General features: G+C 34.2%; 4 protein-coding genes and 1 long non-coding RNA gene across 7 annotated transcripts in view; 3 read left to right on the plus strand and 2 right to left on the minus strand.

The window, feature by feature from the left end:
* The window catches only part of btbd11a (BTB (POZ) domain containing 11a), a 142,041-nt gene extending 109,733 nt beyond the window's left edge, over window positions 1–32,308 (plus strand). For 2 of the 3 annotated variants that reach the window (XM_051107046.1, XM_051107048.1), the window contains exons 3-17: window positions 854–1,061; window positions 5,975–6,127; window positions 7,543–7,708; window positions 9,139–9,228; window positions 12,121–12,222; window positions 12,918–13,011; window positions 17,110–17,245; window positions 19,554–19,777; window positions 20,642–20,820; window positions 22,908–23,013; window positions 24,732–24,834; window positions 26,973–27,054; window positions 27,251–27,319; window positions 27,690–27,803; window positions 29,511–32,308. In XM_051107046.1, coding sequence (XP_050963003.1) covers window positions 854–1,061; window positions 5,975–6,127; window positions 7,543–7,708; window positions 9,139–9,228; window positions 12,121–12,222; window positions 12,918–13,011; window positions 17,110–17,245; window positions 19,554–19,777; window positions 20,642–20,820; window positions 22,908–23,013; window positions 24,732–24,834; window positions 26,973–27,054; window positions 27,251–27,319; window positions 27,690–27,803; window positions 29,511–29,732 — 2,048 coding nt within the window. In that variant the 3' untranslated portion in view covers window positions 29,733–32,308. The remainder of the gene's footprint in view (window positions 1–853; window positions 1,062–5,974; window positions 6,128–7,542; window positions 7,709–9,138; window positions 9,229–12,120; window positions 12,223–12,917; window positions 13,012–17,109; window positions 17,246–19,553; window positions 19,778–20,641; window positions 20,821–22,907; window positions 23,014–24,731; window positions 24,835–26,972; window positions 27,055–27,250; window positions 27,320–27,689; window positions 27,804–29,510) is intronic. The other variant, XM_051107047.1, reaches the window with a different exon arrangement.
* Window positions 32,309–38,670: 6,362 nt separating this feature from the next.
* LOC127163962 (NADH-cytochrome b5 reductase 3) lies at window positions 38,671–45,463 on the plus strand. The gene is made up of 9 exons (XM_051107555.1): window positions 38,671–38,813; window positions 39,059–39,184; window positions 39,267–39,339; window positions 39,419–39,525; window positions 39,606–39,735; window positions 39,918–40,001; window positions 40,075–40,160; window positions 44,190–44,289; window positions 44,417–45,463. Exons 1-9 carry the CDS (start codon window positions 38,796–38,798, stop codon window positions 44,587–44,589), a joined length of 897 nt encoding a protein of 298 aa, XP_050963512.1. The 5' UTR covers window positions 38,671–38,795; the 3' UTR covers window positions 44,590–45,463.
* Window positions 45,464–56,823: 11,360 nt separating this feature from the next.
* LOC127163964 (uncharacterized) lies at window positions 56,824–58,143 on the minus strand. Its single transcript, XR_007827565.1, has 2 exons — window positions 57,992–58,143; window positions 56,824–57,615 (listed from the first exon to the last, which is right to left on the minus strand). It is a non-coding gene; the product is annotated as an uncharacterized LOC127163964 (long non-coding RNA).
* Window positions 58,144–70,195: 12,052 nt separating this feature from the next.
* On the plus strand, window positions 70,196–82,549 carry podxl (podocalyxin-like). The gene is made up of 6 exons (XM_051107797.1): window positions 70,196–70,614; window positions 77,948–78,427; window positions 78,754–78,902; window positions 79,952–80,063; window positions 80,181–80,392; window positions 80,530–82,549. The coding sequence occupies exons 1-6, from the start codon at window positions 70,584–70,586 to the stop codon at window positions 80,722–80,724; spliced, it is 1,179 nt and encodes a 392-aa protein (XP_050963754.1). The 5' UTR covers window positions 70,196–70,583; the 3' UTR covers window positions 80,725–82,549.
* Window positions 82,550–83,652: 1,103 nt separating this feature from the next.
* Window positions 83,653–109,079, minus strand: mkln1 (muskelin 1, intracellular mediator containing kelch motifs). Its single transcript, XM_051107848.1, has 18 exons — window positions 108,921–109,079; window positions 107,420–107,489; window positions 104,124–104,266; window positions 103,837–103,925; window positions 103,455–103,564; window positions 102,030–102,222; window positions 98,634–98,711; window positions 98,379–98,444; window positions 97,789–97,901; window positions 96,065–96,277; window positions 95,724–95,945; window positions 94,350–94,479; window positions 89,900–90,047; window positions 89,104–89,218; window positions 88,007–88,146; window positions 87,414–87,516; window positions 85,847–85,901; window positions 83,653–85,725 (listed from the first exon to the last, which is right to left on the minus strand). The coding sequence occupies exons 1-18, from the start codon at window positions 108,998–109,000 to the stop codon at window positions 85,604–85,606; spliced, it is 2,190 nt and encodes a 729-aa protein (XP_050963805.1). The 5' UTR covers window positions 109,001–109,079; the 3' UTR covers window positions 83,653–85,603.
* Window positions 109,080–144,179: the final 35,100 nt, after the last annotated feature.

Here is a 144,179-nt window from a genome sequence, read left to right on the forward strand (position 1 = left end):
ATTCACCAGCTGCTGCCTTTAGTGCTTCATCCAATAAAATTAAGAAAACAGCACACACACAGACACAAGTTAACAAGTTAAGGTTTAAAACAGAGTGTGCAGACTTCCTCTTGCGCACATTCTCAGTAATTGCAGTGTGTGTGGATGCTGTTCTGTTTTTAACTGCAGAGATTTCCCAAAGAACCAATTAAATTTTCCTTTGTTTTGCCAAGAAAGCTCAGTTATTCATCCAAGATAATAATTTCATCACTGAAGTTAATAATTTGTGTATATATGTGAATATAGAACAGGTCTCACCGACTAATAATTCTTGTATGTAGACATACAAATTTCATAATAATAGCATAATATTTTGTTGCAATGTTTTATCCTAACACATTTCATGTTCTGTCTAAATTTCAGCCTAAATTTATGAGAAAAAATGTGGTGAATAGTGAAGTCCTATCCACTGGATTAGTTCCTTTTCAAGTCACTTTAAACTTCAGGAGTGTCTGTTACAGAGCTTAAACATGATTTGTTGAAATTTTAGCTTTTGTCAGTTTAAGGTTTAATAGAAATATTGTGACATTCTGACAAGTTCTCCATAAGATGAGCGATACCTTTTGTACCAGATTTCGGTGAGAAAGGGAAAAGGTTGTTATGCCGCAGCTGTCATTTCCTCCTGTAATGAATGTCTCCCTGTCAAATGTGCCACTGTCTGTGTCTCTTTGTGCATTCGTTGATGTATGAGGCCTTTAGTTTATGTCGAAGACTGTGTAAAAGCTTTATTTGATGCAAAGCCGTAATCTTGTAGGGGTTTTTGTGAAAGTACATTCTTATACATTCAACCGCATGTCTTTACTGCCCCCTGTAGGTGACCTGGTGTCCCGTGCCATGCATCACCTTCAGCCTCTGCACATCAAGAACCCCAGTAATGGTACGCCTGTACATCAGAACCGCACCGGCAGCGTGCACTGGGAACCGGAGGCCCTCTACACGCTCTGCTACTTCATGCACTGTCCTCAGATGGAGTGGGAAAACCCTAATGTTGAACCCTCGAAGATCACCCTGCACACTGAGAGGTAAGAGCATGCTGTGTATTAGATGCAGTTATCACTATTATTATTACTAGCAATGACTAACTGGCTGTTACTTTGATCATAACCATGTTTTGTTTCACTATTCAGACAACAGCTGAGTAAATGGGTAATGCACATTTTCTTCATGTGTGTATGTAATAGCACTAATAAATATATTTTAAATAATTTATATTTGAAAACATGTATTTTATTTTACATGTTTTCCTCAAAATTCACAAAAAAAAATAAATCTGCATTATGCTTTTTTGTTATATTATTATTATATTATTATTTGATACAAATAATATAAATATAAATTCAATATATTATGAGTAATGAATATGATATAAATAAATGAAATATTTATAAATAAATAAAACAAAATTAGACAATATACACTTATATATATTTATAATTTTACATAATGTGTGTTTTATTATTTGATACAAAATAATATATAATATAAATAAAGCTGAATAAATATATTTTTACATAATTTTTATTATTAATTAATTTATATTATTTTAAAATAATTTAATTCACTCATTTGTATTTTATATTTCCTCAAAATTCACAAAAATTTACATTTTATTATTTGATACAAATAATATAAATGATATAATATGAATAATAAATATGATAAATACACATAATTTTGCATATTTTATTATTTGATACAAATAATACATAATATAAATAAAAAATAAATAAATTACATCATTTATATTTTAAAATAATTGTATTTAAAAAATTAAAAAACATTTACATCATGCGTTTTATGTGTTTTATTATTTAATACAAGTAAATTATATATTGTATAAATAAATAATTTACATTTTAAAATAATTTAATTCACTCATGTATTTAATGTTTATTTTATTTTACATATTTTCCTCAAAATTCACAAAAAAATTAAAATGCTAAAATCTGCAATTTTTATACAAATAATATAAATATAAATTATATATAATATGAATAATAAATAAAGGCATTTGATATATATTTTTGTATTTCTGAAGTTATTACCCGTCCCTCTTATCTAAATATCAGTTCTGGCCAGTGAACACAGTGTATTGTTCACTAATTATTACTAGCCTTAAGGAATATCTGTTTCAGTGCATTCTGAACAATACAGTCTGTGCAGTGGAAATAAACAATGCCTCATTTTTTGTGACTTTTAAGTCTTTTTGCCTGGCAGGTGATAAAACAGCTAAAAAAAATCCTCGGAAAAAAATAAAATCTTAAGCTGGAACTTGTGCCTTATCTGGGAGCCAGAATATCATAGAGGCTTTTTCAGCAACCCAAAACTGCATGGCAACGAGAAACAACCACTTAAACACCTTGGCAATGTTACACAGCATCCAGTGACCCTGGTACATGACATTTACTTCTGATGGCTTCTAGTGCACTCTTGCTTTGTGGAATACGTCCTTGTTCTGTATGTCAATTTATGCCCGAGGGATTTTCAATCACTGTGGGGTTACGTCAGACCGCATTCACACTGTAAGGGCACAGAGAGGCCAAGGAGAACGTGATTTAGACGTAATCTTTAATTCCCAGATGCGGTGTTGCAGCACAATGAAGATACAGTAGAATTCTTGACTCCCGCTGGCGGAGAGCATTAATGGATTGCTATAGAGTTATGCTCAGCATCTGCTCCACATTGATAAATCCATCAGGACAACTCGTCCCAGTCTGTCCCACATCACTCAGATGTGATAAAAAGCCCCCTATCCTATAAGGACCCTGTGGGACTCCCATGAAATGCTCGACAGAATAGGTGCATCAGCAAGCTGCTTCCTTCCCCAGGGACGGACAGTCTGCTCTATTTTATTCATTTCTTTCTTGGCCTCTCACAAAAGGAAGAAAGAGAGAGTGAAAGATGAGAGAATGGCAGAAAAAAAATCAAATAGAAGGTAGGTGAGGGTAGGAATAAAAATGAGTGGAGGGGTAATGAATAGAGATAGAGAAAGAAAACAAGAGATCAGAGTGAAGGAGCGTCTGGAGAGGTTCAGGGTTGTGGCTTTAGATTTCAGACTTGAGTCGAGTGGACTTTTGTTGATGTGCTCAGTGACATTTCATCAACCTGTTAGCTTTCCTACTGTGGAGGGAAAATACACCAGGGGCACATGAATACTCATATGCACACTGTAATTTTCACCTTGTTTTGGGCCACATACTGTACTGCATAGTTTCCACATGAAATGCTCTGAAAGATCTAGTAAACGTATTTTCTAGAAACAATTTTCCTAGATTATAATCGCAGTTATTTAATTTTAAACAAGGAATAATTCTCAGACTGACGGATTATGTGTGGTAGCATTTGATCATTTTGAAACTATCAATATCTACCTTTTAATTTTTTAAATATTATGTTTTATTTATTATTTTAGTAATGTAGTAGAATATTAAATAGCTTTAGTCATTAGTAAATAGCTTCTTGACAATGTCATTTTATTTTATATTTGAGTCTGGTAATAATTTTTGTTAAGGAAATAATATTATGAAAAGTTAAAAAATAATATATTATTATAAGTAAATTTTATCCACCTTAATTTTTTAATTAGTTTTTTTTTTTTAGTTTATTATTTTAGTAGTTTAGTAAATAAGTAAATGGCTTCAGCCATTAGTAAAAAGCTTGTTTTGAAAGTAATACATATATTTGCAACTAATACATTTTTGTAATTAATATGTAAATATAATAAATGTAATATAATAATAATAATAATAATATGAAATCAGACTATTATAATTATTATGATTTTGGTGTTTGTGTGTGTATGTACATTTTTAATTATACAAATATTTAATAATTAGATTTAATAAATGTTATATAATAATATAAATATAAAACTACTACAAATATTGTGATTGTATAATATATTAACTATAAAGGTATATTCAAATATATAAATATATATCTATTCATAGGGTCAATTTTGTTATTTTATTTTATTATTTCAGAGCATGGTAGTAGTTTTTGTTGAAGAAATAATATTGTGAAAAGTTAAAAAACAAAAATAATATATTGTTATAAATAAATTATATCCACCTTTTGATGTTTTTCAACAGTATTTTTTGTTTTATTAATTTGGTAATTTAGTAAATAGCTTTAGTCATTAGTAAATAGCTTCTTGACAAATCTAACTTTAAATTTGCAACTAATACATTTTATAACTATTAAGTGTAAATGTAATAAATGTCATATAATAATAAAAAAATGACAAAACTATTGTAAGTATTATGATATATTTTAAATGTGCTAAGATTTAATAAATTACATTAGATATAATTAATGTTCTATAATAATATAAAACTAGAAATATCATGATTGTATAATATAATAACAATAAAGGTATATTCAAATATATAAATATATATTTATTCATGGGTTCATTTTCATTCTGTTCTGGATTCATTCTTGTAATGTGGGGCGTCTATTGAGATGTTTGACGTGGTCTTTTTATTGCCCCTCTTTGTTTTTTTATTCCTGTCTAGTTCAGAGCACCATGACCATATACCATTGGAATTTATCTTTTTTTTATGTTTATGAAGACCATGACATTTTTCAGGAGATCTCTTGCAAGTGGAGACCCTATTTGACAGGGCAACTCCCTTCCTCCAGTCAATATGAAGTTGTCAAAATCTATAGTGCAACAAAAAAAAAAGAAACCAGTCTCCATTTTCCAGCCAGATGTGGCTTTGCTTTCGAACTCCAGACTGGAATGAGAACCACGTCCTTTTCCTCCAAACATTTCTTCGAAGGGAGGGGAGCAGAGCAGCACATTATTCAGGCAGAAGAGAAACAGAGAAGGGTTTGCGGTTTGTTTTGGCGGAGCTCGGATTCCTGGCAGGCTTTCTTGCGGTGGGTAGGTGTCCGGGGAGGAAGAGTGTGGATTCTGCAAAGCTAGCTGTGAGACGCAGGTCACAGGAAGCACAATTAAATGAACATAGAGGGTTCAAAATGAAGCCTGATGGTTTTATTCCCTTGAACAGGCTTTGTAAAAGCTTATTTCTAGGGTCAAATGCATCCTCTTTTTTTTTTTATTTACATCCAAGTGTGTGCACTGACGACTCAAAAATGTTGGAAATGATGATGCTTGGGTGTGTGCAACAAGTTTGACAGAAGTGTAGGCGGACGAAAGCTGTGAAGTCATTGTTTTTTTTTTCAAACTAAATTAAGCCTGTTTCACACCAGTGTGTGTGTTTGTCATATTGTGATATTATTTAGCTGTTGGCATTATTATCATGTTGATGCACAACAACCTGGCAATGCTCTAAACTCGGTTAAACTGCAGTGCAATAATTCTCAGAAATGCTTGAAGCAAAATATTCAACACACGAAGAGTTTCATGGTCATATTCATCATGACTCACTGTAGTCTCAACGTCCTCATATTCCTCAACCTTTGCCTTGCAAAGTATCTTATATATGTAAAACTGCTAAAAAAGTGTAACGGAAGCACATTTGCAGCTATTTAATGATATTTTTTGCCATCAGATTCATGCTTGTCTGTAATGAGAGTGTTTTCTTGGTATAATGAGCAGCTTGAGTCTCCAACTTTCTTTTTTTTCCTGACTGAAAACTTGTCAGGATGGCAACAGGTCTTTTATATTCCGCCGCTCTAATTAGATGCAGCTTAGCGATGGTAATTAGTAGCAACTGTAATCCCACCAGAAAGCTTATGATTACTTCTCTAAAGTATCCTGAAGCTGCACGCAAACAGATGTGTCCATTCAAGTTAGAAGGTAGAAGAAACAAAGATATGTTAACAGACAACGGTTTGGATGCAGTGGACTAATTTAGTTTCTTATGATCTTAAAAACCTTTGATCTGACGTCGTAGTGCTTAAATGCTAGAAAAAAATAAACTGGATAAACTGCTTCTGTCATATCAAATATCTTGTGTCTCTGCAGGCCGTTTTTGGTGTTGCCTCCGCTGATGGAGTGGATCCGGGTGGCCGTTGCGCACACAGAGCACCGCCGGAGCTTCTCTGTGGACAGCGACGATGTACGACAGGCAGCCCGACTGCTGTTACCTGGAGTGGATTGTGAGCCGCGGCAGATAAAGTATGTTTGGGATGCAACGTCACTTCCGTATATATGAACAAACACACAGTGGGCACGCTTACTATGCACTAATAATGCTTTAATTAACAGTTAGTCATTCACTGAAGGACAACACACACACAAACAACATATACTATTACTGCTTCCCTTATGAATTAAGTAACGTTAACTTCCTGTGTGGCTTTAGTTTCCTAGTGACAGACTTTGAAGTGCTATGTAAATGGATTTTTACATGGTCACAGTTAATTTCAAGAGCAGCCTGTTACCTTCACAGATGCAAGCTATCTTGGCAAACAAACAACCTTTCATGTCAGGGTTTCTTTTTTGAATGGCAACAATCTTTTGAAGTGAAATATGGCTTTATAATTTACAATTTATAATTACATTATAAATATATAAATTTAGAAAATTATATTTAGTAAAATATATAATAAAAACCTACCTGGTTACCAGCACTAGCTGTATTTAATTAGTGTTTCAGAGTATGAAATTTAAATGAAATTTATTTTTGAGCCTGGTAATAGTTTTTCTTAAGGAAATAATATTGGATATAAAAAGTTAAAAAGCAAAAATATATTATTATACACAATTTATTTTATAATATTTATATACATTTGCATACATTTTGTTTATTTATACATATATATGTGTGTGTTTGTGTGTACTTTTTTATTATATATACAATATGTAACATTATGTAATATAAAAAAAATTCATATTTAATATATTTACAATGATATTACATGTAGTATTTTTATTATGTAATATTCTGTGTAAATGTAATGTACAGTCAATTAAAAATGTATAAAAATAACATTATAAATAAATAAATATATACATAATAAAAACAACATTTATTTTATTTTATTTTATTTTTGAGCCTGGTAATAGTTTTTGTTAAGGAAATAATATTGTATATGAAAAGCTAAAAAGCATATTAAATAAAAAAGTATATTATTATGCATAATTTATTTTACAGTATTTAATAATAATATTTGTTTAAAATTGTATACATTTAGTTTACATATATGTGTGATATACATGTATATATTGTATTTTTACTTTTTTATTTTATATACAATATATATTATATACAATGCAAATTAGGTAGATAGATAATAGATAGGTAATAAGAAAAATATATATATTTTCAACTAATTATTAATATACATTTATAATATTTAATGTGTATATAATTCATATGTAACATTGTTATATAAAGAATTTTCTTATTTATAAATGAGGTTATATTACATGTACTATTTTTATATATATATATATATATATATATATATATAAAATAATTTAATATATTTAAATTAACAAAAAATAAATACAGAAAAATACATGTAAAAAAATTTTACGTATGTTTGAGGCTGTGTAACTGGGGTCTGAACTGTCTTTTTATTCAACAGAGCAGACGACTGCTTCTGTGCCACACGGAAACTGGACGCTGCATCCACAGAAGCAAAATTCCTGCAGGACCTGGGGTTCCGGATGCTCAACTGCGGACGAACTGACCTGGTCAAGCAAGCAGTCAACCTGCTCGGGCCAGATGGCATTAACAGTATGAGTGAACAGGTGGGCACTGATACATTTTCACACTCACACACATAATCCCACATTTGTGTAACATTCAGGCCTGACTGTAGTAGATTAAAGAAGTTTATCCTTTAAAATACTGTCCTTCATACTGGCATTTTGATAAACGATACATGGCCGTGTTAGTCATTTGAAATTGAATGGAATTAATTACAGCACCAACAACATAATAACAGAGTGTAATTATGAGCAGCTCCACAAAATAATCGTCATGAAATAATCACACATCCATTAGCATTAGTCAGCACTTGCACTGTAATTACTCCCTGATGTAAATGCCAATGTAAACTATGCCTTTTCCTCTGCTATATGGTATCTGCCTCAAAACATTAAATACTTGAGCATCAATGACATTTCTCCAGCATGTCATTGAAGAAGAAAAATGCCCTTGTCAGTTCCTTATAATATTAGATGTGTGAAGAAAGATGACCCACATCGACATTTAGAAGCTAAGAAAATAAATAAAGAGTTGCATGACCTTTAAATAAGGAAGAACACTTTAAATTTGAGCTGATCTGTGTTGAAGCATCTATCGTGATAGCACTCGGTATTATGAATCAAATCGTGTCATCTGTATCCGGCGCCGGGTTCGTGTTATTGTCACGGTCTGTCTTGAATACAGCAGCCAGTTTATGCAAAGAATGACGACATGCTGATGCTGACAAAGTGGATTAAACTGACATGTAAAATTGAAGCGACATGGAGACAAAACCAGCAAATGCGAGGATTGTGATGACAAAGACAATTGTTGGAGTCCAGCTGGGAATCATTGAGAGTATCTTACTCTGGAGGAGTTGCTTCGAAATCACGCTGGCAAATATGGTACTCATTTCAAAAAAAACCTTGAGGGGAAAATACATCTCAACTGACAAATAAAACTCCTTCATGGTGAAAACTGTTTGCGGAATCAGAGTTAGTAATAGAATGAAGTGTTTATAGTGAGTTTTTAGGCACAACGTGAAGCTGGCTGCGTAAAATCACTGTAGCGTAGAGGATCTTATTACTTTATTAAATGGTATAAAAATATGATTTATTATCAAAACATGATTCTGAAACAGTATTAATGGTTTATGTTGTCCAAAGATGTTCAATGCTGTGTTCAAAACAGCTAATTACTGACTTTGTGCATGCACTGATGCCTATGTTTGTTTCACTAAAGCAGCAGTAAATTTGATGGTCTATAGAATGTATTGTTTTCTCTTTAAAGTGCATTAATTGACCATCATCCATAAAGGTTAGTGTTCCTCTCAGTTCATTTAAATGGACACTTTAGGGTCTTAAGAAACTGTTGTTTTCATTCTTTTTGCTCAATAACCCTTAACTAGTGCCGCAGTTACTTGTGCTTTAGGCTCTGCATTGATAGAACTGCATATGTACTGTAGGTGATAAGTGTTTTTGTTTGTTTTTAGGGCATGACCCCTCTCATGTACGCGTGCGTCCGTGGGGACGAGGCCATGGTGCAAATGCTGCTGGATGCCGGAGCAGACATCAACAGTGAGGTCAGTATTTATGTAGTTATAAATAGTTATGAAGTGTCTTGTAGCGTGTTTTTGCTCTGTCTCTATTGAAGTAACTTGTCTCTATAAAAACAACTAACTGAATTCTCTGTCCTCTTCCCGATGCTGTTTGCATGAGCTTGTTTTGTATTAAACAGTGGTCGTATGTGTATGCAAGTGTGTCTACTAAGGTTCTCATGGATATTATGAATATTTAATGAGATTACAAGCAAATTAGTTATGCTGCACTCTTAAAAATAAGAGTGTTTTTGCATTGATGCCATAGAAAAACTATTTTTGGTTCCCCAAAGAACCTTTAAGTGAACAGCTCTTAAAGGGGTCATAAACTGACTTTTTTTTTTAATTATTTTGTACTGTTCTCTAAGGTACACTTATAATGTTATCAAGATTTTAACATCAAAAACACCATCATTTAGAAGTAATAGGCTTTTTTCTGTCCAGTTTTGATCTAAACGCTCTGTTTGAATAGGCGTGGCGGATTGTAGACTCAGAAGTAAACAACCACTGCTATGATTGGCTAACAGTTGTGTATGTTTGACAGCCTACATCCTTCATAGATGGGCGCTGCTCTGATTAAGGTCAAAAGCGCATAAATACTCAGTACATATAAAAACATCTGTAATAACGAACAAAGCAATAGCGATCACATGATTAAAATGGTTACTCACACTTGTGTTGCGACATTACTCTTGGATCCAGTATAGTTGGCACATTATCGTCTTTTAGATTCAATCTTTCTAAAAAAAAAGAAAAAAAAAAAAAAAGATGTGTTTAATTGTGCTTTCTTTATAAAGAAATCTGCAGTAAACTGTAGTGAATAAAGGTCATGTTCATATTGACGCAGTCTGGAACTTCAGGAAAAATTAAGTGTATCCACGGTTTCCTAACGTTGGGATCAGAAGGAAGGCAATGCAAAGACCGTTTTTCCAGCTGTTTTTAGACTAACGAGAAAGTTCTAAAACTTGCAGGATGTTTTTATAGTACAATAACCTCTCATGTGTCAAAAGATCCAGGGAATTTTGATTTTCCAGTTCATGACCCCTTTAAATTAAGAACGTTAAAAAAAAAAAGAATCTTTTTCCACTTTAAAGAACGTTTTTTTGCATTCGAAAAGTTCCATGGATGTTTAACGTTCTTCATGAAACCATCAATGCTAGTAAAGAACCTTTATTTTTTAAGAGTGTATGAAATGCAATGAAATGAACATATTTGTACAAATGTTTTTAATACTGTTCATATAAAAAGGTAGGAAAATGATATGATTGCCTAAAGTAGATACACTGATTGTGAAGCACTAAGGTTGAAAACATGAAACATGATAGTAAAAGTGGATTAAAACAGATTCAACTGGCTAAAACAAGATTTACTCAGCCATGCTAGCGTAAAAGTCATTAATTTATATTTAAAGTAACATGTTTCATGTGTTTACCTTAGGGGTGAATCTCCCAAAAGCGATCAAGAATGTGTACAAATCTTATTTTAACATATAAAATTATATATTGGATAAAGAAAATGAAGCATTTTTTGCATTGTGAAATTATTTTAATGACAATTAAGAAAGTTTTCTGATTCCCATAATATGCCTGGATGAGAATTCTCACCATTCTCAATCATAATTACTGTAATTTAGTTAAATTTGAACTGTATTGCAGTAATTAAGAAAACTATTAAAATCAGCATATTAAAAGCAGTTTAGAAAATACTACCACAATGAATAAATACTGTGTACTTTCCCTAGCGAAAAATAAATATGCTAAAATTGTATTTGAAGTACATTCATTTATGCTAAGTATACTACAAATACATTTATGTGCTTATTAATTTTGTTATGTGCTGATATAATTTTTATATCAGTAAGTCTCGAGCGATATGTCAGCAAATACGTTAATAGATTTGAACTATACGTAGTATGCAATAAATGTATTTTAAATACATTACTTTGTTACTAGGGTTAATTATTCCATATTACTATTTCACATTACAATACTGACAACCCTAGTGAAAAATAAAACAATGATTGTATTTTTTTTTTTACAAATGTGTGTAACCTTATGTTCTTGACCGTTTTTGTGAAATTCACTCCTGTATATGTTATGATGTGATCTTGTGCTCTTTTACCTTGCCGTCTTTTTCGTTTGACCCCTAGAGGACATTTTTACATTGAGTCGTTGACTTGGGCACAAAGCACCAAAGGCATATACAGTACAGTAATATTACCTTGTTTTACAGATTGCTCAAGTGAGTAACAAGTGGGCAGGTGTGCAGTTATTTGCACAACGTTTCCTTGTGCAAACAATTGTTTAACCTTAATCCCACCCTTGCAATGGGTTTCAAAAGGTCATGTTTGCCTAGACATGAACAGATGCCTGCATAATTTACCACCAATTACAGGAGAGCTCAGTTTTGCACGCAGTACAGCTGTAAGCATTAAAGCCAGACGAGCTTTCTTTTTTGGTGCTTTGCACATGAGTCACTTCTCACTTTCACCTCTAGCGTTTGAACTCTCTGCCAATTCTTCTTCCTGCAGTCTTTGCGTTATCGCTATGAAAACTGTGAACTAGATCCTAAACGGTGGTCAGGGTTTTGAGGGAGGGCGTGTAGGAGTTGTCCAAAGTAGAGCGAACACAAGTCAACTCTAGATTAACGTGGGCTGAATGGAAAGAAGGGGTTTGGGGAACAAAACGAGCGCTGGCTCTTTCTTCTTCTCTTCGCTTGAATTAACAAAACAGCCAGAACTTTCCGCTCACTCATTCACTCATTCCTTCCCCCTTTTTTGCTTTCTCGTACTCCTGCAATTCCACAATTGGAGTTTAGTGTGCTGGTATATAATGGCTGAATTTTTCTCTCCCTGAACTTCACCTATATGATTCCCAGGTGCCCAGCTCACTACACAAGCACCCCTCAGTTTATCCTGATACCAGGCAGGGGACTCCACTCACATTCGCCGTGTTACACGGACACGTCCCTGTCGTTCAGGTAGTGGCGCTGTCAATGATTTGATGCCTTCCACCTTTGCACTTTCGTCAGTTATTATTATGATGCCACCATCATCATAATAATGGCTCTAAGAAACAGTTTGAGGTTAGTTGTGGGCTGGATGGTAGAGGAACTTGGATGGGTGTAGATCAGGAATAGGCCATATGTGCTGAGGTAAAATGAGGCCAATATTGACTCTGCACTCTATTTTTTCCCCGAAAGTGGAATAGAGTTTTTCTTTGACTGTAAATACTTAAAATTGCGAATCCGATGACCTACTAAGCCCCACTTATTTAGCTCTTCCAGGAAAATGGAAAGGCATGGTGAATTTTTTATTTTTTTATTTTTTTTTTTTGGGATGCTTAATTTCCCAGGAGCACACATCCACCACAGTAGGAGAAATTAGCAAAATCCTTCTTTTTTGTTGCTTTCTGTAAGAATAGTCTTCCATTTTCTTTTCTAAACCAAACAAACAGATCAAAACCGTCCACTTTAGGCATTTAAGAGTGAAAGAAATTCTGCACAGATTACCATTAAAATGTTTGCTAGTTGGAGGTGGTCTAGGTGATGAAAAGAGCAGACTAATTTAATGCAATTACAGCCTTTATATTTACCGATGTCTTGGTGGTGTTAATGTTACATTTTCTGAAATGTGATTTATATTGATTGTACTTCTCACCTTCTCACTTGAGCAGCTTCTACTGGATGCCCGTGCTAACGTGGAGGGAGCGATTCAAGATGGCGCGGAGAACTACACAGAGACACCTCTCCAGTTGGCGTCTGCGGCAGGTACGACAAAACACCTCATTGACACCGTACAGTGCTCCCAAAATGTGTTTGGACACTAAAAGTACAGAAAATGTGTGAAACCACAGAGAAAATGTGTTAAATGGCAAAATGTCAAACCAAGTGGCTTTGCAAAGATGAAAAATAAGAAAAAAACAAGACCATTTTTGAGTCAAGGTTATTTATTTATCTTAATTTTTACAATAACACACACACTAAAAATGCTGGGTGAAATATGGACAGACTCAGTGATTGGGTTGTTTTGATGCCGTGGTTGGGTAAAATATAATTTTATTTATTTATTTGTTATTTTTATTGATTTATGGACATAACCCTGACTTGCTAAAATAATTTTTGTTTTGCTTTTTTTATTAATTTTTTTTTTTTTTAACAATATATCTGTTTGTGTTTTAAACTTTGCTGAGTTTGCAAGCTTCAGAATATATTGAAGCTGGCAATCTATTTTCATTTTTATTTATTGACATTATTATGATTGACAAACCAATTTTTCTCACACTTTTATTTTATTTTATTTTATTTTTGTTTTTACACTTTATCAACAGAAGATTGACTAAAATGACTATGTTGTTTTTTCACAGAACATTTATTTATTTTTTATATTTTTACTTTTTATTACCTTTTTTTTTTTTTTTTTTTTTTTTTTTTTTTACATTTTATTATGACCATATGATTGACTATAACACTTTTTGGTATAATTTTCATTGACTACAATGACATCCGTAACACTTTATTTGGTTACTTTTATTGATTTTATTTATTTTTGATTTATTTACATGACTTGAGTTGCTTCACACTATGTTTTGATTTATTGACATGGTTGATTTGTTAAAATGTTTTTTTTTTCACACTTTTTTGTACATTCTCAAAACATAATTGACTATATGAGTGATCATTTTCTCACTTGATATTATATTAAATTATAATTATTATAATTAACCATTTTTTCTCAACCTGATTTTTTTTATGTTTTTAACAGAGTATTGACAAAAATAACTAGGGTTTTTTTTTCATAACTTTATTTTTTACATTTTTACACTATGATATTTATGTTTTGATATCTTATGCAGTGACATTATGCTGTGACTTAAGTGTCCAAATACTTTATAGAGCCAATGTAAATTTCTTTATGATGTGCAGTGTTATAAAAATATGCAAAAACTGTACCTTTACCTGGTGCAGTACACTCTAAGGTACATCTTAGCCCTAAAAGTTGCTTATTAGTATCTTAAATAGTAAATACAACTCTTGTAGTCAACAAAGAAGTCAACTCGGGCCTAAACAATTTTCCAGGTTTTTTTAAGGTTGAAATGTGCACTGTTCAGGTGTTAGATAAGGCACTTTTGAGAGTACAGCCCTAGTGACATTTACATTTACATTATGGAGACTCCATGTGAGTGAAATCTTTGACAACATAAAGAGTGAATATGTTTTTTGTGCATTGATGAACCTGCATTAGATGATTTTGTACGATACATCCAGGACCCGTTTTTAAACGGTTACGTTCTGTTCCTTTCGTCCCTCTAATTTCGGTAAAATGGTCCTTGCAGACTGTGAGCTGACAAACTGAAGACATTATACTTTTGTGGCCCAGTCTGGTTCCAGAACCGCAATAGTATTATTCAGAGACTGATGGGGCTGCATTGCTCTCAAGAGTCCTTTGCAAACTTGCTAATGAGCCTTAGCGACAGCAGCTTTTTTTCCTTCTAACATCCACAGTGTGAATGTGACAAGTCCACATGGTGGAATGATGTATGGAAACCAGTGCCAAATGAGATTTCATAATCCTGGCGGTGGCAGTCCTATGAATATGAATTGACCTGAGTGATATTCATTTACATTTGCCAAGTGTTTTCCAGCATAATGCTGAAAATTACCTGTCTGCCTCACTTAGTGTGCAAACTCTTGAAGACTTGGGTAATTCGGGTTTCAGTCAGCTGGTAATGGACACCACCTTGGCGATAAAAACGGATGGGGTGCGCAAAAATGCTATCATCTCATGCGGAGGAGGGAATGAGGGAGCACAAGCCAAACCGATTGAGCTGAAATGTCGAGAAACAGGTTTAACCGTATGCCTGTTTTCCCCTGTGACCCAACAGAAATGGCTGCGGATGGGATTGTTTGAGCCTCATCGGATCCAAAACTCATCAGGCCTCATTGATTACGCCCCATTTGCTGTATGCTGGGTCAATTACCCCCACTGTTAGCGTTCGGGTTTCCCTTCTAATGCTAAAACACTTTTCCCTCATTACTCCATGTGGATGTGCACAGGACAGCCTGCTAATTTACATTAGCTAATCAATCTAGCGATGGGTTGCTAGACGGTCTGACTGATAAATACTTTTTTCCTGTAGCTAAACTGATAAAACAAGCACTTGCAACATCAACATTTTGGGTCTGACTCTCTGGATTCATATGCTAGTAAAATGTGTATATTTTATGACTCGTTTAAGGTCAAACCATGGCAAAAAAAAAAAAAAGAGATAAAGGACTTTTAAATGTATACTGTATCTCATTTTGATGGAGGGAATTGTAGTTTGAGAAGCCAATCATGCCAAAATAATTTTTTTTATACATTTTACACCGATCATATGTTTGACTATAACATTTTTTTTGCACGTCATGTATTCATTTTTAGTGATTTTTATTTTCGTTAATTTCTTGACATGATTTTGATTGACTAAAATAACAGATCTTTCACACTTTATTTAGTTACTTTTATTAAATGTAATTTTTTTATTTATTGACATGTTTTTTTTTTTTTTTTTTGTAATTTTACACTATCAACTGATTGACTAAAATAAAAAAAAAATTGCACTTCATTATTTTATTTATTTGTATTACATTTTTTATTTATTTATTTTGATTTATTCACAGGACTGTGATTTGCTGAGATAAGTTTTTTTTTTGTATTTTTACACAACATGATTTACAAATAACAATTTCAGTTGATTTACGTGTTTTGATTGATTTATTTTAATTTTTTTGTTTGTTTTTTTGACGGGTATGATTGACAAAAATAAATATATCACAATTTATTGATTTTCTTACATTTATAACACTATGATCATATGATTGACTGCAGCAAAATTTATTTTTGTGATTTTAATTTTTATTATTTTCTTGACATGAGTTTGATTTACTAAAATAACAGATCTTTTACACCTTATTTATTTAGTTACTTTTATTAATTTTATTCATTTTTGATATGTTAACGATGGTTTGCTTAACTAAAATTTAGCAATTTTTTTGTATTTACAATTTTACACTATAATTTGACACTGTTTTATTTATTGGGATGGCTGATTTACTAAAATAACACTTTTTTGTACACTGTCAACATAATTGACTATATATGTGATTGTTTTTTCCATTTTATTTATTTATTTTTATTTATTAACATTATAATGATTGACTAACATTATTATTTATTTTCACACTTATTTTTTGTTTGTTTTTAACATTTTTACACTATCAACAGTTGCTTGACTAAAATAATACATTTTCATTTATTTGTTTTTTTACATTTTTACACTATGATCATATGACTGACTATTAACATCATTTTTCACACTTTTTAGTATAATTTTCAGTAATTTTTTTATATTAATTTTTTGACATGATTTTGATTGACTACAATAACATCTTTCTCACCTTATTTATTTAGTTTTATTCATTTTGAATTTATTGATATGACTGTTTGCTTTTTTCACACTTCATTTTTTAAATGTATTTGTATTAATTTTATTTGATTCATTTTTGATTTATTGACAGGAATATATACATTTTCACACTTTTTTGCATTTTTACACTACGAACATGATTGACATAATAGAATATATTCACACTTGATTTATGTGTATTTATTGACATGGCTGATTTGCTAAAATAACACCTTTTTTCACACTTTGTTGTATATAAGTAATCATTTTTCCCCAATTTATTTATTTATTTACTACTGACATGATTATGATTGACTAATACATTTGTTCACATATATTTTATTTAATTTTTACATTTTATCACTTTATCAACAGATGATTGACTAAAACAACTACTATTTTTACTTTACGTTTTTAACAGGCAACTTTGAGCTGGTCAGTCTGCTTTTGGAAAGAGGAGCAGACCCTTTGATTGGCACCACTTACCGTAATGGCATTTCCTCCGGTCCTCTGGGTGAAATGAACTCGTACAGCCTGGCAGCATCACACGGACACAGGTAACGCGCACCCAACGACTCGACAGCATTCGAAGTATATAAATTGACAGCATGTTCACCACCAGCACAACAGGGAACCAAACATTCATTAGCTCATTGACACATTTGTCACCGCATATCATTATTTCTGTGTCCTGCTGAAACTCAATCTATCAGATCTGAAGCACTGATGTGTTATTATTGGCACGAGCTGAGCTTGTGTATTTGGCCACAAAATCCTGTGTAATTTACTACCATAACTCCAACCCCATCACTCTCCATCGCTGGTGAACCGTATGGATGACTGCACGCTCATTCATTCACTCTCACCTATGGCCAGCGCTGCATAATGGAAGCTCATTGAAATTCACACTGCATTCGTCTGAATGAGAATCCAGTGTGTTCGACGGCCAACTCACCCACCTCTGCGGTATTAAGGCAATCCGTTATAAAGGGCGTCAGAAAGGGACGCGTAGCGAGGTCTGAGCCAGAACTGGATGTCTTTGGCTTTCAAGTCCTGGAGATGTTTGCAGTGGAGCATGCCGCAGTGATTGGTTGTTTATGCATATTAGATCAGTTGCAGAGTGCTGGTACTTTTATGAAGGTATATGAGTTTACAAAGACGTACAATCCTGAGAAAATGCGGCAAAGCGGAGAAGGAAAACACGTCGGAATGCATTGATAAATGGAAGTCATAAACTAAGAAGCGCTCAAGGTATTTCATAGATGTTTCGTACAACACTTTGTTCTCATCAGTCCGCTGATTATGAAAATGATGCAAGCAAATAATCCTCATGGCTAATGGCTTTGTCTGAAACAGATTATAAAAGTGTTTTGCTCTTTAAAAACAACTTTCAGAGTCAAACTCTTTGTAAAGAGGTCATTTATATACAGAAATTTAAATTGTTTTTTACTTGCTGTTAGTCTGAACTTATAATACAGTTTAAAAGTTTGGAGTTGGAAACACAGAGTTGGAAATACTCAAAGTCTCTTATGCTCGCCAAGTCATTTATTTAATAAAAAAATACACTAATAACAGTTATATTGTGAAATATTATTATGATTTAAAATAATTCTGTTTTAATACATTTTAAAATGTGGTGTAACTTAACTCCAAAGCTGGATTTTTAATTGAAAATAGCATGTGATCCTTCAGAAATCATTTAATAATTTGGTGCTCAAGAAATGTAAATATTTTTGTAACAAATGCCTTTACTATTTGTATTAGTTTTACTAATGTTTTGTATTACTATTATTGACTAAACAATATTTTTTTCACAACACATTTTTTTATTTGTTACATTTTTACACTGTGATCACTATAACTATAAATGAATTTTTCATACTTCATTCTTTAATTTGTAATTATTTTATTTTTATTAATTTCTTGACATGATTGAGTGATCAAAATAACAGATTTTAACAGACAATTTTTACACTGTCAATGCATGATTTACTAAAAATAATTTTTCACACTTTTTTATTAATTGATATATTTTGTTGTATTTATTTTTTTATTTATTGACAAGACTTTGATTTTCATACGTTTTTTCACTATAAACACTAGATTGAGTTTTTTCAGTTTTTAATCACATCAGCAGAATAAAAAATAACTGTTTTTGTTAACATAATAAATGTTAATCGCAGTTAATCACATCCAGAATAAAAGTTTTTGTTAACATATTTATTATTTTATTTATTATGTATATATAAATACACACATGCGCATATATATATATATATATATATATATATATTTAAGAAAAATGTTGTGTTTATATATTAAAAATATTTTGGATGTGATTAATCACAATTAATCATTTGACAGCACTATTTTTTTTTTTTTACATATGCCACTAGTTGTAAACAGCAATGCGTCTCTGCTTATCTTTATAGCACAGTAATTTAATATAAATTATCTTGCATTTTAAATCTAAATAAAATATAAAACATTTGTAACATTATAAATATCTTTACAGTCACTTTTGTCAACTTAATGCATCCTTGAATAAAAGTATTATTTTGATTAAAAAAAAAAAAAAAAAAATCTGTATATAACTTTTGAATGGCAGTGTATATGCTGTGTTTTTTCCCTCCTGCGGAACAAGAGAAGTTTCTTTATGCAGCTCTCTTTAATATTTTATAGTGTAATATTATAGAATATTTTATAGTATAAGTTTCTAGTTTTGTGTTTAAGGGAAAAAGTAACAGCAGACAATGTAACAACATTATATAATTTGTAAGCAAACTGTTCCTTTAAGCTTAAACTAATTATTTAACCTTATTTGTTTTACCTAAGTGAGTTTGTTACGTGCACTTGCTCTTGCAGGAACGTGTTCCGGAAGCTTCTGTCGCAGGTGGAAAAGGACAAAGGGGACGTGCTGTCTCTGGAGGAGATCCTAGCCGAGGGCTCGGACACCGTAGAAAGGAGAGCACCACAGAACGAAGGCACCCTCCGGACAGGCAAGGCCAAACTAAGGGCCCTCCGCGAGGCCATGTACCACAGTGCCGAGCACGGCCATGTGGACATTACCATAGACATCCGAAGCCTGGGTTAGTAAAAACACTGCACGATTACCACAGACATCAACCGCCTGGCTCACTTCTGTCATGCTGTGATTAGTCTCAGCCTCAGACGACATCTGATACATATTATACATAAAAGGACAAGCACTATTTGAAATTTCCAGTATTACCGGCTTACGCAACTTTCTGCATAAGCACACAAAACCGAATCTTTATTATTTAATTTTGACTAATATATGACTCATTTTTGAGGCTGAACTAATCACTTGCCAAAGTTTACCAGGTTAGTGGCATCAAATCTTTGTTTGAGGCCCTTGTTAGCTAGTTAACAATGTATGAGTATGTATTGTTTGTTTTTGTTTTCTGTCAAGATCACGATCAGTATGCACCTATTACACCATATTTATCTACTAACACTGTTTTCACTACCATTTAAAAGTTTGGGGTCAGTTAGACAGTAAAGACATTTATAATGTTATAAATTTCTATTTTAAATAAATGCTGTTCTGTTGAACTTTTTAATTATCAAATTAAATCCTGAAAAAAAAAAAAGGAAAACTACAATATTTTTGCATTTTCACAAAAATTTTAAGCATCACAACTGTTTTCAACATTGATGTTAAGCAGCAAATCAGCATATTAGAATAATTTCTGAAGCTGAAAGGAATAAATTACATTTTAAAATAGAAAACAATTTTAAATCGCAATAATTTTTCACGGTATTACTGTTAATGTTTTTGTTTTTACTTTTATACCCCAAACTTTTAGTATTGTCATTGCAATATGTAACACATTAGTTCTCCTTACAGGCTTTATATTTTATGCAGGTAGATGGACAGATCTATTCTGAATTGTCAAAAGCATTAACTGATACATTGAATCCTTATGCAGGTGTGCCCTGGACCCTGCACACATGGCTGGAGTCCTTGCGAACGTGCTTTGTGCAGCAGCGGCGGCCGCTGATCCAAGGCCTACTGAAGGACTTCAGTTGCATTAAAGAAGATGAATACACGGAGGAGCTCATCACACACGGACTGCCACTCATGTTCCAGATCCTTCGAGCCAGCAAGGTCTGTTCTCATGGCTTTATTATAGTCTGTGCCAGCTTCACTCTTTTATTCTACTTCCTCATAATATCAGGGTACATTTATAGAGTTTTAGTCACCTGTGCAACTTCCTGCTTGTTTCTGTTTAAGTTAGAAGTGTTTAAATTCAGAGCCACTGCACTCCGCCTTTCTGACACTAGTGTTATTTGAGTATTATTTATATACTGTTGTAGTATTTATTGTTTTGAATTAGCCTTTATTTTTATATTTTTAGTTTTCATTTTAATTTTGTTCTTTTTTGTTCATTTCATTGTAAATTTGTTGTATTTTTTTTTTTTTTTTTTTATGTCTGTTTTAGTTATTTTATGTAGCGAAGGCAACTTTTCTAATTGTAGTTTAAGCTGTTTAACCAGTACTTACTTTAATTTATTTTATTCCAATTAACAAAAACAAAAAAGGGTAGTCCCACACAGACATGTTTGATAATACCACAGTATTACACTTTCTGGCAAAAACTATGTAATAAATTGCATTTGTGTATAATTTACTTTTTAAAAAAATGTTCAAATACTTTCATCTACAAAATCTTAAAAATTCTCAAGTCTTTATTTTTTTTCATATAATATTTTATTTATTAAGCTTTATTCCAATTAACAAAAATAGTTATAATAGTATTATCTGCCATTGAAAAAAAAAAAACTGGTAGTCTTACACCTTTGATAGTGCCACAATATTGTTTTTCAATATTGGCAAAATGTAAAAAAACAAACAAACAAACAAACAAACAAACAAACAAAAACGTTAAAATACTTTAATCTAAAAAAAAAATAAATCTTGAAAATTCTCAAGTCTTCATTTTAAATTGTAGTTAAAATTTTTAATCTAATATTTCTACTTAGTTTAATTTTATTTTATTTTCATTTAATAATTAAATTTTAATTTTAATAGTTTTGTCTGCCATTGGTTGGAAAAAAAACAAAAACAAAAACAAAAAAAAAACAGGTAGTACCACACAAACATAGTGTCACAGTATTACATTTTTGGCTAAATCTATGTAATAAATTACATTTGTGTATAATTTACATGTTTTTTAAATGTTTAAATACTTTCATCTAAAAAAATCTAGGAAATTCTCAAGTCTTCATTTTTAGTTTTTGTTTAAGTTTTTTAATCTAATATTTGTATTTTATTTTATCATTTTTTTTTTTATTAAAAAGCATTATTCCAATTAATGAAAACAAGTTTTAATAGTTTTGTTTGCCATTGATTGAAAAAAAAAAACAGGTAGTCCAACAAAAACGTTTAGTAGTGCCATAATAAATTACATTTGTGTATAATTATTTGTGTATAATTTACATGCATAAAAAAGTTTTATATTATCAAAAAATGTTTTATCTAAAAATTCTTCGAAATTCTCAAGTCTTCATCTAATTTTTTATTTTATTTCATTTTATTTTATTTTATTTTATTTCAATCATCAAAAAGCTATTTTTAATAGTTTTGTCTGCCACTGGTTTAAAAAACACCACCCAAACATGTTTCATAGTGCCACAGCATTAAACTCTGTATATATTTATTTTATATAAATCTGTATATTTAATTACATTTGTGCAGAAAAAAAATGTTAAAATACTTTCTTCTATCACAGCTAATATTTTTAAATATTATTAAAATATTAACTGGTATAAAATAAAATATTTTTACATATTTGTTATGTAAATTATACACAAATGTAATTTTAAACATTTAATTTGTCCCTTATTTACTGATTTACTGATTGGGGCATTATGTTTTATTCTTCCTGACATTACAGCGTAGTTTCGTTGTCATATTACCATTTAAATTATTTCGTAACACTTCAGAATTTAATATCCCTCGTAAGTCTCTGCATTATTGCTATCACTGCGTGTCAGTCCCTGACTCGGAGCGAACAGGCAATCAACGTCAGCCACACCAGTTCCAGCTTTCTCAGTAATTAACATGATAAATCCTCTAATTACAGAGCTCATCGTAAGTGCCGTGTTAGTAATGCCCTAGGCCTGGATGCGTTTTACTTTTAGAAAACAGAATTCAAAGTCTAAAAACAGCCTGTGTGTTTGTGTGCTCCGCAGAACGAAGTGATCAGCCAGCAGCTGTCAGTCATCTTTACCCAATGCTACGGGCCTTTCCCAATCCCCAAACTCACTGAGATCAAAAAGAAGCAAACGTCTCGTTTGGGTGAGTATGTCAGTTGCAGTCCCTTGTTATAAGTCTTTAAAATACGACTCCAGCTCTGTTAACCAGTGGCGATTTCTTTAAGACTGCAAGGGAAGCTCAGCTTCCCCCTATAATGTCACAAAATTAATGGTCAAATTATGTACTATTGTATTAACATTTTATTGACTAAAAATGCGTTAGAAAACGTTCATCTCAAAGACGAGTTCGTTCAGAATCAGTTAGATATAGCAGGTCGGCTGACTTGATTTTCTTCTCATACATTCCCGTAGCGTCACAGTGCATTTCCCCGTTGAAGCCCAGCGTCCATTGACTTCAATGCGGCTGCTTTGAACGTTTTTTTTCAGTGCTTTGAAACTAGACGGTCATTGGATAAACGCTGCAATTATGTCCCGCCCACGGACGCTCAGCGTCTCTGGGGGTGAATGAGGAGCAAATGAGGAGTGGGCTGGCCTGGACTCCGAGCTTCTGCGTGATGATTGGAGGGTCTGTCGAAAGATTGCATCTCCTTTTGACTGACAGCGATTTTGTACTATACGGAATCGCTGAAGCTATTCGCGCTCAGTCCCATCGCGGATTTCTCAAGTTCAGTCGAAATAAAAACTGCTGCAACCTATTTCTTTATATTTGCTTGGCGAAATTGCTTGATTTTCATCATACATTTCACACAATTATACACCACATTCCTTGTTTCACTTTTACAGAGTTTAATATTTTTTTTAGATCGTTCATTCATTCATTCATGTTAATATTTAATGTAGTAATCAATATATATATATATATAGATTACTATAGGATGACTATAAATTAATATAGATTAATATAAATATATTTATATATATATATATATATAGTAATCTTGAAAAATTTTAACATAACATAATGAAACCTTATATTTATATTAAAATATTTTATAAATAAATAAATCTCCATAATAACCTTATTTAAATTGCAAAATATTTATACTATATAGTAGCATCTGACTAAAAGAAAAAATACATCATATTTTGCATAATAAAACTAAAGCTTTTTTTTTTTTTTTACGATTGTTTGCATTGTGACTTACTTAAATGACAATAAGGCACATTCTTGTGAATAAATAAATAGACAATTTTATGATGTAGGCCGAAAATGAGCTTCCCCTATTTGACAGACCAGTAGCCGCCACTGCTGTTAACAATACCAATAATTGAATAATATCAAACAAGCAGGAGTACTATGCCTATGCCGCAATGCATCAGCAAAACGGCCTGTTTTTTTGCACCGCTAATGAAAAATAGAAACCACCAGAGCTATCCGTTCATTTCAGTTCAGCATAAAAGGCCAAATCAACTCATACTCCACAAGGATTCACATTTATCCGAATTAATTGGTGAAGTGTGCTTGTTAAATCCATCCAAACTACAGTTTTAGGGCACACAAGGACACTTTCAGACAGTTTCTCTCAGGAGACAACAAATACAGTTAAAGAATATTTAATTTTGTTCTAATTTAATTTTACTTGAAGTTTTGGAGGAACACTAGTGCCATCTAGGTTTTGGTTGAGCTATTGCATAATAAAGCAGACATATTTCATGCTCTTTCTTGTAATGTGTTGATGACAGCCTGTCAAACACAAGACATGGTAGTACTGAATAATAAAGAAGCTTGTGTAATCACTGTTGTGTAATATCGTACCTCCGACGTGGGGACTTCATCATTTGATTTGTTGCCTCCTACAGATCCACACTTTCTCAATAATAAAGAGATGTCTGACGTGACATTTCTGGTGGAAGGAAAGCCCTTTTATGCCCATAAAGTGCTGCTCTTCACTGCCTCTCCAAGGTATGTCTTCATATTGTGGATTTTATTACACAGCAGGGGTGCCAGATCTTAAGAGTTTGGTTCTGCACTTTTAGCACGTTAAATTAGTTGGCTTACATTAAAAAAAAAAAAAAAAAACTTTTTTATTTCAAACTATAGTTCACAGTAGTTTAAGCTCCTGATATTATGTCAAACAGCATCATTTGTGCTCATGAATTGAACAAATTTTTCACAAATCACAAGAACTTTTTTTAATGAAATTTTATGTAAAGAAATATATATATATTATAGACACCTGTGTAGCCAGATTAAATTTACATCTGTCGTTCTATCTTTTGTTCTATCTATATGTCTATCTATCTATCTATCTATCTATCTATCTATCTATCTATCTATCAGTCTGTCTGTCTATCTATCTATCTATCTATCTATCTATCTATCTATCAGTCTGTCTGTCTATCTATCTATCTATCTATCTATCTATCTATCTGTCTATCTGTCTATCTATCAGTCTGTCTATCTATCTATCTATCGTTCTATCTATCGTTCTGACTATCTGTCTATCTATCGTTCTATCTATCGTTCTGTCTATCTGTCTATCTATCTATCTATCATCTATCTGTCTATCTATCTATCTGTCTATCTATCTGTCTATCTATCTATCTATCTATCTATCTATCTGTCTATCTATCTGTCTATCTATCAGTCTGTCTATCTATCTATCTATCTATCTATCTATCTATCTATCTATCTATCATCTATCTGTCTATCTATCTATCTGTCTATCTATCTATCTATCTATCTATCTATCTATCTATCTATCTATCTATCTATCTATCTGTCTATCTATCAGTCTGTCTATCTGTCTATCTATCTATCTATCTATCTATCTATCTATCTATCTATCTATCTATCTATCTATCTATCTATCTATCTATCTGTCTATCTATCTATCTATCTGTCTATCTATCTATCTATCTATCTATCTATCTATCTATCTATCTATCTATCTATCTATCTATCTATCTATCTATCTATCTCAGTCTGTCTGTCTATCTATCTATCTATCTATCTATCTATCTATCTATCTATCGTTCTATCTATCTATCTGTCTATCTATCTATCTATCGTTCTATCTATCGTTCTGTCTATCTGTCTATCTATCTATCTATCTATCTATCTGTCTATCTATCTATCTATCTATCTATCTATCTATCTGTCTATCTATCTATCTATCTATCTATCTATCTATCTATCTATCTATCTATCTGTCTATCTATCTGTCTGTCTATCTATCTGTCTATCTATCAGTCTGTCTATCTATCTATCTATCTATCTATCATCTATCTGTCTATCTATCTATCTGTCTATCTATCTGTCTGTCTATCTATCTGTCTATCTATCTATCTATCTATCTATCTATCTATCTATCTGTCTATCTATCAGTCTGTCTATCTATCTATCTATCTATCTATCTATCTATCATCTATCTATCTATCTATCTATCTGTCTATCTATCTGTCTATCTATCTATATATCTATCTATCTATCTATCTGTCTGTCTGTCTGTCTGTCTGTCTGTGTATCTGTCTGACTGTCGTTCTGTCTATCTGTCTATCAATCTATCGTTCTGTCTTTCTATCTATCTATCTATCTATCTATCGTTCTATCTATCATCATTCTATTATTCTATCGTTCTATGTATCATTCTATCATTCTATCGCTCTATCATTCTATCTATCTATCGTTCTGTCTGTCGTTCTGTCTATCGTTCTATCTGTCTGGATGTTAAATTTGCTGATATTCAATTTTGCGATCATGCAAATAGGCTCTACTCCATCTCAACATAACATTTTAATAATAAAAGTTAATGTAAAAATATCTATGCAGACATAAGACCTTTTTTAATCTGCAAGGTCTACAAGAATATTAATTCTTGCAAAGTGACTGGAGGGTAATGTCAGAATGAGCTCATTCATATTCATGAGCCCATTTTCATGCAGTGACATCAGAGTCTGCTCACCCATCCCACTTTAGAACTCATTCCTGCACCACTGCATGGTTTTCAGAATAACTACATATCTTATATCTTTACTGAGCTCTCTAAGAATACTTGATTTAGCTTTTAAAGGACATTCATGTTTCTTTCTGACCTCCAGGTTTAAGTCTCTGCTGTCTAACAGACCAGCGGCTGAGAACACGTGCATCGAGATCAGTCATGTCAAATACAACATTTTTCAGGTTGGAAGCTACTGACTCATAAATCCCACTCATACTCATGTTGGTATTACAGTCAAACTATGCTAGGCTAAGTCCTACCTCTGTCAGCACAGTTCAGCTTAATGACAAAATGTGCCTGTCCATTTGTGACTAGTGCTAAGCTCGTCTGTCTTAAAATTTTTACTCAGAAGTTTGAGAAGATTTTGTTGTGTTTCAGCTGGTAATGCAGTACCTATACTGTGGCGGCACTGAGTCACTGCACATCAGGAACACTGAAGTTATGGAGGTATTAAATATTCCCTTCTTTTTCCTCCTTATGATCATAACTCCTGTCACCCCTAAGCCGTTTATCTCACACACACACTAATGATGAGTTAATGACTGATGACTTGAGAGGATGTTGAATGTGATGAATGAATGATTTACGGTCTGATGACATGAGGAAGACTTCTCATTCTGTCCTCACCAGAAAACACTTTGAGAAAAATATATGCATATATCATCTTTCATTTATCTCTGATGGAGGCACGGAGAGCTGCAGCAGAAATTGTGATGAATGCTTATGTGTTTTAAATTTAATTAAGTGATTGCACTTGATTGTTATAAACCTGAAAGCTTGATGAGTTTGGCTCACTGTCGGTCCCTTTGCTTCAAAGCTCCTGTCTGCAGCCAAGTTCTTCCAACTTGATGCTCTCCAAAGACACTGTGAAATAATCTGCTCCAAGAACATCACCACTGACACCTGCGTAGATATATACAAACATGCCAAGGTACTCTGAACCATTCATTTATGTCACTGTCATTCTATTACAGTTTTCACACTTAAAAATGATTACTAAAATTGTATGAAAATGAAATTTCACCATTCAATCATTTATTTGTTTTGTGCAGTATACTTTCGTATTTTTTTAAATTGTATTAAATATATTATTATTATTATTATTATTATTATTGTTGTTGTTGTTGTTGTTGTTAGTATTATTGTTATTATAGTACTATTATTATACATATGTATATCTATATTTATCTATTAACTTATTATTTTAAAATAAAAGTAATAAAACCTTGTAATTAACAATTTACAGTAATAATACAATAAAATAATACAATAATAATAATTTATTTTATGCTGTGTACATGTACATATGTAATTTTTATTTTCATTAATAATATATCATTTGAATTATTTTAATAATATACACATATTTATCTATTAATTTATTGTTTTTAATAAAAGCAATAAAACCTTGTGTATAATCCATTATTATTGTTAATATTATTATTTACTTCATTATTTTGTGCAGATACATTTATTTATTCTTTCTTTTTATTATTAATAATAATAATAATAATAATAATAATGAATACAATTAGAATTGTAATTAAAAAATAATGAATATTATACATATATTTATATGTATAATGTATAAATATTATTATTACAATATGCAATATTAGCACAGACCAAATAGGGAAAATTAAATATAATGTATAATTTTAATTGCATTAAATAATACTAATAATTATTATTATTATTATTATTATTAATTTATTTATTTATTTATTATAATCATTAATTTGTTGTTATGATTTATATTATTATTATTAATTATTATTATTACATATTATATATAATATTTTATATTTAATATTATTATTAATGAAAGCTATAAGGCCTTGTATTTAATCCGTTATTATTATTTTTTTGTGGAGTATGCATTTATGTATTCTTTCTTTTTATTAATAAAATTATATAATTAGACTTTTTTTAATAATATATTTATCTGCTAATTTAATGTTTTTAATAAAAGCAATAAAACCTTGTATTTAATCCATTATTATTATTATTATTATTATTATTATTTTTGCAGTATACATTTATTTTTTCTTTCTTTTGACTAATAATAATAATAATTTAATATCATAATAATTATATTAAATAATAACATGTGAATTTTACAATACAATTTAATTTACATTATTATTATTGCAATGTGCAAAAAATATTAGCACAGACCAAATAGGGAAAATGACTTATGCAAATTGTATATTTATTCATTCATTTATTATTTTTGCAGTTTAGCCAATTGCCAAACATAATTCTAGGTTATCTTGCTCCATGTTTCACATTGTTTATACATTTCCCTGGATTAGTTATTTTATCTGTGTAGTCAGGTTTGGACATTGCACACTGTATATTTGTAAAACCCTGGATTAACGTTCTTATTTGCATATTCATGTGGTTAATAACATTAATTGGACAAATACAGCCCGCCAACGACAATGCAACCTGCTTTAATAATTACCAGTCCGTCTGTGTAAATGTCACAGCTGAATTTGCTCTCGCTGTCTTGAGTATTTAGAAATATACAATAAAAAATAAGACAAAAAAACATTATGAGGTACTTTGTTATATAATAATGTTAAAATCTCTATTAGAAATGTTAAATCTTACATTATGCTTCACACATCCTCAGTTCCTGGGGGCTCTGGAGTTGGCAGCCTTCATCGAGGGCTACTTCCTGAAGAACATGGTGCTCCTGATCGAGCTGGAAAACTTTAAGCAGCTACTGTACGAGGTTCCCGCAGAGAGCCCCGGTCCAGGCCCGTCCTACGACGTCCTCCACGACCTGGAGAGAACCCTGGCCCTGCGAATCCGCTCCATCCATCTCTCCACATCCAAGGGCTCCATCGTCTGACACTTTCTCCAAACTCACGCCAACCGCTCCATACAGTGCTTTCATCGAGAGCTCCATTATTGTGTGCCAACCTGTTGGAGACATTTCAAACATCATGACCAGCACCTGCCCGACGGGACGTACCAAGAGATTGCATTTCTACATCTCCACAATGTTGCAAAAAACGTCAGCCTGCTGAACTCATACCATTCCAAGGGCTACGTTTACGTTGTGGAATCATTACAGCAACATTATGACGCCCAACGAACGTTAGTGCCCAGGGAAACCAAGGCTCCTGATGTCATTACTGCTTCGGCAATGCATGCAGACGGAACGGGTTCGTTTTAGGTGGAACTGAACGAATGTCATGCTACCTGCCGAGGACAGTTTTAGTATATTACTCTCCAATTGACGTAATATTGTTAGCCTGAACCTTAAATTGGTGTAACATTCCCTCCAAATGACACTTAACGCTAAACAAACAATGCATGTTCAGTTAGGTGATGCTGCCATCAAGTTTCCCAAGCCATCTGTGTTCAAGCTGGACAATAACATCCACTAGGTGTAGAGTTTTACAAAGGAGGTGTTTTGTATACTTAATACTCACATCCAACTACAACTTTTGGTATTTGTGACACTGAACAATAATACGCCAGCTGTTTAACTTGTGTTTAACGCTTTGCGGTTTTAAAGAAATAGGGATTTGCTACCTTCAGACTGATCCAACACAAATTACCCAACCATTGGCAGACTAACTTGTTGCTTTTAGGTTAAACGTCTCACCGAAAGTTCATCGTCAAGCTGTTTGTTTCAACCCACTCGTTTTAATCTACCACTGTGCTTAGTACACTTAAAACTGAGCAGTTCGTCCTTGCCTTGAGGTCGCGTAACCAACTGATCAACTGTGTTGAATAATCTGCATGGATCCTTCTGTAAAATACAAAAAAGGCGCTCATTTTCCTTTTCGTGGATGCAGATTTACTAACACCATTTGTGCAGGACTGTCCTTTGAGGTCTTTGTTGCTTGCGAGTTTGTCGAAATCAGATGCCACTGCACTGGTCGCCACCTTCGTGACCCAATGTACATATTCCCGGTTCTCACCTGCTGCACTGCTTTTGTTCAATGTGAAAAATGTGAAGCCAGCTCAAAACAAGCTGTTTTACCTGTGCATGTTCCGGTTTTTCTGTGTTCGTCTGTAACCCTTCAGGATGTTGGTAAGTTCGAAACTACACTGGACGTACCGGCAGAAGATTATGTTGGCCAGGCTGAACCCAAAGTAACAGATTTAGAAATATATGAAGCATTTCATCCAAAGATTATACAGAAACAACATCAGAATTTCAACCAAATACGTCATTTATTGGCACACGTGAGATATGAATATGGATGAGTAAGGGATAATGTTGTAAGCAAGTTGTTATCGCAAAATAAAGCCAGACAGACTTATCGGCTGTTGTGTCCACCTTATTTTTTAACGTGGAAGTAAGCTGTAAGCCATCCGGTTCATTAAGCGCTGTAGGGAAATAGCAAGAATAACAACAAAGTGCAGTAAACTGTAAAACTGTTTGCACTACAAACCACTGTGTGCATAATTAAGCTAATACCTTAAAATAATATGGTAAGACACGCCAATATCAAGCAGCAAAACAGCTGGAAGCAGATGAGACCGGAAGCCTCGCACATTATGATATTTACAAATGGCTACATCTGCTCTTACAGAAAAATAAGGCGGATAAGACTTAAGGGCTTTATTTTGCAATAAAAACTGGCTGGATGTACATTATCCTGCTTATTACACGGCTACTTGCCACAAAAATAAATAATTATACATGAAATACTGATTTCAGTTCAAATATTCAAACGCAAAACTTCTGTTAAGTAAGAAAGCCCTTGCAAATGTCAAGTTCAAACTAGACCGCATTTGACCACATGGATAATTATGGCGATAAAAGACATTGATTTAAGCTGCTTTAAACTGTTTAAAATCTTTATCTAGCTTGTTAGTTCTTACATTCCATTATTGGAATGGAATGTAAGAACTTGTATGAGACAAAAGAGAGGGGGTCCGCAATACCAGGATGACATAAATAATTGTACACAGAATATTGATTTGAGATTTAATATTTTATTAGTGAACCAAACTGGAAGCTTACACGAAGAAATGTGCTGCTTCCCAATTCGCATACTATCCTTCCTAAATAGTATTCGAAAATAGAATGAGTATGTTCCAAATCGTAGTATGTGTAAAGAAAGTATGCCAAAGATTCCCGGATGGTCTACTACTTCCGGTTAGATTTCGAAATGCCGATCAATGCACACTCTTAACGCACGAACATTCGATTAGAACTACAACACGCATAAAAAGTGTTACAAAAAACAAGCATGGCGGATACGGGCGACCAACGGACAGGTAGGGAAAGTGGTTTGAGTAATAAATATTCTTAGAAAGCGAATAGCGCAGACTACAGTTACCTGGATGAGGCTGTTATTAGTTAGTAACGTTACCTCAGAATGTGGGGACTGACCATTTAGAATTGAGTATTCTGTGTAGCCGTGTAATAATATCCAATTATCCACCTTTTTCTTCAAAGCGTAAGTAAGCTTATGGGTGAGACTTCCGGTTCATTATACAGGGAAATAAGTAAAAGAATAACAACGTGCAGTAAACGGTAAAACTGTTTGCACTACATATAAGTGTTCATAATTAAGATAATACATTAAGATAATATGGGAAGGTGCACCATTTTGCAATATCAAGCAGCAAAACTAGCTGTTTGTACAGCTAAAAATAGCTGGATGCAGACTAGACCGGAAGCGCTCACTCTTATGTGAAGAAAAAGGTGGGTAAAGGTTTGCATCTTACACATGCTGGTAGTGCTGTCCAAGAGTCTTGTTTTGATTGGAAATGTGTTGTATGATTTATATTTCATGTACGGCAGTGGAATAAGTTGGTTATGAACATCCTCATGAAAGGTTGGATTATTACTAAATTTACCCATTGAAATACATAGGTTTATTGATATGTAGCTGACTATGGAATAACAATATCATGATGCAAATAATTTAAAACTGTGAAGATACATTTATTTTAAAGAAACTTAGCATAGTTACTTTATTTTCTTACGAAGTACATTTATTGTAAAATCCCTGTCTGCTATTTTGTGTAACAGAGATATAAAGTCACAATGTAACTGTATCTGTCTTTGCATTTGCAAAATGCCATTGCAATGAACCGACAAAGACAAATCATGTTTTAGAGATCGGACCTGCTAATTTGCAATGTCTTCAGTAAACCCTACCGTTTGTGTTCACAAAACTGATTTGTAAAAGCAATACGCAAATATGTCCATGCAAGGTTAGTTTTCTCGTCTGTTACTTGTGCTTAGCATGGATGCTTCTCCATGTAGCCAAATGTAAAGCAGAGGCCAATGTCATGAAGTGTTTGTAAAAATCTGTACACCTCCTCACATAAAAAAGAGAGACTTGCTCTGTGCTTCTTGGCTTCGGCTTTTTCTGCTTCAAGGCTGTTCGACATGCTTTGAGTCTCCACTAATGCACACCTTTTGACAAGTCTGTTCGACAAAAACCTGCATGCTTTGGCTGGATCAGAGTCTAACGGAGTTTGTTTGCTATTATAATTTCACCTGATTGAAACATTGTACATTGTACAAAAGATATATAAAGAAATATCTATAGAACATGGTGTAAATATAAGGGATGTGGTTGAGTTTAACAATCGAAAAAAACAAGAATGTTACACTTGTGCTACAGTACAGTTGTTCAATGACATGCATTTGTGTACAGTCAATAGAAATGACCACGATTGACCACTGTGTTGGGTCGTCATTAAATTTCTGTGATAAACTGTCGAGTCTTGATTGCTTGGTGGATGAAATTGTATACCGTCCTCAACGTGTGAAGAGGTTTGGTTAGAGATCCAGTTTTAGAAGGTGATTTTACAGATTTGAATGAACTGGAATAGAAGAAAAAAGGAATAATTCAAGTTACCTACTGGAGAACATATGCATCAGTTTATTAGTGCTAATGATAACACAAGACATTTTATTAATCTAATGAGTTTCTGTATTCTAAATCTATTTTGTATTACACGATGTACTCTTTGTATTCATTATATTTGCACTAAAATGGCTTATGCACATAGAAAAGTCTAATTTAAATATTAACACAAATTTGGACGGATCAGAACCATTTGGATTTAAAGTACAGAGTCCAATCTCGAATTTTATTGGAAAGTAGCAATAAGAAATTAAGCGAGTTTAATCAAGCATTATGTTTTATTTCTGAGCTGAGTAGTTTTAAACACAATATTAAACTTGTTAATTAATACAGCCTACACCTGATATTTGTTTTGATTGATTGCCCACTGTGTATATAACTGGTCTTGGACCACCAGAAGCATTTTGGATGTCTCCCTTCTGATTCACACAACTGATGAGGTCCTGAGCCCACTTAGTGAAAAACTTTAATCTGGATCAGAATGATCCGCATTTGGAATACCATGGATCAGGTAATCGATCTTACTTTTGTGCTGGTTTTCTGCATTGAATCACTCTGATCTAGAGAATAAAGTTTTTACTTTTTACATTAACCAGATTGGCTTTTTATTAAATAAAACAGGCGACATAAAATTTATTTTCTCCATGCACTACAGCATTAATATCATCTGTTTTTGTTACTTTTTCAGAGAAAAAAAAACTTTTAACTTTTTACTCTAACTACATGTCATTAAAACATTGTTATTACTAAAGAAACTAAAGAAATCGACAAAGAGATGGTTCTTTTTTTTAGAGCTGTGAATCGGTTCACAAATCGCACTGTACTGAATTTCATATTATAGGCTACTTTCATGAAAACATTTGCAATGGGTTTTCTAAAAGCTTAAAAACAGTTTTATATGCATACTTTTACATGCTTTAACATCTTTAGCTTTAAAAACCATAAAATAGGTGTTAAAGCTGTTTGGCGCATGTTTTGCACAGCTTTGGCCAGCAGGCGTCCACCAGTGTGTGGTGTTTTGAGCGCTTGTGAATCATTTTAAGAAGCAATTAGTTCAAAGCTTTGAAAAGATTTGTTTTGAATCAGTAAATTCGGAACGCGTTGCAATGTCACGTGATTTCAGTAGGGTTCTTTTGAATTGTTATTGAATGATTCGCCGCTAGGAGGCGATGATCAAATGGTTTTTACCTGATCTCAAATTAGATTTACACATCTGTAGATATTTTGTATTAAAACGTGTATAATAAAAGGCAAGCGTTATAGCTAATGGTCTCGTATTAGCTTTATTAACAAGCTCAAACAAAGCAACACAGACACGTAACGCAACACAACACAGTAACGTATGTTTTTTAAATTTCATTTATTAACATTTATTTGCAGCTGGTTTGACGCAATTGTGTTTATGTGTAGGCTGATTTTTCGTTTGCATTTACACGATTTGACCGCCAGGCGTCACCAGCGAGTGGTGTTTCAAGCGCTTCTAAAATGTGAATCATTTTGAGAATCAACTGGACCGGTTCAATTGATTCAAAGCTTAGAAAAGTGTTTTGAACCAGTGATTCAGAGCGAGTATCAATTTGCTAAAGTCACGTGATTTCAGATGCTTCCTTAAGTCAAACTGTTTTGAAATTATTAATTCGCCGCTAGGGGGCGATGATCTGTTTGAAACCATGAACCAGCGTCAAATGGTTTTTACCTGATCTCAGATCAGATTTACGCTGTAGATATTTTGTATTAAAAGTGTATAATAAAAAGCAAGCGTTGTAGTTAATGGTCTCTTTATTAGCTTTATTAACAAGCCCAAACAACACAGATCACATATGTTTTTGAATATAATACAATATAATATAATTGCATTTATTAGATTACACTTTAAATTTGCAGCTGTTTTTTTTTCCACGTGTAGGCTGATGTTTCGTTTGCATTTACACCATTTGACCACCAGGCGTCACCAGCGAGTTGTGTTTTGAGCGCTTCTAAAATGTGAATCATTTTGAGAATCAACTGGACCGGTTCAATTGATTCAAAGCTTAGAAAAGTGCTTTGAACCAGTGATTCAGAGCGAGTATCAATTTGCAAAAGTCACGTGATTTCAGTAAACTAGGCTTCCTTAAGTCATAACGGTTTTGAAATGAATTATTCGCCGCTAGGGGGCGATGGTCTAAATCGTTTTTACCTGATCTCAGGTTAGGTTTACATATCTGTAGATATTTTGTTTTAAAAAGTGTATAATAAAAAGCAGGAGTTGTAGTTAATGGTCTCTTATTTGCTTTATTAACAAGCTCAAACAAACAACACAGACACCACGTTTTTTTAATTGCATTTATTAGATTATACTTTCAATTTACAGCTGGTTTGTCGCTGTTTTTCTCCACGTGCAGGCTGATTTTTCTTTGCATTTATATGATTTGACCACTAGGCGTCACCAGCGTTTTAAGCGCTTCTAAAATGTGAATCATTTTGAGAATCAACTGGACAGGTTCAATTGATTCAAAGCTTAGAAATGTTTTTTGAACCAGTGATTCAGAGCGAGTATCAAAAGTACCATGCGTCACCAGCGAGTGGTGTTTTGAGCGCTCTTTTGGCTGTATTTACAAAGCCCAAACAAAGCAAACCCAACAAATTTAATAAAATAACACATATTAAAAAGACACATCATATATGCCTTTATTACTTGCATTTATTAGATTACCCTTTCATTTTGCAACTGGTTTGTAAATGTTTTTGTGCATGTGTAGGCAGATTTTTCGTTTGCATTTACACCATTTGACCACCAGGCGTCACCAGTGTGTAGTGTTTCGAGCGATTCGAAACACTGAATCATTTTGCGAAGCAATTCAATTGATTCAAAGTTTCGAAATGTTGCTAAACGTTTGTGATACATTTGTTGATTGTACACATTTAAAATATAACTTTACTTCACTAAATAAAATGTGGGTCAGGTAATGATCTAGTTTGATCTTAAATATTTTTTAAAAGCAGTTCATTATTTTTTGTAGATTAATATTGAGTATCTATACCTTAACTCAAGCAGTCTTACTTGTGTACTTCATCCACCACTGCATTCCTTTCAGCAGCATTACTGCACTTAACAAAAGGGTTTATTTCAACAAGGTGAACATTGTGGCCGTCTGGTGGTCAAAGGGATGAATAGCACCAACGTGTAAAAATTCATGTTTCTCATAATTTATCTTTGGCTGCATTAATGATTTTCTTATCTGGAATAATACCAAGGATTATGTGGATATGTTCCGAATTGTAACTTTTAAACTTAAGTACCCTTAAGTTGAGGTGGCTCCAAGCTTTCCTTAGACATAAACATTCTGTTTGGTTTAGCTTTTGATTTCCTTTTAAGGTGTGATTTTGAGCTATCTAAGTTAAAGTGTAAATTATCATCTTTTCATAGTCAGGTATTATTATATTGGAAATTAATATACAAACACAACTTTTCACCACACAGTTGTTCTTTGTGGAATAATAAGTGTATCCTTATGAAGGGGAAATCTGTGTATTTTCAGGACTGGATGGACAAAGGCGTCTGGTCCATTGTACATATTATGGACGGGTGTGGAAATTTCCTTAGTTATGATGATTTTTGTGTAAAATATAATATTATTTGTACTCAGAAATTATATGCATTTTTGTTGAAAGCTGTCCCTGCTGGTTTGGTGCAGTTAATTAAAGGTGCATTGTGTTATTTTCCTGTGATACCAAGATTAGGTAATCTGATTATCTCAGGTGTAAATTTTACAGAGCAGAGTTGTAAAAATAAGGTTTTAAGAACACTAGTAAATACACAGAGTTTCCCTTCTAAAGTAAAGAAGAGAACTCTTGTTTTTGATTTTCCAGAAGATAAAGATTTCTCTCTTCCACTTCTACCAAAGGTGAAAGAAGTTCAATTTAAAATTATTAATGATATTTATCCCTGTAATGAGTTTCTCAGACATAGATTTAATATGGATTGTAATGAGTGCACTTTTTGTGAAGCAGACATAGCGTCATTGGAACATTTATTTTATTTATGTAAATTCTCTAAGAAACTCTGGGATGACATCTCTACTTGATTAAATCTGAAATATGTGAAACCTGACTTTGATTTTAAAATTGTAAAATATTTGTCCTTTTGTCGGAATTGTGACAATTTTTGGTGAATAATATTGTGATTTTGGCAAATTATTTTATTCATAAATGCAGATTCTTTAATAACCCCCCCACTTTCTCAGAAAGATTTAATGATCTTCTTCAAATCTTTGAAACCTATGCGTCATAAAAAAGCCCTTAAACTATGTAATCTTTTGAAGGTATTTTTTGGTGATTAAGCCCTTTGTATTGTGTTTTATTTTTATTTTTATTTATTTTTGTATTTATTTTTCTCTCTGTTTTTTCAGTTTGTGTTTATTTATGTTATGCTGCTATTTGGACTTCTTGGAATTGTATTAAGATTTTTCTTACTGTTGTTTACTTGGTTTTTTGTATGTTACCTTGAAGCAAATAAAAAAAAAAAACTTTTAAACTTAAGTGAGCTACATTTAAAAAGTGAGTATATTTTCATTGCAAATGATAGAATACAAAATAACAGTATGGGCATCATCACAAAAGCTTAAGAGCACATAAGTTAAAATATAACACTTTGTCATTCTGGAGTTTCTGGATTTAAGTGTACATTGTGGCCGTCTGGCGGACAAAAGGATGAATAGCACTAGTAGACACTAGCAAGCTGGGCGTGTTCAACAATGTGAAAGAACCACTAAGAGACAACTACCACTTTAACTAAAATGCACGTTATTAAGCTGATCTGAGATCAGGTGAAAACCATAGTCGCTTGTTCACGTGTTAACTGAGAGCTCCGTCTAGCGGAGAAACCTTGAAATGCTTCGTTTACTGATGATTCAAAACAAAGGTTTTGAATCCTTTACGTAACGACGTCACCAGCGCGTAGCCCCTCCCACTCCCGGAAGTGATTGTCGTTTTGACAAGCAGCTTACTTTCTAGTAAACTTATTCTTAGTCTGTAAGTGTTGGTATCGTCTTCGTTGTTTGATAGAGTCTCGGTAAACACGACAGAAAATGTCCTTCATTATCAACGTGAGTATTTAAAAATTCTTGCAGAACGTCTTTCCATATGTATAGTTTCTGCAGCATATTGTTATCATCAGCATAACAGACGTTTGAAATGCTATTTCATCGCTCGAAAGGGTGTTATTTTTTCCTGTTTGTTGACAGTCTCACACGCACCAGATTCTTTTGAGTCTTTGTGCAGCACACGCCCATTATAATTTTGTACATTAACGTGTTTTGGAAGTTAAAAAATACTGTTTTTCTTTTCCTAGCTTATCTCTAACAGCTTTCAGTTCGTGTTTGACTTGATCCGGAGGCTCTTGGGCATTAAAAGACGACCTGCCATTACCCTTGAAGACCCAAATGCGAAGTATCCATTGCGTCTTGTCGACAAAGAGGTGAGGATACTTTAAAATGCAATGGTCTATCTTGTATATAAACAGGTTTTTAGTAGCAGCTTATTCTTCTCTTTCCTTAAAGATTATTAGTCATGACACAAGAAAATTTCGCTTTGCTTTAAAATCACCGGAACACATTCTTGGACTTCCTATCGGTGAGTGCGTTGTTTTATCAAAGTGGGTTCGACTGTTGTTTATATGCTGACTTTAATGTATATGCACTGCAATATGCAGGACAACACATCTACTTGTCTGCTAAAATTGATGGCAACCTTGTGGTGAGGCCTTACACCCCTGTCTCAAGTGATGATGACAAAGGCTTTGTTGATCTCGTTGTGAAGGTATTACAACAGATAACTGTAAAACAAACATTTTCACATTACAAATGCACGTTTTGACATTTTGTGGTCTCTGATTTTAGATATACTACAAAAATGTCCATCCAAAGTTTCCTGAGGGTGGGAAGATGTCCCAGTACTTGGAGAGCCTTCGTATTGGTGACACAATCGACTTCAGAGGCCCAAATGGACTGCTGGTTTACAAAGGCAGAGGTTTGCAGTTTTGAAATCCACCATGACTCAGGGGAAAGCTATGAAAACATCTGCTGTTGCAAGAAAATTAATAGAACATAATTGCACATGGACATACCAGAAACATAAAAATATGTGACTGTCATACACATTAAAATAAAAAATAATAGACATTGTGACATACAGCATGAACTTTTCTGCAGGATCATTTGCAGTCAAGCCTGATAAGAAATCAGAAGCTGTGACTAAAACTGCAAAAAACATTGGCATGATCGCTGGGGGAACAGGTAAGCATATGACTTTTTTTTTTTTTGGAAAGCAATTGTTAGGATTTTCTTGTGAGTTCATCTTTATTTTTAGGCATTACACCCATGCTCCAGATAATCCAAGCAATCATGAAAGATCCAAAGGATGAGACTGTGTGTTACCTACTTTTTGCAAACCAGGTGAGCCGAAGATTTTTTCTATTTTCTATTGGCCAAAGTCAGAGTTGGAAATGTCTTAAAAAAAAAATAAATAAAAATAATAATAATAATAATAAATAAATAAAAAAATTATATATATTATATACAGTGGGTACGGAAAGTATTCAGACCCCCTTAAATTTTTCACTCTTTGTTATATTGCAGCCATTTGCTAAAATCATTTAAGTTCATTTTTTTTCCTCATTAATGTACACACAGCACCCCATATTGACAGAAAAACACAGAATTGTTGACATTTTTGCAGATTTATTAAAAAAGAAAAACTGAAATATCACATGGTCCTAAGTATTCAGACCCTTTGCTCAGTATTTAGTAGAAGCACCCTTTTGATCTAATACAGCCAGGAGTCTTTTTGGGAAAGATGCAACAAGTTTTTCACACCTGGATTTTGGGATCCTCTGCCATTTCTCCTTGCAGATCCTCTCGAGTTCTGTCATGTTGGATGGTAAACGTTGGTGGACAGCCATTTTTAGGTCTCTCCAGAGATGCTCAATTGGGTTTAAGTCAGGGCTCTGGCTGGGCCATTCAAGAACAGTCACGGAGTTGTTGTTGTTATTTTAGCTGTGTGCTTAGGGTCATTGTCTTGTTGGAAGGTAAACCTTCGGCCCAGTCTGAGGTCCTGAGCACTCTGGAGAAGGTTTTCGTCCAGGATATCCCTGTACTTGGCCGCATTCATCTTTCCCTCGATTGCAACGAGTCGTCCTGTCCCTGCAGTTGAAAAACACCCCCACAGCATGATGCTGCCACCACCATGCTTCACTGTTGGGACTGTATTGGACAGGTGATGAGCAGTGCCTGGTTTTCTCCACACATACCACTTTGAATTAAGGCCAAAAAGTTCTATCTTGGTCTCTTCAGACCAGAGAATCTTATTTCTCACCATCTTGGAGTCCTTCAGGTGTTTTTTAGCAAACTCCATGTGGGCTTTCATGTGTCTTGCACTGAGAAGAGGCTTCCGTCGGGCCACTCTGCCATAAAGCCCCGACTGGTGGAGGGCTGCAGTGATGGTTGACTTTCTACAACTTTCTCCCATCTCCCGACTGCATCTCTGGAGCTCAGCCACAGTGATCTTTGGGTTCTTCTTTACCTCTCTCACCAAGGCTCTTCTCCCCCGATAGCTCAGTTTGGCCGGATGGCCAGCTCTAGGAAGGGTCCTGGTCGTCCCAAATGTCTTCCATTTAAGGATTATGGAGGCCACTGTGCTCTTAGGAACCTTAAGTGCAGCAGAAATTTTTTTGTAACCTTGGCCAGATCTGTGCCTTGCTACAATTCTGTCTCTGAGCTCTTCAGGCAGTTCCTTTGACCTCATGATTCTCATTTGCTCTGACATGCACTGTGAGCTGTAAGGTCTTATATAGACAGGTGTGTGGCTTTCCTAATCAAGTCCAATCAGTATAATCTAATATAATGGACTCAAATGAAGGTGTAGAACCATCTCAAGGATGATCAGAAGAAATGGAAAGCACCTGAGTTAAATATATGAGTGTCACAGCAAAGGGTCTGAATACTTAGGACCATGTGATATTTCAGTTTTTCTTTTTTAATAAATCTGCAAAAATGTCAACAATTCTGTGTTTTTCTGTCAATATGGGGTGCTGTGTGTACATTGAGGAAAAAAAAATGAACTTAAATGATTTTAGCAAATGGCTGCAATATAACAAAGAGTGAAAAATTTAAGGGGGTCTGAATACTTTCCGTACCCACTGTGTATATATATATATATATATATATATATATATATATATATATATATATATATATATATATATTACACACACATACATACAAAATTTGAGATTAATCAATAAGTTACAATTTTAACAATGTTTTAACTACCAGTTACACTACCAGTCAAAAGTTTAATATTAAAGAAGTCTCTTCTGCTCACCAAGCCTGCATTTATTTAAACCAAAGTAGAGCAAAAACATTAAAATGTTTAAAATAACTTTTCTATTTGAATACATTTTAAAATGTAATTTATACCTGGGATTTCAAAGCTAAATCTTTAGTATCATTACTCCAGTCGCACAATTCTTCAGAAAGCATTCTAATATTCTGATTTGCTGCTCAAATGTTTTTTTTTGTTTTTTTTTTAAACAGCTGCGTAGAATTTTTGTCAGGTTTCTTTTACTTTTGATCAATTTAAAGCAATATTTTTGCAAAATAAAAGTATTAATTTCTATAATTTCGTTTCCACAAAAATAAATGATACTGACTTCTAGCTTTTAAATGGTATACTGTATAATGTTACAAAAGCTTTTTATTTTAGATAAATGCTGATCTTTGGATCTAATTAATCAAAGAATCCTGAAAAATGTACTCAACTGATATTGCTAATCATCATAAATGTTTCTTGAACAGCAAATCAGCATATTAGAATGATTTCTGAAGGATCATGTGACACTGAAGACTGGAGTAATGATGCTAAAAGTTTAGCTTTGATCACAGGAATAAATTACATTTTAAAATGTAATTCATTCCTTGGCTTTCAAATAGAAAACAGTTATTTTAAATGGTAAAAATATTTAGTATTTTTTAATCAAAGAAATGCAGACTTGGTGAGCAGAAGAGACTTCTTAAATATTTTTTTTTAAAAATCTTACACTTCAAAAACTTTTGACTGGTAGTGTATAACATTTGTTGTGACATTTGTATGATATCACATTACAGAATTTTAACTTGCATACTAAAACATACTACAATACAAAAAAAAAAGGTTGCATAACTGTAAAAAAATGGCTTATTTCCTCCAAATAAAAGATTGTGTTGTTCCCTTTTGTCACTGCTGAAACAATGGTGACATTAGGGCTGCATCGATTCTATTCGAGTATTAAATTAGTAAAAAATATCCTCAATTGCATTTAGTCTGTGTCGAGTAATCGGCAAAATACTGGAAGTGGTGCATTCCACATTAATTATTTAAAAATGTAAATATTTATTTAAAAATCATAATAAAGCATGCTATTAAAGGGGTCTACATATTCAAGAAATGACAGTGGCTGTAGCATTTCTATCATAAAAAAAACGGTCAAATATTAAGTAAACATTCTAATTAAATGTTGAGCCAAAGGATTAGATTGTGCTGTAAAATGTAAAAAAATATATAAATAATTATCCAATTACCAAAATAATTGTTAGTGACAGCCCTAGATGACGTGTTTCGGCCGTGACTGTTAAGGTAGTGACAATTTCAGGTACTTTTGAGCCCAGCTCAGCACATGGTTAGCTAACAGTTTTGAACAGTTGTACACACATAAAAACTAAATTTTATGGAATAACAAGTTAAAAAGAACAACATTTATTCAAAATATAAATCTATGCCATCACTTTTCATTAATTTAACACATCTTTGGTGAATAAAAGTATTACTTTCTTTTAAAAAGGGGAAGAATAAAAATTGACTGACCCCAAACTTTTAAACAGTAGTGTACATTTTTAAAAAATATTTTTATTTTAAATAAATGCTGTTTTTAATTCATCAGAATCCTGAAAAATGGTATCACAGGTTCCAAAAAAATATTAAGCAAAACAACCGTTTCCAGCACTGGTAATAAATCAGCATATTAGAATGATTTCTAAAGACTGGAATAACAGCTGATGTAAATTCAGCTTTGCATCACCGGAATTAAAGATTTTTTAAAAACTATAATGGTTAATGATAAGTTGAAATTTAGGGGTTCAAGCCTACTGATATTTCAAATATTATTTTGGGTTTCAACAGATAATAGAAAGACTTTAGTAAACATCTAAGATTTTAATTCTTAAATGGTTTTTAAAGGTGTTTTCTTGTGGTACGTCAGTTTGCACCAATTCTGTAGAATGGCCCATAAACATTTATACATACTAATTATGAACAAAAATACATTTTTATATTAAAAGTGCAATTACACACAGAAATGCGTCTCTTTAGTTCAGTGCGTTTGCTGTCATGGAATGCATTTAAAACTAATAATTATTCCCACTCACTACTCTTTTTGTTTTCTCCAACAGACCGAAAAAGACATTCTCCTACGTACTGAGTTAGAAGAGATCACAGTCAATCACCCGACACGTTTTAAGCTGTGGTACACCGTCGACAGGGCTCCAGACGGTAAGAACCTCTTGTTTTTGAAGATGCTGTTTAGCAAAAATGAAAAACCTCAGTTTAGGTGACTTACTCAGGTTCAACCGACATTAAAAATCAAGCACAAGTTGAAATAATCGACTTCATGTGTTAGGTTGGGAGTACAGCCAAGGCTTCATCAATGAGGACATGGTGAGGAACCACCTTCCTCCACCCGCAGATGACACACTCATCCTCATGTGCGGACCACCTCCCATGATTCAGTTCGCCTGCAACCCCAGCCTGGACAAGGTGGGCCATTCCAATGACAGGCGCTTCACCTTCTAGAAGGATGTCACCTGAAACAGAGCAGTAAAAAGTCTAAATTATAACCGTGCTACCACCTGCCAGATGCTTTTATATATTCCACATGCACACTAACTTAAAAAGATATAATAATGCATGCAAGATGTATCTGCCAATCAAGTTATTTGCTGGAAATGTTTTATGTTTTGTGTGTTTTATGCCTTAAATGCAAACAAAAAGTTTTTTTCAGATGCTGAATATCAAATTTTCACTTGCTTAATGCATCTTATGAACCTCTACATATATTGATGATGGATAATACTTCACAATTATGTAGTGTCAATGTTACACATCATTTTTACATTCACAGAAACAACAAGCTGTCCATCAAAGTACAAGACTCACGTTGTACATTTGTTTTAATGCTACACATATAAACGTGACTCTTCTGTAACATGGATCCTGAAATGGGGCTTGATGTTGCTCAGTGTACACTGTTCATTTGTCTAGACCTGCATTTTTTTTATTCTCGTCCACATTAGTTTATCTCTCTCATCTGATTTAACTTGCGCAAGTTGCAACTGAGCGTGTCAGACTGGAGACAAAAACAAGTGCGGGATCAGCATTAAGAGGAACCAGAAAGTCATCATTGTTGCAAGACAAAAAAAATTAACCAACAAATCTAGAGGTTAAGCAGTTTTCAGTCTGTTTGTTATTAAGTGCCTTTCTGTAAACCTTATGTTGCATTGTTGATCTGATACAGTTCATGATTAAATACAGTAAATGCTGTATTTAAGGAGTATAAAAAAGGTTTACAACCTGTTTGCAGTTCATATAACTTGTCTGCATGGCCAAAAAAATAGCATTTCTGCACTAATTTTGCATTGACCAATAAAGATATATTCTTTTGCCTATATTTTATTCCCTCAAAATGCCATAGGATTAGCCTTTAACAAAATGTGCACTAAAGGCAAACTAATGTTTGTATTTAATATAAGAAGAGTTCTTTTGCAAAAACGTATAACTTTCTTTTTAACAATTTTCAAGTCATGTTTTTTCATTGGGCATTCCAATTCATCTCAATTAAACTGCAGTTAGGTTATTTTGAAATTTTAAAATTAATTGAAAAAATAGCTAACACAATAATTGATTTTTGAAATTGTAAAAAAATAAAAATAAAAACAAGTTTGTTTTTGCAAATAAACTCGTCATATAATCCCCAATCCATCAACAAACTGATACAGTTCGTCCCATCTGAATGTTTCGTTACTGAATGAATCAGCATTCGAACGAATCGGCTCAATGAATCGACTCAAGTGACTCGTTCATAAAGAGAGTCGTTTGCCGCCACCTACTGGCGAAACAATGTAACGCGCAGAAAGAGTTGCAATAAATTGCCAACCAAAATAAATTAAGTATTATCGCTATAGAGCTTCTACAGGTACTGCTCTTTTAATTGATTAATGCAGATACTCTTACTGTCCACAAGAGGGAGCAGAAACACTCATCTGATCTCATGCATATGCCTATTACAATAATTTAAAAAAACACACAATATTAGACAATTTATAAGTTTTAAGTCGTTTTTTCACTCATTATAGATTATAGATATCAAGGGACATTTTAATACACACTTAAATAACCGTTTTAACAAATCGTTTCTAAACCATTCAATCTGCAAACACCAACTTATCATTAAATCATTAACTCTGAACAAACACACTAATTTTAAATACCTAAAGACAAATCCATACAAAAGAAGAACAGCGTCTTGTATTTTAAGTGTGTTTGTACTTAAGCCACGTGGCTGTGAGTTAAACAATGTTTTATCTTTCTTACCGCATCTGTTGAACACTAACATGGTTCATTTGCCAAAACTGGCAAGTTTCTGCTGATAAAATGATAAAAAAAAAAAAAAAAAAAAAAAAAAGAGTTGAAACGTATAGTTTAAAACACATGGGATTCAAACACGCCAGCTCACACACAACTTGCCGCCTGAAGTTCGTCGTTTGGTTAATTAATGCTCATATTACCTAATTGTCCACAAGAGGGCGCTGTTCTTCTTTTTTTTTTTTGTTTACCGGATGTAAACATTTAATTTCATAAAAAAGTACTTTTTGAGTATGTAAATGTTAAAGCATGCTAGGCGTTTTGGAATTTAATTAGTCACTTATCCTAAAAAAAATACTTGAGTTTTCCTATTATCTGCATAATATGATTTTTTTTGTTGTTAAAAACTAAAGAACAGTTTTCCATCCGGTCCGCTAGGCGGCAGAAGCGCGCTTCGCTTTAATTCAGACTGACAACCTGAAGCTGCCGAACAAAAGAATCTTCAAGATGACAGTCCATACGCACGTTACGTGAGTCGCAAAATCACCAAATAAATACAACTAGTTGTCCACTGTTCAAACAACACAGGTTTACGAAAAATGCGAAGTCCTTAAGATATTATAGAGTCAGTTAGTCGGGTAATAAAATGTGGTTTCACTCTCATTAATAAGTAAACCTCATCGGTGCACATCGGTTAATTAACTTTATAAAGTAAACACACAGCTGAAAAACACTTTATACACTTTTATTTCACTTTGATTAAAAAACCAATTACTTTACAATTAATTTAATCATGCAAAACGATAAAAATGGGTGTGTTTATCTGCTGTCAAACAATGTGATTGACTGGCAAGCTGACCAATAGGAGTAGAGAACTGTGACGTCTTTTGCGACGGATTGGTTGTTTTTATGCCTAAAGGGCGTGACATAATTTTTAACCAATCGGAACGTGTAAAAGAGGAAGAAGGGCGTGTCCGTTTTACAGATCGCAGACAGGCTGATCCAAAAATGATAGTTGATTCCGTTTAGTAATATTTATTTGCAACTATGAGAAGTAATTTAGTTATAAACTATTTTTAAAAAGGGCACCTTATCATAATGGTAATATATATATATATACCATATACTCTGCCATTCAAATGTTTGAGATCAAGAAGTTTCTTATGCTCATCAAGGCTGCGATTTTTTTTTTTTTTTAGGCTTTGCTCAAAAATAAAGGAATGTAATATTGTAATGTTATTATGATGTAAAATAACGTTTTTCATTTCAACATACATCAAAATCTAATTTATTCCTGTGATCAAAGCTGAATTTTCAGCATCATTACATAGTATTCAGTGTCACATGATCCTTCAGAAATCATTTCAATATGGTGATTTATTATCAGTGCTAAATACAGTTATGCTGCTTAAGATTTTTTGTAATACTTTATAGAAACCTTTTGTAACAATATACACTACTGTTCAAAAGTTTGGGGTAAGTATTTTTATTCTTTCTTTGTTTGAAAGAAACTATTAGTTTTATTCAGCAAGGATGTTTTAAATATATTTTAAAAAATGATAGCAAAGACTTATATTGTTAGAGAAGATTTATATTTTGAATAAATTCTGTTCTTTTTTATTTTTTTTTCATCAAAGAAGGCTGAAAAAACACAGGTTCAAGTTTTACAAATTGAGCAATTACATGAGACATGATACACTTCAGTAGATTATATTGGTTCTTTCAACATGGTTTCTATTATTATTTTATGTTTATTTATTTTTTTTTAGAAAACTTTAAATTTTCTAGACACTGCCTTTTAAATTATGAATTTAATAATTAATAATTGTATTTTTTATTTTAGTTATTAGTAAATTTAGTCAATTTAGTAAATTCTGTGTGTTTTTCATTGTGTCACTATGTGATATATCTAATAGGACAGTAAGAAATTTGAGTGTTTTTTCATCTCTTTAACCCACAGATTAAAAGATGTTGGATGAGTTATAGGACATGTGGACAAACATTCACTTTTCAGGTCATGGAAAGGCAATGCTTATGACTGTTATTATGACAAAAATGCTTAAATTATTTTTTTGTAATTTGTTCACTTCTTTGACTTTTATTTTTTAGACACTATAAATACTAATTTAATCATTAAATTAAAGATTAAAATATTTACAATATAAATAAGTTCATTATTTATCAATTATTTAGAATTAAAAACTAGGACAGACCACCTCAGGTTTATACTTTTCATGTAACCACAAGAGGGAGCTGATGATCACCTATTGGTTACATGCCTTCACTCAGATTTAACACAACAAATAGGGACTTTTGCTTGAGGAAGACAATGTTAAGTATGTGTCACTTAGAGCAACTCTGAGTCTGTTGACGCTGAAATATATTATGGTAGAAAGTCAAGTGCAATTTTCCATCCGCGCCACTAGGCGGCGGAAGAACTTTCAGGGACTTCGGATCCATGACAACAGGAAACAAGAAGAAGAACCTCCGGAAGACAAAGCGGTTCATGCCATGTGAGTCACTGAAACGCCACTTAAAAACAAACACTACACTCGCGTTTGTTGCTTTTGAACGAGGCGTTCACACAACAAGCGTTTATCGAAATGTGATGTTATTTACTAAGTTATCAGGGAGCTAGCGAATCGTTTAATAAAATGTAATTTCAACCGAACTGTGTGGACGTAGCCGCGAGATACAGCAGCACCGAGTTTCTAAAAACAAAACAAAACAGAGGCTGTTATATAAAACAATATATATATAAAACTGCTTTAATTATATATATATATATATATATATATATATATATATATATATATATATATTAAAGCAGTTTTATATATATAAATAATTATATATATATATAAAACTGCTTTTTTATATATATAAATATAAATTATATTTATATATATAAAACTGCTTTTTATATATATATATATATATATATATATATATATATAAATTATATTTCATATAATAATAATATTTAATTAGATTTATATATTTTATATAATAATTAAAACAGAAAAAATAATATAATCAAAATAGAAAAAATAATCAAAACTAATATATATATATATATATATTATTAGTTTTTATTATTTTTTCAATTTTAATTATTTTTTTATATAATAATAATATGTAATTCATTTTAATTTTCATTTTACTTCATTTTAATTTTAATTCATTTAAGTCTTATGTTTCTTAGATTCTCTAAAATCTGTGTTTTATTTGTGTTTCCCCTACGGAATAAGGGATGTGTTTTACCAGAAACAGAGTTCTGTGATGTGTGGACAGACTTTGACTGTAATGATGGACGCCTCCTTGTGGACAGGTAAGACTTAGCAACTTGTGATTTTTTGTTGTGTTTTCTTTTAATATAATTGTTTTTTTTTTCATCCCAGAGTTCTGGGATGTGTGGGCAGACCTTGACTGTAATGATGGACGCCTCCTTGTGGACAGGTAAGACTTAACAATTTGTGATGTTTTGTTGTGTTTTCTTTTCTTAATTGTTTTTTCTCGTCCCAGAGTTCTGGGACTTTCTGGACGCCTCCTTGTGGACAGGTGAGACTTAACAACTTGTGATTTTTTGTTGTGTTTTCTTTTCTTAATTGTTTTTTCTCGTCCCAGAGTTCTGGGACGCGACGATGGACGTCTGCTCATGTAGGTAAGTATTAGGTAAGTATTTTCTTTTTTTTTTTTTTTTTTTTTTTTTTTACTAATATGGTATTTGTTCTTCTAAAAAGTAGCATAACCCCTGCTGGACATCGTGCGGGGACTCAGAGAGGACCTGAATCATCCCCGCCCCTTCACTCACACAACACTCACTCTTATCGCTGTGATCTGACTGGAATCGAACCAGCAACCTCTGAACCATGAGGCAGTGCTCTTACAGCTGAGCCACAGATCACTTGTCTGAATACGTTTTGGAACTCATATTTCACTGTTTACCAGTGATTTTACAATAAACCAGTTAAAGCTTTGGCTGAGTCTTTTCACAGTGATCTGGCTGGAATCGAACCAGCAATCTCTGATCTATGAGGCAGAGCGCTTACCTGTGAGCCACAGATCACATGTATGAACATGTGAAGGATACTTCACTTATTCATCTGTAAGTTTACAACCAGCTAAAGTTTTTGGCAGAGTCTCTCTCTGTTGGGATTTGAACCCCTGTCTTTATCGCCACCTTATTGGAAGAAAACGTGTTTTGCTACTTGAGCCATCGTGGCTTTCATGCTAAGTACTGGTGTTTAGAGACATCTGACAACAATGTAATGTAATGTAAATTTCTTGGACACTTTAATTAATCACCTAATCTTTGAGAAATAACATATTTTTATTTTTTTATTTTTTTTTTTTAGGAAAGTAGAGCATACATGGGAAACTAAGGCAGTGTGATCAAGACAAGACCGGAATCAAATACAGGTGAGCCAGTATCTCTTATATGTAGTGACAGATGCTTCTGAAACACTGATTTGAATTGTTTGTTTGACCAAGTGGCCAAGTTACATGATCTCCACAAAACAAGGCTTTGTTTGAAACATATCTGTGTTTCACCACTAGGGGGCGTTGATCTAGTGAACTTAAAACCAGCAATTTGAGTTTTGACTGATCTCAGGTCAGCTTTATAGTTTATGCTTGAATTTAGTGACAATAAAAAATGAAGCGTGATATTAATAAAACAACACTAATTATACAGGTACATCATTTTAATAATATTAAATCATTTGTAGATTGCATTAAATAGATTACACTTTCATGTGAAAACATTCACACTCAGGTTTGACACATGCTTGGTTTTTAGTGACATTTACACCACTTGACCAGCAGGTGTCCTTAGCTGCAAAAGTGAATCATTTTGCAAATCAGTGATTTATTTCGTTTGACCCAGAATTTTGAATAGCTCCATTCTTTCCATCACTACTTGTGATAGATTGTGACTTATAAATATCAGAATAACTTGCAGAATATTTTCTCTACCTTTTGGTTATCTCATTACCTTTTGGTTTTCTCTGAAACAGACAGAAGACGACATTCTCCAATGTTCTGAATTAGAGGAAGTCAATCCAGACGGTAAGAACCTCATGTTTTTGCAGATTCTGTTTAGCTAAATCAGTAACCTTAGTTTAGGTGACTAACTCAAGTTCAGCCAAACAATAATAATCAACCATTCATTATCAGAAGGCAATATGCAGAAATAGGGTCTGGCCCAAAACCCACACTTGCAGTTTCTACACCTGAGCATTTTTATCAAATTATGCATTTCTGTATTTGGCCACATGGTGGTGTATGTTTGCTATAAGTTTTTTTTTTTTTTTACAAAGCTTTAATCACACATTTTGATTTTCAAAATATTGCACTTTAAATTAAACTTTTTAAATGTCTTTTCAGTAGTCACTGTGTAAAAGACAACACAAATTACTAAATGTGATGCTTCTAATTAAGTGATAAGAAAACAGCTGGAAAGGTTTGGATATATATCAATAAATTGTGAAACACTTTTATGTTTTACTACAAAATTAAATGTCACTTTTGCACATACTGTAATGTTTTTCATGACATCTCTTGATTTTGTGAGTTACAAAGCGTGATAAATTATGGGTTATTCTATAGTGTGCATTAAGGACACTGAGCTTTGGCATTTATCAAACCTAGGATGGTATGTGCATTTACTTCCTGTTGCATGTCTGTGCTCTCAAGTGGCCAAGACTACAAGTGTGGGTATTGGGACAAACCCGTAATCGGCTAAGGTTTCATCAGTTAAGACATAGTGACAGGTGATAGACTCATCCTCATGATTGGTTGTGGTTCAGTTCATCTGCAAACCCGTATTTCTTGATTCTGGTCCAGCACTGCACATTTTGCATGGTTTGTCTTCCAGTCAGATTCAAATTGTCAACATGTTTTCAGAGAGCTACATAAACTGATCAGAGTCTATCTGATAAGAGAGACCAACTAAATATGGGTTCCAGAACAGGAGTTGAGCTCTGCAAATAGCCATCATTGTAGATTTATTCCAATAGAAGTCATCTAAAAAAATGAAAGAAAAAAACACAAAAGGGGTTTTTTTTACCAAATGTTGCATTGCTTTGATTCAGGTTAGTTGCATGATTCAGTGAGAACAAACAAAACTAATATGTAATGTCTTATAATATAATAATAATATGTCTTATAAAATGTATAAAACAATTAATTATTAGCTCTTTAATTATTCAACCACAATTACAGTTTCGATTAAAGCTGCAGTCCATAACCTTTTGTGTTTAAAATTTACAAAATTGTTATAATAAGCAAGTACATAATGAATCCATTTTCCAAACCATGTTTTTGGCTTTTCCTGAATGACTAAGGTACACCTATAATAAGTTTTATTATTGTACTAGTAATAGTTGCACTATTTCAGACTGGTTCTGGTAGGAACCGCTGCGGAGTAACCCATTACATGCGTGATTCGTCATAAAGTGAAGCTCCGGCTACAATATTCTTCCGCCAGACGCATGTAGTTCTCTTTACTAACCGCTAGAGCGCCAAAAGTTACGGACTGCAGCTTTACCTGCAGACATATCAGCTATCTAAATTTCCAAAGATTATTTCTGATCCAAAAAAGAATATTTTTTGTACAAGTTATTTTATTTTAGGTATCTTAGTATGTAAAATGCTCTTCAAATCATTTAATATTTTAAAATGCCACAATGTCGATCCTCTACCTAATGTTTCGCTCAGTCAAATCCTTCGATGTAACATACAGAAAGAGTCAACGTAAAATCCCCACCGAAAATAAACTGACCGTCTGTCTGGAACACGCGATCACAGACACGCGGAGTGATACAAACAGTGAAAAGCCCCAGTGCAGCTGCTGAACTGAATATCAGCGCTCTCGGAACTATTTCCTCTGTAATAATACATTGTTACATTAAACAGTAGCTACCATTAAACAAATTTAATACGTTTCGTGGCAATACTCCATTTTGAATAACTAATAAACATTTACAAATAAACATCTAAGGCTATGTTGTAATAGACAAGCACACAACAAGATCGTCATGTGTTTAGCTTGTGTTTACACTCCGAGCACATGCCTTTCAGTTCAACACATCACATTTATCTGTCTTACCTCATCAGTTAGAAGCTAAAATGATTAATTTACCGAAACTGGTTAATTCACGATGTATTGCTGGTCGACAGCCTGACAAAATCGTAGATTTGTTTTCAATTCAGATCTCAGCCCTCTCATCTACGACTAGCCACTTCGAGTTTGTTATTTGATTAACAGTAATTGACCGTAAGAGGGAGCTGACGATCACTTACGTTGCCTTGTTTCACCCCTCCACTAGGTGGCGTAAGCGGGCTTTACGTTAAATATGACGCCCAGAGACATCACAACATAAAAGCGTGACACCTGACAGTCTCACAACACGCTCGGATATATCGCTCTGAAGTTATGACAGCACATATTATGCAGATGACAGACTCCTAATGTTTTTAAACAGCACTTAAGGAAACAAAACGGACGGTAAGTAACGTTATCTTCCTCATACAGTACATTTCTCTTGGAAAATAACTAGCACGCATTTTCTAGTGGTCCTTATTCTTTATATTTAAGTAACTGTTTAAGTTTGTGTTGTTTTGCAATTCTGGCATGTTACAGAGGGGCTTCTTTGTCAGTTAGATTCATGTTATGATGGGATCTTTAACATAACGTGTTGTTTTTGACAGTTAGGTCGTATTTTTTATTGTTATCAGAGGCTTTGTTTACATGCTGCTTTCTTGTTGAACTCACTGTAAGACAAAGGATTTGCTATGTACTGTGTTGCTTTATTAGTTTTATATAGTAAGAATCGTATTGTTCTTTTGCTGTAGGTAAATACTAGATTCATGTTTATGTAAAGTTTGTTTTATTGTCTTTCTGAGACTGCAGATACAGTAAAGTAATATAATATGCTCAGTTGTATTTGTTTCTTATTGTGGATTTAGGAGTATTTATGTGGTCGTAATTCCATTCTGCTTTCTTGCAAAGATGTGTAGTATGTATAATTTATGAAAAACATTTTAAATCCCTAATGTAATTATAAATGTGTTTTTTAAATGTTGTTTGTGTCAACGTTCAAAATTCTCTGTATGTGTGTGTATTTATGTCACTATGCGATTATATCTAATTGGACAGTAAGAAATCTGAGTGGTTATTTGTCTGTTTAACCTACAGAATAAGAGATGTTGGATGCAGACTTATAGGACATATGGACTTTAATCATGGACTTTGAATCATACAAAGGTGATGCTTTTAATTATTTTTATTTTGACTCCAATGCTTAAATTCTTGTTGTAATTTGTTCATTTTTTGACATTTATTTTTAGACATTTTTAATTATTTTTTAATTATTTTTTTTTCTTCAAAATGTGTGCAGAATGGGTTTCCTTAACTAATACAAGTGAACAGGTTTTTGTGTGGTTGCTGATGGTCCAGTGGTCAGAGCTGATGGTGCGTGACCTAAACCCATCGCAGGAGACTTGGGTTCAAATCCTGCTCTGCTACTGGACTAAATGCTTGTAGTAGTAAGGGTGTGTGTTTATTTTATTTTATTTTTAAAAAAAAAAAAAAAAAAAAAAACATTTTCCTCCTCCTTTCTCAGGACCACCTCCCTCTCTCTTTCTCCATAGGTACACCCCCACCTCTTGATCCAGCCTTCATCTCTTGTACTACCCCACAAATGTTTATTAGGTGGTGGAATTAGAACCCATGCCTTTATTGTAACCTTGTCCGCAACCGTGTGTTCAGCCACTGGCGCCATTGTGGCTGTCACACTGAGAGCTCTCCTTTGGGGCACTTTGTTGGATTTAATGATAGCAATAGTGGGATTTGAACTCAGGTCTCCAAGATGAAAGTCCAAGGTCTTAACCACTGAACCACTGAGCCTGGTATTATCGGAACTTTTGGACAGGGTTTTATTGAGAGATTTAATTTAAACAATGTAAACAGTATAGAAGAAGGGATTTGAACCTAGACTTTCATGTGTGGTGGGCAAGTGCTCAACCACTGAGCCACAAACTCTGTGGTAATGTTGCTGTGTTTAGCTGCAGAATTAGGTAAAGCTACAATTTAACACCCTTTAATAGTGGGATTTCAAAATTAAAGCTTTAACCACTGAGCTAATAAGTTTTAAACATTATGTTAGAGTTTGTTTCAGGGGTCATTTTGATGTTATGTTCAGCTACAGCATTAATCAAAGGTGCAATTTAATGCAAGCAATAGTGAGATTCGAACTCAGGTCTCCAAGATTAGAAAAGCAAAGTTTTATCCACTGAGCCACTGAGTTTGTGACACTGTACTTGAGTTTGTTTCAGTGGTCATTTTGACTTTATCTCGAACTCAATTCCCAGAGGGCTGCAGCTCTACAGAGTTTAGCTCTGATCACACTTGTGTGGAAGTGTTATTTTTTCATTTTTCAATGACAGGACAGAGTAAATGAGACAGGGAGTGAGAGGGGGTGGGATCGGGAAAAGTCCACGAGGTAGAATTCGATTTCGGGACACCCGAGGAGCAAGTGCACCACATGTCAGCGCACTGCCCACAAGGCTATTGGCTTTGACACCTGTTTGGAAGTATTCCTGTTTGTTAGTATTCCTGAAGACCTTGATTAGCTTGATCAGGTGTGTGTGATTAGGGTTGGAGCTAAACTGTGCAGAGCTGTGGCCCTCCAGGAATTGAGTTTGAGAACACTTAACTACAGCATTAATGAAAGCTACAATTTAACTCAAATATAGTGAGATTTGAACTCTGGTCTCCAAGATTAGAAAAGCAAAGCTTTATCCACTGAGCTACTGGGCTTGTAATGCTAAATGAAACTTTGTTTCAGGGGTCATTTTGATTTTGTTTATCTATGTTTAGCTATGTTTGTAACACTATCTGAACATTAGTTTCAAGGGTCTTTTAGATTTTATTTTTAGTTGCAGCATTAATTAAAGCAAGAACTTACAAGTAAGAGGAAGATTTGAACTAAGGTCTCCAAGAATGAAAAAAGCAATGTTATGTGAGAGTTTGTTTCAGATGTCATTTCAGTGTTTAGTTACAGCATTAAATAAAGCTACAATTTAACATAAGTAGCAGTTAGATTTGAACTCAGGTCTCCAAGACTGTGGATTTAAATTGTGATATTCTTGAGAACTTTGTCATATGATGAACGCATAACCCATAGGATTTGAAACAATACTTTCAAATTTTAAGGCAAGCAGTTATCCTCTGTGCCACAGGGTTTGCAGTGAGGCGTGGTTTGGTTTTAGGTCTTAGGTAAATCTATGTAAATTTACATTGTTAAAACAGAAAAGTGATTGTTGCATCTGTGAGATTTGAACATGTCTCTTGTAATTTTGTGGGAGATACCAAATCTGTTTGATTAGTAATGAGAGAAATATTGTACCAAATAAACTGTTTTGGGGGGGGGGAAATCAATCAGTTTATTAAGAAATGTCTGTCAGATGTCAGTCTTGTGTTTAAATGCATGAAACTGATAACACAAACACACTTGTAAACAACATTTGTTTATTGAAATCCAGTTTTATATAAATTAGAAACATAGAAGGCAACAACCCAAGCTGTTTCTAGTAATCCTAAAGACCTTGATTAGCTGCTTCAGGTGTTTTTAATCAAGTTGGAGCTAAACTCTGGAAAGTGGCTGTTTTAACATTTTAATGCAGATACGTTTGTCCACAAGAGGGAGCTGATACACTGATCTGATCTTATACATGTGCCTGCTTATCAGTAAAAATAAGTTTAAAAAAAAAAGCTTTCATTAAACAATATAAATGTTTAGTTGTTTTATTAGTCAGTAGTTCAGTGACACATGTTAACAGTAATTGTTATTTTAAGTGTCTTTGTAGGTCTTTAGAAGCCAAAGTCTCACTCCTCTATCTATAACCTCATCCAGAGCTCCAGAGACTCAGAGCTTCACATCCTTTTCAGTGACAAAGAGAACGATCCTCACCCTGATGGAAAAAAATGTGAAATGAGAGAACAGTAATTCAGGAATTGACTGGAATCACATTATACAGACCACATAAATAAACGAAATAAATATTTATTTATTGGTTATAAGGATCTGCTTTTAACATCTTTGAAAATAAAAGCATGTGTCCGTTTATTTGCCATTTAAAAATATCATGTATGGTTTTTAAATTATTAGAGACTGGTCAAACTCACTGTCTAAATGTTCCACAAGGCGGAGATGCTGAACCTGATCTCCTACACTTGTGTATAAATATTAACAAAAAGTCACCATTAGACACTTTGACATTGGATATTGTGTACATTATATCAGTCTTTATCTTACAGATAATATATGCCAACATATATTTTGACACAGGCTTTAAAATTACTTCTCATGTCTTCCAATCAAGCTTTATTATAAAAGCTGCTTGAATTTGTAAACAACACACACCAACACATGGAAATCATTGTCTAACTGTAAACAGACATGATACACATTCATTTAAATAAAGCAAAACAAAACCACATCTACTTTACCAAACTAAAAGCGTCTCAGAGAATCGTTTGCTCTGTATTTGATGTGTGTTTACAATTTGACCATGTGCTTTTGAGTTCAACACATTTCATCCATCTTACCTCATCAGGTGAGTGCTGATCTGGTAGATCCATGTTACACTGCTGGTCGAGACCCTGGGGAAAAAAACTTTTTTGTCGTAAAATGAATGCATTTTAAAATGTCAGAGCTCTCGTCTGCGACTAAAACTAAAAACTGGAGTGTGCATTTCCATCAGCTCCACTAGATGGTGTAAGCTTCAGATGATTAACAACACTACGCTTGTTTAAACAACACGTGCAGACAGTTTAAAACAGACACTGCAAAACATTTTAATCTCACTAAAACAACACATATTTAAGCTCATCGACAAATAAAACCGACGCACAATGAGATAAAGTGCAGGAAAAGAGCCTCAACACAACTCACCTGAAAGTATCCTTTCATACAGTGCATTTCTCTTACATTATCTTCATTCAATAATTTATTATTAAAACTTTTCTTCTAGAAAGTGGCGAGGACAGTGCTGGTTGTGAATATTGCTCATTACCAAAAGTAAACAGATATGCAAACAATAACTACAACTAGCAGTGTCCAAAAACATTTGGACTGCATATTTTTAACATTAAAATGTCTTTGTGGCATTTCATTTGATAACTTAAGAATTTGCCATTGTTTATCCTGGTACTGTATACCTTATTTCCAAGTCACCACTTTGGTATAACACACGGTATAACTCCAATCACAGGTTATACTGACATAATTTAGGAAGCTGCAGTACCAGGATCAGCAATGTGAAAAAATAAAAGGATATGGGAGAGGACGAGGCCCGCACAGATAAATGAGGAGAGAATTCCACACATAGATCCAGGGTCAGGGCATGGTGGTTGAAAAATGTCTGTGGGGGATGTGCTGCCCTTCAAATGAAGATAGAGTCAAAGGCTCCCCAGATGAAAAAAAAACAAGGTATTACTAAAGACTGGCATTCTATGCAGATTATAGGGATAACTAATCAGAGCATCGTGATGTTCTAAAAGAAAGACTGACTGGGGGACAGAAAGAGATTTCCCAGAGGTGGAATGTGTGAAACATGCATCCCATGAGATGAAGGGAAAGCACAGGAAAGTATTTCCATGCTAGGTGGCTTAAATCTAGAACATAAAAGATGCCGACTGAGTGCTTATGTGTGTGTGTGTGTGTGTGTGATTTGACAGCCATTTTATACCTACTAGCAGTGCTTTTAAATGAACTTCCTAACAGGAGGTGCTTGTCCATAAATTAGAATGGCAATGGAAAAGCTACTGGTAATATATAAATAGCCGATTACCTAATCATTCCGACAATTCCTCTGCCATCACTCCATCACCCTCCCTTCCTCTCTGTAATGTTGTCCCAGGGGGACCAGAAAGCCACGCCTGTCTACCTTTTCCATATTTTTTAAAATACATTAAACAATGTGTAAAACCAACTATAAAATACATTAAACTATGTGTAAAAATAAGTGTTCTGAATTTGTCACACAACAGAAATGTGCACTTAGACAGATTTGGAAGATTAAAAAAAACGCCAAGTAAAAAAAAAAAAAAAAAGTTGAAAAAATCTTGAAAAAATAAACAATTTTCTGCTCTCAAACGTTGGGGGCGTATCCGATGCGGCGTCGAAACCACGCCCACTCGCGGGAACGCTCCTGCCTCTCTCAGATACAAATACATTTAAATAAGGAGACCGAGCTGTTTTAAAATTATCTTAACCAGGTAATAGGCATTCACGTGACTAAGATATAGCTAGCTAGCAAACTGTAGGCTGTAGTAACTAAGGTACTGACAGTAACTGATGCTAATAGCTCTGGTTATTATAATGTTAGGGACGGGAGCATGCTCAGTGGCTCCATTGCGTCATCAAAACATGATTTCAGCCCCACCCAAAAAAAAAAAAAGTCCTGAATTTAGCGTGTTTTCAGCAATACAATATAATGTGTTTAGAAACAATTATCTGAATTGCCTTTTCAAGAACTTTAATCATAAATTTAATTAACTATTATAATATAATATACTTCTTTTTCATAATCATCTATGAATACATCTCACTTAACGTATCCAGTTCAATAAAGCTGCATTTGATCAAACATACAATAAAAACAGTAATATTTTTGACAACAATTTAAAATAGCAATATATGTTATATGTAAGAAACTATTTTAAAATGCAGTTTATTCCTGTGATGCAAAGCTGAATTTTCAGCAACAGTTACTCCACTCTTTAGTGTCACATGATCCTTCAGAAAGCAGTGTAATATGCCGATTTGGTGCTCAAGGAAAACAATCAATATATTTAATTTTTATTATTTTATTACATCATTTACTGTATTTTGAACACAGCTTAATATTTCTGGATTCTCTGAGCAGCATTTAAGTGAATTATAAATCTTTTGTAACATTATAAATGCATTTACTGTCACTTGTAATCAATTAATGCATACTTGTAAAATAAATACTTTTATTCAGAAGTATTTATTTATTAAAAATCTTACTGACCCCAGAGTTACAGTAGTGCATATGTATTTCTATAGTTGAAAGAAAAATATTCCCATTTAAAAAATAACAAGGAATTTTGAAATTGACTGATTTTTTTTCATACTACACAATTAAAGGGATAGTTCACCGAAAAATGAAAATTCTGTCATTAATTGCTCACCCTCATGTCGTTTCAAACCCGTAGGACCTTCGTTCATCTTCAGAACACAAATTGAGATATTTCTGATAAAATTTGAGAGCTTTCTGACCCTGCATAGCCTGCAACGTAACTGACATGTTCAAGGTTTAGAAAGGTAGTAAAGACATCATTAAAATAGTCCATGTGGCAGTTTTTTGTTTTTTTTTTGCGCACAAAAAGTATTCTTGTAGCTATTTTATCAATGTCCTAACCAACTTTCTGAGCCTTGAACGTTTCAGTTGCATTGCTGTCTATGCAGGATCAAAAAGCGATCGGATTTCAGCAAATATATCATAATTTTTGTTCTGAAGATGAACAAAGGTCTTGCGGGTTTGGAACGACATGAGGGTGAGTAATTAATGACAGATTTTTCATTTTTGGGTGAACTATCCCTTTAAAGGAAAGGTTTTAAACAATCTTACTGCCAATGTGTGGAAGAATCAAGTAATTTCCTGTGATGTAACTGACATTGTGCTACAAAATATGTGGACTGAGTTCAACTTATCGTAGGAGGGACATTCTTTGAGGTTTGTGTTATGAAACTGATTGATCGTTTTCTCTGAGCGGTGTAGACTGTAGTCATTCTTCTGATGGATGTGTTTTACATGAGTTCATTACCTCAGAGCACCAGACTGGAAGTGGGCCTCTGGCAGGCCGACGCCCAAACTCCCCATGTCCCCCTGTAGAAACACAGGGATCGCCCGGCAACTGTTTCTGGGGAAGCTCCCATTGGCAGCTTCCTGTGCCACTCCCACTCTGAATAAACACGGCGTTTCTTGTTTCTGGATCTGACTAATGCAAGTCTGAAGACACCCCCCCCCACCCCTACAAAAAACCATTTCCGCTTCATCTTGCTCTTTCCTTCCTCCTGTGACCTTCTTTAGTTTGCGTATACTTGAGGTCTTAAATGTGTGCGAAAAAATTCTGTCAGGTCACATTGATCCCTTGACCCAAGTCAGGGACTGGCTAATAATAACACAGACCAACTGCATCCTCTTTTTCAGACATCCCCAGGAGGGTCATCAAAGGCGACCCAACCCAACAACGGAGCCACATTGTCATGAAGACGGCTGGTGTGGATCTCCTGTCCTGGCTCTATCAGCTCTACAGTAGCATTCTGAGATAATCAACAGGCTCTGCACTGTCAGACAGAGGCAGATAGATGATCCTTCTACAGGGCAAAGGTCATATCTAAACACCTACACACTGGTTGTTTCCTTGTAGAGGTTAAGAGCCTGTTCCAGTGTTCATGGTAAATGTTCCCAGCCTACATCTTGGTCTGGTCACTCATCTCACGATGAATCACAATTTAAATGTTACTTTTTGTAAACACCATTAGTGAAATAGCAAAATCATTTACATTTACACATTTACATTTATTCATTGTATCCAAAGCGACTAAAAATCCCATCAATAATATTTTGTTTGTCACATAATTCCATATAGATGTATGTGTTGTCAAAAACATTGGTGTTAAATTGGGTTTTTAGTCTGGACTCAGAGCTATTGAGGACATTGCAGTGTCATTAAAAATTTTAAATAAAAAATTATAGATATTTTTAATTAAATTAATTTAATAAAAAAAAAATATATATATATAAAATGAATAATGAAAATCTAAATAAAAATACTTAAAATAATAATAGATATTTAAAACTCTATTGAATTCATGTTGAAAAATACAGAATAAGAAAAAAATTCAGAATAAGAAAAATCATTAGTAAATCACTTTTCAAGTTGACAAGTATAATATTATAAACAATATAAATGTGTCTGGGTGTGTATCCCGAATATGAAAAATATTAATAAGGATACATGCCTTAGAAAGGCCTAGTCTTTTGTTTGTGGACAATACCATTTACAAATTAAATTATAAAAATAACAATAATTATACATCAGGTATTAATGTAATCAAGTGTGTGTGTGTGTGTGTGTATTTATATATATATTTATAAATGGAATTTTTAAATCATTATTAATACTTTAATTAGAAAGTATAAAATCAAGTATTTATACTAAATTAATGAATTAATTAATGAATATATAAATAAATGGTGGAATTTACCATTTAGAAATGAATTTTCTAAATCAGTATTAATACTTTTCTTATAAAGTATTAAATCAAGTATTTATAAAAAAAAAAAAAGTATTAAATCAAGTATATAATGCTTTTCTTATAAAGTATTAAATCAAATATTTATAATAAATAAATAAATAAATGGAGGAATTTACCATTTAGAAATGAAATTTCTAAATCATTATTAATACTTTACTTTAAAGTATTAAATCAAGTATTTTTAAATAGTGTTAAATGAAGTATATAATACTTTTATTATAAAGTAGTAAATCAAGTATTTATAATAATTTAATAAATAAATAAATGAATGAATGAATGGAGGAATTTACCATTTAGATCCGAAATGTCTAAATCATTATTAATACTTTTATTATAAAGTAATAAATTAAGTATTTATAAATAAAGTGTTAAATCAAGTATATAATACTTTTATTATAAGGAATTAAATCAAGTTTTTATAATAAAAAAATGGAGGAATTTACCATTTAGAAATGAAATTTTTAAATCATTAACAGTACTTTTGTTATAAAGTATTAAATCATATTTTATATTTATTTATTTATTTATAACTGATTTAATAAACGTATTAAAAGTAATAAAAGTAAAATAATAATAATTTTAAATATAAAAATCTTTTTTTATTATTATTATTATTTCATTTTTTAAAATGTACGCTCCATACAAAGACACTGGGCCTTTCTAAAGCATGTATCATTATTAACATTGTTCATATTAGAAATTTCTAATATGGGCAGATAATAAAGTTGGGAAAAAAACACCCTAGACTTACATTCGAAGAGACACAGAGGGACTACAATGTCATGGAGACTGATGTCCAATGTATATATTTTAGAATATGTAAACAAATAGCTTCAAAGCTGTTTACTGTTTAATAAAGTTATTTATTCATGATTCCAAGATGTCAGTGTTGGATGGCTGATTTTTCAGCGGTAGACGTGGAGGATTTGAAAGATATTTCTTTACATACTATAATACCATAACTGCCTGTTTGTTTGAAATGAGGAGGTTTTAAACACGTTGAACTTAAACAAGTGGTTTGGAATGGAAAAGAGGTAGAAATAAACAAAGGATTTGTGGAGAGTGGTACTGTCAGCAACAGATGAGAAAAATAAACTAGATCATAACATTGGAGGAGTTACCCATTCAAATGCATTCTCACACACACGAGGTGCTGGTTTTCCTCACAGGGATTGACTCCGCTTGGTACCAGGCTGCTGATAAGGAGGTGCAGAGTGTTCTGTGTCCTGTCAACTCCTAAATCACACACTTTCAGGGATACTCACACACACACACACACACACATTTATCTCACAGTAAAAGGGAGAGTTCGAACAACACAGGCAAGATTATGCAAATGTTATTTTGATCATTAAGAGACACCACATTGAATGTCTGACATGTCAACCATGTTTTGAATCTACTGCATTCGTGTAATGTTGCCTGTACTCCTCTGCTGGTTTAAGCTTTGAGTTTAAATGTACACACACACACACCCTGACCACCTGTGCTTCTGAGAGCATGTTCTGCGTTTTCATTTATCATTACATCATAACTATCTATACTCACTGACAGACCAGGTATCATCCCTTGAGGAAAACTGTTAAAGACTTTCCCATGTGGGAGTATAACATGCGATGGTGAAGTGTTGAAGAGAAAAACATGTAAATCATTTTTGGTAGGTTTATTCTGTGAAGAAAGTAAACTTGTGATTTTGTGAAATATAAATAAAATTAAATAAAATAAATAAATATAAAAAAATAAGCATAAATAAATATTAAATTAAATTAAATATGGATTTATGGAAGTTATTTAGCAGGCAGCTGTTTTAGTTTTTCTTTTACCTAAGTAAATGGAAACTGCACCTGTCAAACTCAGCCAAAATAAATAAATAGAGTAAAAATACAATAAAAGAAAAAAAAAATAAAATAAAAATGTAATTATTAAAATAAAATAAATAAATTATAATTTAAATTGATTAATCATTAATTAAATGTGTAATTAAAATAAATAAAAAACAAATAAATAAATTAACAAATATTAACAAACTATTAAAGCAAAAATAAATATTTTTTGATTAATTTTTAAAAACTTTTCTTTTACCAAAGTAAATGTGTACTGCATCTGTCAAGCTAAAAAAAATTAAAAAAATAAATAAAAAGCAAAAATAAATAAATAAAATAAAAATTTAATTGCTAAAATAAAAAAAAAAAAGAATTAAATTGCTTAATAATTAATTAAATGTGTAAATAAAAATAAATAAATAAATAAATAAGCAAATACATAAAATAAACAAACAAATAAATAAATTATTGATTAAATAATTTAAAAAAAAAAAACTTTTCTTTTACCAAAGTAAATGGGTACTGCATCTGTCAAGCTCAACCAAATAAATAAATAAATAAATAAATAAAATGAATTAAAAAAACAACAAAATAAAAAGCAAAATAAATAAATAAAACAATTAAATTAATTTTAAATTATTAAATAACATTTTAAATTAAATTAAATTAAATTAAATGTGGATTCATGGAAGTTATTTAGCAGGCAGCCGTCCTGATAGTTGTTGTTGTTGTTGTTGTTGTTGTTTTTTACCAAAGTAAATGGGAACTGCACCTGTCAAACTCAAAATATGACCAAATTAATAAATACAAAATGTAAAAATAAATAAATGAAATAATTGTTAAATTAAATTATTTTTTATTTTGTTTTATTTTTTATTTTTCCTTTTACCAAAGTAAAAGGGTACTGCACCTGTCAAACTTAAAAACAAGCAAACAAACAAAACAAAACAAACAAACAAATAAATAAAATATTCGTTATTAAATTAAATTCATATAGTTTGTTTACATGTTAATTTATTTATCTGTTTTTAATGTGTTTCATTTATTTATTGTTTTTATGTATATATGTCATTTGGTCATCTTGTCAGATTTTCTGTTTTGTTGAGCTTCAAATAATAACAACAACATTAATAAGAATAATAATTATAATTATTATTACTATTAGAACTATTCTTTAATAGGACAAAAACTCATTAATCTTCTTTGCAGAATGAATCGTTTAGAAATATTTAAACATTTGAAGCTGGTTACGTTTTTAATCACAAAACAATCTCAGATAACTGCAACATGGAATGTGAGCGCTGGACATCTACAGTACACTCTACACACTTTCCACATATCTGAAGAACGCATGCCGTAAATCCCAAGATAAATTAAATAAAGAAGCTTTAGAAATGGTATTCATCATGGGGGAGGCTTGGCCCTGCCTTGTCAGTGCACTTGGCACGGCGTCTCAGCGCATCTAAAGAGCGAGAGTGAAAGAGCGCCCGCATTCTTGGAATGCTCTTACCATTGTGGCTCCTTAATGAGGCAGGGTGAGCGCGCGCTCTCCCTGTGACAAAACCCTCGCGCCACTGAGCTAACGATAGATGGGAGGCGTGAAGCCAGACGTGAGAGCGTCGGCCTCCAGCCTTGCGACCCCCGAGCTGTTTAACATGCGATCCGTCACTCGCCACACCACGAAGAGTGTCAGAAGGGCACCCTCGAAAATCTGGACCAACAAAGTTCTCTAGTTATACAGATGCTTTAGATAGAGCTGGATGTGAGTGGAGTTTTAATACTATTTTCTTCTGTGAAGTCAACTTTTCCAGCCCAAAAGATTTGAAATTAAACTGAACCATAAACGCTGAATGGTAAAATTACTGTAAAATGGTCATAAACTAGTTAAAATTTAACAGATTTAGTGTTTGCATATGCAACCTGCTGTCAGATTTTTTTCACCCCACTTCAGTTAAGGGGCCCCAAGGGCCTATAGACACAGCTAAATCAAAACAATATATATTATTTAATTTATTTATATAATTATATAGTTTAAACAATCCAACATAAAATAAAATGGCCTGTAGAAACTTCGAAATAATTCGAAATAAAAGTCGAATAATTGAGTGAATTAAAAAAAAAAAAAAAAACGCAATAAATTTAAAAAATGTATAAACAGCCAAATCAAAATAAATCATTAAATAAAACAACAACAACAAGTAAAATGAAATAAAATGGAAAAATGGCCTGTAGAAACGACCAAGTCAAAATAAATAATTGAGTAAATAAAATTAAAAATACACTAAAGTGGACAAATGGCCTGTAGAAATAGTCAAGTTAAAATAAATTAAAAAAATAAAATAAAATAGAAAAATGGCATGTAGAAACTGCCAAGTCAAAATAAATAATTAAATAAAATGAAAACTAAAATAAAATGGAAAAAGGGCTTGTGGAAACGGCCAAGTCAAAATAAATAATCAGACATATAAAAATAAAATGAATAAAAAGGAAAAATTAAAACAGAAAAAACTATTTATTTTTTTTATTAAAAATTATATTGAACTGTAGAAAATGCCAAGTCAAAATAAATAATCAAATAAATAAAATTTTAAATAAAAAAGGACAGATGGCCTGTAGAAACTGCCAAGTCAAAATAAATAACTGAATAAATAAAATTTAAAATAAAATAAATGTAAAAAGGCCTGTAGAAATGGCCAGGTCAAAATAAATAAATAATTAAATAAAATTAAAACTAAAAATAAATGAGAAAAGGCCTGTAGAAACAGCCATGTTAAAATACATAATTGAATAAATAAAATTGAAAATACAATAAAACAGAAAAAATGGTCTGTAGAAACAGCCATGTCAAAATTAATAATTAAATAAATAAAATTAAAAATAAAACAAAAAGGAAAAATGGCCTGTAGACATGGCCAAATCAAAGTAAATAATTGAATAAATAAATTAAAAATAAAATGGGAAAATGGCATATAAAAACAGCCAAGTCAAAATGAATAATTAAATAAATAAAATTAAAAACACTAATACATTTCAATAAAATAAAATGCAAAAATGGGCTGTAGAAACTGCAGAATCTAAACAAACAAACAAACAAACAAACAAATAAGTAAAAATCATACATGCATAAAATTAAATTAAATTAAATTAAATTACACACATTTTTTATGGAGTTGTTGTATACAGAACAGTATATGAAACTTCACACACACAGGTTTTTGCCAGAGCCATAAGGCTACTCAGTGGTAAATTCAGAAAAAAATATGTGGACTGCAAGCCCAATAGCAATATAAACACCACATTCCTTTGCCCAGCTGCTGGCATTACGACACAATTGTGAGAATCATGGAGCATTTACACTCGACGACACACACGGCTCAACTGCTCTAAAGCGTAAGATAAAGAACTGAAGTGCTTGAAAGACAATTTAAAACAATTTGCCTCTCCACATAATGGATTGGTTCTCCAAAAGTTTCATGCTCAGAGCGTTAAGAGGGCAAACAGGCCATCACAGCAGCTATTTCAGGACAGAGAGACGCCCAGGAAGTACGACCAACACCCATGTGTTTATCTGCCTTTGTACAGCACCCAAAACATTTCCCCTCTACCATTCATAACAATCACACATGACATGACAGGAGTTGTGTCACTGCTCTGATCTAACGCTTCCTATTGACTGGTTGCAACCGAGGGCCTTCTCTGGGCCCACACTGAGCTAATGCTATAATTAATGGAGCATAAGTAGATGGCCATGAGTGGAGGTCACAAAAGGTCGCAGTTCATGAAACTTAAGTTGAATAGAGGTATTGTCGTTTATGGCACTTAAAAGTAAACATGAATTTCCCAGACTAAAACAGGAGCTTTTGAAGTCTGGTTGTCATGGTTATTGGCTCGGCGAGTGTGGTGTGTGTTGGCACTGTCAGATCTGGCCTTCACAAACTCCACGCCAGCTGCGCGCACACATAGCTTTCTCAGACTAATTAACCCATTCGCTTTCTGACAAATATGGGACCTGATGATATCCAGGCAAATTTCTCTAACTAACGTAACTGATTAATTATATTAAAAAACAAAACAAAAAGACGTTACAAAGTCTGTAAGTGCGAGGATATTCAGTAAAATGATGCATATTGTGATTCTTTTGTTATTGTCCCAACAAATTAAATTAAATTAAATGTTTTGCTTCATTTATTACAGTATTTGCTACATTGAAAACCACAATTTTGAACACCAAAAATATTTGATTAAATTGTGTAATTATAATACTATATATTATTAGATATATGCAATATACAACTAGTAGAAAATTATATATATATATATATATATATATATAAATTACTTATCATAATATTATAATTATAATAAGGCTTAATACATTTAATAATCATAATCATAGTACATTATGATTATTCATATTAAGTTTATAATAAAACAAATGAAAATGTAATGTAAACTTTTTATTATTTTATAATAAAATACTGAAATTATTGCTATGAGGGAGAAAATATTTATTATTAACAAATTATATTATTATTATTATTATTACTATTAATAATAATATAATAGTAATATAATATGCAATATACAACTAGTAGAAATTATATGTTGCATTCATTACAATATTATAATTATAATAAGGTGCAATAAATTGAATTTTATTATCATTATTATTATTTATAATAAAACAAATTAAAATTTATTTTTTACAATTATTTTATCAAATACTAAAATTATTATTATTATTATTATTTACATATATTATTAAAAAATATGAAAAATGACTTTTCAATTATATATTGTATTTATCATAATAATATAATTATAATAAGGTATAATACATTTAACAGCAACAACACTAATAATAATTATTATTATTATTACATAATATTAATATATACATTATTAAAATATATCATCAAAATATTAACATTTACTATTTTGAAATTATTATCATCATTACTATGAGGAAGAAAATATTTATTATTTACAAATTATTTAATATTAGTAATAGTATATTAGTGATATAATATGCAATATACGATTTTATTTATTTTTTTACAAAAAAAATATTTATATAAAAATAATTATTATTATTGTTGCTGTTATTAATAATAATAACATTATTATAATTATTATTAATATTTATTATAATTATTATTAATATTTATATAATAATTATGTTGACAACACCATTAAATATTTAGAAACGCAGAAAAGTTCAGGATCTTGAATTAATGATAGATCAGGATTAAAAACAGTGAGGTATGATTTCAGATATAACTAAATTAGTCAATATTATTCATGGGTCTAGCCCATGAACAACAATATTTTATTATATTATTAACTATTATAACATTATATGCAATACAACTGTATGCAATACAATTGGTAGAAACTATATATTATGTATCATATTTTACTATATGACAAAGAAGGGTTTTATTTATTAATAATAATCATAAATAAATAAACGTATGAATTACTATAAACGTAACGTAATAATTGTTCTAAACGTAACCATATGATGATGATGATTAATATTATTATTATATTGGACACACCCTTAAATATTAAGAAACGCATGATGCTAGACATAACTCGACAGTATTGTTCATGGGCTAGTCCTGCGTCTGCCCAGCCCTCTCTGTACTGGGTCCCCCCTGCGTGAGCTCATACATCTCAGACCTGCTCAGAGATCCGCCGTACAAGCGTGACAACAGCAGCAGCAGCAGCACAGCACGTCACTCCAGACGATTCAATACATCACAATCCGCGCAGCCAAGGAAACCTACCAAAACTTTGCCCCCCAAATCCCCGGACCCTCAGGGTGGGGTAAAGCCGCAGAGAAGCAGCAGCGCAAACAAAAGCACTCCTCTTGGCTTTAAGATTATACCAGCTGCAATAAAAGTTCAGATTCAAACTCAAGACGATAAGCGGAACCGATCGGGGTCTCCACGTTTGCATTCAAAACTTTTTCTCAAGTCACTGAACTCGGAGGAGCGAGCATCAAACGGACACACTTAAAATGGCAATCACATGGACAATCATTGTAGTAGGTGAGTTTGCGTTTACATGCGCTAACTGTGGTGCTTAAATGTTAAAGAAATTTAAATATTTCTCACAATTAATCAATATATCGTGATATACAGGTTATAGATTAGCTTATTTTCGGTTCATAATTCAAACTTATTCTGATTTCAGAACGTGTTTAAATGTTGAAATTTAAACATTTAAACTCATTCACCGTTTTAAACCTTTTTATTCAGTTTCCTCTAGCAAGAATAGTGATAAGACTTTTCAGGTCCTACTTTAACATTTAGCTCACACAGAAGTGCCGATTATTTAGACAAGCTTATTAATGAGTCAAAAAATAAACAATATTGTATTAGAAATTCAAATTTGCAAGGGGAAATATTTGTAATGTTTATAAAGGCGTAGTGGGTTTTTTTTTTTTTTTAACTACATAAAAATACATATTAATTTATGTCAAACACTTACCAGCTAACAAAGAACTTTTTCTGAACAAACATTCTTCGAGTTATATCTGGTCGATAATGTTCTCAAAACGTCAGCACAAAAGCCAAACGCGTTATTTGTATGGAACGTTTTGTTAAAACATTTAACATTAAAAAGTTTTTAGAACATTCAGGCAACATTCGAAAGTAAATTTTCATAATGTTCGAAAAATTCTAAATTGGAATTTCCACTTTAACATTCACATAACAAAAAGTAAGTACATAATTAACTTAATGGGAACATTAGCGAAACGTTCTTAAAAGACTTTTTTTGTTAGCTGGGTTGTCTTTTTCTGACATTTTATGACTCTGACGAAATAGACTAATGATCCATTAAGCATTAAAACTGTTATATTGGTAAACTTTAATGAATTCATATTTGAATTTTCACCAGCTACTAATCTGATGTTAATGACTGTTTATCATAAAACAAGGAACATTTTGCTGACAGCCATGGCTATTCATGTAACCGCACCTGACCACATGCAGAAACTACTGCAAAGAGCTCTGGGAAGTGCAGCATCTGTGCCACTCAACATTTCTGCCAGCTGCTTTGCTGAAATTACAAACAGTGACACAATTACAGATGAAGTGCGTCTCAACTCAAGAGGGATGTGAGGGAGGACTGTTATTTTTTAATTATCAGTGCAGTGCACCTGCCTGTCCAGACATCAGCCTGACAGTCATTAGAAAAGCGCTCGTGTTTTGTTTAGCTGACCTTGTTAAAAAGCATCATAAGCATTTTCGACTTAATTTGGTGTCAGTCAGCCTTTTCTAGGGGTGATTAATTGTTTGAAATTGCATTTGAGGATGTTGTAATCTCAGCTTTTCTAAATTTTAAGGTTAGAATCTGAATATTTATAAAGGTCTGATTGTTTGAAATTGCATTCAAGGCTTTCTTGTAGTGAGGATGTTGTATTCTTAGCTTTACTGAACTTTAACCTTGATAGAATTCAGGCCTGTATCCGAATATTTACAAAGGCTCCTTGTGTTGATAAACCTGAGTTTTGAGGGCTTCCTTGTGTTGCATAAGATTTCCTCCATCCTCTACTGTCAAGAAAGCCTGAACACTGAAATCAGCCAAAACAAACTGACCACAACAAAGTATGCTTTGGCAATGCTCTGGTCTGGATGCAGCCTGACAGAGCCATCTTACACAGGGCTTGAGAAAAGTGCAGAACAATGGGTAGGAAAGTGTTCTTGTCAACATCCCTGTTCCCAGGCAAGGTGTGGCACTTATTTCCTCTCTCCTCTGCTATGTTCCTCTTGCTCTCCCTGTCTTGCTACATCTTCTCAGCCAAATGATCCAAAAGAGATTATATAAGGAATTAAACACTCATTTACAGTATATGAGTGGATGAGAAACTTTAGGGCGTGTAGTGTTTAACCATGGTTTTTAAAGATCCCATGAAAAGCGATATGCATGGTTTTCTGTCCTGTGTTGAGGTGTTTCCTATTTGCACAGGAAGTCTGGGTGGGGTATAGTGTAGGGCTTGTCCCTTTTTAAATAGCCAGTTTAGTTTGCATTACAGCTATGAACTGGAATCCAGTGATCCAAAAAATTCCTAAATCACGGTATGAGTAATTTTGTACAACAATAATAAAAATAATGAAAAAAAAAAAATGTAATAACGTAAATCAAATTCTGGAAATAAACCTCATGAAAGCAAATTTCCGGCACTTAATAAAATTTTCAACACCAGACTTTTAGACTTTTAGACTCTTAGAATTGTGTGATATAAACTCATAATAAAAATAAAGTCATAATTGTGAGATAACAACATGTAATTCTGACTTTTTTTTTTTGCAAATGTGAGTTTGTATCTCACAATTCTGACTTAATAATTTACAATTGCGTGTTATATAGTCAAAATTGCCAGATATAAACTGACAAAAAAGTCAAAATTTGAACAAATTCTGCAATTCTGAGAAAAGTCAATTTCTAATCACAATTCTGTAAAAAAAAATTAGAGACATGATCCTTCAGAAATCAGTTTAATATGCTGATTTGGTGCTTAATTATTAATAATAGTTCTTAATACTTTCAGAATATTTTAATTAAAAGAACAGAATTTATTTAAAACAAATATTATGTGACAATGTAAAAGTCTGTACTGTCACCTTTGATTAATTGAATGCACCCTTGCTGAACAAAATTAATTTATATTAAACAAAAAACTATTAATTATTTGCAGATAGTATTAAGGGGAGAAACATATTCAGAAACACCAATGAGTGCATTTTGAGCCATCAGTAGGTTTCACCAGTTTTCCCAAAAAGTGTAGCCAAAACTTTATTTTGACCCAAGTAGCATAATGGCCTCAAACTATTAGGAACTATTCATGGACTAAAAGCCACAAAACTCCAACTGGAGGTCTTAATGTGGCACCAAGTAATGTAATTCCCTGTTTAATGTGGGAGTGTCTAATATTTATACGGGAGATGCGTAAGGCAAAGGCAGGGACAGACTGGTCTCCGTATCTTGAGATTGCAAAGATGGCCCTTCTGTCTGCTTATTATGTATAACGTCTGCAACTGGCACTACCACGGTCTTTAACTCCCTTCTCTGATCCAACCTCTAACCTGGCCTCCCCTTTTTGTCTGTACCTTCACTTTATCATGGAGAGTTTGCACTATTAGTAGCTAGTCTCTCTTACCATGAGAAATATATATATATATATCTCACACATTCTTCAGCAGATGAGTTTAAATCAGCTTATCATTATTCAAAAACATTTTATTCCTAAATAAAAAAAGCATGTGGCACTTCAGCCTTTGATACTTTACAATCTAAGTATTTAGTTCTCAAAAACCTTGATACAGTTCTATTAGTATGCTATAATGACATCTGATAGTGTGTTTCATGAGGAATGCGTTTTGAGTCAGGCACATAAATGCTTGCTGACCTTGTCCAGCCCTCAAGACTCCTCCTTCCTTTCTTCTGTCCGTCTTTCATTCATTGTGTGCATTTTTATATTCACTGTCTCTCTCCTCACCTCAATAGAGGGGGTTAGTTGTGACTCAGCTCCATAAAGGAGCCCCCAAACCCCATCTTCCCCGCCCCCCTCCCGTTGGGCCAATGGGCCTGTTCACTTACCCCTGAATAGGACACCATCATAGGGAGAGGGGGCAAGCTAGGGGCCCAAAGAGGTCCTGCAAACAACTGGGGAGGGGGGTGGTAGACTGAGGGTGTGCACGTCCTATTCAAAGAAATTAGTACAATACAATATAATACAACTTTATTAATCCTTAAGAGGCAATTAAGGAATAATTTACAACTTTGTTAATGCCCTTAAAAACACTCCTGGCCACAAAAGTGCCCTTTCGAATCATGTTCATTTCAAACTAGATTTCCAACCAACATTCTCACAACAATCCTGAGAGACAAAATGAATGAGCACAGAAGAAAAAGACAATATTTTAGACTACAAATACACCTACATTTCATCTGATCCCAGTCTTTAAGACTAGTGAGTTGAGTTATCTGGGACTGCTGAAATGATACCTCCAGAATTTCAGTAAGAGTCTGGGAATCTGCAGGACAGATATAAGAGCGAATCACATGCCTCTGTGAGGGGTTACCCATGAGTACGATGTATCTACGCAGGTGAAATGTCTGCGTTTTCTCCAAACATAGTGATAGTGTTACGACCAGCAGCCCTGTCAGTGGGTAATAAACAGGCTGGAACTGACAGCAGGGTCAACGAGGGTCAATCCTAAACGATGGAACTAATGGAAACCACAGGGTGATGATTAAAGACACCAAGAGTCAAAACACCTAACACTTTCCATTACTCATATAAATGTGCATTTTAAACTCAACTATAATGAATTTCATGCTAATTCATTGGATTCTTAAAAACAAGGGCCAGTGGAGTGCAGCAAAAAGCCTTAATTTAGGTCTGGAGCAGTGATAGGTAGTTCTGCTGATTAGCAGTTGCCATATTTTTGGAGACACAAGGCTATGTGATAAGATGGTGATTATGCAGAGAGCTAAATGAAAGACAACACTGGCTTACCAACCAAAATAAACAGCCTCTCATCACTGCCCCCCATCCTGACAGCCACAATGCCCTGTTTCTACAACAACCACTACTGATTGTTCTGACATCCAACTGGGTCAAAATTTTACAAGATCTTCATCCTGGGTGGCCAGTTCTGGTAAAAAGCATTAGTAACTACACCAATAGCGGAAATTAATTGTGTAAATGTAGGAGTTAAAGTTACTTACATAAATGTTGCATACCAATTTGCCTACTTGTACTACGTCCTTAAAGCATGCAGACTTTTGGTGAAGAAAAAGTACATTTTTGAGTAGGCAAGCTTTGGGACATACTATCTGCTCTTTTGCATAGTTGCAAGCACCCTGTCACTGTAAACTGGCAATCATCTCGTCACAGTTTACATCCTCCAAATTTCATTTATTTGAACTTCTTACCATATTGGAGAGAAAAAAATGAAGCATGTTGGTCTGCCAGGCATGGGTCTTTCATGCAGAGAACTCTGCTCATGTTTGTTGTATAATTATGTATTTACAAGTTAATGTCCAAACGGATGTTTATAAAAGCTCATGTTGTTGCAGATTAAATAAATATTACAGATAGCATTAAAACAATATTTTTACCAGGTTATTAGTAACTCAGATCTCTTTATCTAAACCTCTGTACTTAACTGTTGGTTGCGTGCATTCGCCATGTTTGTAGTTTTTAACGTTTTTTATTTGCATTTGTCGTTCTGAACCTAATCCTTTATCAAAGTGCAAAGGATTGTTAGAGTGTGCACGGATCCACACTTAAAAAAATCTACCTGAAATACTATGGTTTGGAATACACTAGTTTTGTCAAACGATTAATTGTGATTAATCGCATCCAAAATAAGTTTTTGTTTACATAATATATGTGTGTGCACATTGTAAATTTATTATATATATATATGTATATATATATATATATATATATATATATATATATATATATATATGCACACATGCATGTATATATTTAAGAAAAATATGTTATGTTTATATATTAAATATATTTGTATATCATTTAAATTATATGAATATAAATACATGTAAATATTTTCAAAATATATACTGTATGTGTGTATTTACAGATACATAGATACACAGATATATATTATGCAAACAAAAACTTTTATTTTGGATGCGATTAATCGTGAATAATTGTTTGACAGCACCAGAATATTCTTTTTCTAATCTCACAAACTATTTAGTTTGGACAGTATTCGGACAGTATTTCGGACAGCAACCGATTAAAAAAAAAACAATCCAAATGGCCAATCTGTCTAGAATCTGCAAGCAATGTTTTAAAAGAGTTATCTGCGTATATTTGGTTTGTCTTTCTTTTTTGTCACAGGATTTAATTTGTAAAATATTAGCAAAGCAATTTAACTCTGATTATTGCTCAGGTCAGTAGCTAGAAATCTGTCAATTTCCAAATATATAATTATGAACTTAAGAGCCGCAAGTTAAGGAAAGGCTATTGTTTTAAGCCTCAAGAGACTATGAAGCAGATTTGGACACCATTGTTTTGGCATCTGTGGTTCCACCCATAAGACTAGGTGTGTTACTTCCTAAGTTATTGTATGGAGTGTCCTGTCCAGCTCACTAAAAACAGAGATAAACTCCCACTATGATGTGACTTCAAGACATAATAGGTGCATATATTGAGGCGCATAAAGACAAAATAAAATATAAAATCACAGATTGACAGAATTCATCAAGCTGGTTGGGAATAGTAACAGATTTAGCAATGAAAATTAACAACATGTTTGTTTTTCGAAGGTTGTTTGATACCGAAAGGAGAAAGGAAACTGCTCCACATTTGAAGTCAAACATTTACATACACCTTGCAGAATCTGCAAAATGTTAATTATTTGACCAAAATAAAAGAGTTCATACAAAATGCATGTTATTTTTTTTAGCACTGACTTGAATAAGATATTTCTCATAAAAGACATTTACATATAGTCCACAGGAGAAAATAATAGTTGAATTTATAAATGACACTGTTCAAAAGTTTTCATACACTTGATTTTTAATACTGTGTTGTAACCTGAATGATCCACAGCTGTGTTTTTTGTTTAGTGATAGGTGTTAATGAGACCTTTGTTTGTCCTGAACAGTTAAACTGCCTGCTGTTCTTCAGAAAAATCCTTCATGTCCCACAAATTCTTTGGTTTTTCATCATTTTTGTGTATTTGAACTCTTTCCAACAATGACTGTATGATTTTGAGATCCATCTTTTCACACTGAGGACAACTGAGGGACTCATATGCAACTATTACAGAAGGTTCAAACGCTCACTGATGTTTCAGAAGGAAACATGATCCATTAACATCATGCATTATGCTTTTTTGGTTTTTTGAATTTGAAGATCAGGGTAAATTTAAATTATTTTGTCTTCTGGGGAACATGTAAGTATCTTCTGTAGCTTCTGAGGGTAGTACTAAATTAAAAAGATATAATATTTAGGCAAAATAAGAAAAATGTGCACATCCTCATTACGTTCAAAAGTTTCCCCCCCTTTGCTCTTGATGCATCTTTTTTTATTTTCTTCTGGAGCATCAGTGAGTGTTTGAACCTTCTGTAATAGTTGCATATGAGTCCCTCAGTTGTCCTCAGTGTGAAAAGATGGATCTCAAAATCCTACAGTCATTGTTGGAAAGAGTTCAAATACACAAAAATGCTGAAAAAATAGATTTTTCAATAATATTCTATTATATTCAAAGTTTCCAGCACTGCTACTGTGTACCAAAAATGCTGCGTTATAGCAACTGCACAGACCTGAGTCTGCAAACCAGTATATTGTTACATTCTTTGTTAACTGTCTGTTTTCCTTGTTCTTCTTAGGCGCCCTCCTGCATGGCATGCAGTGCAATGTTGATGACAGTCCAGTGACCAATAGTTCTCTCACCACATTCGGTTCCACTAAACCCGACACTTCTTCCACCCAAACGGATACCCCTACAACCACCTCATTGGAGTCTATTACACCTGCCACTACACGCTCCTCACAGGATTTAACTATACTCACTACTCAACCCACCTTTGAAGCCACTTCAACAGCTCCGACTACCCAATTTTTAACATCAGCTCATCAAGAAACAACCACTAACCCAACCAGTAAAACCCAATTTCAACCCACCACATTCAGTGCAAGCACTGTTCCTACAGCCTCTAAGGACAGTCCTCAAACTTCATCTACACCTCTCATCACATCCGAAACCAACCAAGTTACCACCAACTTAAATAAAACTCCAACCACTATTACTACAAAAAGTGGCACCACCCAACTCCCGCCTACACCGACACCAGATGTTGCCAGAAGTTGTGAGTTGCATGGTTCACTTTAGTGCACAACATCAACAACACTTGAATATTTTAATGGAAATACAAGAAAATTCTGTGATAATTTACTCACCTTCATGTCATTCCAAACTTGTATGACTTAATTTCTTCCACTGAACACAAAAAGCAGCACTGTTGAAGACCAACTCACGGTCACTATATGCATCGAGTCTTCAAAATATATCCTGCTGTGTTCCACGGAAGCAATACAAATGAGTTCAGAATGACAAAAGGGCAAGCAAAGGATGATAGAAAGTAATTTTAGTTTGAACTATTAAAAAGTGTCTCCTTTTCATGTTACTTTTCAGCTACATCATCATTCACATCATCTCCAGGCTCTGAATCTATGGGTTCTCAAAGTGTTGGGACAACAAAAGCACAAAGTACTACTGCCACGATCACAACACGCTTATCTCCAGGCCCTCGAAATGATGAAGGCACCTCTCCTCCCCAAAATGTAAATGTAACTTTAATGTAAAATACCAGCATTCATGTTTTTTAAAGTTAAACGTCACAAATCTAAGGAAGCCTGTTTCCGCCACACAATGACAAACAAAAAAGGTAATTGTGACTTACCTTAAAATTGAGACTTATTTCCTTTATATCTTACAATTCTGATTTTTTTCTCAGGATTGCAAGATATAGCGCAAGACAAATCCAAATCGAGAGACATACACTACCAGTCAATTTTTTTTTAAAAGATGTCTCTTCTGCTCACCAAGCCTGCATTTATTTGATCCAAACTACAGCAAAAACAGTAAAAATGTGAAATATTTTTACTATTTAAAATAACTGTTTTCTATTTGACTATATTTTAAAATTTATTCCTGTGATTTCAAAGCTGAATTTTTATCATTTTTTATCATTTTACATTTTTTGTTGAAAACAGCTGAGTAGAATTTTTTCAGGTTTCTCTGATGAATAAAAAAGTTCAGAAGAACAGCATTTAGCTGAAATCGAAATCTTTTGTGACATTATAAATGTCTTCATCATCACTTTTGATCAGTTTAAAGCATCCTTGCGAAATAAAAGTATTAATTTTTGTAATTTCTTTCTCAAAAAAAAATAAATAAAAAATACTGACTTTAAGCTATTTAAAGGTATAGTGCATAATGTTACAAATGCTTTTTATTTCAGAAAAAGGATGATCTTTGTATTTTTCTATTCATCAAAGAATCCTAAAAAATTGCACTCAACTGTTTTAAATACTGACAATAATAATAAAAAATGTTTCTTAAACAGCAAATAAGCATATCAGAATGATTTCTAAAGGACCATGTGACAATGAAGACTGGAGTAATGATGCTGAAAATTTTGCTTTGATCACAGGAATAAATTACATCTTAAAATATATTCAAATAGAAAACAGTTATTTTAAGTAGTAAAAATATTTGTATAAAAAACACTACAAATCTTACTGCTCAAAAACCTTTGATTGGAATTTTAACTAAGAAAGTTGAAATTGTCACAAAATCTAATATTTTAATATTTATTTTGTTCACACAGATGAGCTTCGAACATAAAGCCTGTGAGATGCTGCGTAAGATGGTTAAAGGAAATTGCACGGTGCATTGTGGCGATCAAGGCAAAACACTAACTGTAACAATAACAGTAGATGGTGAGGGAAATGTCACGGCTTCCAAACTGATTAAAGCCTCTTAGGAACCACTAATTCAGTGCTTGTATAACTTGTTTGGTTATCTTTAATAACTTTCACATCTTTTTCCATTTACAGTCAAACATGATATAAAATCAGATATCTGCAATACTCAGACACCAAATAGTGGAGTTACAGACAATAATACTTCGCAGAAAGATGATGCAAACAAAGACACAATACCAGACACGTTGATCGCCATCTTGGCTTCTTGTGGCGCTTTGGTGTTCATTCTGTGCTGCTTTGCTGCATACTGCACTTATCACCGCAGATCCTACAGGAAGAACCAGGTAATGCTCAATTCTAAACACAAAGATGCCCGCAGACCCACATTGCTTAATTCAGACCCTACTTTCAATAAATTCATCTACGAATGATGAATGTTCAAGGCTGTTTAACATCCCAACATGTACTTTTACCTCGGCAGCAACACCTGACGGAAGAGCTGCAGACGGTGGAGAACGGATATCATGACAATCCCACACTGGAGGTGATGGAGGTACAGCCGGAGATGCAAGAGAAGAAACCTACATTGAATGGGGAGTTCAACGACAGTTGGATCGTCCCCATAGACAACCTGCTGAAAGAGGAGATACCTGATGAAGAAGACACTCACTTGTAATGGCATGGGACGAACCGTCTGAAGAGGGAAACCTGCTGCTCTCCTAACGGCAGACTGGGACCAGCCAGAATGTAGAGAAAGCAGAGATTGACAAAGACTATCAAACGACAATGGTTTCATTTGGTGCCCAGGTGTATATGCTGTAATTAGGTAGCTAAATGTCAAGTATGTTCTAGAAATAGCAGAAAATCAGCAGGGGGAATTGTGTCATTGAACAATCTATGGCCTCTCTTTGTGCCTTAACTTTTCTTCAGCACACTTAGATTGTTTCAAAACCAATAGTTTCAGTTGGATATACATAAAATATATAAAAAATATTAGGGAAAATAGCCTATTTTTAACTTAAAACAGATTTGGTCCAATTTTGAGTCTTGAATGAAAAAAAAAGTTAGATTTTGCTCACCATCTTGGGACGTTTTTCCTCACTGCGATGCATTTTGGGACCACATTCTCTAAATGTGAAGCTGCCTTAGAATATGGCCAAAATAAGACATCAATTTTACTGAGAATGTGCCTTATGATGCCTTAAGATACAGTCAAGCAAAATCAGGTTTAAGTTTTAAGTACATGCACACACTACCAGTCAACAGTAAGATTTTTAATGCTTTTCAAAGAAGTTTCTTCTGCTCACTGAAACATGTATTTGATCCGAAGTACAGCAAAAACAGTAACATTTTGAAATGTTTGTACTATTTGAAAATATTTTAAAATGCAATTTATTCATGTGATTTTAAAGCTGAATTTTCAGCGTCATTACTCCAGTCTTCAGTGTCACATGATCCTTCAGAAATCATTCTAATGATCTGCTGTTCAAGAAACATTCTTTGTTATCATCAGTATTTAAAACTTTTTTTCAGGATTCTTTGATGAATAGAAAGATCCAAAGATCAGTATTTATCACAAATAAAAAGCAGCAGAAGAGACTTCTTTAAAAAACAAACATTAAAAATCTTATGTATATTTAGTGATCTATTCAGGATTCAGGTTCACAGTTTCTGTTGATATTTAATTTGATATTTAAAAATCATGTTATCGAAAGAACACACACAAAGTTGTTTCTACCTGATAAAACTGAGCATAAATTATATTACTATAGATATTTCCATTGCTTTTCCCATGAGTTTTTGATACCCACAAAAGACTCTGGAACCTTGTATTATTTCTTGAGAGGAATGTAATTGTTGCGCTTGTATATAATGCTTATTTGTATGCTTCTTCCATAATTAGTTTGCTTTCTGTTTAGGGAAGATTAACACTAATAAGCACCAAATTACACTTTGACCAATGGTTAATTCATCCTGGCAAATTAGACTATGGGTCAAAACTATGTGACCCCCATGATTGGCAGATCTGCTCCACTAATGTCCGTCTTGGTAATCATGCCAGTATGAAGGTTTTCGGTTTTGTCAACCTGAAACATTTGACACTAAATCCAACATGGATCACTTAAATAGTTACAGGTATAAAATCGTAACGCGTCATTGTCTTTAATCAGAATTTTCAGTTTAGTACACTGATCACCTTTTTGTTTGGGGATGTTTTATTTAATTGTTTTAATGTTGATTTCACCAAAATATTTTTTTTTAAATTGTATTTGCATGCACTACACAAGTTTTCAATATAAGGGATTCACTACTGTCTCCGTTTAGCTGTTGTACTCCCACCAAAGTATTAAGGTTGAATTTATAGTTGTATTCTGTATTCTGAAGTCAGTTTGCTGCTGTGTGCAAACGACAGGGGTCTGATACACTGGAAGCTTCATCTCTGTCAGATTGGATGGGGATGGCCATGATTTCTAATATAAATAAAGTTTTTTTCTAAAGTGTGTTTTTTTAGGTAGTGGCCATAGCATGTTGAGGCACTTCATCATAAATTATAACAAAATGCATAAACTACTGTACAAAATGCACTCTCTACTAAAATTTGTGAATGGTTTTGAAAAAAGGGTTTTTTTTTTTAAGGTAATACAATGTGACAAAAAAGTAATATTGTAAAATTAATAACTTTACTACAATTGCAATGCTTTTTTACATGTCTAAACTACCAGTCAAAAGTTTTTAAACAGTAGGATTTAATTTTTTTTTTAAAGAAGTGTCTTTTGCTCACCGAGCTTGCATTTACTTGATCTAAAGTTACAGCAAAAACTGTAAAATTGTAGTTTTTTACTAATTAAAATAACTTTTCTATTTGAATATATTTTAAAATGCAATATATTTCTGTGACTTCAAAGCTGAATTTTTAGCATCATTACTCCAGTCTCCAGCGTCACATGATCCTTCAGAAATAATTATAATATTTTGATTTGCTGCTCAAAAAAAAACATTATTATGTTGAAAACATAATAATGAGTAGACTTTTTTTCAGGTTTCTTTGATGAATAGAAAGTTCAGAAGAAAAGCATTTATCTGAAATATAAATCTCTTTACACATTACAAATGTCTTTATTATCACTTTTGATCAGTTTAAAGCATCCTTGCTAAATAAATAAAATTAATTTCTATAATTTCTTAAATTATACTGACTTCAAGCTTTTGAATGGCATAGTGTATAATGTTACAAAAGCTTTTTATTTCAGATAAATGCTGATCTTTGGAAATTTATAGTCAAAAATCCTGAAAAAAAAAACAAAAAAAAACAAAGTACTCAACTGATTTAAATATATTAATAATAATAATAATAATAAATGTTTCTAGAACAGCAAATCAGCATATTAGAACGAAAGGATCATGTGACACTGAAGACTAATGATGAATAATGATGCTGAAAATTCAGCTTTGGTCACTGAAATAAATTACATTTTAAAATATATCAAAATAGAAAAGAGTTATTTTAAACAGTAAAAATATTTCAGGCTTGGTGAGCAGCAGAACGTTTGACTGGTAATGTAGGTCTACGTTAAAGAAAAACCAAGACCATTTTTAAGAAAACTTGAACAAAATACAATCTTTATTCTTTATGTACATTACATACAATGCAGTTCTTTTAATAGGTTCTACACATTCATGAGAGCCACAGTGTAGTGCTGACATCTCAAAGTGCCCAGAAGGGCTCGACGAGATGAGGATTTCCAGGAGAGAGAAAAAGAAAAGTCCTTTCATCTCTGACACTGCAGAAATGTACACCGAAAGCAAAAAAACGTATTTGGCATTAAGTGCGACAAAAAGTCTCCGGTTGTAAGTGTCGATCCTCTCGCGCTTCGTTGAATATCATTGTTTTCATACCTATTTATTTTTTCTTCCTGGCACAAAGACAACGCTAGAGCTACAAAAGGCAAAAGTAAGCCCTGGATTTCAAATCATATACACTCGCTTTCACGCCAGGAGAGCGTGAATCTTAGAAATTACAAACGGGCGCGCCGTAAGTGTATCTCCACAGAGCCAAATTACAGCTAATACTGAGTTCTGGGAATTGAGATATGACACTTGGGAGGACACAATCAGCAGGGTGAAGCATAATGTACTGTCCCAGGTTCTTTGAGCCTTTGGTTTCCGCGTGGGCGAAGCCAAAACGACAGCAAATTTAAGAGAGATCCAATTACCGGAACATTTTTTTGCAGGGCAAACACTTCCTACTCGTGCACAGGGACACAAATAACTGCTGTTCAACTAACACTGCACAAATGGAGACCGAGTTAGATGTACAGATGAACTATATGGAAGACTATCATCCAACACACTTTCGCCTGTCCAGAATTGTAAACAATCCGGAAGCTCGTACGGAATGAAGGACACATATAGACGTCTCTATGACATCATAGAGAGAACATAAGACATGACATTCAGGGCTCAAGTTCACCAAGAAATAATTATTATAATAATAATAATAATAATATTAATAATAAATAGTGAGGGGTCTCTTCTGTCTTCGGTGGTCCCAATAAGGCTCCTTTGAGTTGGTACCAGTCTGTGTAACACAGCAGTATGAACTGGACTATATTGAGTTCAGACAAAAGCAGCCACAACTTCAAGCTACACTTCAAAAAGTCAAATCATCCACGTCTTCGGTTTGTCTAATTGCAGCAAAGTGTTCGCTAATCCATTCACCGACGGATACAAGTGTATAAAGTACAATGCGTTGCCATGAATGATCATGTGCTACTAATATTTGCGTTCCTAAACACACACAGTGGAAAACAGCTCTTGTGTACCTAAATGTGTGCATTACACCTCAAACATATCACTATAGCGAATCTCACCTTTTAAGATTGTGGATGAGAACTTAGTTAAGGGTGTTTCACCACTATTAAAGAGTCAAAGAAAGCACTAATGTCATGGCAGCATCCAATAGCAGCAGCAGCAGCAGGTTTAGATGGAAGCCAGTATTGAGAGTGAACAGAATTGATCTCTAGAGGGCGCTCTGATCTTTGCCTTCGGCCTCCACTGGCTCAGCGCACAAGTGTTCGTCCATAAAAATGTGATTTAAAATAGCAAGGCATAAAGGAACCCACAGTTTATAACTCAAAACCACCCCTTTGTGATGTAAACTGTTCGGATTTATAGCTCAACCTGTATGAAAGAAACTTTGAATGATAAAACTGAGACTTGAAACTAAGCAGAAGTTTGTTTCAAAACAAAAAAAAAAAAAATCAAGTCAGTGCGCAATTTGGCAGATATGCAAATTTAAACCTAATTGACACTTTTTTAAAATGAAATCAAAAATAAAAAAGCACAACCCTGGAACTCCAGAGTAGAAAAATTATATTTCAAACTTTTTAAATAAGTCTCAGTGACGTTTAAGTGGCATTACTTCTGTAAGAGGAAACACAGTAGGTGGGCACGGCACACCTCGGGTGGAAAATGTAGAAAAATAACTTCTGTTTTGAGTGGGAGGAGTCTGAGAGGTCTAAAGACGGTGCGGTCTACTGTGAGGGGGGGCGTGGCTACAGGGTGATGAGGTCGACAAGGTTACCCTTGGGCGGGGTCATATTGTCAGGGAAGAAATTGACAAGCGTGTCGAACAGCTGCGTGCGCTGGGCGTACGTCTGATCCACATCTGAAAAGCCTGTGATGGAGAGGAGAAAATTATTAAGCATTATAGCGCTAATGAATATATTTGAGCAGCTTGTGCGTCGATTTTCACAGTTGTAGTAAAAGAACGTGAATGGAGGACAATCATCGCTCACCTAGAGGAATGAAGTCTGAGCTGGATTTGAACAGAGCGGAGGGCAAAAGCTGGAACTACAGGAAACAAACACAAAAAGCGCATTTATTTATGCAGCATTTACTGGGATTAGTACAATTTCAGTCAAGCATTTACATGAGAATTTGCTTAAGTCCACCTGAAATCAAACTTAAAATTCATGTAAATGCACAAACTGATTCAATCAACACAAAAGAATTGTTAATTACAAGCTTAAAAGACTAGTCCACTCCAAAATTAAAATTTCCTGATAACTTACTCCCCTCACATCATCCATGAATTTCAATGAGGATCAACGGTTGACGGTATTATTATTATTAATCGACTGGAATTTTGGTGTCACGTTTACAGCGTCTGACTATTGATGACTATTTATGTCGTGCCAGACGACGCTTGCGCAGCCCGAGTGAGTGTGTGAGAGACACTCGTGCAGAAATCAAAACAAATGAGTGTAACAGCTCTCACAGGAAATTATAGCCTTGCTGCATAGTGCAGTAGGAAAAAAAAAAAAAAAAAAAAAAAGATAAAAAGATATTAGATCTGCAAAGTGACACTTGTTTTATACAACAGTAGTTCAATAAATGAAGTTAAAATTAAATGACTTAGACACAACATTGATTGTTTTAACTAAATTTAATTGATGAAAATGGTTTCAATCAAAGCCACAGCAAAACTGTTGTGTGTCTTCGAGCAGCACACAGCTGAATGAATGCAGGCTTTTGAACAAATCAAATGAGTAAATGATTCAGTAACCCATTCATAAAGACAGCTGCCTCATTTCTGAATGAATCAGCCATTCGAACGAATCTGTTGAATGAAGGTCTAAATGACTCACTCATTCAAACAAGCATCTGCCGCCACCTATTGGTGGCTTGGTTTCATATTTAAAGTATCATTGCATTTTTCCCAACATTTCTTATTTGTATGTTCAAAAAAAATATTTAAAACATATATATTATAAAATGATTTACACCTCATTGACACCTCAACTTCAAACAGTCTGTGTAAATACATCTAATGTCACTTCAGATACAGCTTTTCCGTCTTCAGCATTGGAAAGATGGATTTTGTTGATACAGATTTCATTTGAATTTGGGCGTTTGACTTTTTATTGCTCATTTGCTTGGTAAACACTGCATCGGTACTTCCACCTACCTCACTTGTGACCTTTCCAAAGTGACTACGTAATGCATGAAGGTGAGCATTTGTAGTTAAAAAGTATATTAATTAGTATTTTTTTTTTGGAAAATGACCGATTGTTTCACTAGATAAGACCCTTATTCCTCAGCTGGGATTGTGTAGAGCCCTTTGAAGCTGCATTGAAACTGCAATTTGGACCTTCAACCCGTTGATCCCCATTGAAATCCACTATATGGAGAAAAATCCTGGAAAGTTTTCCTCAAAAAAAAAACGTTCATTTTGACTGAAGAACGAAAGATATGAACATCTTTGATGACATGGAGTGAGTAAATTATCAGGAAATTTTAATTCTGCAGTTTGAACTAATTCTTTAATCATTAAATATAAAAGTTTTTTATGAGAGTCCTGACCTCTTTTGTCTCATCGGGGTCGGTGTGGTCCACAGTAAGAGACAGATCATTCTGTAGATATTTAAGTGCATTCAAGGGCTCGGTCTGAGCCTTTTCCTCAAACCTGCAAACACACACAAGGCAGTAATCAAAATAAGAACAAATTTGTTTTTCTAGATACACTGCTATTGCATTAAGTAAGCAAATATGGCCACTAGATGGCCCTAAGAGAGCAGAAATGGCATGCAGCAATGGAAAACTACTACTGTAATTTAATCACTAACTGCAGTGCTGCATGACACTGCAATTACATAACAATACATCTGGGTCCTAATGGTTTACATCGAGATCACAGCAGGATCACAGCAAGATCATGTTCTTCATATTAACATTCGACACGAACTATTTAACATGGAACAGATGTCCAAACTCCCTTTGGAAACTAAGAGGATCTGACAGTTTTCTTTGGCTTCAGACAGACACCAGACTATCTAATTTAGTAAACATTATTCTTGAACACAATTTTCTAATCAAGAACTGTGAGGTCAGAAAAACGAGTCAGTGAGCACCAGATTGTGAAGCATTTTTGGACGCATATGAAAGTATATTTGTACCTGTATTTGCGAATGAGGTATTTGCAGTGTCGAAGCAGATATTCTTTGGAAGGGCGGCACAGCTTTAGAGACCAGAAATCATCCAATCTCATTTTGGGTGAGCTGGACTTCCCTGGGTTTCCACCGAAAAGGTAATGCACCTGTGTACCATATCATCATATCAAACACCTGCTAACTGCTTTGATTAATCAGTACAGCAATTAAGGAAATGAGTGTTTTATCAGCTCAAGCTGTCAAAGTGCCTGAGGTAAATATAATTTGTATTTAGATGTCTCTACAAATATTCACAGGGTACAACCTTATCATTTGAAAGCTGTTGCAATTAGTAATTTGCAATCATTCTGGGCCACAGAAGCATTATCAGTCTTTAACAAAAGAAGTAAAGATACACAACAGAACACATCAGAATAATCAGGCAAAAATGATGTTTTACTGTTTTAAAGTTCACAAAATAATTAAATTGCTTAAATTGCTGAAGTTATTAAGACTTCAACAGCCTAATACTATATTAACACTATATTATTACTATTAACATAAAAGTATAAATATTGTAATAATCTGATAAACAATTTTATAAAATATTACTTTTTTTTTTTTTAATTATTCATTACATTATATTTTGTACATTAATATTATATTGCATTATATTAAATAAATAAAATATAATATTATACAAATTATTTAAAAGTTATGTTAAAAAGTATAATATTTTTACTGCAGAAACCTAGAGATAACATTAACACAATTAATATAATATAATGTAATATAATATAATATATAATGTAATATAATATAATATTATTTAAAAGTTACATTAAATCAATATAATATAATATAATATAATATAATATAATATAATATAATATAATATAATATAATATAATATAATATAATATAATATAAACCTGGAGTTAAAATTCACACAATTAATATAATATAATATAATATAATTCCACAAGGTTAGTTTAGCTTGAAATCTACAAACTTTGGGTTATCAGGTCAGATCACTAACCGGCCAAACCTAAACCACACCACACCGTTCATAAACGCCCAATTCATATTTACCACAGATGTGGAAGTGAAATAATCTACATTACCTTGTGCAACTCGTCATAGACTAGCTGATGAGCAAAACGAGGACAAGGTTCCTCTTCCTGTAGGGCCTTAGTGGGGTTCTCTTTCACCGCCTGGTCATTCTTATAAACACATGACCTGCACACAAACACACAGTTAGTCTTTCATACTCGACTGTGCATACTGTCCTAGACAAGTGTACACACATGCACCCACCCAAATCAAGTCAAATAAACAAAATGACACAAACCAGTGCACCAGATCTAAACGAAACAGTGATTTTTCAGAAGCCGTAAGCCAACTCCTTTACTTAGTGTACAGAACAAAGGGTTCTTCTCCCCCAGTTTAAGTGCAAAGCACATTTAACACACACACACGCATGCAGACACATGCAGCCAGACCCACACACAAGCAGAGAACATTCTGTTCCTGTTTGATGGTCACCAACTCCCTTTCTGAAGGTCACACGCATCTATGAAACACAACTTTCGCTCTGGCTTTATTGAATATACGTGAATGCAAGCTGAGAACAATTCATTATACGGGGTTTCTGTAGGACGCGTTTACGCTCTTTAATGCACTGAAAAATGAACATACAGTCCAGAAAAGGAAGGACATCTTTTTTCCCCATCATAACCGAAGATTTTCTTCCTTTCCAGCAGTGTACAACAATCTAAAACCTCAGGAATTAGGTGCCTGAGGCACTCTGTGGATTACCCATGCAGCTTGTCCTCTGGGCCACAGTGTATAAACACAGTCGAACATACTCAATAGCATTCAATGTGCAATGCCGTACAGCATGTCCGAAAACTCACGTACCAGTTGTTGCGTGCAATGTCATAGATCCAGAAGGAGTTGCGTACATTCTCCTCGCGTTTGTCTTTGTCTTTGCTGAGTCCTGACAGAACGTGGATCTCATTGAGCTCCGGGTCGATGGTGGCACGCTGAGTGAATCCCGTCATCGGCACTGCAACGCAAACACAGACAGAGTTAATTGTAGATCCTTAAGAGAAGGCAAAAAGTGTCAAGGTGTAGCATCTTGGTGTAATCGTTCCTAAATAACATGCAAATTACCTCTTCTTGTTTCAGCTAAACTTTTGTACCAAGGGTACAAAATAAACCTTGAGTGAGTGAATTTACCACTAAATAAAAAAATAAAAAAATAAATAACATCAAATATATATTAAATACATTAATATGAAAATAACCTCTATTTTTCCTATGGTTTCAGCCGAACTTATGTACCAAAGGTACAAAATAAACTTTATTGCCCCATCCAGAAATGGTGAATGAATTTACCACAGTTGCATTATTTATCATGAAGTGTTTGCATTACTTAATGCATTATTTGCATGATTTTAAATCATTAAACAATTAATTTATGTTTTACCTTATTCCCTTACTATAACTGCATTGATATTAAATAAAATAAATACAATATTTAAGCACTGCTCTACATTAACGTTTAAAATATTTCATATTATATTAATATAAAACTAAGGAAATAATATTATTAATATTATTAGAAGGAAATAAATTAATAATATTAAAAATATTATTAATGTTGTTCTAATATTATTATTATTATTATTATTTCTTATTATTATTATTATTTCTTATTTATTATTAATATTTCTAAAAGATACATTAAAAAAACATCAATATAATAATATGCAATGAAGTTTTGCATTTTGTTATTACATTAACATGACTGTAAATATAACTATTTTTCAGCATTAATGTTCAATAATGTTTTGAAACATTTGATTAATACTATATTAATATAATACAAAAGTATTAAATCAATATTTTATATTGCTATAAATATTGCATTAGCAAGCAAATTTACAAAAAACTTTTTTTGAAAAGTATTAAATAATTAAATATTTTATATTGCTATAAATACTGCATTAGCAAGTGAATTTACAGAATGCCCATTTAATTTTACATTTTTATTCATTTCATATTTATTGTTGATTTTAAATAATTTTTATAATTGTAATAATTTTAGCACTTTCAAAACAATTTATTTTAGCTAGTTGCCAACATTTCTAATTTAATTTAGATTTTTCTTTTAATATTTATTACAATATTTATAACAACAACAACAACAATAATAATTTATTATTATTATTATTATTACTACTACTACATCATAATATAATAATATTGTATATAAAATAACAGTATAATTCACAGAGGATCCAGGTGATTTTCAGTAAGTTAGTTTCATTTCTCTTGTATCACTCCATGATATCTATTCTCTTAAATTTTCCTCAAGTTCCAACCCAAATAAAATGTCATTCTCATTAATTTATTTAGCATTTGATTATTTACCAAGTAGTTGTGAAATAAGCAGGACAATGTCGCCAGACAGCTTTAGGTTGTTGAATCTCAATAGCTTTTACAGTGCCAACGGTTTACATTACCCCAGTTCAGAACTACATGATAAATTACATTTTTGGGTGAACTCTTCCTTTAAGGTCTGTGACCATACTGTTCAGGCTCTCGGTTTCCTTCCTGGTAAATTGTGTTTTGTTCAGTCTTATTTTTGTCTCTCTCTGCTGCCTTCTAGCTCTTGTTCTCTTTCTGTCACCCCCTGTCCCCGTCGCACACACACATCTCTCTCTAACGCGATAACAGAGAACACAGAGGTCTTTTTATACTCTCTCATTGCGTCAAGTCGCCCATTGAGATTTTACACAATCTGTTTATGGGAACAGGAAGTGTGTCACAGGCCTGTGTCTGCACAGTCTCTCTCAGGCTTCACAAAGCTCTCACACTCGTTCACCTTCTCTGACTCTCCTTTCTGTGAACCGGCTGTTCGTTTTGGTATCTTCCTTCGAGCCTGACATAATATCAAGCTATCATTACTGATTATAGAGAAAGCGAAGCAAAATTTTGGGGGACATTATGTGGGTGTGTGGACATAATGACCTGTCTGCTCACCAAATTCTTCTCCATGCTGATCACAGACGTTTTACAAAGTCTGCATTGTTGTAAGTCTTGATTGTGCGTGCGAGTTTCATTTGTATGCGTGTGTAGCTAACGTGAGCAATTAAACGAGTGTGTGTTAGGAGAGCTAATCACCACAAGTGCGTGGGCATGAAGTATTTTCTAAGAACTCAGTTCTTCAGAAGCCAATCGAAATTCTCAGAACTTCAAATTGGCTGTGTTTAATGTTGATTTGTGCCATGAAAGGGCAGATCTTGAGAGGACAGGTGTTTCAAGGTTATTTTTCTTTCAATAATTCTTATTTTAATTTTTGTTGTGCTGTCGTCATTTTTTAAATACATTTTTATATACTGTATTTATTTTATATTGCTATAAATATTGCATTAGCAAGTGAATTTACAGAATACGCCTATTTATTTAATTTTTATTAATTTTACATTTGTGGTTGATTTTAAAGCAACAATTAATTTAAGTTTTGCATTATTTCTTTATTACCTTCATATAACTGAACTTGATATTGAATAAAAATCTAAAAATATTTAAGCACTGCTGTGTATTAATGGATAAATTTTTTTTAATAATAATTATTAGTAGTAGTAGCAGTAGTATTAAATTATATTTCTAAAAATATATATTATTACAATAATAAAATGCTATAAATAAAATAACTATAATTTACAGATGATCCAGGTGATTTTATTTTTATACTTTTGATACTTCTCATTTTAATTTTTGTTTGTTTTAGTAATTTTATTGTGCTTTTGTAACTTAACATTTTTTTAAATATTTTATACTGCTATAAATATTGCATTAACAAGTGAATTTACAGAATATGCTTATTTAATTTTATATTTTTATTCATGTTATATTTATTATTTATAATTTATTATTATAGATTAATTTAAAATCAATAATAAATAACAATATTTGCATTATTCCTTTATTACCTTCATTAAACTGAATTGATATTGAACAAAAATATAAAAATAAAATATTTAAGCACTGCTGTGCATAAAATACTTAATATTATATTAACATGAAACTAAGGAAATAATTAGTAGTAGTATTAAATTACATTTCTAAAAAAATAAAATTATTAAAATATTATAACATTACAAATAAAATTACTGTATAATTAACAGATTATCCAAGTAATTTTATTTTTTGCTTTTGATATTTCTGATTTTATTTTTTGTTCATGTTTTAGTAATTTTGTTGTGTGCTTCTGTCATTTTTTTCTAATAATTATTTACATTTTGTCTTATTTTTAAAAATGTAAATTCATTTTTTATTTTTTTTATTTGTGTTTTAATAACTGTAATACTTTTAATATATCATATTTTAGTTTGTTGCCAACATTTAGCATTTCATTTAGGTTTTTAATCTAATATCTATATTTATTTTATTTCAGCTTTATTCTAAAAATGATTTTTAATAACAATGCTGTGTTTCTGCAATAAATAAATAAATAAATAAAAAAAATACCTCAAATTGGTACTGATGAAAAGTGTGCAGTTACTTTTAGAAATCACAGGTAAAGAAAAAAAACCTCTGATCCCTGATATTCAATAAGGGAGGAACCTGTGTCTTATTCAGGGACCATAATATCATAAAGACTTGGAATAGAAAGTAACCACCTAGCAACCACACAAAATGCAACCTAGCAGGATCCTAGTAACCACCTTGAACACCCTAGCATAGTGCCTGTGAGACTAGCTTTTCTCCAAAGGAGGAAAAAAAAAAAAAAAAAAAAACAGTCTTATGTAACCAGAGTCATCTAAGGCTGCACGTCTAATCTACCAGAGAAGACTTTAAATATTAAAATGTATATTTCATGCCGAGTCTTCAGAGGAGAATATCTTGATGAGAGGCAGAATGCGTGTTCTTTGTAGAGCAGCAATGCTGTAACCTCAAAACCCTTGTTTCCCTACTCAGGAATTTGCTGCAATATTCACCCATCATTAGGACAATCCTCACGAGAAGCATTCATCACTATCAGCCAAACCAGCAGATCTGTGTATATCAGTATCAGGAAGACAGATGATGTCAAGTTGACTTAACTGTTGAACAGTAAGACTGCAATAGATCACATGTTTGCCTCAGCTGCACGTAACTGGCCACAGTAGTGACATAATCCCCACCTGATTCAACTCTATTTCTGAACATGATGTCACCGTCGTGCTCAAAATTCCTTTGCTTTCCTTATAAGGAGTGTCTTCTCAGGACACAGCTTTGTAGGAGTTATTGCTAAATACAACAAAAAAATAAACCGGCAGCATTTTTACAAATTTACAGTTTGCTAAAGACATCGTACCCATGCCTGAGTCCTTCTTGGTGCCATCTGAGATGATCTCCACATGGTCACCATCAACGTCGTAACTGAAGAAATCATTCAAGTAAGTTTTAGACCTCTGACCTCCGAAAACATACAGGCAGCGATTTCTCTGCAGGGGTGAAAGGAAAAAATGATCACACAAAATTTGTCGTCAAAACCACCCATAAATTCCAAAAAAAAAAAACACCAATAAATTCACCAATCATCCCTCTTAAAGGGACAGTTCACCCAAAAATGAAAATTACCCCATGATTTACTCACCCCCACGCGATCCTAGGCATATAGACATTATTATTATATAGACATATTTCTTCTTTCAGACCAATACAATTGGAGTTACATAAATAATTTCCTGCTTTTTAATTATTATTTTTCATTTAATTTTTATTAGTTTTTCTTTTATAAAAAAAATAATAATATATATATATATATATATATATATATATATATATATATATATATATAATAACAATAATAATAATAATAATAATAATAATAATAAGAAGAAGAAAAAAGAAGAAGAAGAAGAAGAAGAAGAAGAAAAATAAAAAATGTAATTTTTTAAAATACAACAAAAATAATAAAATAAAATAAAATAAAATAAAATAAAATAAAAAAAATAAAATAAAATAAAAATAAAATAAAAATAAAATAAAATAACTTACCCTCAAACCCATCCTTGGTATATATTTTATATTATTTTTATTTTTCATATTTATTTTATTTTGAAATATATGAAAATATGAATGTATATAAAAAATACATTTAATTAAATTAAAAACTGAAAATTAAATTGAAAATTAAATAAAAAATTAAACTAAATTAAATTAAACACCCTCAAGTCATCCTAGTTGTATACTTCTATTCTTCTTTCAAACGAATACAATCAGAGTTAAATTAAAAAATGTCCTGGTTCTTCCAAGCTTTATAATGGCAGTGAATGGGTGTTGAGATTTTGAACCCCAAAAAAGTGAACTCTCGTGAAGTTTCAGAAGGCCTTTATTAACGCCCAGGAGCCATGTGCAGCATTTTTGGACGGAAGCAATTTTTTGGGCTTAAAAATTTCAACGCCCATTCACTGCCATTATAAAGCTCGGAGGAGCCAGGACATTTTTTTTAATATAACTCTAATTGTATTCGTCAGTCATATACACCTAGGATGGCTTGAGGATGAGTAAATCAAGGGGCAATTTTCATTTTTGGAGGAACTATCCACTTAAAACCATTTTGCAATCAACTTCTGTATTCTTACATATACAGAAATTATTCACACGAATAAACCACAAATGCATCTATCAAAAATTTGAGGTCAACACATAAAACATCTGAGAGTGCTTTACTAAGGAGACGGACCGTGTGGAAGAGCATGCAGTGTCCGATGCGGGACTGGATGTCCTCTGGCCCGGCGTTACACGAGTCTTCTCTGAGCAGACTCCAGCTGCTAGCTTGACAGTGATACGCGTAAAGCCCGCTGAACTGAGGTTCTGACGTCCTGCCGTCATCCACACTGCCGTTACACGTCAGAATCCGACCACCAAAAGTGTAGATCATGTGCTTCTCAGAGTCCATGCACATCTGAGAGAGAGAAAGATATTTTGTCCAAATACCAGAGATACTGAACTGTTCTTTAGAAACCTGTACAAGGGAGACTCCTGGTGGTTTGGTATGGGGGTTGTGTAATTTAAAATGTGTACCTGGTGGTCGAAAACGAGTTTGGGTCCTCCATCAGCAGACGTGTCTTCGCTTAGGAGAGTCCACGTGTTGGCGTCAATGTCATAGCAGTAGAAGTCACTCTTCAGTGACTTACTGTTTCTGACGGAGGAGTCCAGATAACGGCCTAGCGTGTAGATCTGCCTCCGCTGAGAGTCGATGCACATCTTGTGACACGACCGAGCACTGGGACCGTTCTAAAAGAAATAAAATCACAACCTTTTTAGTTTTGCCTCAACTATCTACCTTATTCTTCAACGCAGAAGCAAGCCTATGGGTGAGACTTCCTGGTTATTAGCCGCAGGGAAATAATGGGAATAAATAACAACGTGCAGTAAACAGTAAAACTGTTTGCACTACAAACCAGTGTTCATAATTAAGGTAATACATTAAAACATGGTGACATTTGCAATATCAATCAGCAAAAAGAGCTGTTTTGTTGGCCACACCCGCCCTTACGGGAAAAACAAGGTGGATGGATCAACTGATTCAAATAGCACTGTATTCAAAATTTGATTTATTATATGATTTCCTTAAGTTAGAGAAGACCTTTTTAGTTTTTAAATCAGTCTCTCAGATAATAAACTTGCTTTTACAAGATACCAGGACACAATCATGGGCGTTTCCAGAGAAAGAACTTGTTAATGGTTTATCCAAAAATTTGTGAGATCAATGTTTTAAAATCTTTGGGCATGTAAACTAGATAAATTAAACTAGATAAAAAATAAATTAATATGAAAAGTTTAAATTAAATTATAAAAAAAAAAAAAAAAATTTTATTTATTTTTCACAATATATATATATATATATATATATATATATATATATATATTTTTTTTTTTTTTTTTAAATAAAAAGATAAAATTAAAATAAAAAAAATTAAATTAAATACTTACATTAAATATAAATATTTTATTTGTATTTTTAATTTTTTTTTTATTTTTCACATTTTTATAAATAATTATATATTGTTTAAATAAAATACTAATTATTTTATTTTTTATTCTTCTTATTTTATTTGTTATTTTATTATTTTAAAATAAAAAAGATAATATGAAAAATAAAAAAAAAAATGTAATTAAATAATTTAATTAAATATAAAATTAAATATTTTATTTTTCATATTATTTTTATTTTATTTTAATATAAAATAAAAAAATAATAAGAAAAAAAATATTTTAATTACATTTATTTAAATTAAAAATAAAATAAAATACATTGAATGGACATAAATTCTAATGAAAAACCTCCAGACATTAACAATTTCTTTTCAATTTCTATTCTACTGTAGTCCTTAGCTGTTTGTGAGTGCTGGTCTACTTTGGTGAGATCATTCATTGAGATGTGGCCACCCCTGAAACATCCCATAAGGCAAACTGTGGTTGGCTGTGTCACATATCAGTCAGGCAGGCGCTTCCTGCATTAATGGGAAGTGCTTGGTCTATGTTGTACCATGAGTGTACCAGATTCAAGCGACCATTATAACTTCCATCAGCACCACATATTTTCCACTACAGCAAATTCATTCTTTTCCTCATTGACAAACTAGTTCAACTATGAGTCAAAAATCCCCGGATGAAAGAGTACACATCACTCAGTGAAGTATGTGAAACTCAATAACGTGGTGGAAACATCTAGGGGATTTTTTTTGTGCCATTCAGCACAGTCATAATAAAAAAAAAAATTCCTCTTTCAGTTTCTTTCTTACCTCTTTCTCTGTATCCCTGGAGATACAGGCCCATTGGTTCTCCTTCACACTGTACGCCCAGAAATCAGCCAAGTCCTGCGTTCCATCCCAGCCACCAAACAGATACACTGTTTCTGCCGAACAAAGACGCGAATACAAAAGAGGGTGAGTGGGTGAGCCGTTTTACACCTTTCTAAGAATTCAAGACGAAACTGAAGGATAAAAACTATTATGGTATTCTTAAAGCTGTTATAAATCATCATATTATTCTTGAAAGGCAGCTGTGTGCTGAGGTTGAAAGGCTGATGTCGCCATGGTGATAAGCAGAGACAGTTGTTTGAGCTATTGAGCGTCAGCCGAGCTGTAGAGCGGGTTACTCCAGGTCAGTCTGAACGCACAGGGCCACATGAGGGCTGCAGGATCGATTGTTCCTCAAACAACAAGCTCAAGGATTCACACGCACATTTAAAACAGCCCTTAACTCGCAACAGCAGGGCTAAATGCAGTCTTAGCATGCATTCCACTACAAGCAAGACAGGACAAGCTAAATAGTGCGGCGATAACCGCCCAATAAGAAACTATGCAAATCAGCCATTTGACGCATAACGTACCAGTCTGAACATCAATGACCATCTGATGACCTCCTCTCATGCCTGGCCTGTTATCATCACCATCACCTAACCAGAAAAAAAAAAAGAACGTACAGACGTGAATTTAAAGTTGCGTGTATCAGAAACAAGACGCGTGCTGAATATCAATACAGCCCTTAAGTCACTTAATACAGCAGACATGGATTCCCTAGAGTCCAGCGTTCGGATTCAGAGCGAGAGGCAGACACTTGTGTGTTCTGTGGACTGCTGTCGTACCTTTGTTACATTTGGGGATGATCTGACTCCAGCGTGGCTTATAATCCTGCTGGCTGATGTACTGATTAAACAAACCATCTGGAAGAGAACAGATAAAGAGTCAAGTGTACACTTTAATTTGCTAATGCATGCTCCCTGGGCAGGAAACAATTCAAGTGTACATTAGGTTCTAATTACCGTAAATTTACACTGTGTTCACTGAAAAGAACATGTAATGACATGGAAGACAACTGCGAGCATGTGTAAAATACTTCCTCCAACCCCATTATAATATGTGACCCTGGACCACAAAACCAGTCATAAGTAGCACGGGTATATTTGTAGCAATAGCCAACAAGACATTGTATGGGTCAAAATTATCGATTTTTCTTTCATGCCAAAGATCATTAGGATATTATGTAAAGATCATGTTCCATGAAGATATTTTGTAGATTTCCTACTGTCAATATATCAAAACTGGCCAAATGTTGTCCTATCCTAACAAACCATACATCAATCAAATCACCCCTTATGACTGGTTCTGTGGTCCAGGTTCACATATGTAAAAGCTGATTCCTTCTAAAAATCTTAAAACAGTGTTAGTTCTTGACTAGTCTGTTAGTGCAACACTGGATCAACCAATGGCTCAAGTCTGAGGTGGGACTATTTGTTTTGTCTGTAGAGTGGATTTAAGTGTTTGCAATGATTTGCAGCAATGTCACTATGAAAAGCCAGTTAACAACAAGTCAATGCACTCTAGGGTTTTTAATCGTGATGCCTCTGAGCAGTTATTTGGTCACACATGAGTAACTCCTATCTACCTGATATCGCTCAAAATCGCTCACCAAGGTCACAATAACAAATTTTACACCAATTAAACCTGACATCAGATGTATAATCACTTTGTTTCTCAAGTTAAAATTATACAAAAAATAAACTATTTTTAATAAACTACAAAAGATGTAACGAAAAAAAAAAAGTAAGGATTAACAACTGGCTCTTTTAACTAAAAGGCAGGACTTCCTTTGCTAGAGAGACCATATTGAGTGTTACACTTCCATTCACTGTAATACCTATGGACTGTTTCTGTGTAATATCATCTCAAGTCCAGTGTTGCCAACTTAGCGATTTTTTAGACCCCTTGCCGACTTTTTTCCAAAAAAAAGTGCCTAGCGACAAATTTAGCAACTTCTTGGACAAACCTTATTTAGTTTTTGAGACTCTCCGGTACTGCCGCATGAACGTGAGGTCTTGCTCTCCCTACGCGCACACACCTCTCTCTGTGTCAGCTGTTCAGCGAGTGGCAGAGAGGAGCAGCTTCTTACTCTATTTTACTATACCCAAAATCACAGCATAGCCATTGTCCTAATCGTATGTGTATTTGATTGCATTAGACATTGTCGAGATTATGAATCAGGATTTTAGTGCAGATTAATATCTTCGAAAGCTGGGTATGTAGTCTTAATTTCAATCAGTATTTCACATTCATCCCGTTGTCTGACAACAGAAACAGAAAAATATATCAATGAAAACATATTCATTGGGAATTTGGCAGTAACAAAATGCAGTATGTGAGCACAGAGCAGCAAGACAACGCACTGACGTCATGAATCTTAATTAGTGTATGACGTAAGCTAGTGACATTTAGTGACTTTTCAGTGAAAGAAGTTGGCAACACTGCTCAAGTCATCTAAAGTGATTAACTGTCAATAAGAGTTGACAATTTCCGGTGAAATGAGTGAAAGAGGCACTAGAAACTATTAGAAACCAACAGCACAGACACTCACAACCTCCAGTGATTAAAAAAAGCTGTCAATGAGTACCACACTGCTGCTGGTAGCATTAAAGGGACAGTTCACCCAAAAATAAAAATTAGCCAATAATTTACTCACCTTCAACTCATCCTAGGTGTATGAGACTTTCTTCTTTCAGATGAATACAGTCTGAGTTATATTAAAAAATATCCTGGCTCTTCCAAGCTTTATAATGGCAGTGAAGGGGTGTTGAGATTTTGAAGTCCATCCATCATAAATGCCCTCCACACGGCTCCAGAGAGTTAATAAATACTTCTAAAGCAAATCGATGTGTTTGTGTAGGAAAAACATCCATATTTAAGACTTTATAAACCATAATCTCTGGTTTCCGTTAACTGTCATACGCACATTTATGAGAGACTGGCGTTCTAAAACCAACTTTTGTTTAAAGGAAAGGAAAATCAGTCTCGTCTTGGCTTACACTGAAATCATTTGACATTTTTCTTGTCCAGTGTTTTGTTTTGTTCTCTCCACTGCGCTTCTGCATTTGTATCCGCGTTCGCCTACGTCCTATGTCATCCGATTTAACATCTCTCTCTCGTGTACGTGCATACAACAGTTAGCGGAAGCTAGAGATTGCGGTTTATAAAGTTTTGAATATGGAAATTTTTCTTACACAAATGCATTGAATTGCTTCAGAAGGCCTTTATTAACCCCCAAGAGCTGTGTGGAGTACGTTTATAATGGATGGATGCACTCAACACCCATTCACTGCCATTATAATGCTTGGAAGAACCAAGACATTTTTTAATATAACTCCAATTGTATTTGTCTGAAAGAAAGTCATATACACCTAGGATGGCTTGAGGGTGAGTAAATCATGGGGTAATTTTCATTTTTTGGGTGAAAAAATCCCTTTAACCATTTTCAAATCAATCAAAATAATCAGACAATATTCTTTCACAAAGTTCGCATGGAAAGTGTTTTGCAGAAACACACTCTGCAGGTTGAGTCACCAGGTGAATTTTTAAGTTGCACATTACTGACATATGACCAACACTTATGGAAACTTTAGCTCTCGACTACGTTTCTGTGAAACCACCCACAAGTTTGTCTCAAAAAGCAGCATGCTGGTGATTTTTCTTTGACTTCTATCACTATGTGTCTCATAACTATGCACTTAAAATGCTAACACATCTCTTTTTTTTTTCCTGCACCCTTCAGTTTGTACAACAGGCAAATATTAGTTAAGGTAAGATAATGTGAAAAAACAAGTTTTGCAAAGCAGTAAATACTCCCCATTAAATACTGAGAGTACAAGGAACTAAAGCTTTGAGTCATTTCTTTTTGAAGTACAATCTGCTGTATTGTGCTATAAGGTTGCAAGTTCATCAAAACCTCTTTAACAGTGAAAGCAGTGTATTATAGAAACACAACACCTCTAACACACTAAAATAAGGTCTAGTCTGCATCAAGTGAAACAGACCGTTTAAGTAGAGATCATCTTTATTTGACATAAAACGTCAACAAGGATGTACTTGCATGCAACGTAACACGATTTTAATCCAGAACCATTCTGTTGCCTACAGTGCACCAACATGCCCACATTCCCTATTTAATGAATGTGGCACAGATCCATATGATGAAACGCAGAGTGAGGTACCTCTCACGGCTTTGTCTATAAGCTCCTCGCAGGCGTCAAAGTCTCCTCTGAGGACCAGCCGCTCGTGGAGGTGCGTGAGCATGGGGTGCTCGAGAGCGATCCGTGTTTTCTTCTGCAGGGACTCGAAGGCTTCTGTGTAGTTGTGCTGCCGGAAGTGTTTCAGGCACAGGCGGATGGCCTCCTGTTCACGGTACTGCCAGGAAAAAAAACAAACCACTTCAGCTGTAACGTGCGATCAATCCATGTTTAATATTGCGTGAAACTGCCTGTGCAAATGAAGTGCGAGTGTTAGAAAAACATGAATGCTTTTCTTACTGGAACAGCTTGGCGATTTACAAACTGTTAATGGTTATGACGTACAAAGACAATGACGCATTTTACCGAAATAAAGCTTATGAAAAAACAGGAAATGTATATCATTTTAATTCACATGCTGTGTGACTTATGTATGGTTACCTTTAAAGGATTAGTTCACTCCAGAATTAAAATTTCCTGGTAATTTACTCACCCCCATGTCATCCAACATGTTCACATCTGTCTTTCTTCAGTTGAAAATAAATTAAGGTTTCTGAGGAAAACATTTCAGGATTTTTTTTTTTTCTCCATATAATTGACTTAAATCAGGGCTGAGGTCCAAACTGCATGTTTAAAGGGCTCTACACAATCTCAGCCGAGAAATTTAGATACTTTTTAACCACAATTGCTTGTTTTGAACTACCTCCGCATCCACGACTTTACGTATTACGCATTACGTAATCACAGTGGAAAGGTCACGCGTGACGTAGACAGAAGTACCAACCCAGTGTTCACAAAGCGAACGTGCAAAGAAAGTCAAGCGCCCTTTACAAAAAAGCTAAAACAATGATGTCAGACAGTTTTGAAGTTGGTGGAGAAAATGAGACGGAGTTTTCACCCTTTATGAACCAAAGTACACAGACAAGAACTAACCATGATTATGTAATGCGCAAAGTCATAGATGCGCATTGCAAAGCTAGTACAAGAAGAGTATTTCTGGTAAAAAAATAAAAATAAAAATAAGTATATACATTTGTATTTTTTTAGAAAATGACTGATTGTTTCACTAGATAAGACCCTTATTCCTCAGCTGGGATTGTGTAGAGCCTTTTGAAGCTGCATTGAACTGCAATTTGGACCTTTAACTGACTGATCCCCTTTGAAGTCCACTATATGGAGAAAAATATTGGAATTTTTTCCTCAGAAACCTTACTCTCTTTTCGACTGAAGAAAGAAAGACTTAAACTGGATGACATGGGGGTGAGAAAATTACTAGGAAATTTTAATTCTGGAGTGAACTAATTCTTTAAGCAGTGGGTGGTCCTTAAATGTTTCTGTTGATTTTGGGGTGAATATGAACTTAGCATTTCATTGTGAATTTCATTCCCAAAGATCACCTTTGGTGCTCACCTTACTGTACCAGTTAAGGCAGGGCTGGACAACGTCTGGATCTTCTATGCCGTGTAACTCAATATACCAGATGCTGAAGTTAAAGCTGGGCCCCCATGACATCAGAGGCACTGTACATAACCAACCAAACACACACAGAAAGTATCAAGAGAGGACATTCACACAAACATGTGTACAGCTTGGACATTTCAATATCTGAAACAGACAGAGTTCAGCGTTTACACAAACACTTGTTTGTTCCTTCAAAGACTTGCAGAGTCATTCAATCACTCACTCAACTCATTGTCTTCCTCTGAAATCATGTGATGACTGATCTTTCCCCTAAATGTGTCACCATATGAGTTCACCGGGTCTTTAGTTTGCTCTTTCTGTAAACACTCACCTATTTTAATGAACCTGCAGGGAAACATCTGCTCGTCGATCTTGTGCTTTAGTGTGAATGTCTCCTTGTTGAAGTCATTCTTAAGGCCACTAGGATTAGATGAGAAGGACAGTCAATGACCTCACCACATCACAAGAAGCCATTTCCCCAAACATTACTCACATCTCAAGAAACACTACAAGCCATGTAATAAAATGTTCTCAAGATAGTCTAAACGCTTATCTGACGTAAAGATTAACTTGTAAGTAGATTGCAATCACAAACTAACATTCTCCCACCAGTCTCACCTAGACAAGAGTTCTGTCATGTTTTCTTCACTCATGCCTCCGAACACTTTGAACTTCTTCAGGTTGCACACGTGGGTTTTCTCATATTTGCCATAGGTGATGCTCAGAACTATAGCTGGTCTCTCCAGTTTCAAGATCAAGTACTGAATGTAGAAAAGAAGAAAAAAAATGGTTACATCAAAGCAATTCCAAACTGAAATGTGACCCTGGACCACAAAACCATGTGGGTGATTTATACACCATCTGAAAGAATGAATAAATATGCTTTTCACTGATGTGTGGTTTGTTAGGATAGGACAATATTTGGCTGAGATGCAACTATATAAAAATCTGGAATCTTAGGGCGCAAAAAAGAATCTTTTGTGAAATATTGAGAAAATCGCCTTTAAAATTGTCCAAATTAAGCTCTTAGCATTGCATATGACTAATCAAAAAATTAAGTTTTGATACATTTACAGTAGGAAATCTGCAAAATATATTCATGGAACAAGATCTTTACTTAATATCCTAATGATTTTGGGCATAAAAGGAAAAATCAATAATTCTGACCCATACAATGCATTTTTGGGTATTGCTACAAATATACTTATGACTGGTTTTGTGGTCCAGGGTCACAAACGTTCTAGCTATAGCAATCAATTTTATCAAAATTTATGGTGATTAAAACACATCAGTAACTTTACCACAAAAGCAAATCTAAACCTATTTTTAATTATCATTTGCACCTATGCATGTTCAAACAGTCACACCAGATTTGACATGAAGGATGTTTAACAATAAAAGCATGAACATGATTTAAATACTATAACAGGGTGAAGAGTAAATAATATATTTTGGTTAGTTGCCTCTCAGTACTAGCATACATTACTGTTCAAAAGTATGGTGTCAAGAGTACAATTATTTAAAAATAAATGAATACTTTTTGTCAGCAAGGACGCATTAAATTTAGCAAAAGCGCAAATAAAGACATTTATAATGTTACAGAATATTTCTTTTTTAAATAAACTTTTGAACTTTCTATTCTACTCAAAATGTATCATGGTTTCTGCTGAAATGAAACAGCAAAAGTGATTTCAACCTTTATAACACCAAGAAATGTTTCATGATTACCAAATCAGCATATTAGAATGAATTCTGGAGGATTATGTAACACTGAAAAAGTAAATGGCATTAAAATATACTTAATTGTTATTTTAAATTGCAATATTATTTCAAAATATTACAATTTTTACTGAATCTGTGATTCAATAAATGTAGCCAGTAACATTTTACGATAAGGTTCTATTAGTTAATGTATTAACTAATATGAACAAACACAGAACAATACATTTATTACAGTATTGATTAATCTTTATTAATGTTAGTTAATGAAAATACAGTCATTCATTGTTCACAGTGCATTAACAAATGTTAACAAGCACAACCTTTAATCTTAATAATGCATTAGTAAATGTTGAAATTAACCAAGATTCGTACTGTAAATGCTGTAAAAGTGTTGTTCATTCTTAATGTTAACTAAAGCAGTTAACTAATGTTTACTTATGAACCTTATTGTAAACTGTTACCTTATTGTAACACTTTACAATAAGGTTCATTAGCTAACATTAGTTAACTACATTAGTTAACATGAACTAAGAATGAACAACACTTTTACAGCATTTATTAATCTTAGTCAAATTTAATTTCAGCATTTACTAATGCATTATTAAAGTTAAAGTTATTAAGTTCTGTTATCAACATTAGTTAATGTACTATGAACTAACATGAACAAACAATGAACAGCTGTATTTTTATTAACTAACATTAACAAAGATTAATGAATTGTGTAATAAATGTATTGTTCATTGTTTATTCATGTTGGTTAATATATTAACTAATGTTAACAAATGACGCCCTATTGTAAAGTGTTACCAAGAAATTTTACCAAACCCAACATTTGAACAGTACTGCATGTCTGCACAAAATCTGGAAAACAGATTCCTCCTCGACAGTATCTATCACTACCCATTTTGGAAGTAAAATTCCAAATTTTCTTATTAATACATTAAGGTATCTTAATTCAACATAAAAGAACACATGGAAGTTCTTGTGTTTTTGGTGCCTATAAGGACACACATGATCACAATGGCCAGAGATTGCGAGTGACAACACCCTCTTTAGATGCAGGTGGACAAGAGGGGCTCTATTACTCATGCCTCCCTCATGAAAACAATTCAATCAACTGTAGACATCTATGACAGGACATCCCGCAATCACGGCTTGTAATGTATTGCTCGGAACAAACGCAGCTTGCTTAGAGACCCTAAAAATGAATGGGCTACTGTCATCGAAGACAGGAAGGGTGAGGAAAATATTTCACACAGACTGACCGTGATATTCCATCCACCACCACTGATGGCCACTTGCACTAAGAGCTTGGTTTTACAACATTCAGAGGATTTAACCCACAGATTAAATATTATTGGACTTCCTGCGATGACTTACAACATGTACAGAGGTAATTTCTGGGAAAAAACATTGGATAATGACAGGAACTACAATTTCAAATCTCTGCAGAGGGTAACTGTACTTAACGTGAAGGGACGAGAGTGGAAGGACACGAGTGAGAAAACACAAAGCTTTGAGTATGGGCTGGAGGTTAAAAGTTGAGGGCGCGTGCTACTGTACCGCCAACACGCACTTTCGATTTCCTTATTGCTTAACCACAAGTCTGTCTGCACTGCAATGGTCTGTTGCCACAAAACTGGCAATGAAAAGTTGCTTCCTCTTTCCAAAAGAAGATGAAAGCAGAGGACAGCGTCAATGAATGACAATTTCAACATAACCGGGCATACTAATAATCAACAGCTTTCAACACTGAAACACACACCTCTGAAGCCAAATACCAATACTTCTTAAGGCACAGAGACCTTATGATTTTTTTTCCTTATGGTTTTAGTGTTCATTTTTAGTTTTGGTTAAAGGGATAATTCACCCAGAAATTAAAATTCTGTCATTAATTACTCACATTGTAATTAACGATAGTAACAATGCATGGACTGTTTTAACAATGTCCTTAGTATATTTCTCTGCCTTAACCGTGGTAACTCCCTTGCTGTCTATGGAGGCTCAGAAAGCTCTCGGATTTCATCTAAAATATCTTAATTTGCATGCTTAAGATGGTCTTACCGGTTTGGAACGACATGAGGGTAAGAAATTTTCATTTTTTGGGTGAACTATCCCTTTTAACAATAATAACCTTGATACAAGAAATAACATCCAGCTCATATGAAAAAAAAGACACGAGCAGAATTTACCTGTGGAGGGTAGTTGCTCTCAGATGACCACCTGGAAGACTGATCGTTAGGTTTGTCCACTAAAATATTCCTGCAAACAAATAAAATAAGAAACAGTTAAACAAAAAGCATAATGCACCACAAACATTCTTTAAAACTTTTCCCCCCACTTTTTTCTTGCACACATGATGGAAATTTTTGCTAATCTTCCATAACATTATGCTGTCACAATGAAAGCAGAAGTATCCAGTGGTTTTATGACATTCCGGTGGTGATTGATGTTTAAAAACGAATGCATGCATAAATGTGATTTGTTTATACAATTATACTTGCGGTTGAATTATGCCAAGTCCAACACAGTTCTGCTTGCTAGATAAAGTTTATAAAGCATGCAATCTTCAGATGATGAGCAAAAACTAAATTGGTGTCACTACAAAACGTGCTTCACCACTGACTGAATGCATGCACTGTTTATGTCAGTCTACAGCACATTTGCCTCTAGCTGTTATGAACAATACTAGGATTACACAGAAAGGATGCAAATTAGTAATATATGATCTATTTCACATGACACAACTTGCATGGATATTATGGGTTAGACCGCAAGCAGCTCTTTGGCTGTTTCATAACTCATGGTGTCTAGATAGGTAGCTCACTTGTTTCGAAACTCTGCTACTTCATGCCTTGCTAGATAGCAAGACATAACAGCATATTTCGTACAAATGCCCTTCTATTAAATACATATTTGCCATGGAAGTATTACTACATATACCTGTACATTAACAGTAACAGATTAATATTAAAAGAGGGGATAAAAATAGTCTGTGACTCTCACAGTGTCATATTCCAACAGTTTAGCATTAGCCACCATATGATCTTTATGCATTTTAAAAAGAGGACATGTACTCTAATTAAGTAGCAAATCGTCCAGATATTTTTAAATAAAGATGAACGCACATATTAAACCTGCTTTCGGCGATTTGCGGTTTGTTTACTTTCATAGGAACAGTTCACTATAGTAAACTAGCCGTTTAGCTAACCGGCTACATACTGCAGTTCTGATTTATATTTTAAGATTAAACAAACAGTGCAAACAGACACCTGTCAGGTTCTTAAAAGAGCATCATGATCTGTGTAAAACATGATGAATATAAAACATAAGGTTTGTTTTCGACGTGTTATGTGTATAAACTCACATGAGCTGCTTCATGCTAGCCTAACCTAGCATGCTAACACGACTGTCACATCTGCACATTTCCACACATCTATCGCAGTTTCCACACTTTTGTACGTCTAAATGTACAGTAATATATGAAATTAAAGAATTCGCTTGATGTGTTGTTTGCAGTTTGTACATTCGCGGCTGCTTTATGTAACGTTATATGTACTCGTCTGCTGTAGCCCGGCCCGCTTGTTAGACAAACCCATGGATTTGATTAATATTACAGAGTTATATACCGTGTATATATATTTGAGAGCATATGTAGAGTCTCAACGTGAGTGTTTAATGTGCGTTACTCACTCAGGTAAATATGTAGAGGAGTACGAACTCCATTTATAAACACTGTAGGAGAGCACTCTGCTGTCAGGAGCCACCGCCATCTTGATGCACGAACGACACACACATACACACACACGCGCTTATACATACATACATATTCACACTCATACACAAGGGCGCGCGCACAGAGAGAGTGAGTGAGAGAGAGACAGAGAGAGAGCAGACGCAAAATCTTAAAGTGGAACAGGACTACATTGTGACCCTTGGGAATAATAATACATACATACATACATACATATATACAAATCCATTAAATGCATTAAAAATTCTTGTGTGTTTCCCAAAATCCCCCCTCCAAAAATTAGGTAATGTTGTAAAACATAATTAAACATCATTTATAAAACATAATTTAACTGATGCGTGCATTGCAAAATTAACTGACAACCACAGTTACATGGAGTTAAGTACATACTTTAAAAGAAAAGTCTCTTTTGTTGGTAAATAAAAATTCTTTTATGTTTGTAAAACTTTGAATCAATCCTAATGGGTTTAAAAACATTACACTTGTTATGTAGGCTGCTGTAAACTATTAAAACTTTCCCCTCTTCTTCATCACCTAAATGTTTTCATAGGACCTAGATTACACTAATACTTTAAATGAATCATCCAGCAATGGCTGACTATTATTAATCATTACAACGAGGCTCAGAGCAAATTTACTGCAGCTAAGACTGAAAGTAGGCTATTCTTGACACAAGCAAATGAACCAGTGGCTACTCTCCAAGAGGCTAGCCGCCCAAGGGGCGATCCCATCCTCATAGCCAAGGAGCCAAGTGAAGGATGAGGGGGCGGAGGGGCTCGATTGTTTGAGTGAACTGTAATCCTCTCTAATTCCATGCATCAAGGGTCTTTTATCAGCCGATTAACAGTGGACTTGAGTTTTCACATGATCTCACATGATATGATATGACAAGAAAATACAACGGTAGTGGAGTAATCTTTGAAAAAGATGGAAAGTTTAGACAGACAGACATGGATAGATTGATAGATTTGTTTATTACAAAGACATATATTTTTACTTTACACTACATTAAATGATGGACTGGAGTCATGTGGATTACTTGTTGATTATTGTGATGTTTTTATCAGCTGTTTGAACTCTTAATCTGGTGGCACCCATTCACTCCAGAGGATCCACTGTTGAGCAAATTATGTAATGTTTCATTTCTCCAAATGTGTTTCAATAAAGAAACTAATTCATTTATATCCTGAATGGCCTGAGAATGAGTACATTTTTAGCAAATTTTCATTTTTGGTTGAACCATTTCTTTAAAAGCCAACAAATATGATTAAACTGTAACACTGTGGACGTGCCTGTCAAAATGGCTTATCAGTGAGGCTAATTATTCAAGACTACGAAAGAACACAATGACCTTCTAGATAAATGCATTCCGCCTTTAGTTAATCATATAGCACGCTGATGCTGTCTTTTACCGGAAACAAGCTGATGCAAGGAATGAAGATAATGTCATTTCAGCTAAGTGCACGATCAGATCTTGGCAAGAGCTCTTTTAATTTACTGCAAATGGATGGGGACCGTTTGTGAGTCACAATTTTTTGAACCTGTGTGTAATAAAAGTGTAGAAAAACAATTGCAAATATTGTACCTTTAGAGGTCTAAAAAACAACTTTGCACATTCTCTTCTTATTACAGGTGCATATTATACCTTTGAGAAGTAATATGTAACTTTAATATACAACTATTCATTTAATAAGGTACAAAGTTGTCCTTTTGAGGGTACTCACAATTTGAGGGGCCTCAGTGACAAGCTGTTGTACCCCTTTACCAGGGATAGGCAACATTGGTCCTGGAGTGCTGATGACCTGCAGAGTTTAGTTCCAACCCTAATCAAACACACCTGAACAAACTAATCAAGGTCTTCAGAATTACTAGGGCTACAGGAGGGTGTTTTTTTCAGGGTTGGAGCTCCAGTACCGCTTTTTGCCTATCCCTGCCCTATACCATTTTTGCAAAAATGAAGGGGTGAAATATCCTATAACATACATTTAAAGCAGTTCCATTCAGTCCTTCACATTATTAATATTTCTGTCACAGGACAACAAACCACTTTGCCTTGAGTAAAATCATTACAGAGTAAAATAATAATGAAGAAGAGCTTGAAATTAATTCTTAATCATAAAACAACTTGTGGATGACCATGGGGCACAGAAATATATGATCAATTATTTAATATAGCGATGTATTTTCTTCAGAAAATGTATCATACATATTATATATGGATATAGTTATTTTATGATATTTAAATAAAATATTGTTGGAAATAAAATATATTTGATTTTTAAATATTTATAAATAATAATAAAAATGTATTATAAGCATTGTAAGTATTTATTATTATTCTTATTTATTATAAGAAGAATTTAAATTATTTGTTTTAAATACTTTATAGATTTTATACTGCAACAAGAGCATAGTGTAGGTTTGACACTGTTACCAAACATCAACAAACAGCTTGGCCCAAACAAACTGAGTTAAAACACTAGAGAGAGTGTCCCAGTCGGGACAACTTGCGAATGAGATCCAACAGCACTTCGGTAGGAGGTCCCTTTAAGTTTCCATTGAGGGAGGCCGCACTATGTCACATGATGGACATGATATAATGAAACAGCGAACAGAAAAGCCAAGTGTGTGTGTGTGTCCATGACTACAAAATAAGACTGTAAAGCAACGCAGTCGGCGAGTGAACGCCCCATTTTCAGAGTTGGAGCTACTGGAGCTGCAGTATATTCCCAACATCATCCAGTGATGGTTTCGTAGTGCGGACCGGACTGCACCTGCTGCCACGCATAAATACGCACTTTACAGAAAAGCAAGAGGACGCATAAGAGAAGTTATTTGCGGCTTCTTCATATGATGAATGACACCGCAAACTCCGCGCGCTGCCGAAATGTGTGGATTGCTAGGAACAGCTCTTAAAGTAAGTTTATGTAAAAATGCCTTAAGCTATCGGAAATGTATGTGCATGTTCAAAGGGGAAAAAAGACGGGTCTCCTGATGCTAAGAGGAGATTTTTGATGTGCCACATGCAATGCTCTTTCACTCGTCCACCAACCCTTGCCAACGTCCGCATTCCGGACTCTGTTGCGCAGATTAAAATCCAAAGTTGTGGGTGAACGAAGGGAGATATTCATTTTTATTTTCCTGGGTTTAATGCTACATGTGGATGATGTCTTACTTAAAACCTCTAAGCTGAGCACTTCTGTTAAAGAACAACATCACGCCCCCTGTAAGTGCGCAGTTGCCGAAGGATGTCACAGCAACTGGGTATAACCTATGTCTGCGCACATACAGCCGACTTCAGCCTTTAGTATTGACGCTCAGCTAAATATACTGATGTTTAAAGCTTCCAGAAACGTAAAAGGGATCATTTTAGATCTAAAACAGCAAAGCCTAGCGCACTTTTAGAAGTTGCGCTGTTATTTCAGTACCATCGTCATCATCATTTCACAAGATAAAGCGGAACAGGCGGCGATATGAAGCAAAACTTCGCAGGAACGAGGAGCCGGCTCGATGCCTCTCATAAATAAGTAAGACTGTTGGAATTTTTAATTCACTTGAATGTAATTTAATATGTTTACGTATGCATACGTTATATAAGCCTATAGGAATTCACTGTTAATGTCTTGTTTTGGTGCCAACAACGTGGATTTGCCGCGTCATTGTATGCAAAGGAATATACATTTATTGTAAATGCGTGTGAAACTAGTTTAGTTGACATTTAAATTACTATACACGTTGACTTGAACCTTTCGGAGCGTTCCGTGAGTGCGCAAATCCAGAAGCTAGTGCTTATTTTCTATATACGTAGAGCGATTTCTGAGCATGACACGCGAATACACTCTTCGGTATAAACAGACGACAGCTGTGTGGATTTATATTTTAAAGAATTGGAATTGGACTTATGTCTATCGGCGGGTGTTAAGGTATTTTTTCCGCAATAACGTGCGACGCCACTACCTTGTTGTCGTGTAGGACGAAAAACAACCCGAGCACCTGACAACAACCTGAGCGTGCGCGCTGCCACGACGAGAACATGCAACATGTAGGTTGCGCCCGTTGCTTGAATCGGACAAGCGCTGCAACCGGAGACAGCAGACAACATGCGTGAAATATGGTTTTGATTTATTGTTAGTGACGTAAACAGGTTGTCATAAAGTAGGTCGCTAAGCAACCATGCAGGTAAAGGGCGTATTAAGAGGATTGACGTTGACGTTGAAGGTTCCGCCAATGATGATCAGTCAACTTCTAACTTGGTGTACTGTAAATAATAGGCCACTTTAGAAATATTTTGGGGCATAACTTGCATGGATTACGCAGGTCTTTCTTATCATTTTACTAACTTTGGAGATTTGAGAAGGAGGCTAGATTGGATAAAGCCTCCAATTAGGACACATTAGAGAGAGAGGGTCCAGAGTGGATGTTTATTAGCATCAGAAAGCATGATTATACATCTCATATGTTTTTAGGTTAAGGCTAAAGTGTGTGTGTTAACCAAGGAGGTTCATATGTGACTCTGGACCACAAAACCAGTCATAAGGGTACTTTTTTATTTAAGATTTATACTTGCATCTAAAAGTTTTCTGTTGATGTATGGTTTGTTAGGATAGGACAATATTTGGCTGAGATACAACTATTTGAAATTCTGGAATCTAAGGGTGCAAAAAAATCTAAATAATGAGAAAATCTCCTTTAAAGTTGTCCAAATAAAGTTCTTAACAATGCATATTACTAATCAGAAATTAAGTTTTGATATATTTACAGTAAGAAACTTACAAAATATCTTCATGGAACATGATCTTTAATCTTTAATCTTCTTTGATCCTAATGATTTGGGCATAAAAGCAAAATCGATCATTTTGACCCATAAAATGTATTGTTGGCTATTGCTACAAATATACCTGTGCGACTTATGACTGGTTTTGTGGTCCAGGGTCACAATAATAACTAGCATTCCTGTTCATCTCAGTGGCACTTGCCCAGCTGGCGCAGTATGCAATTTGAAATCTGTTATCTTTGGTTATGGACTCTCATTCTGCTGCTAGGTTGTTATGAGCAAATCACCTGAGCTGTAAATGCCATGTGACTGATGACTCTGGAGAAAAGTGATGTCATGACAATGCTGTGGAAAAAATCAAGATACACTGATATTTTAAAATCAGTGTCAGTAGTTGTTTCTCTTATTTTATTTAGTTTCTCCAAAATCAGATCAGAATCAATTGAAAATAATAATATTATAGAAATACGTTTCATTGTTTCAGTAGATTTTTAACATTTTACATGTGAATTTAATCATTTTGCAATAGCTCTAAAGGAGTCGTGACATGGATTTTTTAAAATCATTTTAATATGTTTCTTGAGGTTTACTTACAATGTTAATAATTAATTAACAAAAAATATTTAAGGGGCACCCGCTTTAAGGCTTCTCAGTAATCGGCCACTGTTATGATTGGCTAATGTCATTGCATAGGAAACAGTATCAGCGCCCCCTAGCTATTGCATGTGAGTGTTTTGACAACATGATCAAAATAAAAGGATAATTTCCAGACAAAGCATTATGAAATAATTTACTTACCATTTATGATGCAGCTGCAGTCAGATCTAGTACCGCTTCATCTTTTCAACAGTTGTTTCTCTGTGAACTCTCCATGACACTGTGTCTCGCTTACAAAACAAAATCTTCCAAATCCTTAGACACGATCCAGGATGGCATTACAAATATACACTTGTTACTTACGCTGGAATCCTTCTGATATCTGTACAAAGACACGAACAAGCTGTTTAAACCAAACGCACTCAAGCAAATGTTCTGTCACTTCATTTATCAAATATTTCTATTTGCTTTTAACGCAACGTGACAGTCACATTCAGCATAATCAAGTGTCAGCTGTTAAGCGACTAAACGCCAGTGGGCAGGGCCTTTTGTTAAAGACGACTATTCGATGTCTTGCTCTGGAGTAAGTGTTTATGCAAATGTCTGCACCCGGGTGATGTCACCTCACACACTCGGATCCAAACAAGCCATTTTCTGAGGGTTATTACGTAATTCAAGTTGCGAAACTTGCAGGATGTATTAAGAGTACAAAGACCTCTTCTATGTCAAAAGATTAAGGTAAATTTGATTATTAGATTTACCTCTGTGGGCAGCATAACACCTTATTCACACTCATTTGTTGTGTGAATCAATCTATATGCTCCTTGCAGCTTGTTGAAAACCTATATTAGTTTGGCCATTTTCTAACTTGAAAGGATGGCAGTGAGCAGCAGCAGGTGTGAGGACTTGGAGTTATTGTTATGGCAACCATACATTGCAAGCTGATTCGCTGAAGGATGTTCTAGCATGAAAGCATTGGCAAATCATCTTGCAATGGCGATGAAACAGCTTTTTTTTCTGCAGTGTCAATGAGGATACTTAAGCCATGAGCAAAACAGCTGAAACAGGAACATATTTCTTTTTTTTTTTTTTTAATCAGGTCATTGTCTGGTTATCCTAGACTTAAATGATTTCAGACAACAAAAAGTTGTTAATGTTGTAAACATAAGGGAATAATTTCACAATGTACTTATTGTGATCATATCTACTGAAACCCCAGCTGTGCCTCGTGTGTCCCTTAAATAACAGAGTAAGCCAAACGCTGGTTTCCGTTCCAATTTATGTTGGCTTGGAAACCTTTTGGCTGTGTGTCAAGTCACTTGACTTGACACCCCTTGAATTGTAAGTCACTTGAGCAATAAGTGACAGAATTTTTAGGGCTTTCCTGACTGAACGGTATTTATGAGACTGGGTCATGAAAAACCGACTCTGGGTCATGTTGTTCTGGAGAGTGTTAAGTAGATCAGTGTGGTGTAAGGAGTTATTTCCACTCTGGGCTGAATTAACCAGGCACATTTACTCACCACTGCATGGAGGAAAACAATAAGATTAACATTGCATTTAAAATGAACCAAGAGCTGCTGATGCATGGGAGAGGCCTGCTGTGGATGTTTGTGCGTGCACGTTAATGTGTGTTCCCACTCGCCGAAAACAAACAGACATCACAAAGTGCGTCATCAGCCACGACGTACTAGGCTTACTGATAGAAATGCAGACCACAAGAGCTCCAGAACTGAAACAAGCTATTCTGGACTTTCTCTAGAAGTTAAATTGGTCACCTTACATCCCTCATCCAATATGTGTTGGGGAAATCTTGGGACAACAACATCAAGCAGTTTCAAAGAGATAAAATCACTTCAGAGCTCAGACATTCTGATGTTTAACAGCTTCCTCTTTTGATGACTCAACTATGGCACGCCATGCTAATGCAAACATTTTACTGGAAACCCAAGACTAAATGTACACTTCTAGAGAAACAACAGCATGTGTGTTTCATTTCCTGATGAAAATTGCACTATTTATATGCACGCTCGCTTAAAGTGCATTTGAGGCAGTCAGGTTGTTAAGGTTTGAATTATCAAGCCGTGATGATGTTTAAAAGATGCGCGTGTGCGTAATTAGGGGTTCGTTCGCTGCGTATGAGTGTGTGTGATTCACGCTCAGCTGTGAAACCTGCGTTTCCGCTGTGGGGTGTGTGTGTGTGGTCATGATGTACTGCTCCCATGTGACTGTATGTGTTTACATCCGACGGTGGACGGGAGGGGAAGTGAGCGATGACGCAGGAGCAGCGGTAAAGCAGCAAAGGCTGCCGCCATTACCCCGAGCAGAAAAAAGGACAGAGGGAGTGAAGAAAAAGAGACCAACAAGACTTCAGAGAAGATATATGATAGCAGAGCTGTTGAGGGAGCATGAGATGTGAAAAATGTGGGTCATCTTAAAAAACAAAAAACAAAGAGATGGGTAAAGCAAAGGACGGCATATTGCAGTGTGGATCATTTCGGAGCTATTCAAATTCAGTGTGTTCAAAACATGTTCACAGTAGTTGAATTATATATTTGATTTGAATCCTGCTCATGGAGGTCCAGTGTCCTGGAGATCTTAGCTCTAGCCTGTCCAAACAGTTTCTAGTAAACTCCAAAACCTTATCTGCGCTTGACAGGGTCTGTACAGAGCACAGTAGACCTGTTGAAGTTCACACCGCCAGACATAATGTGTTCATTTTGAACTAAGGAGGCAGTCCTCAAAGTGTTTTTTTTTTTTGTTTAATCAAATGCAAATTAATGCCCAAGTTGCACTTTCCTGGTTAAATAAACATAAACAGAGGGAAAAAAAATTTATTTTAAATTTTTACATTAACAGTGTAATCAATATTGTATTAATTAAAGCCAAGCTCATGAATCTCATCAAGTTAATTGCCCATTAATGCCATTATGTTGTTAATTCAGACGCAGAATGTGCACAAACACAAGGGGCGGGATTTAGCGCATGAACCAATCACAGCCGATCATAACCAGTCATATCCAATCATATCGAGGCATTTTCTCCTCTCACGTGACTTTGCCCCATTCATTCTCAATTACACCCCAACAAACGCAGCGTACACTTTAGGGGGTCTGTTAAAACTCAGTGGGCTCAGGGGAGGCGAGAGAGACACGGACTCCTGCTGTAACTTTGTCGCTGTTGGACAAAGTTGCTTTAGAAGAACGAGTTTCTAATCCAGTTTTTCTAATCCAGTATTTTAAGGAAACACTCCCTCCCTTGCCTCCTTGGAGGAAAAACTCCTGCTTGCATCTCATTTTAGTCAAACTTCTTAAAGTACTGTGGTGATGGGCAAAGAAAGGTGGGTGAATTACCCTCTCCACTTGCTGTGAAGTGATGAATTGTTGTACCCTCATTCCCTATTCCCTATGTTCGCTCCCTTCGGATTGAAATCTTACTTAAGATGTGAAACACACCTTGTTCAGATTTCAGTCTAATTCAATCAATTTCCAATGATAACACAACAGTTATTCCTCATTGAATAACTGGTTTTACTTGGAAATACTTTACACTGCGAAAATACAACGCTTTTCATGTTGACTTTGAAGTTCATCCCTAGCTCTCAAACTTGATCACCCAGTAGCCAACAAATCATTCTCTTTCATCTTTCCTCCCTGGCTTCAAACATGCTAAGCCTTCCTTGTAACCCACAGCCATTTATGATATTCAAAGCACTAAATACCCCTTTGTGTTCAAGAAAAACTCTGGTACTTATGGTTTAAAAGCCTTTATTCAAACCTTGGCTTTGTGAGAGATCCTTCCTCTCTTCCCAGGGCTTCTCAGGTTGGCAGGGAGAGCGCGCCGATGGCCGATATTTGTGTCCCGAGTTCCCGGTTCCCAAAGTGCTGAATGGGAGAGGAATGCGCCCGGGCAAGCAAAGCTGGCAAGGCCCCTACCCGAGACCTCCGCTGCCTAATGTGAACTCATATCTCACTCGGGATGCCATTGACAAAGAGCAACTCTCCACGGGCACTGTGTTCCGCCCTACTCAAAACCTCATCTATCAAGAGTGAGGTCTGAGTGTGTTTGTGTGTGAGAGACTTGGAGAGCTACTGTGGCTTGGCTTTCAAAGTGACCAGCATAAAGAGGATACATTTTCACAGAGTAATGACACAAGCTCGACTTGGCAGCGGTCGGCGAAAACGCTTTGATTCCGCCGCGCCGGAGAGCACAACGCGTTCCTTATGCAGATCCCTCAGTAGAGGAAGTGGTTCGGTCAGCGTAACGGAGTGAACTTTTACAGGAAATGTAAAACGCTGCAGTTCGTATTAATGCAATTTTAAGTATAGTTGCATCAGTTTAGCAAGAACAGTTTTTTTTCTTATTTTAACAATTTCATCAATGAAAGAAAGAAGAAATTCCGAGTCAAATTACTTCCTTGAACCACTTAGCCAACCGTTTTATTGAAACTTGTACTACATAACAATGAGTCATTTCTGCTGGACTGTTTCTTTTGGACAGAACCGAAACGATTCCGGTAAATTCTGAAAATAATTTACAGACCCTTTACAGACCTTTTTTGTTTTGTTTTGCTGGTGAGTCGAGATTATTGTTGTAGAAACTTCCTTGGCGGTACAGTATCGACTTGTTTTCCAACTAATGAAAGGACCCAGGCAGGGTGTTTGTCTAGTTGGAATCCAAGGCCTTTTGGGGCAACTGAAAATCAGGTCAATTCCACTGGGTCATTTCAGCCAGAGGAACGCCACCCTCATCCCATATTTAAAATCATGCCCTCTCTCTTTCTCCTTCCTCTCTTTGTCATCTGCATGATGCAAATTAAACAAGCCAAAAGGAGTAAAACCATACAAATAAATCAATGAAGTCTATTGTCCATGGCCAATCTTCATTTTAAGAAAAGCTAGAGTTTTTCCGTCTCATTAGCTCTAGGTATTGCATTTCTAACCATATCATTCAGATGACTTTCCGTAACCAGTAAAATGCTATCAGTCAGGGTTAATAGCATAAACTGCTGACTCATGCCACAAGCTAATAACAGAAGATGCAGGCAGTTGCATTACTGAGCAGGTTTGCTGAACGCCGCTTGATCCTGTTAGGAAAGAAAATGCACTAATGAGCAGTTGAGCTAGTATTTATTTTCTTAATAAGCTAATTTATTTAGTAGTTTTTTGAGTTTATACATCAGATATGACTGGATGGCCTAGAATAGGCCTGTAAAGTAATTTGTGTAATCTCTGTGGTTTCTATATACAGGACGGGTAGTTTGATAATTGGCTACAAATTAGATTTCTATGCATTTATTGCTATATTTGCATATGATATGTGTCTTTAATTCCAAATCTACACAAGTAAAACAAATGACAACAGCTTTGTCAGTGCATCTGTTGGTGAATGCTTATGCAACAATTGGTTAAGTGTGATATTTTTTTAATGATGTGTTAGGTGCTTGCGCAATTAAATATTACACATAAGGATGATGGAATTATTTCCCTAAAGGCAGTTCTGTTGAAGGCTTATTTTTAAAAGGAGTGGTTGAGACGAAAGGGTAGAGTACTGAAAGTTTTTCTATGAGTAAATGTTTTGGGTCACATCTCAGAAGCAAAAGTTAATTTTACAGAATTTTTTGGCATAATTAGGGGTTAGGGGTTAGGGGTTTTACTTTTGGGTTTGTTTATTATTTTTCATTCAGAATCATCCATTCCATCTTAATGCTGACCTTTGGGTCCTTGCGTTCGATTCTGTTCCCCTTTTCTTCTCCTGTGTGCTTGAATGGCCTATATGCGATAAAAATGGACTTAGCATAGCTACCATATTTAGCCAGATCACTGATTTCCCCTTATGAATTGCTGAAGAAAAACAGAAAGGAGAACTGAGGTCGGCCAAATGCAACTCTTCTGCCGCACAAAAATTAGTACTGAAGTTTTGGAAAAACACTAAAGTCTTCTCTGCTAATTTGTGGTTGGAAGAAATGGTAAAATTATGACATCTGGAAAAAATTTGTTTCGTTTTGTTAAATAAACTGGATCGGTTTGATAAGATTTGGTTTCCCCCTTCTCCATTATCTTGATAGTGTGGTTTAAATGTGTAAAATTGATTATCCCTGTAATAGGAGGGCAGTTGGGGAATTGTTTGTTTTTCTGGTTCTTTCTATGTTCTGTCTGATTTCATTTTATCATTATTATCATCTTGTTTGTGTTTCCTCCTTGCCTTGCTATGTAGTGAGTGCGGTATTCTCCAAATCAAAAAGACTTTAAACAAATGCAACTCTTCTGCTAATAGCCAGAACGTTTACAAATATACTGATATAATCTTACAGGAAAATAACAGCTTGTAATCTTGTGAGGCTTAAAGAGATGTTATCGCTAATTTGCCATATTTTTTTAACAAAATAAATTCCCTCTATTCCATTAGAATTGCATTCGGCCTGCTTTTGTCAAACAAACCTGGTGTTGCATATCTGATTGTTATCAGCTGTACGAGAGTTTGATTTTTTTTCTCTTTTTAACCACCGTCAGCCTGAAATTGTAAACCACAGTCCAGACTGTCTCGTATCCACCTATATGGTGCTGTAACATCAGCTAAAAAATCATCATCGGCCAAAGATTAGTTCATCATGACCAAGCAATATCAGAACTAGCTCTATTGCTCCATTACAGCTGCCTCCACCTAGTGGCTACTTGCATTCTAAAACACACAGTTGTTACTACTGACCCTAGATCAGGCTTTACATGAACAGGTAAGAATAATCAGAAAGAATTCTAGTCTGGGATCAGTTCTTCTCATCAGCATGAAGGAAGCTGAATCAAGGCCAGTGAAAAGGCTGTCAAGCTGCTATGCTTCCAGATCATTCTTTAGCGTGGGCAGAAGGCCTTTGACACTTCCCCAGACACGTAGGCAGATGCTTGGCACACATGCCAGGAAGTGTTCGCTATGCCAATGCCACGTCACTAAACATGCACATATATGCAAATACATACATGCAACAGTGTGTCAAACAGACTCCCACGCGAACACATAGCAAATGCAAACATTTCCCTCCACAAACAGTGAGAGCATACACAAGCACCCACGCGCCGACCAAGCAAAAGAGGACAAACGCCCACATGCAGACGCTCACAAATACGGCTACACAGAGAAGCCACTATTCTGTGCTCTAAGTTTTCTTGATAACTGTATGTTTCTTTATTTAATTATTAGAGGTGCTATGGCAAACATCACTGTTATTATTGCTTCTATTTAGTTATGCAACTATAACGTTATCATCCACTCTAATGGATTTATTATAAGCAGGTGCTTCAGTGTTGTCTGCCGCTTTAATCACTTGAGCTCTTTAAAGATTTATTGGCTGTTAATGCTTTTATCATGTGATTTCTGCAGTATCATTGCTCCGTTTCGTTAACATTATACCTGTGGTGTGGACTTCTCTATTCTCATAGAATTAGGACAATTAGTTAAATGTAGTTATTGTTATAGTGTGCTAATACTTTTGCAAAGTAGTTGGACTAATGATTTTGTGTATCAAATGCTAAATGGATGAAAATGCTGCACCCGAACAATACTGGAATGCAACTAGTATATCATAAAGCTTTTTTTGACCTATCTATCTTATTTTCCAATGTCGAAGTAATCTGTTTTCTGGTAATGTGTGAGACTTCCAGTTCATAAGCCGCCATAGGGAAATAACGAGAAAAATAACGAAGTGCAGTACATGGTAATACTGTTTGCACTACAAACCGTTGTGTCATAATTAAGGTAATACATTAAAATAACATGGTAAAACAAACCATTTTGCAATATGAAGCAGTAAAACAAGATGTGGATGAGACCAGAAGCCAGACCCATATTATTTATAAATGACCATGCCCACTCTTACGGGAAAAATAAGGTGGATAACACCCTTCAAGTGACATACCTTCTTGCTAACAACCAAAAAGTGTGTCTCCAAAAAGCATCAAGTTTAGATTGTAGAAATCATTGGCACCAATGGCCATTAAGATCTACTTTGCCTAACTGTGCTTTTGGTAAACACAGCCTACAATACATTAGCAACAACATATCAACAACCAATCAGAACATGTTAGACTAGATATTTGCCTAGCAGAAGATAAAATGGGTGAAAAAGTCACACTTGAGTAATATGTAAAGGAACAGTTAACCCAAAAATTTTAATTCTGTCATTAATTACTAACCCTCATGTTGTTCCAAACCCGTAAGACCTTCGTTCATCTTCGTAACACAAATTAAGATATTTTTGATGAAATTCGAGAGCTTTCTGACCCTGCATAAACATCAATGCAAGGCACAGAAAGATAGTAAAGACATTTGTAAAATAGTCCATGTGACATCAGTGGTTCAACCATACTATTATGAAGCTTTTATCATTCATCAGTTTGATTCCAACAGTATGTCATTCCTCTGTTTCATAAACATTATATCTGTGGTATGGACTTCTCTATTCTCACAGAATTAGAGCAATTAGTAAAACGTACTTAGCATTATAGCGTGCTAATATTTTTGCAGAGTTGCTCAATGGGTGAAAAAGCTGCACCTGAATAATATCTAACTAGTATATCATAGAGCTTTTTTGACCTATAACACCCTTCCAACAACATAACAACTTGCCAGCAACCAATCAGAACATGTTAGACTGGATATTTGCCTGGCAGAAGATGAAATGGGTGAAAAAGTCCCACCTGAGTAATATTTAAAGGGACAGCTCACCTAAAGATTAAAATTGTTATTAATTACTCACCCTCATGTCGTTCCAAACACGTAAAACCTTCGTTCATGTTCGTAACACAAATTAAGATATTTCTGATGAAATTCAAGAGCTTTCTGACCCTGCATAGACGCAACTGAAATGTTCAATGTTCAGAAAGGTAGTAAGGACATTGTTAAAATAGTCCATGTGACATCAGTGGTTACACTGTAATGTTATAAAGCTTTTATCATTTATCACTTGGATTCCAACAGTATATCATTCCTCCGTTTCGTTAGCATTATAGCTGTGGTATGGGCTTCTCTATTTTCACAGAATTAGAACAATTAGTAAAACGTAGTTGTCGTTATAGTTGATTCAACAATTTCTTCTCTTCCATGTTATTAAATTATGACTATTTTAATGATGTCTAAACTTTCTTGGCCTTGAACATGTCAGTTGCGTCGCTGTCTATATATGCAGGCTCAGAAAGCTCTCAGATTTCATCAAAAATATCTTAATTTGTGTTACGAACATGAACGAAAGTCTTACATGTTTGGAATGACATGAGGGTGAGTAATCAGTGACAGAATTGTATTTTTTTGGGCAAACTATCCCTTTAAGATCTGACTAAAATATAAAAGCTCTTCTGACTTGGATCAGTAAGCAATCCCACAGCAACCTCCCATAACATCTTAGCAATGACATAGCAACTTACAAACACCTAATCAAGCCTGCATTTTTGAGAAGTATTGTAAGCCGAAGTAGACTTGCAAACAACCAATCAGAACAAGAGCAACTGCATAACAAACCACTGTGGTGACGTGTTCTTCAGAGCGATGTAATTTCTTGTTCTTCTGTTCCCCTCATGTATTGCTATTAAAGCCTCATGTTGTGGTTTATGAGTCTACGTTCGCTGATTAGATGAAGGAAGTTATTTGTGAGCGTGTTCTGGTGTTGTCACGGTCTGGTGGCTCTTTCGCACTATTTGCAGCTGATGCCTCAGGCAAACACACCAACGGAGAGATGAATAAAAAACAGAGAGAAATGAACAGTTGAACTGGGAGAGCCTGCTTTTGAAAAAAATGATGGATTGGTAAGTAAAGAGGTCATGTGACAGTGTCCAGCTGATGAAATGTCAGCCTATAGGCTTCTCTCTCTCTGTTCTGCTTGACATGCGAGTGTATATGTGCGTTACGTAACCATCTGTCTCATAGCTTTAGCATCACACCCTAAGGAGGTTGTTTGTCTGAAAGCAGCACAGTCCAGAGACGCACATCTCTCCAGTTAAAGTGAGTTTTCAAGGCTAAAAATGTAAATCAGATCCTGAGATATGTGCATAATGATGCCTCAACGTTTATGTAGTGTACTTTGCTTCCACTAGAGGGCCGTAGTGTACTGATGCATGCTATAGCAATGGCTGTCAGAAAGAGGCGTGTATGTGTGTGTGTGTGGGTCACAATCGCTGGAGAATGTGTAGAATGTTGTTTATCAGTGTCAGCTGTTTATTGGCTGCTGGGATTGTGGTCTGAGCATGTGACCTTACATTGTTATATCATTTGCTAAAATTAGCACAAAACACACTTACAAACCACTAACACGAACACAAACACATTAGATACGATCACTGTTTTGAGACACACTCGAACCAAACCCACAGCCTCCATTGTGTTGTTATGGGTATATTCATAGATTTGTGCGAATTAGCACACATGCTCTTTGTGTGATACACTGGCGATAAACGCTCACAGTCACTCACTGACAAGATGACAATGTGTGCAGACGCTGTAATATACAAAGCAATCACGCTCGCAAGTACACGGACACCTTGGCGCACAGCACACTAATCTGGCTCACGGCATACAACACAACACATGAATTCGTGCCCTGCTTTCCCTGGCCGCCGCAGCCTCCTCCCCGCTCCAATGACCGTTGACAACCTCACACTGAATGGCCTATTAGTCATTTTTCATCGCATGTAGTCCCACCTCACACCCTCCCACACGCGTGGAAGACCGTATATGCTCTCTTCGATTAAGTGTAACTGTGTTCACTCGGTGTACATGTGCTCTGTCGGTATCTCGAACGGGTCTTCGGGGACTTTCAGAAAAGATGTTTTGCTCCCAACTGCATTGTGAATATTGCACATTCACTTTTACACGTAATAACAACAGACAAATTTCCCTCTTCAGCAGAACTGAAAGTGTTGTTAATTTGGTTAAGCATAAGGGTAGGTGATTTCAGAAAGGCTAGCAATAGCAAGCTAGTTTTGAAAGCAAGATACCACCTTCCCTGCATAATTAGAGGTATGCAAATGATTACATTGGCAGGTAGGACAGCCTATCGTAATCTTCGGACCGAGGAATCTGATTGGACAAACATTTTATGGTCCTACACTTTTTTACATTTATTTTTAGATATTTTTTATTTTGTTTTATTTAATGTTGTTTTATATATTTTTCTTTAGTTTGAATTGTTTAAATGTGTGTGTGTGTATATATATATGTGTGTGTAATTTGTTTGTAATTTTGCAATTACTTTAATTTGTCTGTAATTATGTATTATTACTGTGTTTATTATTAATTACTGTATTTATTTACTGTACACATTCTAAATAGATCATAATAAAAATATAAAAAATTTAAGTAATGTGCATATATATATATATATATATATATATATATATATACACATTGATTAATTTGACATTAACAATTATATAAACTTACTATTTAAATAATTAATTTAAATAAGTAAAATATAGTTTAATTAAATGTACACGTTTTAAAGATCAAAATAAAAAAAACAAAATTTCAATTAATGTGCATGCAGTTTGCCCTGTTATATATATAAACGATGTGCATTTAATTTGACATTAATATTTAATAAACTTATTTGAAAAATTAATTAATATTAATATATTAATAAAGTATATTTTAATTAAATGTACACTCTATCTATCTATCTATCTATCTATCTATCTATCTATCTATCTATCTGTCTGTCTGTCTGTCTATCTATCTGTCTATCTATCTATCTGTGCATTTGTTTGACATGAACTTTTAATAAACTTATAATTTGAATAAATAATCATTAATGTTACATTAATGCATTAATTTGACAATCTTTGCTCAAGTTAATTGCACCGATAGAGATTCAGAGAGCGTTTTCTCTGCAAATCAATCCGGTGACCTTGCTGTTGGATAGAAAGATAACTTTGTGATGATCATTAGAGGAACGAGCAGGGGAAAAAAACACACTGAAGGTGTTGCTTAGCGATGAACTATACATTTGCATTAGCATATTTATCTTGATTATATAATGAGCACAAGTCTGTTAATCATCAGCGATCATCCAGCATCAGTTTTCTCCCATTTTGTATTTATCCGAACGATTTTCATCCAAGAAAGAGTATTTGATTGTGTTCATTATCAACAGACAAACATGTGGGTGTGTAAGGATCTAAATACTGTTTCATGTGGTTGCAATATTCATTCTCAACCTTTCTGCCCTGGCACCGCTCTGATATATACACTTCTTTCCTTATCACAATGACTCACTTGGATTCCCTGCCAATAAAATGCTTACGCATATATACAGTTCTGATTATCATTCTGATACCGTCGCTGTCAGAAACATTTCCTACTTCCTCAAAAAGATTCCTCCATTCTACTTTGTCCAGGTCACTTTGAATCATGAGGTAAAAACTACGTCATTGTAAAAGTCCTTAGTCATGGTGACTATTTCAAGTTACTCAGCTCTGTTGTATATTTCATCAGACTGACAGAGCGTATCCTCAAGCAAGCTTTAACTAAAATTTGAATGCCGTGTTGTGATTTGCCAAAACTGATGTCACTTTGACTTGATTTGCTTGAAGGATCGTATTTGTGTGGCTCCACTCTAATCAGTTGAATCAGTGGATGCTGGCTTTGCCTCAAGAACTGGAGTTCTTCGTGATTGGCTGAAACTGAATAATGTAATAAGCCACCTCTGATTGGCCGAACGGCAGCGCTGGGGGTCATTCGAGGTAATGTGAATGAGGCCGTCTCCATAGTGTAGCACCTTCATAGCAACCCCATGGTCAGTGTCTAAGAAGGCATGCATGAGTCATATTTTTTTAAATAAATATCCTGTATTGTATAGTCTTTTAACCGCAAGTAAATATGGTTAGTAACGAGGGGGATAAAAGAAACAGTGAAAGAAAGAAGGAACGAACTGTATGCATGACCATGCATTTAGCACATGTACATTAGCATTCATTTAAAATCCTTGAGCTTTGATAGCAAAGCATTCAATTCTGGAGAAAACATAGATGATCAAGATTGTGTTGAAGAAGCTACCTTGAAACTTTTGATACATCATTACTGAATGTATATTAGTAGCTATGTTTCCATCATCCTGTTTTATGCGCATTTTGAAGTATCGCATCAGAAACGAGTGATGGAAGTACCAAAATCACTACTTTTCTTGATATTTTTGTGATATTTAGTGCCAGCTTATCCTTGACTTGTTGGATAGAAACGGTGCTTATTCGCAAATGTTTTATGCAATATTTCAATTTTGCTTGTAAGTAAAATGGAAACGCAGCTATAGTTACATGTTTCCAGCACAAGGACTTATTTGTCATTATTACCATTGCCAAAGCAACAAATCATTTCTGAATCCAAGGACTTGAACAGCATTTCAGTAGTTAAACTACAGTGATGCTAGTTATCTATAGTCAATGTTGATGAGTATCTAGTTACATGTAATGGAATTACATAATTTAATTACAAAATAAATGGAACTGTAATCTGTAATTCAATTACAGTTACTTGTGAAAAATGTTAACAGTTACAAAGGGTAACCCCCTTTGTAACTGTTAACATTTTTCACAAGTAAATGTGAAAAAGTAACTATGAATATTTTCACACACACAGATTTGACTGATTTCTTTCCCAATTTGCATTGACTGCTCTAAAATATGAGAAACCAATGTTTCAGGAGTTTATAGGACACATGCTTATTTGATAAGCATTTTATTTTCTTATTTGGGTTTATGCATATGCTTTATTTTTTAGGATTAACTTTTTTTTTTCTTAAGGCATTGTTAGCTATGCAAAGATTTTATTTCAAAAACAGACTCATTTTATGATTTAAAATCTCTATTTAACCTCAGAATGATCTCAAAGTAAAAGAGGTGATAAAGTATGATTTTGTTATGGGTGTGCTTCAAACTTAAATTATTATAATCTTAATCTAAGTGATGAAGGATTTTCAAAGTCTGACAGTAATCAGTGTTGGGTCCTACTGTAAGGTTAACCTTGCCCCATTCAAATTTCTCAGAATGATTAATATTTGAAAAAATTTGTTAGACATTTAGAAAAGTAATCAAATGTAATCACTTACATTTTTAATAAAGTAATTGAAATAGTTACACTACTTAATACATTTTAAATAGAGTAACTTGTAATCTGTAACCTGTCACATTTCCAAAGTAACCTTCTCAACACTGAACATAGTTACTAACAAAAAGTACCTTACTGTATTAAAGGTACTTAAGGAGCTACTTACAGATCATTATTCGATTGATATATATAAAAATATAAATATTAGAAAAACAAATTAACTTAAGTTAGTTGCCAATTCAGTTGAAGTAAAACAATTACTTAAACTAAAATAAAAAGGTTAAATAAAAAATATTTAAAAAAACAATAACAAAAGCTCATACAATTACTAAAAAATAAAATGCAAGATTTTAAATACCAGTCAAAAGGTTTTGAACAGATTTTAATGTTTTTTAAACTCTTCTACTCACCAAGCCTGCATTTATTTCATCCAAAGTACAACAAAAACAGTAACATTTTGAAATATTTACTATGTAAAATAAATGTTTTCTATTTTAATATATATATGAAAATGAAATTTATTCTTGTGATTTCAAAGCTGAATTTTTAGTACCATCCTTCAGAAATAATTCTAATATTCTGATTTGCCAGTCAAAAAACATTTATTATTATGATATTAAAAACAGCTGAGTAGATTTTTTTTAGGTTTCTTTAATTAACAGAAAGTTCAGAAAATCATAATTTATCTGAAATAAAAATCTTTTGTAACATTGTTAATGTTTTTATCACTTTTGATCAATTTAAAGCATCCTTGCTAAATAAAAATATTTGTAAAAAATTACTGATTACAAGCTTTAAAACCCTTTTTATTTTAGATAAATGCTGATCTTTAGATCTTTCTATTCATCAAAGAATCCTAAAAAAAAAATAAAAAATACTCAACTGTTTTAAATATTGATAACAAAAATGTTTCTTGAACAGCAAATCAGAATATTAGAATGATTTCTGAAGGATCATGTGACACTGAAGACTGGAGTAATTATGCTAAAATTTAGCTTTGATCACAGGAATAATAAAGCAATAAGCCCCAAGAAGCCATGGTTTACAGTGAATTTACATCAGCTAAGGGGCGTTGTTAGGCATGACGTGAAGGTGATTTTAATAAAAACATTATTTTCCCACCAAACCATGTAGTTCCTCAGAAATAGTTGTGGTTGCAACAAAGTGGTTGCCAAGCAACACACGAATGTAAACAAAGGTGTGTGTTTGTAGTGTAATTTACAACAGTTTTGAACGAGGCTCAACCACAAGGCTATTCGTTTGATAAATTACATTTTAAAATATATTCAATTCAAGTTAATTAAAACAGTAAAAATATTCACTATATTACTGCTTTTCTGTATTTTGGATCAAATGTGACTATTGCTACAAATATACCCAAGCTACTTAAGACTGGTTTTGTGGTCCAGGGTCACAAATAAATTCAGGCTTGGTGAGCAGAAGAGACTTTAAAAAACATTAAAAACTTACTGTCCAAAAACGTTTGACTGGTATAATAGTATATAACTAATACTAAAATAGCACTGCACTAAATACAACTTATGTGAAATGTCAGAACAAACCAGTTGCACCAATTGAACAAACCAAACCATCTGTACTAATCAAACTGCTGAAATAAAAACTTGTTAGCTTGTTTCTGGACGATTTTGAAAACAGCTGAGCTTTGTACTACTGAAAACGTGCATGGCTGCTTTTAGTAATGCTTCGCTAGACCACATATGAGCACTTCTGACTTTCCCACAGAGATCAAAACGTGTCTCGTTTCGCGTACAATTCGCAAATATCAGCAATGACAAATCTGTTAGCTGGTTTCGCAATGGATAATTTGCTCAGCTGTTTTTTCATCCCAATGGCTTTCAGCCTCTGAAAGTCAAACTCAGCGATGAGTCTCTCTTTCTCTAGAAACCTCCAGAGGATGCTTTACTTTAGCTGCGCATGAAAATGATCCGTGACAGCGGATGAGTGTCATGTGACTCATAACCGACAACACCCATTTTTCAGTTTATATACAGTACAGTTATTCCCCATCCATCTGCTGCTATTTTTCTCCATCTCTTTATATTGTTTTGTTTAACTAAGACTCACCGTCCTCCTTGGAATAAAAATGGCTTGATGGTTTAATTAACTGGCTGGGGGATTTCCTACAGCTAGATTCGATTACAAATCATTAACTTGGCCTCTAAACACTGTACAGCAGAGCTCATTAACTTCGTGTTGTAGACATGTCGGAAAGGACACACTTACGGAGCGCGCTGCAGTTTTTCAGTTCAGGGGCCATTTCTATTTTAAAAGTCAAACTCGTTTCCGGTGTTTGATCGAGAAGGTCTGCGCTCGTTTGCATGATCTAAATAGGTTCTTCCTCTGTTTTACTGCTTTCCCCCCCCCCGTACGATATCGCTGTCTGTATAATTCATTAATTAGGGGCCATTGATCAGCATTGGTGTGTGTGTCAGATATAATGCACCATAAAAGGTAAGATGATATAAGAGACAAACAAGCTGAGAGTATCAAATAAACACAGCCTACCGTTAACGGACAAACCCTTTTAGACAGTTGTGGAGATAAACTCAATCAGAAACTGGTCCAGTCATCAGATTCATACCAAGACATCAACTGTCGCATCAGTGTGGCTTTGTGCCGATTTTATGGTTACATAAAAAAAGTTTCAAATGGCAAAAACCACTGAAAGGGTTAAACTGAAAGAGTTAAACTGAAAAAGAGTTTAACAAGACTTATTAACACATACTACACTGTAAAATAGTTTTGTGAAATCTACTAGCAATTTCTGAGTGAAAATTGCTTCTACATAATTTTTATTTTTCTGTATAACGCTCATATTTAAAGAGCAAGTCATATGGTATTTTAAAGTGTCCTAATATTGTGTTGGAGTCAATTACAACAGGTTTAAATGCATCTAAGGTCAGAAAACATTAAAATTTTCTCAGTTTTTGCAATTATGATATCGAATCAATTCGTTTGAAGCACACATATAAAAAAAAAAATGCTGGGTTAAAAACAACCCAACTTGGGTTATTTGGCAACCCAGCGCTGGGTAAATATTGGACAGAAGATATTGGAGGAGAAGTCCACTTCCAGAACAACAATTTACAAATAATGTAATCACCCCCTTGTCATTCACAATGTTCATATCTTTCTTTCTTCAGTCGTAAAGAAATTATGTTTTTTGAGGAAAACATTTTAGGATTTTTCTCCATATAATGGACTGATATGGTGCCCCGATTTTGAACTTCCAAAATGCAGTTTAAATGCGGCTTCAAACGATCCCAGATGCAGTTGTAAAGGATCCCAGCCGAGAAAGAAGGGTCTTACCTAGCTAAACGATCGGTTATTCTCATAAAAATAATACAATTTATATACTTTTTCATGTCAAATGCTTGTCTTGGCTTACTCTGCCTGTACTGTTTTTTTCCGGTTAACGGCAGTTAGGGTATGTCGAAAAACTCCCATCTTATGCTCTCCCTCAACTTCAAAATCATCCTATATCACTGTTTTACCTTTTTTGTTAAGGGTGTTTGATCTTCTTTGCATGTTTACTTTGCATAGACTGAGTCGGTACTTCTGCAGCGATGTAGGATGATTTTGAAATGATTTTTAAAGTTGAGGCAGAAAATACAATCAGTTTTTTGACATACCCTAACTGTCTTGAACCAGAATACACAGAGTTCAGGGAGAGAAAGACAAGACGAGCATTTGAGGTTAAGTATTTAAATTGTATTTTTTTAATGAAAATAACTGGTTGTTTCACTTCATAAAAACCGCATTTGGGATCGTTTGAAGCCGCATTTAAACTGCATTTTGGAAGTTCCAACTATCGTGGAAAAAAAATATTTTTCAAAACCCCATATGACCTGTTCTTTAAGTTTAGGATTTAAAGAAAACCCTATGGTCCAAACCTGAACCCAAACCTGAGGAAACATGTTTCTTTGTTATCCACTTTATGTATGTTTTCCAGTGAAAGAAAAAAAACTCCCTCAGAGTTTCTTTGAAAATCAGTTTCTTAGTCAGATCTAGACCAGAATATCATGTAAGCTTGTGGGTGGGCTTTTTAGCCTGAAAGAATAAGAAAAACAACCCTAAATGTCCTAGTGACCACAACGCAGTACCATGCCACACCACAAAAACTGCTTCAAACACCTTGTGAACCACATAGCAACACCCTGGCAACCACTCTAAGCAATGATGTGGTAGCTCACATATTCTGCGTAAAATGTAGTTTTGATTGAGAAAGAAGAGAAAAAGTACAAGTACAACGGACAAAACAGATCTTGATTGACCTAGCTGAGTATGCCTGTGAATAGAAATCACACATATTCATATCTAGAATCCAGTTTAGATGGTTTAGTGTTGATTAATGTGTGTAAAGTTTGCAGTCTGCTCTGTGGGAATTAAGTGTTCAGGGTTTTTACAAAACCAGTCATATCTTAAGCGTAATCTGAAAAGTGGTCACTCATGTTTAGAAGTGTGTAGCTGATACAGTTGTGGGTGTAGTATTTGTACATGGTGTGTTTGCTTAAACTCAGGGGATGTACAAAATCTGTGTTTATTTGAACATTAGATCTGGCACAGATTAGTGTCAAGAGAAAGGCAGTGGGAGAGAGATATGTAGAGATGAAGATGAGTAATAAAATGTACACAAACACTACTGTTCAAAGGTTTGAAGTCATGTCTTTTTCATTAAATTGTTTAAAAGTGACAGTAGAACAACATTTATATACAATATACTTCTTATTTGTCAAAGAATCCTGAAAAAAAGTGTCACAGCTTACAAAAAAATGTTGAACAGCAACTTTTTTCAAAATCGGTAATTACATTAATTGTTTTGAATTGACTATATTCCTTGTTTAAAATGAACTTAAATAGGTTGGAAATGAACATTTATTTATAAGTTGAATAGATAATAATTAAACAATAAACATTTTTTAAATGCTATTAATAAATGTTCACTTTTTAATTGCTGATGCCTCTAGTAACTACACTCTTAAAAAATAAAGGTGCTTCACAATGTCATAGAAGAACATTTTTGTCTAAATGGTTCCATGAAGAACCTTTAACATCTAAAGAACCTTTCTGTTTCACAAAAGGTTCTTTGTGGTGAAACAAGGTTCTTCAGATGCTAAAAAGGTAAGAAATAGATTGTTCTTTAAAGAACCTTTGACTGACTGGTTCTTTGTGGAACCAAAATGGTTCTTCTATGACATCGCTATGAAGAACCTTTAAAAGCACCTTTATTTTTAAGAGTGTATGTGTCTGATTTTTAATTTACAACCTTAGGTTCATTTTAAGCCAGCCATAGTAATTTTTATAATAAACTACTCAGAAGGTTGGGTTAAACATTTTAAACAACCCAGTCACTGGGTTTGTCCATATTTCACCCAGCGCTGGGTTGTTTCACCTGACTATTCAGATGAGTTTCGATCATCTGAATAAAAATTAATGATTCAGATTTAAAGGAACATTACAAGTTCAGTGTAAGTTCTTCTTTCTGTCAGCAGTATTTGTGTCATGCTGTCAGTTGCCACATAAAATAAATCTGACTCATTGCTCAGTTAGTAGAGACAAAAATGGGTTTAAAGTAATCCACAGACAACTTGAGTAAACAAGGCTACAACCCCTAAACGTGAAGACTATTTGTGACCCGTGCTGGCAAAATGAGTCGGGATGCGAACAGGCGAATTTTGAGCTACAGGCAAAAAAAAAAAAAAAAAAAAAAAAAAAAAGGAAAGTGAAAAAAAGTGAAAATGTCACAAAAATGAGTTCATTAAGCTCTGGTCTGGCAATCCCAAGGCTCCAAATAGTACTTAATCATCTAAAATGATCTTTATTTCTATGTCTTCTGAGAAGTGCAACTTTGAGGTGTTGATTTGGCTGACTCTATCAACTTCAAACGGATGTGGCTTAGTCATTTATTTGGTCGATTCCAACAAATCATACATCATTTTGAAGGTTTTTTTTAATGGAGATTGTGCAAAAAGAGCACATTTTTGAACATTTGCTCATTCCAACTCATTTGCCAGCATAGGTCACATTTTTTGTTAAAACACTTTAATAGACCTTATGTGACTGTAATATAGCACCTGTTACACTTAAAGTACAATGGCATGTGCTGATTTGCATGGGTTATATAACTTTCATCAGTTTTTGTCTACTGAAAGTTTTCACCGTACTTCTATCCTTCACAGCTTTGTTTCTTTCCTGTCGGAAATTAAATATGAAGCGACCCTGACTAAGTTCTATTATTAGATACATTATGTAATTATTCCATACAAAAATGTGTTGTTTGAGCTATTTGAGCTGCTACATTCTTCTAGCAATGAGACTATTTTTTAGCCAAATGAACTTCTGGTAATACGTTACTTACATAAGCCTTGAGTTTGCTCCGTGGAAACATTACTTTGCAGATGCAGTCATGTCACATCCATTTCTGTTATTCTTGTGCATATCATGTGAAAGTAACCTTGTATAGCATCTTTACATGGTTGTAGTCTCGCGTAGCCAGACCTTCAGACTGCCGCCAGAAGGTCTGGGAACTGACATATAACTGAGAGAGTTAACCAATCATGCTTTGTTGTCTCACGGAAGTCGGAAACGTGTTCAATTTTGCGTGCCACATGCGTCAAACGTCTGAGTCTGAGACTAACATGGTTGTGACAAAAGATTTTTTCACATGTTAACATGTATAATGTTTAAGCTCTATTTAAGTCTATGTAAGTCTATTGGCTTCCACTGTAATTGCCTTACATTTGCTCATTTTACAAATTGAGAAAAGAGGCAGTTGTCAGTTTTCTGTGTGGTGCCGTCAATAGAGTTTAACATGTATTGAACCCAGTTTACTCCTTTAACACTTTGGAGAAAAGTCGATTGTTATTTAGATGTGAAGCATTACTTCCATTGTCAAGATAATAGGCTACAGCTGAATCTGTTCGTCAAAACTTCCTGAAACTTTTCTTGGAGCACAATTCAACATCCTACCCTTTTCAAAACTTGTTTTCTCTCTCACGGCTGTTGTTGTTGTTGTTTAAACATGACACTGAATTGCATCAGCCCAACTCAAATTGGCCAATATGAATGAGAATCAAATTACTCCCTAAACGCTCATGCTATCACATCCAATTCGTTCACGACACACACACGTACAAGTCTCAACATACAAACTAGATCGAGTAGATCGCTCCTGCGTAAGATGGCCAGATAAACTTCATCCTGAGCTGTTTTCTACCTGCTCCATCGTGTGGGAGTTTGCTGACCCATTGTCACACTTGTGCTTATGTGAATGTGTGTATATATCCAGATGTGTACTGCTGTGCACTTTGCCTGGTTGTGCAACCAGCATGAATCATTGGGCAACAGGTCATAAAAATAGTTATTCAAAGAAACACTAAGACACTGGACTTTGGAGAACTTCACAGGAACGATTGCACAGCTGTACCTGGGGCAGTGTGTGTGTGTGTGTGTGTGTGTGTGTGTGTGTGTGTGTGTGTGTGTGTGTCGCTCACAGTTTCATTACCGGGAGGAATAGATGCAGCGCAACTGAAACAGAGAATGAGAAGACAAGAGTGAGATAGAGTGATGTGAGCTCTCATTTGAAGAAGGGAAACAGCAATGAACACTTGTCTGTTCTCTTTTTTCTCTCTTTCTAGCACCTGATTGTCAACGTGGCTAGATTGAGAGAGAGAGAGACGCACACAGTGAAGAGAGCAAGCCGGAGGTGAGTACACATCGTCCGCACACGTTGTTTTGATTTGTCCTGTGTTTTTTTTATCCCCACTGTTGGCTTGCGCAGGAGTGTTTATGTGTCTGGAACATTGACACTCACATGGGCTGACGCTTCTGACTTCCTTTTAGGAATTCATCCTTTGACACAATTGTGGGTTGTTGAACTTCAACAGATTTGCATACGCAAACTGCTGAAGTGATTTTGATGAAAAACCTCTTTGAGGCTTGTGACAGATGTTCAGCTTTGGTAACATTTTCGAATATGTAAAATGGGATTAAACTGCTTCGGGAAAGACAACATCCTCATTGTATTCCCGGTTATGTCATTTGTAAAGTTATGTCACGTTTACACATTAACCAGCTGCTGAAAGCAATTATACAAAATGTCATTTGAATCATTTTTAAAGAGAAATAGTCCCTAATATATCTTATATATATTCTGTTTCAAAGATCTAAACAATGTCTCAGACTGTGATAGTATTTAAAAGTCTTTAAAAGTCCGAAAACATTTATGACATATTTTCACATTAATTTAATGCTGCAGTGCTCTTGCAGTATGTCTGTGAATGCCTCATTTGTTTCTAACTCTATTTTTGTATTAGAAGGAAGATCTGAAGGAACATTCAGAGTAAGCATAACTGTCTCTCAAACTCAAAAGTGCACTACAAGAGTTTGTAGTGGAGTCAATAAGTTCACCACTGTCTCTGTGTGTGGTTAGGATATCACGCATACTCACAAAAGCAGAGGAAGGGCTGTGACAAGTACTATTGAAATGAATCTGTCACAATAGGTCAACTCTAGGATGACTGAGCGGTGTGATTGGCTGAAAGGTGTGTCATTTAAACATACTTTGTTTTTGGTTGGATGGCATGTCCCTGGCTGAACGCCAAACCTCCTGCGGGGATTTTACCGCTTTCTTAGGAAAGCAGTGTGCTTTCTGGGGTTTCCGGGGGACTGAGGCCTCGCTAGAGATGTGCAAAATGAAACGCTTTTGAATCTCTACTTTGCTGAGCTTACGACACATCTGAAAGTGGCCTGTACTCAAAACCAGATCAAAGTTGTAACTCGTGTAGTCAAAGGGGGTTGTTTTTAATCACTTGACTGGAGGTTTTGAATTGAGTTGTGAAAAACTCTCTCAAAGCAGTTACAAAGAAAAGGAGAGATGATTCAGAAATATGTAGAAAGAAGGTGGGAATATGAATAGTATAGTAACTAGTAAGTATAGTTACTTTTCAAAGCAACACAGCAAGTCACTTAAAGTGAGCTGTCACTTTAAGAACATGTATATACAGGAAAGAAACCGAAAATAAGAGAGAATGATACTTATAAAAGACTAGAAAGTGAGGAGAAGCAGAAAAACCTGGAGTCCTGTTGAGGCAGGGGTGAAGGTGACGCCAAAAAAGAACATTCTTTGGCCGGCTGATGGTTGTTGTAAAAAGACACTCAAGAACACAATGTTCAGCTCTGTGTTTGCCAAGAGGCACTGAAATGATAAACAAGAATCACGTGTGTCCAGAAAATGTCACTGAGATCCCCCGAAAAAAAAGTGAACAAAACTATTTCTCTGTTGAAACAAAAGCTAAATCAATTTCCTGTTTCGCTCTATTATTCTGTGACTTATTCATTCACTTTATGACAGCAATTACCAGACCGTGGACTGTCATGCAAGATAAGCCCATCCTATTGTATAGGCCAACCAACATTTTCCCTAAGCTATAGTGTCCATCATCAGTGACAGTTTAAACCTAGACATATTCATAGTAATATTACTCAGGGTTAGCGATTTCAACAAACATCTAATCTTGAGTATTATAAGTGCGTGACTCATGCATTTTTTTTCATACTATTCATGCATAGTACTTTAAATCATATGACTAGTACATTTATAATTAATTAGACTAGATTCATTTGCTTTGCGATTGACAAAACGGGTTGAAAATACCATAGGAGCCTGGGGAACCTGAGCTGTAAGGACCAGAATATCATTGATACATAGAATTAGGCATGTAGCATAGCATAGGAATATGCTAAAAGCCACTCAAGCGTCATGGTGGCGAGTTTTACACAGATAAGCACCTGTCATATCTTCTGTAGCACATGTAAACACCTTGTTTTGATCTGTGTAGTTTTTCTACTGACCACAAGATGGTAGTGTTAACACTCAGGCAACCTTATTTCTCAAAACAGTCCTTTAAAGAAATAGTTCACGCCAAAATGAAAACAGCCATCATTTATTATACAAAAATGAAGTTATTCTTAACTTCCGGGGACTGAAATATCTTCTCACAATATTGTGTTCCACAGAATTACCTTTTCATTTTAGGGCAAACTATCTCCTTAACTCTGCTCTTTGAACAAACAGTCCCCAGCCACAATATGGGCTGCTGTAAACCAAAGCGTAATTCTGTTTGCGATCTCCAGACACTTTCCGAGCTTAAATGCCAGTGAGAATGAGAAAGCACTCTGTTATGATGAAAACATGGCGGTGTGCATGTGTGTGTATGTGTGATCCACTGCCGCAGTGTCATTACCCAGAGCTGGGGGACCGCTCAGCAGTGACAGGCCTTTTAATGAGCCTATTAAGAGCACGGCAAAGACCAGGCTAATACCAGGCGTCATTAGTGGCACAGCGGACGCAGCACACCCTGGGGAAAGGCTACTTTTGGCAGACACACTGGGATGGCAAGGATGGGCTGGTTTGGTGCTAACTGGCATCTTGTCAGCATACGTACACACTCAGAGAAACAGGATGGGCGTTCTCCCGTGTCTGGTGTGCGGTAATTGCTCGGTACGCCAAAAATGTTGTTTTACAATCGTCAGGCCCGGGCTGGACCGTTCAGTTAACCGCTGAAGTGGGTTGTCCGTCAGCAAAGTTACGGTGCGTATCTGTATTCGCTTAATGTGGGTTTGGCCTTGCTGGCTTTATAAGCTGGGGAATATAAGCTTTGCAGCACTGATGTCGCATGGTTGTTCTCTTGAATTTCTCGGAGCTTTCAGAGCTACCACACATCGGGAGAAAGTCCTGTGTTCGGCTCACTGAATAGAGGTTTGTACTGTACCGCTCCTTTCAAGAAACCAGTCATTCTGTGAAAATCTACCGCCTACAGTGGCATGTAGGGACATAGGGTTCAACTGTGTTAATACAGCTTTCAAACCAGTGTGAATTCATAGAAAATGTTATAAAATGGATCTGTCCAGTCTTGAATGCTGATATATATATATATATATATATATATATATATATATATATATATATATATGAATATGAACATTTTATAACATTTTCCAAGAATTCACACTGGTCTGAAAGCTGGAAATATATATATCCCCCCCCACAAAAAAAAAAATCTTTTTTTTTTTTAAATTTCAAAAATCATGTTTTTTTTTTAAATTCTGCATTCTAAACAATATCAATCAAATAATAATAACTCAAAAAAAAAAAAAAAAAAAAAAAAAATCACCTCCCCTGAGCCCACTGAGTTTTAACAGACCCCCTAAAGCCTGCAGTGAGTTTGGTGGGGGGTAATTAAGAATGAGTGGGGGAAAGTCGCATGAGAGGAGGCAGTGCTTCCATCGCGATATGACTGGTTATGATCGACTGTGATTGATTCAAATGATAATCCTTCTCCTTGTGGTCGTGTGCATTCCGCATTTGCGAATCAGTCCGAATGAACAATATGAAGGCGTTAATGGGAACTATAATTTAAGAAGTAAGTAAACAACTTATACATTCAGATATAACCACTTTATTACTCAAAATAAGACTTAAAATGACATGAAAATCTGTGGGAGTTTTTTTAGTGAGTAATCAGCTTAGTGAAATTTAAAATAAATCTTACTGTCGGTGAGCTTTAATGACTGATGATCCAAAAATTTAAAAGTTGACTATTAAAAAGAATAGATGAACATAAGTTCGCAAATCAAATATGTTGTTTAAATTGTTTTTGCCTTGAGTTATTTTGGAAATGTAAAATACATAAAAACACTAACTTAAGATAAGATTCTTATACTTGGTTTTAATAAATAGAATATTGATTACACTTTTTCACTGCACTTTTTCACATAAAAGTAAATTTCGAATCTGCTCATTTTCCATTTCCTTCAAAAATGCAAGAGGGTAAAATGTTTCTGTGGATGTGCAGGTTTCCTCATATATAATAAATGTACATTCCTCTTTATGAATCTCATAAATTTCACCTAATGCATTGAACTCATTAATATTGTGACACTATTATGAGTCAGACAGAGTCTCACATTTACTGTTTTCGTTTAAGTTGATCCATATTTAGTCATATCCTCTGGTCTAGTATTGACTTTGCGTCCTCAGATAGTAATGTCTTGACTGAGCAGCCCCATTTGTGACTTCCGAGCAAGCCATACTGAAAGATGATGTGCGCAGTGGGACAGCCATTATGTTAACGCCCCTAAATGGTGACAGATCACAATGGTGATGAGAGACTGACTCATCAGTTTTATGAGAGTCAGAGCACTATGGACAGACTTGACCTCATAGGAGGAAAGCACTTCGGAGTATGTCAAATGCATGAATGTGTCTCTGCAAGATGGGTTTGTGTGTGTGTGCGTGTGCGTTTTTCATTCCACACGTTGATGCACCTGTAAGGTGTGCTGTTGCATGTAAAAGTATGACTGACATTTTAATATTCTCTCTGATTATACAGCATGGATGCTTATAAACGTCAGTGGAGTGTTAAAATTACACACCTCAGACAGTGGCGGCTTTCTTGTAACACTGAAATAGGGGGTTATATTTACGTGTTTGTATGTTCAGTGCTTGCTAAGACAAGAATAGCTATTAGTGTGTTTTCACACATAGGGTTAAAGGTTTAAAACCCCCAAAGTATTAAACGGCTTGTGCTACGGCTGTGAATAGCTAACAGTTTCCACATGACGTACAATAAAACAACTATAAAAAAGAAGGTTCAGAATATTATATTAAACATCATTGTGGCAAGTTTTGCATGGGGAAGCACCATTAAAAAATGCGAACATCATAAAGGAGAGGTGTTTGACTACTTCTGCATTGATAATCGAAGATCGTTCGGTCTTGTCTCTACTGCCGAAGCCTAAATATTAGGAAGTATGACTCAGAAATATATCTCATACTTGTATAATTGTATGTCTTTATCTCTATGGTTACAGTTGAACAAACATCTCAGGGCCTCAATTATTCAACAAATGAAGAGCTAGAAGGTCTGTTATCTGACGTAGTTATGTAATTTGCTGGATAATGGATGCTCTTGATCTGTAGCACTGGAAAATATATAAATATTGACTTTCAGACGAGAGAGTTTTTGCACTGTGAATTCATATGTGTGTATCAAAGTTGTGCTATGTCTAGTCAAGGTTAGTTGGATAAGACGAGCGTGTTTGGCAAGTTGCCAGGACACGGTTATGCAGTGTAGTGATACTAGTCTTGTGTTTTTAGGGGTCACTATGTAGTTTGTCTGCGGAGGTGATTCAAACAGTTCCTCTGCCAACAGGAATGATAAATACCCTGTGTGTGCAATGGCTTGTTTGTTTACCTGGTGTGGGGAACGTAAGGAATGTGTGTGTGTGTGTGTGTTTTTGCAATGTGTGGGTGAGCATTTGCGTGATGGTACGCGTTATGAAACCTGGTCATAATGGCATTCTGGCACTGTCCCATACCACACCTTTACTTCTTATGAGCAGCAGTTGATGGCTGTGTGGCGAAAGAAAAGTTTTACCGTTAAATTTTTTTTGCCGAGAAGAGTGAAGAGCGCTGGACGGATCTCAAAACACACTGCTGATGTGTTTGTGGTTGCTGATGCCAAGATAAGCCATTCGAACTATAACACGTTATCCCCCTCAACCAATCAGAATTGATTCCAGGGTAATGGCAGGCTAATGGGAGTTTACACTGATAGCCATCAGCCACAACAAAGACATGCAACATCATTTATTTTCAACACGATCTGCCAATTTCAAACTTTCATTTTTGGTAAAAATTAAGTATATTAATAATACGTAAATCATTGTAATATAGATGTAATATGTATATTTTATTGTTATATACATTTATATGCAATCATTTTTTTAATATGGAAGTGTGACTTTTTTATCTTACAATTCAGACTTTTTTTCTCGTAATTGTGAGTTTACGTCTCACAATTCCGACTTTTTTTCTCAGAATTGTGAGATATAAACTTAGAATTGGAAGATATAAACTCTGAGAAACTAATAATTCTGAGGAAAAGGTTAGAGTTGTGAGATATAAACTCACAGAATTACGAGTTTGTATCTTGCAGTTCTTAATTTTTTCTTTTAGTTACGAGTTTATATTTCGCAATTTTGACTTTTTTTCTTGCATTTACGAGTTTATATCTCGCAATTCACACATTTTTCTCACAATTACAAGTTTATATCTCGCAATTCTGACTTTTTTCTCACAATTACAAGTTTATATCTCTCAGTTTAAATTTTTTCCTCACAATAACGAGTTTGTATTTCCCAAATTCCCTTTTCTCGCAATTACAAGTTTATATCTTGTAATTCTGACTTTTTTCTTGCAATTATGAGTTTATATCTTGCAATTCTGACTTTTTTCTTGCAATTACGAGTTTATATCTCACAATTCTGACTTTTTTTTTCCTCGCAATAACAAGTTTGTATCTTAATTCTTTTTTCTCTCAATTACGAGTTTATATCTCGCAATTTTGACTTCTTTCTCAGAATTGTGTTTATATCTCGCAGTTCTGACTTTTTTCTCAGACCTGAGTTTGTATCTTGCAATTCATACTTTTCTCAGATTTACGAGTTCATATCTCGCAATTCAGACGTTTTTCTCTCAATTACGAGTTTATATCTTGCAATTCTGACTTTTTTCTCACAATTAGGAGTTTATATCTTGCACTTCTGACTTTTCTCTCAGAATTTTGTATCTTGCAATTCTTACTTTCTCACAATTACAAGTTTATATCTCACAATTCTGACTTTTTTCTCACAATTACTAGTTTGTATTTCCCAAATCCTTTTTCTCGCAGTTACATGTTTGTATCTTGTAATTCTGTCTTTTTTCTCGCAATTACGAGTTTATATCTCGCAATTTTGACTTTTTTCTCAGAATTGTGAGTTTATATCTCGCAGTTCTGACTTTTTTCTCAGAATTGAGTTTATATCTCGCAATTCACTTTCCTCACATTTACGAGTTTATATCTCGCAATTCAGACGTTTTTCTCACAATTACGAGTTTATATCTCGCAATTCTGACATTTTCTCGCAATAAGAATTTATATCTCGCAATTCTGACATTTTCTCGCAATAAGAATTTATATCTCGCAATTCTAACATTTTCTCGCAATAAGAATTTATATCTCGCAATTCTGACTTTTTTCTCGCAATTACAAGTTTATATCTTGCAATTCTGACTTTTTTCTCACAATTAGGAGTTTATATCTTGCACTTCTGACTTTTCTCTCAGAATTTTGTATCTTGCAATTCTTACTTTCTCACAATTACAAGTTTATATCTCACAATTCTGACTTTTTTTCACAATTACTAGTTTGTATTTCCCAAATTTTTTCTCAGTTACATGTTTGTATTTGTAATTCTGTCTTTTTTCTCGCAATTTCTGACTTTCTTTTTCTCAGAATTTTTATATCTCGCAGTTCTGACTTTTTTTCTCAGAATTGAGTTTATATCTTGCAATTCTTACTTTCTCACAATTACAAGTTTATATCTCACAATTCTGACTTCTTTTCCTCACGATTACAAGTTTATATCTTGCAGTTCTGACGTTTTTCTCGCAATAAGAATTTATATCTCGCAATTCTGACTTTTTTCTCGCAATTACAAGTTTATATCTCGCAATTCTGACTTTTTTCTCACAATTAGGAGTTTGTATCTCGCATTTCTGACTTTCAGAATTTTGTACCTTGCAATTCTTACTTTCTCACAATTACAAGTTTATATCTCACAATTCTGACTTCTTTTCCTCACGATTACAAGTTTATATCTTGCAGTTCTGACGTTT

The sequence above is a fragment of the Labeo rohita genome, chromosome 4 (assembly GCF_022985175.1).
Source record: "Labeo rohita strain BAU-BD-2019 chromosome 4, IGBB_LRoh.1.0, whole genome shotgun sequence".
Taxonomy (NCBI): domain Eukaryota; kingdom Metazoa; phylum Chordata; class Actinopteri; order Cypriniformes; family Cyprinidae; genus Labeo; species Labeo rohita.

Coding starts and splice junctions, on each gene's coding strand:
- mkln1 (XM_051107848.1), bottom strand. CDS start 109,000: ATGGCGGTGGCTCCTGACAGCAGAGTGCTCTCCTACAGTGTTTATAAA. Junction 104,267..107,419: donor AGAGCAACTACCCTCCACAG/GTAAATTCTGCT, acceptor TTCTACATTCAG/TACTTGATCTTGAAACTGGA. Junction 94,480..95,723: donor ACTGCATGCTCTTCCACACG/GTCCGTCTCCTT, acceptor TCACCCCTGCAG/AGAAATCGCTGCCTGTATGT.
- podxl (XM_051107797.1), top strand. CDS start 70,584: ATGGCAATCACATGGACAATCATTGTAGTAG. Junction 78,428..78,753: donor ACCAGATGTTGCCAGAAGTT/GTGAGTTGCATG, acceptor GTTACTTTTCAG/CTACATCATCATTCACATCA. Junction 80,393..80,529: donor GATCCTACAGGAAGAACCAG/GTAATGCTCAAT, acceptor TTACCTCGGCAG/CAACACCTGACGGAAGAGCT.
- LOC127163962 (XM_051107555.1), top strand. Junction 39,526..39,605: donor TTGTTGATCTCGTTGTGAAG/GTATTACAACAG, acceptor CTCTGATTTTAG/ATATACTACAAAAATGTCCA. Junction 40,161..44,189: donor ACCTACTTTTTGCAAACCAG/GTGAGCCGAAGA, acceptor TTTCTCCAACAG/ACCGAAAAAGACATTCTCCT.